General features: G+C 42.2%; 1 long non-coding RNA gene across 2 annotated transcripts; it reads right to left on the bottom strand.

Moving 5' to 3' along the window:
- Positions 1 to 50,413: 50,413 nt before the first annotated feature.
- Positions 50,414 to 138,484, bottom strand: LOC121482740. 2 transcript variants are annotated; one of them, XR_005985610.1, is made up of 3 exons: positions 138,278 to 138,484; positions 55,367 to 55,569; positions 50,414 to 52,977 (listed from the first exon to the last, which is right to left on the bottom strand). It is a non-coding gene; the product is annotated as an uncharacterized LOC121482740 (long non-coding RNA). The 2 variants fall into 2 exon arrangements; XR_005985611.1 differs by lacking the exon at positions 50,414 to 52,977 and adding an exon at positions 53,962 to 54,073.
- Between the last annotated feature and the right edge of the window lie 5,695 nt (positions 138,485 to 144,179).

Here is a 144,179-nt window from a genome sequence, read left to right as displayed (position 1 = left end):
GCAACAGGGGTTGGTGAGGAGCTGATAGGATGTGGTACTGAATAGGAAGTGTCCTTGGACAGGTTTCCATCTTGTTGAGTTTTATGATTATTATTATTGTTGCTCTACTCCTTAGTTTGGAAAAGTTTCAACTAAAGAAATCAATAAGAAAAGTACAACGAACTTGCTCTTTTATTCTTTCCCTTTGTTTTTGTTTTTTTCTGGACCATTTGAGAGCAGACTACATCTTTACTTCTCAACCCTTTAATATTTCAGTGTGTCCATCCTTAGAACAAGGATAAGTTCTCATATGACCATAATTCAAATTTAGGGAATTTAACAATGACACAATACTTTCATTTAATCAACAGTCTATGTTCCAAACAAATCAATTGTACTCAAAAGAAAACCTCCTTTCCAGGCTCCAGTTCAGGATCATATACTGCATTTAGTTTTCACCTGTCTTTAGTCTCCTGTCCTTAGTCTTTTGTGATAGTGACATTTTCGTAGAGAACATGCCAATTATTTTATAGAATGCCCCTCAGTTGAGACCTTCCTTATTTTTAGAATAAGGAAATAATAACATCTACCACATAGGATTAGATAAGATTCATTTGTAATCTTAATTTAAGGAATAAATAAGAGGGATGCCTGGGTGGCTCAGTTGGTTACGTGTCTGCCTTCGGCTCAGATCATGATCGTAGGGTCCCGGGATTGAGGTCCCCTATCAGGCGCTCTGCTCAGCAGGGAATCAGCTTCTCCCTCTGCCCCTCCCCCCTGCTCACTCTCTCTCTCTCTCTCTCTCTCTCTCTCTCGCAAATAAATAAATAAAATCTTAAAAAAAAAAAAAAAAATAAATAAATAAATAAATAAATAAATAAATAAATAAAATCTTTGGGATCCCTGGGTGGCACTGCGGTTTGGCGCCTGCCTTTGGCCCGGGGCGCGATCCTGGAGACCCGGGATCGAATCCCACGTCGGGCTCCCGGTGCATGGAGCGTGCTTCTCCCTCTGCCTGTGTCTCTGCCTCTCTCTCTCTCTCTCTCTGTGACTATCATGAATAAATAAATAAAATCTTTAAAAAATAAATAAATAAATAAATAAATAAATAAAATCTTTTTTAAAAAGAATAAATAAGATAGAATTTGAGATATGCCTAACATGTGACAAGAGCTCAATATAAAGGATATTAGGGTAATGGGGAAGAAAGAAAAGAAATGGACTTTGCAAGACATTTCTCTGTGGAAGGATATTGGTTTAAAAAATATATAAAGAACACCAATAAAAAATAAATTTATTATTAAAAAAAATTAAAAATATATAAAGGGGACAGCCCTGGTGGCTCGGCGGTTTGGCGCCACCTTCAGCCCAGGGTGTGATCCTGGAGACCCAGGATCGAGTCCCACATCGGGCTCCCTGCATGGAGCTTGCTTCTCCCTCTGCCTGTGTCTCTGCCTCTCTCTCTCTCTCTCTCTGTGTGTGTGTGTGTCTCTCATGAATAAATAAATCTTTAAAATATATTTATATACATATATATATAAAGGAATCATTGGAAATGAAGATAGTGTTATAAATTTGAGGCCTATTTGTATAATGTATTAGTTTTTTTCATTTTCATTCATTAATTTATTTAGTAAATATTTACTGAGTACCTAGTGTCTAGAAACCTCAGGCAAATTTCTCTCTCATCTACAGGCTCATGATTTTATTTATAAATTAGGATTAGTAATAATATTTTCAAACAATTTCTGAGAAGATCAGATCAGTAGAATATAGATCTTTGGGATACCTGGGTGGCTCAGTCAATTGAGTGTCAGACTTGGTTTCAGCTTGGGTTGTGGTTTTGGTCATAGGATCGAGCCCTGTGTTGGGCTCTGCGCTCAGCACAGTCTACTTCAGGATTCTCTCTCTCCTTCTGCCCCTCCCCCTCGCTCTCTCTCTCTCTTTCTCTCTCTCTCTCTCAAATAAAAAAATAAATCTTTTTTAAGAAGAAGAAGAATATAGATCTTTAAGCAGTTTCAAAACGAGAAAGGTCTAGGAGCGCCTGGATGGCTCAGTTGGTTAATTGTCTGACTCTTGATTCTGGCTCGGGTCATGATCTCAGGGCTATGAGATTGATCCCTATATCAGACTCTGCACTGGGCTTGGAGCCTCCTTAAGATTTTCTCTCTCCTTCTCCCTCTGTCCCTCCCCCATCTCTTAAAAAAGACTAGAAAGGTCTATACAAATATAAATCAATGTTTATATTCTCAACAATGATATTCGGTATCTGGACCCTTCAGATTGAACTTTAGAAGCAAGTGACCAAAAAACCCTGATGGAGATGACAAAAACTGAAATAGACTCACAAAAGAAAAAGAAAAGAAAAAAGAAATAGACTCATGGGAGCATCTGGCTGGCTCAGTCGATGGAGCATGTGACTCTTGATCTCGGGATTGTGAGTTTGAGCCCCACGTTGGGTGTAGAGATTACTTAAATGTAAAATCTTTTTTATTTATTTTTTTAAAGATTTTATTTATTTATTCATGAAAGACACAGAGAGAGAGGCAGAGACATAGGCAGAGAGACAAGCAGGCTCTCTGCAAGGAGCCTAATGCAGGACTCCATCCTGGACCCCAGGATTGTGCCCTGAGCCAAAGGCAGATGCTCAACTGCTGAGACACCAGACGTTCCAATAAAATCTTTTTTAAAAAAAAGAAAGAAAATAGACTCATATACATGATTTTTCTGCTGAACTGAAACTGTGTTGTATTCCCACTAAACTAATGATCATGGAAAACAGTGTGGGTACTCGAGGGTAGATGGGAAGCAGAGCAGGACCATCTGACACTACAGAGTTGTTGAAAGTCAGGGCACAGCTACATGAACTTGGACACATGACCATCAGGATTATATAGGGAATAGAGAAGATGACAGCAGTGACTCAGTAGCACTTGAACTAGATCCAATGCATGTTTTATAGACAATACTTCGTCAAAAGCCTTGCTGTGAACTTGCAAACTACCCATATGTCTCTACAAGACTCCATAGATTTTTTTCCCCTGGAAGTCAAGAAAACCAATCACGTAATTCTTTCTCTCTACCTCACCCAGCATTTCAAGCCAGAAAGGCCTGGATTCAAAGTCCAACTTTCCAACTGATTGTGTGAATTTGAGAAATTTACTTTAGTTGTGTAAATGTATTTTCTCATCTGTAGAATAATACCTACCTCACAGAGTTGCTACAATGTAACTCACAAAGTGAGGTCACAGATCACCCAGGCTCTCATTTGAGGTGCAAATTCTCAGGATTCACCTGAGACTTACTGAATCAAAAACTCAGAAGGTGGGGCCCAGACATCTGTATTTTAACAAGCCTTCCAGGTGATTCTAGCAGGCTAAAGTTTGAGAACCACTGTTATCATGGATTACATGATGTAATATATGTAAATAACTGGCACAATGCCAAGGGGTCACATCCCAGAGTAACTGTACAGTAAGTATTAGCTCCCTTTTCTGCCCTCCCCACTGTCCACAACTGACCTAACACACAGAAGTGTGGATGCAGGGGTGCCTGGGTGCTCAGTGGGTTAAGGGTCTTCCTTCAGCTCAGGTCATGGTCCCAGGGTCCTGAGATAGAGCCCATGTCAGGATCTCTGCTCAGCAGGGAGTCTGTTCCTCCCTCTCCCTCTGCCTACCACTCCTGCTTGTCAAATAAATAAATTTGTTTAAAAAACAAAAATAGAAGTGCAGATGCATGCACACGCACATATGCACCAATCCATAATTGGTGGGATACTTTACATGAAAAAAAGCACTGCTATTTCAAAAATACATACATTAAGTGCTGGAAGTATACCTATAAAACTTCATATGGTTGAGGAAGCCTGGCTGGCTCAGTCAGTAGAGCATGCAACTCATGATCTTGAGGTTGTGAGTTTGAGCCCCACATTGAACATAGAGATTACTTTTTAAAAATACTTCATATAATTGAACACTATTAGTAATGTCATGGTTCTCACAGCCTGTCTTCTTGAAACTGGGGGAATAGTTCATCAATAAATATTTATTAAATGTTTATCATATGTCCAACTCTGGTTGGTAGAGAGATTACTAGAAAAGTAGAAAAAATAATTCCTGCCTTCAAAGGGCTTAATGGTAATGTTACAAAACAAAATTCACTCAGGTGCCTGGGTGGCTCAATTGGTTAAGGGTCCAACTCTTAATCTCAGCTCAGGTCTTGACTTCATGGTTGTGAGTTCAAGCCCCACATTGGGCTCTACACTGGGCATGAAGCCTACTTAAAAAAAAATAGACAAAAACAAAATTCACTGAGCAAATTTGGAGATACAACTGGCTTTATTAAGCAATTCATGGGGCAGCCCCGGTGGTGCAGCGGTTTGGCGCCGCCTGGAGCCTGGGGTGTGATCCTGGAGACCCAGGATCGAGTCCCACATCGGGCTCCCTGCATGGAGCCTGCATCTCCCTCTCCCTCTGCCTATGTCTCTGCCTCTCTCTCTGTGTCTATGTATAAATAAATAAAATCTTTTTTTAAAAAAAGCAATTCATGTATTAGGGAGCGTCTCATGTAGCAAGTAGAGGGGAGCTCCAAGGAGTTGTACAAAATGGAAGGTTTTTATAGGAAAGAGGGTGGGGCAAGGAGGTTTTGCTAACAATAAAAAGAAAAGACTGTTTTCAGTGGGGAAATCACTTTCTCTTGGGGGAAAAGCTAGGAGTCTTATCATGCAGATTACCTCATCTTTCTTTTGGGGGATGGAAATGCCCCATGTGACAGACTACCTCATTGGTGCTGACCAGATAACTCTTGACTGACCAGTAAAGACTACATTTCTAGGGGAAGTGGAAAGTGCAATTAGGTTAGGTATTAAGCCTCACTGTGGTGACATAGTCTAGAATAACCGACTTCATTTTGGGCCTGTGCTTTTGTTTTCGACAATAATTAATAAGGATTGACATTTACAGCATAACAGAAACTGTCATGGTGGGAAATTAGCTTGATGAGTTGGGAGACTCCACAAACACCATCAGACAAGCTATCTCAAAGGATAAGAAACAAAAAGTTTCGCAAATCAAATTTCAATACTCAAATCACATAATTTGAGTTGACTTAGAAAATAGAATGAGTAGTAAAGGGAAAGAAATGGATTGGGTCAACACATTTGGGATAGGATATAAATGGAATAGAAGGACCACAATACCTGAATCATGGGTTATGCAAAATGGATATGTCCTATTTCTCTCTATCACATCATCTACTGATGATGTGCTTATAAAGATCAGAGTTAATTAAAAAGGAACAAGGAGACTTATCAAACAGAAACTACCTGGAAACAATGTATTCTTGCTCTATCGATGAGAAACAGGGACAAATATGCCTGGCTGTTGCTATAATTTGCCAATAATTTACTGTGTCTCAAACAGAGGACATGAAGAGCCAAAACAGGAGTCACTACTGGGTGACTGATTTAAGAAATCTACAATTTTCAGGGCACCTGAAATTTCAGGGCTCACTCAGTTAAGCTACCGCCTTCAGCTCGGGTCATGATCACAGAGTCCTTGGATCGAGTCCTGCATTGGGCTCCCTGCTCAGCAGGGAGTCTGCTTCTTCCTCCCGCCCTGCCCCTCATACACACTCTCTCTCTCTCTCTCAAATAAATAAATAAATAAAATCTTTATTTAGATTAGATTTAGATTTATTTAGAAAAAAAAAGAGGAGTACAATGCAATGCAATAGAGAGTTAGTCAACATTGTGTGTTGGTATGAAGGACATCCTCTAGGCATTCTAGTAAGGAAAGCTGGACTTTTTCAGTAAGGAATTCATGGAAGAGTTGTTTCTCTACCAGGCCTTGAAGAAAGTAAGGAACTCTACTAGAAAGAGAGTGAGGGTACAGACATTAACAAAGGAGCAAGGACAATAGATCTGGGGAAATATCAGGAGAGATTAGTCAAAGGAAAATGGATCCCACATTGGGCAGTAGAAAAAGATGCAGTCACTTAGGAGAAGGTGGAACTGACAGAAGGAGAAAGCCAAAATGCTCAAAAGAGAAAATCGAGCTTGCTTCAAAAATGTGAAGTATTTTTTGAAGATGAACTTTTATTAGTAAAATCGTAGGGAGTATGCTCTCTATGGTAGGTTGTATTACTGCTCAAAACAGTACTGCTACTCCCTGTTTAGGACTACACACTCCCACCCTATTGGTGTCAGCCTTGGCCAATAGTCTTCCTGTGACAAATGAAAGTGATTGAAAATGATGTGCCCCACTTCTGAAAAAAGGTTTAAGAAAAAAAAAAAAGTTTAAGGATCACTGTGTGATTCCACCATATTTAACTTTCTAGCAATGTTCCAGAGAGGGGATATCCATGCAGCCTTGGTTCTGGAATGAAAATAACCTGGAGCCTACAGCCAGCCCAATATGGACAAGAAGCACAAATAAGGAAACATTTTTTGTAAGCCACTGAGATTTGCAGGTTTCTTGTTACTATAACTTAGTTCCTTTGTTACTATAACTTAGCACCCTGATACAGCTTCCAGTCAGCATTGTTTTGGAGGTTTTAGCCACTACAGTAAGAGAAAAGAAAAGTCTTTGGACTGATAAGGAAAAACAAAAATTTTTTGGTATGTGACTATAATTCCCTATGCAGAAAAATAGAGTTTATGGATAAATTATTCAAATTAATAAGATGGGTTGGCAATCTGGAAAAGAAGAAAGGCACTGCTGTGTTGAATGAGTGTTCTCCGAGGGTAAAAATGATTCCGTGTGAGGGAGTAAAAATAGCCTGGGTGAATGAAGAGGCGAAAGGGGAAAGTGTATGCAGTGGGGAAGTGAGAAAGACAGGATACATTACCAGGAAGGAAATGGAGGTGGAAGACATGATAGAAAGAACAATTCAGGTAGGAAAAAAAAAGATAGATTGGCAAGATTTCTGAAAACAAACAAAATACAAAAACCAATAAATTTTTCTATACCCTAGGAAAAAAGTAGTTAGAAAATATAATTTTTTAAAAAATTGTCATTCAGAGGTGCCTGGGTGGCTCAGTGGTTGAGCATCTGCTTTTGGCTCAGGTCATGTTCCCGGGGTCCTGGAATCGAGTCCTACATCAGGCTCCCCGCAGGGAGTCTGCTTCTCCCTCTGCCTATATCTCTGCCTCTCTCTCTGTGTCTCTCATGAATAAATATATAAAATCTTTTTTTAATTGCCATTTAAACGTAGCAGTACAAAAAATTAAAATAAAATTAGCAGTATAGATAAATGTTCTTAGGAATAAATCTAGCAAAATCTATGGGGAAATTACAATACTATATAGAAAGATCATAAGGAAGACTTAAATAAATGGAGAAGTACAGCATGTTCTTGGTTCAGAAGATTCAGTATTGTAAAGACATCAGTTCTTCCCAGTTGAAACCATACATTCAATGCTATTTTAATCAAAAGCCCAGTGGGATTAGTGCAGAATTGGACAAGCTGATTGTAAAATTATATAGAAGAAAATAGGACCAACAATAACCAAAGCACTCCTAAAGAAGAAAAATAAGGTGGGAAGACTTGCCCTATGAGACATCAAGCCTTATTTAATGGCTATAATATATAAGACAGGGTGCTATTGACAAAGGGCTGTGTACATTTCACCAAAGAGGAAATAAAAATGGCCATAACATGAAAAGATGCTGAAATTACTAATATTCAGGAAAATACAAATTAAAACCACAAGATATCATTGTATGCACTCTAGATTGGCAAAATTGAAGTCAGATAATAAAAAGGATTGACAAAAAATGTAAAACAACATGTACTTTCATCCACTGTCAATAGAAGCTCATCAATTTTGGAAAAGTCATGTTGAACATGCACATATCTATGATCTAGTAATTCCACCTCTAGGTATATAAGCTAGAGAACTTCTTGCACAAGGAACAAGGGATATAGGAAGAATACTTACAGCAGTCTTATTCCTGAGAGCAAAATGCCGAAAACAACCAACTCTCCATCGTTGGAGAGCATCAGACTGAGTCACAGTCCTATCCTGAAATGCCCTACAATGGTGGACATGAATGAACTACAGTCACATGCATCAGCATGAATAAGGCTCAGAGATGCAAAGGTCAGTGAAAGGTCTGGGTCACTGAAAAATGCATCCAGTTTAAATGCAATTGTTTACCATTCTAATCAGGGAAAACTAAGCAGCACAGTGTTAAAACATATATTCATGTGTTAAGAAAAACCATATGAAGCAAATGAGCTAATTGACAATATAAAATCCAGGCTACTGGTCACCTGGAGGGTCAAGGACAGGATCTTCTAAGGGAGCATCTGAGGTGGTGGTGATGTTCTGTTTTTGAAACTGGGTTGTAGGTCCATGGATGTGCATTTTATTCTTATTATTTAATTTGCATATATACATTTTACACCACTGTGTATAATTTATGTGTATGGTATATTTCATAATAATTTTTTAAATTAATGGGCTAAACCATATATACTTTTTATGAATGACTACTGTACTAAAATATAGAAATCACAAAACACATAAAAACCAATATTTTTAAAGGATGGGGCAAAAGAAAATAAATATTCTTTTAATGAATGGTACCAAAAAAATACTTCTAGTGAATTATAGAAGCTTGGTTTCATGTTTTGAATACTTAGTTTTTAATGTCTTGCTAATCATAATAGCTTCATGTTAGCTAATTTCTGAAGACTAGTCTATACTCACGGTGATGTATGTTGTTAGTGATAGTGGGTATTAATTTTTTAAATGATGTTTAATAATTCAAATTTTTGCTTAACTACTTGTTAGATTTCATAAAAGTGTCATTATTTTTACTTCACAATATGGCTGATGAAGACCTAGTTCCAAGTGGAGGAGGAATGTCAGCTCCTAAATTTACTTGTATGACTCTTGGTATTTTCATCCATCTGAGGATTCTTTGTAAGAATCTCTTGAGACGAAAAAAAAAGAATCTCTTGAGGCCCTTATAGTGTCTCAAGAGTTCATTTAAACTTCTTAATATAATCTGGAAATCCTCTCAACTAGGCTTATAAAAACCGTCATTGTTTCTTTTTTTTTTTCCATCATTGTTTCTACTAACTACTGCTATACAACTATGCCAAAGTGTAGGAGCTGAAAGCAATAATTTAGTTTATCGAATATTAAAACTTTGTGAGTCAAGAATTTAGACAAGGCACAGTGGGAATAGCTCATTGCTGCTTCATGATGTTTAGGACCTCATCTAGAAGAAATTGCCTTGGAGACAGAACACCAGGCCACCAGGCATCTCCACACAGCCTCTCCATGTGGGTAGCTTAAGCTTCCTCACAGGATGGCTGCCCCATGTTTCTAAAGTACAGTGAAGAAGCTCTTAGCTTTCTCATAGGCTAGCCCCATGAATGACATAGTGTCACTTCTGTTATACACTATTGGTCAACTGAGTCACTGAAGCCAGCTTGGATTCCAGCAGGAATGTAATCAGGTTCCAGCTTTCAGAAGCAGAGAAGAATCTGCAGCCACATTTAGTCTTCCAGAGAAATACATCCCCAAAAGGGAACCACTGTGAACCCTTCTCACTGGAGAACTGCAAATCTTCTCCCAGAAGTGGGCCATGAAGTTCTCCTGCACTAACCCACTGAAGAAAGGAGTGTCAGTCATTAAATATCAGCGACGCTTTTTTCCTTTCTTTTTTGAGAAAAAATAAACACAATGAGAAATGCCTGCATCCCTGTACCTCCCTCCCAGCACCTTTCCAAGTAGAGGCAGGCCTTATGGATGCTTGAAAGACACAAGGAGCACGTCGAACCAAGAGATGGGAATTGATGATTTGCTGCAGCTCCACGACGCATGCAGCTGGGTTGCAGAAACGCGAACATTTGAAGTCAATGCTCTCCATTGGTTTCCAAATGGCAGCCTCTGCTTTTCATCACAGTGGCCTGGCTTAGAGCACGGGACTGGCTGCTAGGTGCAGCTTTGGCAGTCCTGCTGCCCGCTCTGACAGGTGGATGGGTTCCTGTCACGGAGCTAGAGGCCCCACAGCTGCTAATAGTAATTAGGCTTGTCAGCAATGCATTCCCCTCAGGAAACTCCTGCTGCTTCATTAGGGCTAATTGCCAATAGGCAGTGCAGTTGCCTAGAAGAGGAGGGGACATAAACCCGCAGGGAGTTGACAAAACAGCTGTGTGAGCCCAGAGAAGCCAGATGTGGCCGTGTGCCATTACAGTGTAGCTGAGGGCTGCTGAATTCATTCAGCCCAGTCCTCAGAACAGAGAAAAAGGAAGAATTTGGTGAGGTAGGCTAAACTCCTCTCCATTTCCTTTATTGTCCTACGAGCTTTTGTGGAAAACAGGAACACACAGGGCTGGACTTCTGACTTGAAAAAAAAAATCTCTAATGGGAAAATGCATTTCTTACCTTATTTAGGACTCAGGGACCGAAAGCTTCTCCTATAACTAATTTCATCCATTTATCCATTCAGTAAAGATTCATATACCTACTGCATGTCTAGATCTAGGCACTTGGGGTACAAGATGAGGTGGTACAAGATGAGGTACACTATGAGGTACAAGATGAGGTGCTCTCTGTCTGATGGGAGCCAGATCATATATAGAGCCTTGTAAGTTAAAGGAAGGACTGTAGCTTTCTATTAATATGAAATGAAAAGCCACTGAAGCAGAGAAGTGTCGTGGTCTTGCATTCCAAAGTATTAGTCTGTTTACTATGTTGACAATGACTACAAAGGAGCCAAGACAGAAGGGAGAACACCCATGGGGGGCAAGTGGAATAAGTCAGGTGAGAGATGATGGGGGCTCAGAGCAGGGGGGTCATGGGGAAGTCATGAGAAGCGAGAAGGTTCCAGATATATATATGGAAGGTAGAATCAACGGCATTTCCTGACGGACTGAATATGGAGAGTAAAAGAGAAGAATATAGATGACTCCAAAGTTTTGGGGTGATGTATCTCCAAAGGATGGAGCTGCCATCAGTGGAGATGGGAAAAGGTAGGAGAAGTAGAGTGGAAGGAAACCAGGAGTTCCATTTGGAATGGTGGTTTTGAGACATCCATTTGACATCCAGATGGAGATGTCAAACAGCAGTTGGATGTATGCATCTCGAGTTGAGGAGAGAGGTCTGGACTGCGGGTAAATTGGGGGTCATGACCTAAATCAAGACCAAGAGTCAGACACTTAACCAACTGAGCCACCCAGGCACCCCAGGAATGAGAGCAATTTTTAATTGAAACCCTCTCATTAGAGTGTTGTGAGTGTTAAAGTGAAAGGCTTAAATAAATAAAGGTGACGCTCATTCAGGCTAACTCAGAGTTAGATACGTTTTGTTCAATCCCTGAAAGGCCACTGTTTCTTGCCTTTGTCATCCCCGTAAGGTGTTGTTAGGAAGCTGGGACACTTACCCTAGTCCAGATCTCTGCAGGCCACAGCTATTCCTCATGGAAGGACAATGCCACTCTAGTTCTCTTTAACTCGAACCACACTTACATTCACATGCTCACTGTCCCTAAAGCCCTTTCTTTTTTTTATAAATTTATTTATTATTGGTGTTCAATTTGCCAACATATAGAATAACACCCAGTGCTCATCCCATCAAGTGCCCCCCTCAGTGCTCATCACCCAGTCACCCCCACCCCCCGCCCACCTCCCTTTCTACCAGCCCTAGTTCGTTTCTGTAAGGAAAGTTCTCCAGCCTGGACCACACACACTGTGTCAGAGACAACCTCCTCTCCGCCCAGATGTAGGGACTGGGGCTAAACCCCAATGACCCATCAAGACTTCTCTGTGATTAGTCTCTTTGGGGACTTCTGTGTCCCTCCCACTGACAAACCTCCACTGGGACTGTTTCAAACCAAGAAAGGATAGAGGTCACAGTCTCTTTTCTCCCAGGAGATTCTTTGGTCCCTGAGAACATTTTACCCACCTCCTGCCCAGAACCAGTTCTGTGTTGTACTGAGAACTGGCAGACAGAATTTTGGCCAGGACCTAAAGGGATAACAGTAGTTACTCCTGGATAGAGAAATTTCACTGGTTGTTTTTCCTTTTTTTTTTTTTTCCTCTCTCTTTCTATCTCAGAAAATTGTGTGTAGCTTTGTATTTTTTTAATATAGGACTGTATTATTTATAACTAGAAAAAATAAATCAAAGGAGAAAAGAGTGTGAGGGTTTTTGGGAAAAAAAAAATCACCGCAATGGTGTCTCAATATTTAAACAGGCAACTCTATTTAATTATGCAAACTTAAGGTTCCCTATCAAACTCCCTGTAATTCATGGCATGTTAAATTGATGCTGGAGTCTTAACCTACCGAAACAGAGGAAAGTCCAGCATTTCTTACCAAATACTTCTTAGAATCTCTAGGGATGCTTATCGGCGTCTTGGAATCTATCCTGATAGCCCCCGTAGTCTACGTGCAGAACAAACCTTCCCTTCTAATGCTCAGGCCCTGGGCAGGATACAGCCTCCCTGTATAACAAACTCCTGGTTCCCTCCCTCTGTGAAAACTTATCCTTAACTATGGTGAGCTGTTTTAAAATGTAGGGTTTTTATTGTCCAAGTAATACATGGCGAAGCCAACAGATGTTACCACTGAAAAGATAGTTTCTCACAGATCACAAGAAGAAGGGCCACACCGGGCCACACAGAGAACAGGATTGATCAGGAGGCTGAGGGAGCAAAGGGAAAATGTAGGTAGAAGCCTTCACTATGGTTTTCACTGCAAGGAAAAGGCAAAGCAGGATAAGCAGGTTTAGGGTTGGCTAGTTGGAATGATCTCTGCAAGCTAGTGGGGGGCTGCCCTGAGCTGTCTGCTGATACTTGGCCCTGGGGTGATAAGGACCAGGGAATGTTGGCCTGGCATGTAAGAGCCAGATGGAAAAGGTGGAGGACATGGGGCAGAGTGGGAGGGGGTGCCTGGATTTGTTAATTCGCAGATGGCACACTCCGGGTTGAACTGTTTGTTTTTTCTAGGAATTAGCTAACCCTGTGAGGGGCAATCCCTTTCTGGTCAGCTGTCCTCCAGACCCAGAGACCCGAGCATTAAAAATAGAGAAAATACCACTACTCCATGAGTCTTGATTAGGGACCATCCTAAGGCTTCAGACAAGTTTCTCTGTCCTTGAACCTCAGTGTGGGGAGGGAGAGGCTCCACTTCAGTCCACCAAAGGTACAGGCCCTCAAGGGTCTCAAGTCACAGTGCCCCATTCCATGCAGTCCTTGCTTTGTTTTACTTTAAAGAAATCTGTTTCTTTTTCTGAATTTAAAACTGCACTTAACACTATTAGGGCATTTCTCAGCAGCTTGCTGTGAGTTCTCGTCCCTGCTTCTGTCTCCTCCACTAGACTCTGATTTCCAAGAAGCCAGAAGAGTGTGACTTCCTACTCACCCTTGCATCCAGACACACACTGTACTAATTAATACTTAAATATTTGTTAAATAATCTAACTACTGAATGAATTCGGGAAATAGGACATCTGGCAAAAACAGTACATGAGTACAGGTGGCTCATTCTCTCTCCATTGTTTATGATCCTTGGAATTTTACCAACCAAATTTAAAATAGGAGAAAAACTGTTCGCAGAAATTACTGCCGATTCCCTTCCCTGGGCCAGGACCAATTGTTTGTAGCAGCTTTGCTGAGAGATGCCTCACATACTATAAAGTTCACTGATAATAAATAAATAAATAAATAAATAAATAAATAAATAAATAAAGCTCACTGATTTAAAGTACATGAATTCAATGGTTGTTAGTATATTCACAGTTGTATACCAGTCACCATAAGCATCCCTAGAGGTTCTCAGAAGTACGTGGTAAAAGAACTTCAACTTTCTTCCAATTCAGAGGTAGGGACTCCAACGTCAATTTTGTGTGTTGTGAATTACAGGCAATTTGATAAGCAACCTTCGGTTTGCATAATTCAGTAGTGCTGTGTGTTTAAATACTGATTTACCACTAGGGAAATTCTTTTTAAAAGACCTCACATTTTGGGGCACCTAAGTGGCTCAGTCTGGTGAGCCTCCAACTCTTTTTTTTTTTTTTTTTAAGATTTTATTTATTCCTGAGAGACACAGAGAGAGAGAGGCAGAGACACAGGCAGAGGGAGAAGCAGGTTCCACTCCATGCAGGGAGCCTGATGTGAGACTCGATCCCGGGTCTCCAGGATCACACCCTGGGCTGAAGGCAGCGCTAAACCGCTGAACCACCGGGGCTGCCCAGCCTCCAACTCTTTATTTTGGCTCAGGTTATGATCTCAGGGTGGTGAGATGGAGCCCTGTGTCGGGTTCTGTGCTCAGTGCCGAGTTGGCTTGGGCTTCTCCCTCTCCGTCTCCTTCTCCTGCCCCTCTCCCTAAATAAGTAAATAAATAAAATCTTTAAACACACACACACACACACACACACACACACACAATCCTTTAAAAAAAAAAAAAGACCTCACATTTTTTTCTCCTTTGATTTATACTTTCCTAGTTACAAATAACATATTCTTATAGCATGACATAAAAGGCTACACAAAATATTCTGAGAGAGGGAGAAAGAAAAAGAGAAAGAGGAGTGGGGGAAAAGCCAGGTGAAGTTTCCCTTTCAAATGGTAAGTACTGTTATCCCTTTAGGTCCTGGCCAAAACTCTGTCTCCCAATTCTCAGTACAACACAGAGCTGGTTCTGGGCAGGAGGTGGGGAATGTCCTCAGAGACCAAAGAATCTCCTGGGAGAAAAGAGACTGTGACCTCTGTCCTACTTCTTTCATGGTTTGAAGTAGTCCTAGTGGAGGTTTGTCAATGGAAAGGACTACATTTTAGGAAAAAAATAGAGGTGAAGGGAAGTGCATTCGAGGAAGGTTAGTAAGAGAAATCTACAACAGGAGAAGTAAATGAGGGATGATTTTTATACATGTGTATGTGTATATATTTCCCATAAATGCTGAGGGAAAGCTAGGGGAAGAAATAGGTTTAAAAGGCAGTGTAAGGGGATCCCTGGGTGGCGCAGCGGTTTGGCGCCTGCCTTTGGCCCAGGGCGCGATCCGGAAGGCCCTGGATCGAATCCCACGTCGGGCTCCCGGTGCATGGAGCCTGCTTCTTCCTCTGCCTGTGTCTCTGCCTCTCTCTCTCTCTCTCTGTGACTATCATAAATAAAAAAAAAAAAAAAAAAAAGAGTCTGTTTCTAAAAAAAAAAAAAAAAAAAAAAAAAAAAAAAAAAAGGCAGTGTAGGGAGGTGCCTGGCTGGCTCAGTCAGTAAAGCATGCAATCCTTGCTCTCTGGGTTGTGAGTTTGAGCCCCATGTTGGGCATAGAGATTACTGAAAAATTAAAATCTTTAAAAATAAATAGATAAATAATTTTTAAAAATCTTTTTTTAAAAAGGCAATGTACGAATTGAAATGCTCGAACATTATGGGTGGGAATGTAAAATGGTAGAGCTGCCATGGAAAATAGTCTGGTGGTGCCTTGAAAAACTGAACACAGAATTGCCAAACGACCCAACTAATCCACATCTAGGTGTATACCTCCCAAGAACTCAAAACAGGTGTTCAAACAAAAACTTGTACATGACAGTTCAGACAACACTATTCACACTAGCCAAAGGGTGGGACCAACCCATGTAAATAGGCATTTCAATAGTACAATATGCGGTCTTTTATGACTGAGCTTTTTTCATTTATTATACTATTTTCAAGGTCCATTCGTGTTGTAGCATGTATCAGAGCTTTGCTGCTTTTCATAGCTGGAGAATATTCCATGGTATGTATATACTTTATTTATACATATACAGATGTTTATCCATTCATCTCTTGATGGTTATTTGGGTTGTTTATACCTTTTGACTAAACAAACATCTAGGAAATGTTCAGAATTGGCAAATCCATGGGAACACAAAACAGATAAGAAATTGCCAGAGGCTGGGGAATGAAGTAACCAGGGCCAAGTAGGGGTGGGGAGTGACTTCCAGTGGGCACAAGGTTTTCTTTAGAGGTGATGAAAATGTTCTGCAGTTAGATTATGGTGCTTTCATGGGAGATATATATAATCTCCTTACTTTTCCTCTCCTATCCTAGATTTCTCTTACTAACCTTCCTCTAATTGCATCTTCCTTCCCCTCTATTTTTCCTAAAATACAGTCATAGAAAATGTTTAAATGAAAGGAGAGTGGGGAAGAGAAAAAAAATAAGGAAGCAGGAAAATACTGGAGCAGGAATCACAGCAATTCCTCTCCTGCACACTGCACTACCTTTCTCAGTTTGGGTCCCTCTGACAGCACCACTTGAGACAGGGATGCAGGTCATTTATGTGGGAGAGGACCCCAAGATGTAGGAGTGATAGTGAAGGGAAAGGGACATAGGGAAGGAGAATTAGCTACTGTACAGGTACTTTATGCAGCTTGCAAGGCCTCAATCCCACCAAGACCACTGAACAGCCTATATAAGACATTCCAGAACTGTCTACCTGACAGGCTAGAGTATTTACCCACAGGCTCTTTTTCTCCATTGTTCAGTGGTGGTGCCAGGGATGATAACTCATGGGCAGTGCTTTAGTGGAGGTTCAGCATGAACCTCCACTGTCCCTGGCAGTGAGGAAGGCCTGGGAAAGAGGGGAAAGAGCAACAAGAAGTGATTCAGTGCTGTCCCCCCACAGCTGCCCCTGAAATAGGGAGCATAACCTGCACAATGGAGCCATACACTACATGCCCTATCTCACATACTATGGAATTCTTTTTAATTTTTTTTTTATTTTTAAGATTTTATTTCTTTATTTGAGAGAGAGAGAACAGGGGAAAGAGCAGAGGGAGAGGAAGAGGATCTCCATCAGATTCTGCACTGAGCACAGAGCCCAACTCAGGGCTCTATCTCATGACCCAAAGATCATGACCTGAACCAAAACCAAGAGTTGGATGCTCAACCAACTGAGCCACCCAGGTGCCCCCAAAATTATTTCTGCTAAAATATAATTTCTATGCAATAAAAGGCACAGATCATAATAAGACACAATAGTGAATTTTGACAAATGTCTATACACATGAAAACACCACCTCATCTGAAATATGAAACATTTAAAAAAAATATGAAGGATTTCCAATATCCCCCCTGAAGCCAACCCCCGCCCATGACCAAATTGCCACAGGCTTCACCCCAGTCAACCACTGTTCTGATTTCAACCACCACAGATTAGGTTAAAAGTGCTTAAGAACTGGACATAAATTGAATCATACAGTATGTTTCTTGATTCTGGTTTCTTTTGCTCAACAAAACATTCTTGAGAATCACTCATCATGCGGCATGATCAGGAGCTTGTACCCTTTCCTTGCTGAGTTTCTCATTATGTGAACAGGCCACAATTTGTTTATTCATTCTCCATTGGTGGAAATTTGGATAATTGCTAGGTTTGGGCTATTATGAGCAGCCTTCTAAACATTCTTATACAATCGTTTTTGGCGATTTTTATAAATCTCTTATCTTTTTCAAATTCTTTTTGAATGTGTAGAACTGCCTTTTATGTTGGTTACTCTCTTTGCTTCATAAATTTTAGTGGAAGGTGGAGAAGGAGCCAGAAAGAAGCAAAGGAAAAGGTCAGGTCCTGCTCTATTTTCCAGAAAGGCCACCATATCCCGTGGCCTATCAGGACATTTGTCATAAAGGATGTATTTAATACATGTATTTAATGCTGTTGTATGAGAAGTAGTCAGAATGCTTTCTTTTTGAAATATGCCCTTTATTATAAAAAAAATACGAGCAACAGACATCCCTAACTCCTGCTATACCTTTAACATACAGTCCAGGTATGCAGGGCTTTCAGTTTCTACTTTCTTAATTTCCATAAAATTTGAATTTCCTATGAGTATGCCTTATTTTATCATCAGAAAAACAATAAAGATTCTTTAAGTCTGCTCCATGTGGGTGAGTCTCTAAGAGCATACTTCCCTCTTCCTCAAAACCACCATTACGATGAAATTTAATGATATCAAACACTATATATACATATATAACATGTATTATGTATATATATAATAGATATGTATGAATATAGAGAAAAGTATTATACATTTCACAGGAAAAAATCTTGAACAGCCTGGAGCCGAGAAGAAGGTATCAAATTATGGCCCTATTACCCTCTCCCACAAGAAATGGCTAAAATATACCCAAATAAGATTAGCATAATAAAGAAAGTACAAACAGCAAAGATTTTTAAATGTGCAAATCAAAATACTGTTTTATTCAACAGATAAAATCAGAGAATCAGAAGTACAGACCAGCAAAGATCTGAGGGGCTCCTCAGCAACATTTTGTTCCTGGGTGTTCTCTTAACCCCAGCCCTGCCCTCTAGGTGGTCCAGAGGGTCTTGCTGTAAGTCCTCTCCAGGCCTAGGCTCTTCTTACATTTCCCAAAGACTCTGTTCTCCCCATCAAGTCCTCACTGCTGCACCTCCTAGCCTGGCTGCCTCCATTAAAACCCTCCTTCCTATGCCCCACATATTGATTTCTCTTAAATGCCAAGTTTATGACTTATTAACCTCCTGGGAGACAGATAAAGACCCTTCTTCTCTCTGCAGGAAACATACATTTCAGCAGTAGCCTTCCAGCAGCATCTCCCCTGACTCAGTGGTCTAACCTAAAATGCTGGCTTCAGTAGTAGGGGTTCCAGGCCCTCCAGGAAGAGGGTGTTTATAGCAACGTCATTTGAGGGCCAGGCTGAGCTTCCAATGACAGCAGGCAGACAACCACCTCCTCTGCTTATGGCATATCCTGCCTCCACTATTTACCCTCAAGGATGGAGATTCTAAGGCAGAAAATCATGAATAGCAATTTCTTAGCTGCTGTTGGCACACAGCTGAGAGTTGACTTGGTTCTCGCTATGGAGCCAGGATATGTCATGCTTGGAAAAGCTATTGCAGCAGTGGGGTAATATCATTAAACTCATAAAATAAACTAAAGCAATCAACACTGCCTCCTCGGAAAGCTGGAATAAGGCAGGAGCTCAGAAATTGCTGGTAGGCAAAAAGATCCTTTTTCACATGGGGGAGAAAAGATTCCAGCTCCTCTTCTCATGCTTAGGTGTCTGAATGCATGCATACCTGTCTAATCACATACCTTGCTTCTTTTGGCACTGATGCGCACAAGATAATCAGCCTTGATACATTAAGAAGTCAGCATCACCCAGCAATTTTCATCTTTGGTATATACCCAACAGAAAAACTTATGTATTTTCATGAAGAGACATGTGCAAGAATTTTCATAGCAATGCTAGTCATAATAGCCTCAAACTGGAAACCACAGAACAATTACCAATAGTAGAATGGATAAATAATACAGCAATGAGAATTAATGATCTTCAACTTTGCACATAATACAGTTGGAATTCACAGGCATGACTCTGAGCGATGGAAGTCAGACACCAAAGCACATACCGTAGGCTGCCATTTGCGAAAAGCATACAAATGCCACATTAATATGCTGTTAGGACTCAAGAGAGTCCTATGGTTACCCACGGAGGCATGTGGTACCAATGCAGGAGGCAGGAGGGAGCTTCTGAGGTGCCGGACATGCTCTGTTGTTGTTTTTTTTTTTATCTGGGTGCCGCTTTCATGAGTGTAATCAGCTTTGAAATCTCACCGAGCTGTACACTTACATGCACTTTTGTATGTCTATTATAATTTAATAAAAATTAATTTGACAAGCATGAAGCTTCAGTTAGGAAAGATGAATAAGCTGTAGGGCTCTGCTGCGCAACATCGTACCAATCATCAATGATAACGTATCCCACGCTTCAACAGCTGTTGAGAGGGGAGATCTCATGTTAAGTGTACTTACCACAAGAAAAAATTTTTAAATGTTGTTCAGTCGGTAGAAAACGTCCTCAGCATCAGACTGTGACAGAGGCCTAATAACTATAAATTACAGTGAAGAAAATCTAGAGGAGCAGCAAATAGTTAAGTGGTAGAAGGGTGTGTTCTGTGCCTAATATCTATTGAGGAAAGAACTTGGAAAAGTAGAGGAAAGGAAGTGAGAAGTGTGTGAAGTCTCTTCTTGAAAAAAAAAAAAAACAGAATATACCAATGCCAAAAATGTCTCACATCAATCGACTTAAATAGCCAAAAGAAAGTCATGTGTCAAAGCAAGAGGTAACCTACCCATGGGATTTCTTCCCACCACTACCAAGTCATAAACAATCTCATTATGGTCTCATTCTGAGAAGCAAGGAAATTTTTTTAAGATTTTATTTACATATTCATCGGAGACACAGGCAGAGGGAGAAGCAGGTTCCCTGTAGGGAGCCCCATGTGGGACTAGATCCCAGGACCCCAGGATCATGACCTGACCCAAAGGTAGATGCTCAACCACTAGGTGCCCCAGCCAGGAGAATTTAAAAGCAATTGCTTTCCCTTGTTTATCCTGTTGATAATTGGCTCCAAATCCTCATATTGGAACAGGACGATGTGGACAGCCCCGGTGGCGCAGCAGTTTAGCGCCGCCTGCAGCCCAGGGCGTGATCCTGGAGACCCGGGATCGAGACCCACGTCAGGCTCTCTGTATAGTGCCTGCTCCTCCCTCTGCCTGTGTCTCTGCCTCTCTCTCTCTCTCTCTCTCTCTCTCTCTCTCTGTCTCTATGAATAAATAAATAAAATCTTAAAAAAAAAAAAAAAAAAGGAACAGGACAATGTGCCGGAGGGCTGTCGGTAGGATTCCTAAAGCCAAAAGAACTGCCCAGAGCAAAGACAAAAGTTGATGAGGATGGTAGCTGGAAAAGAGTCCTTCAATTGAGAGCACTGGACCAAGGCATTAAGAAAGGCAAGTAAAGGCCAGTAACAGAGTGAGGGAGTGAGATAGGGACTTTGGGGAAAGATGACTAGGAAGCCAGCAACTTACCCAATTATCCGGTTAGGTGGGCCCTGCTGCCGACTCCTTGTCAGCGCCATGTCCGTTGCTCAGCACCCAGACACTCAACATTCTGGTTCAGACATGCACAGGTGAAGGTCCTCAAATGCTAGAGGTACAGGAGACAGGGGCAAGCATTCAGAGAGCCATAAATGTCTAAGACAATTGCACATCATTTTATACATGCACAAGAGAAAAACCTCTGATGAAATTGTGACAAGGATAATGAGATTATATTGAGTTAATTTTTCCTCCAAAGAACCCCTTTGGGATGAGCTGGGTACCTTTGTAAACCCCCCCATCTTAATACTCCTTAAGGTCCCTTTCCCCTAAAGCATTATTTCTCTCACTTTCAGGCTCAACAAATACCCTGGACATCTTGTTAAAATGCAGATTTTGATTTGTGGCTCTGGGCTGGGGGCCTGAGATTCCACATTTATTTTTTTTTAAGATTTTATTTATTTATTCATAAGAGACACAGAGAGAGAGGGGCAGAGACATAGGCAGAGGGACAAGCAGGCTCTCCTTAGGGAGCCTGATGTGATACTTGATCCCAGGACCCCAGGATCATGACCTGAGCCAAAGGCAGACAGATGCTCAACTGAGCCACCCAGGTGCCCTGAGATTCCTCATTTCTAACCAGCTCCCAGGTAATGCTAAGGCTGATGGTCTGAGGACCACGGTTTGAGTGGCGAGGTCCTAAAATGGGAATTTTGTTTTGTTTTGTTTTTAGTGATCATAGAAGCCTTACTGAAGCCTCTTACTGAGACTTTCAAATTTTATTTGAGTATGCACTAACCGTCTCTGGAAGATACGAAGACACTATCAGCAGTGACGGTGGGGAGGGGGTGGACACTGGCTGAGGGAGGACAAAGGTAGGGGAAATATCATTTCCTGTATTTGTACTTTGTGATTCATGAGCCATGTGAAGATATCCCCATCCTAGAAATTAAATAAATAAATTTACAACAGGGAGGGAAAAAACAAGAATTCATTTTTTATATCTAGTTTGTTCCTAGGGAGTAAAGCAGGCCCCAGTATAATCTGTCTCAACATTTTGATTCATTCCTGAACTTGGTAAGCAAACCCAGCTCCACTGTGTGGAGACGTAATTAGTATCCAGGAAGCACTAGGGCTTGATCACAAAGGTCCCTCATCTTGTCCTGTAGACATCGATAGCGAGTGCTGTCACGAGGTGTGGCACGATTTCGGTGACGAATAATTGATGGCAGGCTGCATATTTCAATGCAAGCACACATCTAAGATATAATTCATCAATAAGATAAAGAAGCCCGTTAAGGTTACAGCTCCTCCCAAGTCACTGATTTTCTGGCGTTAACCACAATCAAAGCAAAGCTGGGAGGGTCAGGAAGAGGACTAGTGGGGCAGCAAAGTCTGAGGGGGGAAATGAACACCTCACTGGAGGGGGCAGTGCATCCTGTAGATGAACAAATGATTTTTGAATACATTTTCAGACAGTGATTTCTTCAATTTATCATTTATACATAAGTGGAAAACTTGCTTTAAAAGAGTGTTAAGGGGCATCTGGGTGGCTCAGCAGTTGAGCGTCTGCCTTTGGCTCAGGGCATGATCCTGGATCCTGGGATCGAGTCCCGCATTGGGCTCCCTGCATGGAGCCTGCTTCTCCCTCTGCTTGTGTCTCTGCCTCTCTCTCTGTGTCTCTCATGAATAAATAAATAAAATATTTTTTAAATTAAAATTAAAAAAATAATAATAGAAGAGTGTTAAAAGTCTTGGATGTTTATTGGTCAACTTTTTGTTTTATTTTTTTAAGATTTTATTTATTTATTCATGAGAGACAGACAGAGAGAGAGAGAGAGAGAGGCAGAGACACAGGCAGAGGGAGAAGCAGGCTCCATGCAGGGAGCCCGACATGGGACTCGATCCTGGGTCTCCAGGATCACGCCCCAGGCTGTAGGCGGCACTAAACCGCTGAGCCACTGGGGCTGCCCTGGTCAACTTTTTAAATCAAGTGTGGTATGCAAAGAAAAGTGCACAAATCAGAAATGCATAGAGATCAATGAATTTCCACGGAGTGAACACACCCAAGTAAAAGAATCAAGAAATAGAACACAACACATTCAGAACATCAGAGAGCGCTCCTTAAGCTTCCTTCCAGTCACTCACCCCCACCCCAAGGTAACCTCTATTCTGCCTTCTAAGAGCATAGTAGTTATGTCGGGTTTTGAATGTTACAGAATGGAATCATACTATCTTACTTGTAAGATTTTTTTTAAGATTTTATTTATTTATTCATGAGAGACACACAGAGAGAGGCAGAGACTCAGGCAGAGGGAGAAGCAGGCTCCCCGCAGGGACCCCAATGCGGGACTCAATCCCAGGACCCTGGAATCATGCCTTGAGCCAAAGGCAGACGCTCAACCGCTGAGCCACCCAGGCGTCCCTGTAAGATTTTAATTAGCACCCTGGTGATCCACTGTTCTAATCAGTAAGTGGTACATCTTTGTCTCTATGCTCAGAAAGGGATGGCCATGAGTGTCTGGCTGATGAAGTCAGTGATCAAAGTACATCCCTAACCACTGTGTGTGTGTATGTGTGTGTGTTTCAAAAGAACTGCATGAGAGAACGTTGTGCCCCCAAATTACAATACCTCTCTATAAAAGGACACATCCCAGGACAACATCTTTATCTCCATTCTCTTTCCAAGTCATCAATTTTAAATTACCAAGTGACCCAGAGGCACTGCAGATTCCAGACCCATAATCTCTTCCGAATCAGGAAACAGAGTGGAGAGGATCAATCTTCAGCCTGTCAGAAAGCCCTGAAACAACAATATCCCTGTTAACCTCGTTAGGAAGAAATTCCATTCTCTCGTGCTCTGGGGAGGAGAAAGGCTTCAGCCCCTGAAATTAGATTATCTCCTCTGCTGGTGCACGATGGGGCAAGACCAGGGGTGACTTCATTTTGGATTTAGTGGGTGACTAAGTGGGGCGCCTGAGGGATGTCTTTTGGGTGTGGACACTCTGGGCAGGAAAGATATAGAAAGTGACACAAAGAACACTTGGGAAGAAAATGCTATAAAGGCAATTGTTGAAGCTGTTGATGGAACGCAGACTTGGAAACCTGGTTATGTAGTACGGGTGTCAGGAATCAGTGCTATTGATGACCACACCGAGGATACTGGATGCCAAAGGTAGAGCAGCATCTTTACTTTTCCCATTTTTTTCCCTCAAAAACCTCTCTGGCTGAAGTCTACCTCACCCATGTCAAACTGAGGAGATTGTAATAGCCACGAAAAAGGATCTGAGGAATAAGAACACATTTTATCATTTCAGGAGCAATGAAAGCTTCCTGCATGGTCCAGAATAAAATTGTTATGGCTCTAGAATGTAAGGATTTTTTAAAAGATTTTATGTATTTATTCATCAGAGACACAGAGAGAGACAGACACACAGGCAGAGGGAGAAGCAGGCTCCCTGCAGGGATCCCAACGTGGGACTCCATCCCTGAACCCCGAGATCACCACCTGAGCCAAAGGCAGAGGCTCAACCACCGAGCCACCCAGGTGCCCCTAGAATGTAAGGATTTAATACAAAATGTTCACCCATGTAAAGTTCTATTGTAGCATTCAGATGTAGGCCACAGAGCCTGATATCTTGATTGGGTAACATATCCCGTCTTATTTGAGGTCATTAGAACCCGCTGGTGGTGGCATGCAGCTTTTATGAAAGGATGCTATGACAATGTACACAGCTTTCAGTCAGGACACATTCACAGTTGGCACAAAGCCAGGTGTATTCCCTGGTCTCAGGAAGCGCACTGTGGGGAGGGAGATGGGCATCACCTGGGGCTGGGGTGAAGCGCAGAATCCCGAGCTCCTCCCCACTCTTGAATCAGAACCTGCACTGGAGTAAGAGTCCAAGGTGCTGTACACCCACATTTAAACTGGAGAAGCCTGGAGCCTAAATGACACTCTAGCTCAGCTATTCTCAACCCCGGGCCATATGTTAGAACTTTCTGGAGAACTTGAAAAGTCCTGGTTCCCAGCAGAGCAGTATGTCATAAGAGGCCCTGGGCTCAGAACATGAGGTGGGAAAAATGTTGGGGTATTCCAGAAGCAGCAAGCTGGAATGAGTGATGGAAAGAGTGGTGGGTGGTAAGATGAGCAGCAAAGGCTGTTCCAAGGTAACATTCAGGCCATTGGAACTAGTAAGGGTTTTATTTGATGGGAAGCCATTGGTGCGTTTTGAACTGGGACTAGCTAGTAAGCATTCAGAATAGGAAAAAACTCAAGCATTAGAAAGCAAAACAAGAAGCACCTGGGTGGCTCAGTCGGTTAAGCATCTGACTCTTGATTTCAGGTCATGAGCTCAGGGTCCTAGGATTGAGCCTTGTGTTGGGTTCCATGCTCAGCTCAGCGTCTGCTTGTCCCTCTCCCTCTGCTCCTTTCTCTCAAGTAAATAAATAAAATTTTTAAAAACAACCAAAAAAAAGCAAAACAATGGGGCGTCTAGGTGGCTCAGCCCATTGCCTGCCTTTGGCTCAGGTCATGATCCCAGGGACCTGGGATCAAGCCCCACATCAGACTCCCTGCTCAGTGGGGAGCCTGCTTCTCCCTCTATCTGCCACTCCTCCTGCTTGTGTGCTCTCTTTCTCTGTCTCTATCAAAATAAAAAAAAAACTTTTAAAAAATGCTGGTAAACTATTTTTTTAAAAAAGCAAAACAAAACCCCTACATACTGAGAGTAGTTTGTCTATTAATGCAGTGTAGAAACCAAAATTAAACTTTATTAAGATAACAGAATTCACAGAGCAAAATGAATTAAGTAAACTCACAGGTTGAAGTCCTTATCTGGTGTTGCAAGATCAGTTGATCCACAAGCAGGGTGGGAGGGAGGTGGAAAGGGAGTCGGAGAGAAAGATTGAGAGAGCCAGCGCCCCTCTGTGGATAGGAGGCTATTTACAAGGGTGCCCAAGAGATTGGACACCCTTCCCAGGCTACCTCTTGGGCTGCTCCCTCCTCCACCTCCACCCCTTCCTCTACTAAATCCTTTTCTGCCATGCCCTGTTCCCCCAAGCGAAGTCACTTAACATCAGTTAGATGAGCTATGGTAGAGTCTGTGCGTCTGGCTCTAGTCCTCATCCTGAAATGGGCTACCTCCCTTCTCCCTCAAGATCATAATTCTAGGTGAGAGATGATAGAGCAAAGTGAGGGATGGAGAAGGACATGGTGCACAGTCTGGGAGATAACTCTCAAAGACTTAAATCCACCAATGACAGTAAATAGCCTGCAATCCAGTTCTCCTTACATCATAAAGTTAGAAACTGAAACCCAGAAAAATGAAGTGTTCTGTTTGTTGGTTGGTTCATTTGGTGTCAGAAATGTAGAGCTAGCTTGTAGACAAACCCACTCTCGAGCTGAAGCCCTCAGTGAAATTGCCTGTCCTCTGAGGAGTACTAAACCCCCTCTTCATGAGTGCAGTTTGCCTCCAGAGAGCCAGGCACCATCCTACCCCTGAGCCTGTCGTGTGGATGTCTGCCCTCATCCCTGTCCTTGGAGTTTCTGCAACTATCCCAAAGATTCTCACTTGAATCAGAACAAATCCAAGAAACATACCGAAATGTCAGAGGACCCTCAGAGGCTGTGGAGTATAAAGAACTCTTGGGGCACCTGGGTGGCTCAAAAAACAAAAAACCTTTCATTAAAAAAAAATACAGTATGGGTGTCTACAGAAAAGAACGGTTATCTTAGAGTGCTGGGATTATGGGTATTTTCCCATTTTCTACAATCAGCATGTTTTTTGGGGTATTTTAGTAATCAGAAATAGCCAACAAGGACTATTTATTTATTTAAAGGGAGCAAAAATAACCAACTCTTGCTAATACAGAGAGGCTTGTTCTTTTGTGCTTTCATTTTCATCTTGGGGGAAGTAGAAGAGTGGAATATATCGGTTTGGGGACTGTTTGGAGAATTTCTCTTTCGGATTTTTATCTTCACATTCTCTGAAAAACTTGATGTGAATTTACTACTCAAACCGCTTTGCTGTGTTATTATTAGACCATCCTCCTCTAAACTTGGCCGGAAATCAAAGGCCCCTCTAGATAAGAATCTCCACAATGTGCATTTTCAGAGCAAGTCAGAAGCTGTTTTGTTCTAACACTCAAAGAAAGCTTTTGTATTTTCAATTTCAAGTGCTCTGCAGTAAACCAACAGTCTATATAGATTATACAAAAAGGTCATATGTTGGTTTGAGCCAGTTTCTGGGATGGGGGCGGGGGGGGGGTCACAGTTGAGGAACAGCAAGTGTTTAAACGATGAACTGACAGCTGCCGGTCCATTAGATCCGTCCATGGGGCCAACTGCCTCTCCTTTCAATTTCACCGTCATCTGTAGATACAACTCTCTGTGACTGAGCTGGTGGTGATGGGCTATGTTCCAAAGGCACCTGCACTTATCAGAGCAATACCTTTTATCAGAGACCTCTCACACAGTCCTTTATAAGGAAGAGAAATAGTGCCAGCATGGAAAGGGAGAAGAAAATACATACCAATTTCAGGTTTCGTATTGGCCATTTCAGTACTTGTAGAGTGAGCACTAAAGGCTTGAGGCTCTCGATTTCTACAATACTCCATGGCCATCCTCAGGAGTATCAGAATCCCTTCTTAGCCAAAGTTTCATCCAAAAACATAAGCCTCATAATTTGCCAAATTAAGTGCTCATTAATGATAAGGTCTGTCTTTAAACAGTGTCTTTCTGGTGATAGGCTTACAGAAGCCAAACAAAAGAATATTTTCTTCCATTTGCTTCAGGAAACTACAATCCTTTTAATTTTCTTATCATTGGGGGCAGATGTGAATCATCAGCACCAGCCTTTTCAAACAGTCCAGGGGTTTGGTTCAGGGTTTCACAGGAGAGTAAAAAGTTCTACGTGAGGACTAGCCTTTGATTATTTTTATCCAGGTTTTTTCCACACCTCTGATTTGATTCTCTGGGGGATTGCTTCTTTTCCTTCAGTCTCGTAGAATGCCTTCCCTTGGGAGCTCTGGTTTAGCTTTTCGGTTGCTGTTTACACCTCCGTTTGGGCCCACTGCTTACCTTGACCTCATCTCAGATGTGCCAGATCTTGGCTGCTTACTCACTGCTGACTTACTTCTGAGACCCATTACTTCCTCTCACCTCTGATCCTTAATAACTGTCCCTCTGGTTTCCTCCACATCGCTTAGCTGCAGCTGTCTGTACTCAGACCCCGAGAAAACAAGGTTTTAGCTCTCCCAGTTTGAACTGAGCAGCTAGTTGAGTCAAAACAGTCAATTCAATTTACATTCCAAAATTTAGCTGCACTAGTTCTTCGATTCAGTGGATTTACTTTTTGTGCAATTAATGAGCAAATTTTCTACTGCACTAAATGATAAAGTCAAAACAGAAAATAGGTCATGTCTCAAACAATGTCCTATTTTAGCCTTTTTCCTCCCTGCAAGAATACTGAGTACATTTGGTAGATGTAGGGAATACCTATTTTAATTTTATGGTTTAAGGTTTTGCAGTTGGGGGCCGCCCGGGTGGATCAGTCAGTTAAGCGTCTGCCTTCTCCGCTCTGGTCATGATCCCAGGGTTCTGGGATTGAGCATCGGCATGGGGCCCCCTGCTCAGCAGGGCATCTGTTTCTCCCTCTTCCCCTCACCCTGCTCGTGCTCTCATCCTGTCAAATAAATAAATAAAATGTAAAACAAAAAAAAGTTTCATAGTTGGATCTCAAAGCAGAAAGAGGCTGACTCATTTTATCTGACCAAAGTAGATAATGAGAGCAGTAGTTTAGTATGAACAGCCAAGGACACAACACTTAAAATTGATGCTATGAGACCCGCAGTAAGTAATCTCTCCATTATCTAGAGCCCTCTACCTACTACCCAGTTCACACCTTCTATTCCATTTGGTCCTTATTGGTATTTCGGCTGTTCTTCCTGAGGACAAGTGTGAGGACAACCTCAATGCCTTGAGGTTAGGCACCGTTCCACTCATCTTAGTACCTTCCACCATCCCTAGCACCAAACTTGGGGCCCAATTAAGCCTCCAATAACCACTGAATTGAATTTAATTATGATTAACCTGAAGAAGGAAAAGGCTTACGCTGAGAAACAGAGGTTTGTGCAATTTTTTTTTTTTTTTTTTTTAGGTGGTAACGCAGGAACGAAGGAGGGTGAAAATAATGCCTTAGCGAAAGTGCTTCCAAAGAACTTCGGGGAAGCCTTTAACCACTCAGAACAGGTTGATGCCTTGTCACCTTGACTATGGGGAAAGAAAATCAAAATAGGTTTAGTATTCCAACAGCCACGTAAAAAGTTATAACTGCTACTAAAAAACCTGAGTATGATATTTTTACCAAAAAAAGTCCAAAGGCGTCGGATGGCAAAATAACATCAAAAGATTCCTCAGACCAGTTTAATTCATCCGGAATGAGATGAGCAGGGGAGCAGTTTTATCTGGACATGGAGGCATTCAGGCTTCTCTCTATCAGGCAGAAACATTCCATCCAATGAGACGACTGCAAACACTGCGAAACGTTCTCTATGTATCATCAGGATACAGAGCGACATAAGTTACCAGAAAATGCTGAACAAAGTCTGAAGTACTACCACTGTCAAAATGCTGACATAGATTTTATTCACTTCTTAAGATCTAAATTGGAAAATCAAGAAGGATCAGATTGAACACAGGTCTTTATGATATACTATAATCAAAGACAATACAGGGCTAGGACTACAATGCATAATGGAAGGTCTCGAAGGATGGAATTTGCTGATTCTGGGATGAAGGGAATGAGCTGCCATTATCAGAATGGGTTTTGTTCCACAACTTAGTGATTTATTACTCATGCTGCCAATTCACAGATCATCATCGCGTCACTCAGACAAACAAAGCTGGAGCTTTGTAAAGAATAAATAAGGAAAAGCAAAGACCTAAACCCACGAAATTATGTGCAAATAAAGAAAGGGAAAACTAATTTGCTCTCAAATAGCTTTTATCTTTACTTAAAAAAATACAGAAGCACAAAGAAACAATTCTTCCCTGCAGTTATATATAAAAGCAGAGGCGCTGAAAATTTTTTAAAGAACTCATCTTTCATAGAGAAATGTATTTATAGAGAAAATAGACATGCCAACATGGAGTTGGGAGAGCTTAAGTCTGGAATCCCCGCTTCCTTTGTCAGACGATTGCTCCCTTAATTAATGTGCTAGGTCAGGAGTCGGTAAACTCTGGCTCGCGGGGCAAGTGCGACACACAGCCTGTTTCTGTGCCACCTAAGGGCTGACAATGGTTTTGACATTTGCAGATGGCTGCAGAACATTTTTTTAAAGCATAATATTTCATGACGTGTGAACATCATATGAAATTCAGAAGTCGATGTCCATAAATAAAGTGTTATTGGAACACAGTCTCCATGTGCTTACAGATTGTCCAAGGCTTCTTTCATGCTACAACGGCACAGCTGAGTAGTGGTGAGAGACCGTATGGCCTGCAAAACCTAAAACATTTGTTGTCTGGCCCTTTAGAGGAAGAGTTTGGTGACTCTTGTATTAGATCATTAATAACGTATTTACATTCAAAAAAGGATGCGTTTCCAAAGAGGCTGGACCTTCCTGTAGCCAAAGAGGCTGGGACTTCCTGTAACTTGACATTTGAAGGAAAACAATATTCTCTTATGCAGATGCACAGATACTTCCACGCACACACAAATGTACACAAATGACCTGTAGAGGCAGCTAGTACATCTTCTGAATGCTTTTGATGGTCTTTGGCTTTGTTTTTTAGAGAGAGAGAGAAAGAGAAAGAGCAGGGGCTGCAGAAGGAGAATCTTGAGCAGGCTCCAAGCGCAGAATGGGGCCCAATGTGAGGCTTGATCTCATGACCCTGAGATCATGACCTGAGCCAAAATCAAGAGTCTGACTGAGCCACCCAGGGACCCCTCATGGATGCTTTTGATAGAAGGGTGAATTCACATACTACCTAGAGAGCTACTTCTAAGAGGAGATTAGCATTTGGAACAGATCCCTGGTGGTTTTTCTCTTTTCTTTTTATGACTGGAATAGATGGGCTGCGTGTGACTGAGCTATTTCATTAATTCTAGACATATACAGAAAGGAAGAATGCCAAGGTCAGATCTTTCCAAATTTAAATATATAGAATGTCACCAGTACCAATGAAAACCTAATTATTCTTAGAAACTTGCCACATTATAAAAAAAAATTGCACCCTCTTTGACACCAGCTCGCTCCCATACCCCAGAACGCATGTTAGGTTGTATGTTATTGGAACCCTGGAGGACTTGGCCAGAGAGAAAATGGAGCACACACAGAAAAATATATTGTTGAGTTTCCTGGTTATGGCTTTCTTATTTTAGGCAACTCAAGTGTAAATGCAATCCTGACATATCCACACGTTGATATGTGAAAAATACACAATATGAGCAATAAACAACCACCCAAGCATTATATTTCTAATGTAGTCTGCTACTGTCTTACAGTATGTTGATTTGCTAAATATAATTTGTAGCCTCGCTATTGGGCAAAAAGCCACTGCCCACAACCAGGTTCTCTGAGTAAGAGTGTCCCATAAAATATCTCTAATAGAAAAACAAGACATTTTTAAAAATTTTACTTGGTGTACGCACGAATGACCCTGAGTATAAAAATAACTAGTGTGTGGATGTAATACGTAAATCAGGAGATAATATGGAACACTAGCTATTTTTATCAGAAATTTCTCACCTTGGAATATTGTGATGTCTCTGTAGGACCCAGTCACTGAAGAGGCAAAGCAAATGATCTTGGGAAACAAGGAAGAGAAGCCCCGTATTGTTGACGGGGTGAGAAAGGAAGTTCACACTCACGGGACTTTGGACAAAGCGCTCCTAGAGAGTATTTCTTCCACCAGAGATAGTGTGGTTGATTGCAAAAAAGGCCACAGATCCCTCTCATCTCTGTATGTACTCCCTCTGAAAGTTAATTTTGCTGCTTCCCCCAGCAAGAGGTGGAGTCTACTTTCCCACCCCTTAAATCTGGACTTGGCCTCAAGACAGTAGCAAATATGGCACAAAGGGAATCCTCTAGAGCCCCCAACCTCCCTTTGGAGTTTGCCCTCTCTTGGTGCTCTTTGCAACCCTGAGCCCACCATGTGAAGAAGCCCAACAAGCCCACTGGACTTTGTGGAGCAGACAAGCCATCTCAGCTGTAGTCCCCGGGACCAACCACCCCACCAACTACCAGGTAGCACAGAACAGAACCCCTCAGCTGACCCACAGAATCAGGGAGATTAATAAGTGTTTATCATATTAAGCCACCACATTTTGGAGTGACTTGTTACGCAGCACGAGCTAGAATAGGTGCCTGGGTGGTAGAACCAGAGTGGTTCCTGCATCGGGGGTCCAGTCACACTGCTTTTGCCTAGAATTTGCCTGACTGTGGGGGCCATTATATACAAGCCCATTGAAGTCTGCTGGGCTGCATGCTGATTGCTGGGACTTGTTTATAGGGTACAGGGTTACCGTAGGTAACAGAGGACATGCCAAGCCCTAGGGGACCTTCTTGGGCTGGCAGCCACTTCTGTGAAGATTCTTATAAACTTCGGTTCCTTTGGGATTCCTGCTGGTCGGCTGCAATGGCTCAGATCCATGAAGTTGGGGAAGCCCTGGAACTTCCTCTGCCACTTAGGAGTTCTTTCTTTTTTAAAGATTTTATTTATTTATTCATGAGAGACACAGAGTGGCAGAGACACAGGCAGAGGGAGAAGCAGGCTCCCCGCAGGGAGCCCAATTCAGGACTCGATCCCAGGACCCCGGGACCATGCCCTGAGCTGCTGAGCCACCCAGGCACCCCTTAATGAAAGTTTTATAATGATGTGTGTACAATCTTGTAGAAGTAGGTTATTCCTGAAGAGGTAGCAACGGTCTGTTAAATCTTCAAGAAACATCAAACTGTAAAGGTTAGCTGACAACCGTTCTCACTTCTCTAATATACTTTCCCCCGTGGCTTTGGCCAAATGTAATGCATCTTATAGGATCAAAAGGGACAGTGGCACATCAACAAAATAAGGAGAAACAATCAAGTTAGACGCACAGTTAGGATGGAATCAGAAGCTGGTCTTGGCCTTTGACACTCCCTCTATATTAATTGGCCAAGAATTTTGTGAGCTTCTCATTTAATCCTGTTCTACTCCCAAACCAAGCTAACTCCCACTTATCTGAGCCCCCAAATGATCATGACTGCAAATAGAAATGTGCTCTAGAAGGAGATGGTTAAATCCACACCAAATTTCCATGGCATGTGCATATGTGTGTATATGTGCAGGCACTGCTGTGTGCACACACTCATCCGTAGCCATCACCCCAAAATAGAGGCATCTTTGCTTTCTGAAGGGCAATGCAAGACATTCATGAACTTGGGGCACCTGGGTTGAGCGTCTGCCTTTGGCTCAGGGCGTGATCCCTGGGATCAAATCCTGCATCGGGCTCCCTGTGGGGAGCCTGCTTCTCCCTCTGCCTATGTCTCTGCCTCTCTCTGTGTGTCTCTCATGAATAAATAAATAAAATCTTTAAAAAAAAACAGATATAAACTTATTATAAAAGCTATCATTTGCTAAGTACTACCTAAGCTCTGTGCATTATTGAATTGAATTTCTTTCCTGATCACACTATTCAAACTGCAACCTACCTCCCACCCCTTGCCCCAGTGCTCAAGTCCCCTTACCATAGTCTACTGTGTGCTTTTTTCCATTACACTTATCACCTTTTACAAACTTTACAATTTACTTGTTTTGCTGTTATTACTGTACTCAGTTCCATCATTGCCTTGTTCATTGATGTAACCCAAGATCCTCAGTTTCTGGCACATAGTAGGGGTTCATTAGATATGTGTTTACTAAGTGACTTCATGAACACGTTCCTTCCTCATCTTCACAACAACCCTTTGAGATTGACACTATCATCTCCATTTTATTTTTTTAAGATTTTATTTATTTATTTGAGAGAGAGCAGGAGCAGGGGGAGGGGCAGAGGGAGAGGGAGAAGCAGGCTCCCCAACACAAAGCAGGGCTCCATCCCAGGACCCTAGGATTATGACCAGAGCCCAAAGACGGATGCTTAACCGACCAATCCACCCAGGCGCCCCTATTATCACCATTTTAAAGAAGAAAAAGTTGCAAAGGAGGTTGCAAAAATTGGCCTAGGGTCACATAGCTAGTAAGTAATATACTTTTGGTTTTGAAATCAAATCTCTCTGGACTCCAAATCTTGTAGTTTAAAGAGTGGTCCACAGACCAGTGCTGCTCCATGAACCATTATGATTGAGATAAGTAAACTTGAGAAGGGACCTTTGGAAACCTTTTAACAGTTTGACGTTGCTGCCACGTGTAAGAAAGCGTCTATCGGTGGACTGGTGTCATGGAACAGGGCACGGACCAGCTTGGCTGTTGTCACCCTTGCCTGGTGAGTACATGTGGTGCCAGCCACAGACAAGTCAAGCTCCATAAGACCACATTACAATATGTCATATTTTAGGATTACTCTCTGTCACCGTAACTCTAAAGTCTAGAAGATCAGAGACAACTTCGGAATTTATTTTTTAATAATTTTTCGGTCTTACAATGTTTTAACTTTTAAGGATCCACATTAATAACTAAATTAAGGAAGTAAATTTTGATGCTGGATCACATTTGACAAAATAAGCTTCACTGGGACATTTTTGTCAAGAAGATAAACCATTTCTGATGGCAGCAGGAGTAGTAAACCAGTTGATGCTAATCAAAATTGAGTCCTGAAAAAGGAAGGCCAAGAGGAGTTTGTACTAGTTTTATTCACAAGTATGTTCCTTCAAGTGGTAAGTTCAGGTTTGTAGCCATAACTGATGATAAAGTGCTTCAAACAGAATGTATTAGTTGTAGAGTTTTTCTAGCTAAACAGAGCAATCAAAATATCAAAATGTGAGAAGCATTTACAGGTCAAACATAAGAATGAACGAGTATTGAAATAAAAAGTCAACGGAAGCAGATGCGCAATTTTTCACACATAAACACTAGTGCTGTGCAGCCTTCTTTTTTTAAAAAAAAGATTTTATTTATTTATTTGAGAGAGAGAGAAAGAGAGAGCACCAGCAGGGACAGGGGCAGAGGGAGAAGCAGACTCCCCACTGAACAGGGAGCACAACATGGGGCTCGATCCCAGGACCCTGAGATCATGACCTGAGCCGAAGGCAGATGCTTAACCAAATGAGCCACCCCAGTGCCCCATCTGTGTAGGCTTCTCATAATGTAGCCCTTCAGTTTGCTAAGGCTCCAAATCCATATACAGTTGCCAAGGCATCAGAGAAAGACACAACAAAGATATTTGCTTGGAAATGTTGGGTGAATTGGTGGCAAAGAAGGTAGCTCAGGTTTCACCTTCCAAGCAAAGGAACAGTCTAATTTATGAAAGAGCAACTCACACAAAACATAAAGCTTGCAAAGTGTTTTCCATTGCAACTTGGTATCCTTAGCAAATAATTAATATAGTAACTTTTAGCATATGTACAATTTCAATGTGATGGAAATATTAAGGAAAAATTGTTTTGTCAACCTCATTGCTTTAAGTACAACTTGCACCGCACTGTATAAAACCAGGAAGGCAAATGTTTCATCTGATAAAACATTGCCAATAAAAGTGGTCGAAAGTTTAGATTCCATATAAAAGTAATGCTTTGTTTTTAAATAGGCTCCATGCCCAACATGGAGCTTGAACTCACAACCGTGAGATTGAGAGTCACATGCTCTACGGACTGAGCCAGCCAGGCGCCTCTAGAATTCACATGCTGATAAGTCATCTGCAATCATAAAAAAAACATTCCAAGTAGTTACTCAGATTAAGGTGTCTCCAGAATGTAAATCAACACACTTTCCTTCGGCAAGAAAATCTTGCTATGAAAACAATGTCAGCTAAACCAAACAATGTGCTTATTGACATAGAAAATCTGAGAATTACATTAAAACAAATGCATTATGGGGCACCTGGGTGGCTCAGTGGGTTAAGCATCTGAGTTCGGCTCAGGTCATGATCTCAGGGTCCTGGGATTGAAGGTTGTTGGGCAACTTGCTCGGCAGAGAGTCTGCTTGTCCCTCTTCCTCTGCCTCTCCACCCCCACCCCTGCTCATTCTCACTCGATCTCTCTCTCTCTCAAATAAATAGATAAATCCTTAAAAAAGAAACTAATGCATTACACTTCAGATTTTTGTCTGTATTTCATGATAACATAGAATCTGAACATAAACAGTGATTATTTCATGCTGGGTATGACGATAAGCAAGAGAAAAGTTTTGTCAAGGATGTTTAAACTACAGAATAAACTCTCAGTGTTTCTGCAAAATAGGAAAACAGTTTAATCCAACTTTTTAAAGGTACAAATTAGACAGTTTGATATTTTTGTGTTATATTTTCACTATATTTATAGGACTTAGTACATGTTTTTTGACAGTAGATAAGATGTAAAAACCAAACAGAAGCTAGTACCTTGGAAGAACAAAGTTTGTACAGATTGTTATGTCCTATTTCATAATTTAACAATTATCATAGACTTGGGTAATGATTTCGATATTGCATATCAGCAAAAAGTTTTCTCTGAATATTTTACAACTCTGATAGAACATATTGAGTTTTATTTTCCTTTTTTTAAAGATTTTATTTATTTATTCATGAGAGACACACAGAGAGAGAAAGAGAGAGAGAGAGAGAGGCAGAGACACAGGCAGAGGGAGAAGCAGGCTCCATGCAGGGAACCCGATGTGGGACTCGATTCCGGGACTCCAGGATCAGGCCCTGGGCTGAAGGTGGCGCTAAGCCTCTGAGCCACCCGGGCTGCCCGAGTTTTATTTTCCTTAAAAAAAAAAATCACACACGGGAAATTCATGGATCTTTAACCCATCCCTTTCATAAAAAGAGATCTTAAATTTAATTATACTTTATAAGATTAATTGTTAGAACTGGCTGCCGATGAAAGATTGAAGATGAGGTTTGAAAATACGGCATTGCTTAGTACGTTTGGTTAAAAGTTAAAAACAAATATCCCCAGCTTGCTGAAACTGCCTTAAAATACCTTCTTCCATTTCCCTCAGCACACTTAATATAAGACTGATCTCTCTACTATGAGTGTTATTAAAACAAAACATAGAAACATTTTAGATATGCATTATGCTCTGTGAGTAGTCATATCTAGAATAGATTAGTTAACAGGCAAGAAGCAGGCTCATTTCTTACCTCAAAACTGCAAATATTGATATATACAATGTTTGTTCAAAAATGTGTACTGGGTGGCTCAACGGTTTAGCGCCGCCTTCACCCCAGGGCATGATCCTGGAGGCCCCGGGATCGAGTCCCACATCAGGCTCTTGCTTCTCCCTCTGCCTGTGTCTCTGCCACTCTCTCTGTCTCTCTCTGTGTCTCTCATGAATAAATGAATAAAATCCTTTTTAAAAATGTTTACAGGCATTTAATATAGGGAATTGCCACTTTCCTCAACTTTTGTTGTGATTGTGGCATAACAAGAAGTTATGTGTAATGGTGATTATATTAATAGCCTATATGCACATTTTCATAAACAACCATATATGCTTTCTGTGCTTCTTTTCTCTTTTATGTTTTATTTGCTTTGATTACATTTATTAAAATGTAATTTGATGCCTGTTGAATCTAATAAAACAGACTTGAATTTTGTCTTTGTTTCTTTTTCTTTTCTTTTTCTAGTATTTTGGTTTTATTGGATTTTTACCAAAGTATTGGTTTACTGTGGGGCTGGGGAATTTTTTAAACATCTAATCCTGTACCACAGATAGCTTGAGAAGCACTGGCCTAGGGTGATATGCTATATGTTGGGGTGATATGCTATATGTTGGGGTGATATGCTATATGTTGGCAAATTGAACTCCAATAATTAAAAAAAAAGATTCTGACTTACAGATATTGTGAGATAATGATGCATATTAAGTTGCTAATTTTCAGTAGTTTTTTATGCAGCAATAGGAAAGTAATAAAGTTACCTTGCATAACAGAAAAAGAAAAAAAGAAGCACTGGCCTAACAGCCACCCCTTGGCAGCCATGTTGGCCTACCAGGGAATCTGCATCTATCTATGTTGGTCCTTTAGATTTGGGCTGGTCAACTCATTCACTGAATCCCCTTAAGATTTTGGATCAAAGGATTTAACACAAGTTGTTTCCTGCATCCATGCAGGGTCTATTTCTATAGACAACCTCCTGAGCCCTCTGGAACCCCTGAGTCTTATCCTAGGCCCAAAACCAAAAGAAAGCATGATGGAGTCCTTTGGGCTATTGAGAAATGTTGGTAGTAATGTCTTTCCTTGTCCCTTAAGCACATGGATGGAATGTGTTGAGCCAAGGCAGGAGAGGTGGACTGAAAATCAAGTTGACAAGGAGAAACATGATAAGAATAGAGCAGAGCCTAATCATTAGTGACAAGGAAGCTTGCCACCAGGGAGCAAGAGGAAGCCAGAGACCTGCTAGTCTTTGGAGACAGGTTTGGCTTCTGCTTCCACATACCAGTTTGCAGGAGGCCCTCAGCATGGCCTTGTCTCCTTGGAGAAATGCTCAGAGATTTGGTAGTAGATTCCCTACACCCCAGACAATACACAAACAAAAACAAATCATCTACAACGGCAGCCACAAGCACTCTAAATTCTTTATTAGGGGGTACCCCTTATGAACCAGGTACTTGATAGGAATCGAGTCTTTCTTTAATCCTTACAACACCATGAGCTAAATATTCTTAGCCATGTCTTTACAGATGATATGAATAAAGTTCCAAGAATCTGGAAAAAATTGTTTACCCCCCAACCCACCTACTTTTTCTCTTACCACATCATCCTCCCACCTTGGCTGCCCCCACCACCATTTGCCTCAATTCTGCTGACCTTTCCTGACCCAGCCTAAACCTGTCGTTGTCAGCCTGGGCTTTACCTTAGAATCACCAGAGGAGTTGCTAGTCTCTGGGTCCCATTCTCGGGGAGTCTGCTTTAATCTATCCGGGATGTGGCCGATTAACCCAGCCACCTAGCTGGGTGGCTCAGCAGTTGAGCAGCTGTCTGCCTTTGGCTCAGGGTGTGACCCCGGTCTGGGGATCAAATCCCACATCAGGCTCCCTGTGAGGAGCCTGCTTCTCCCTCTATGTCTCTGCTTCTCTCTGTGTCTCTCAGGGATAAATAAATAAAATCTTTTTTAAAAATTCTAAATAATTCCAATGTTTACCCAAAATAGAATAGCATTGGCCTAGTCAGCCTCCAACACTGAGTTAGATGCCCCTTTTCTATGGGCCCACAGCACCTTATTTTTATTTAGTCATTCATTCATTTATTTACTTTTTAGTACCTGTTAACAAATTTACCTTCACAGTATTCGTATTGCCTGTTGCCCCCTGTAGATGGTAAATCATTGAAGACAGGGGCTTCCCTATTTACACTTGCCCATTCATTCATTCACTAACTTAGCAATTATTTATGAAGCACCTACTGTGAGTCAGGCTCTGGGTTAGTACTTAGGAGTACAAAAGGGAAAGAGATGCCACACACACTCAGAGTACAGTGAAGGAGACAGAAAATACAGACAATATATGTGTGTTCTTAAATATGCATCACAAGGATGCGTCTGGGGAAAAGGTCTCAAGAAGGGTAAGAGCCCTTTTGGGCAAGAGATTCTTGGGCCCCAGCTACCTTGAGTGGCACTAGCCATATATTTGCATGGCCCAGTACAAAATGAAAATGCAAAGGCCCTTGTTCAAAAGACAGGAAAAAAGTGCTGTCAAGGGTACTAAAATATAAAGCTTTCTCCCTTTTTCCACAGTCCGACTTGTCACAGTGTTGTTTATTTGCTATTTAATGTCATTCTAAAAAAGAAAAATTAAAAATTTAAATTATTAGCATGAATTTTACCATTCATCTTTATCTCAGGCAGTGCCAGTTTTAAATGCAAATATAAGAGCTTTTAACTCATATGAAGGATCACTAAAATTACACAATTCCTATTTTAAAACCAGTATTTACATTCATATTTCATTCCTACTAGAGCAGTGGAAAGCCTGCACAAAATTCACTCAGCCATTTTTATTTCACTTCTTGATGTGTGCACATGCTACCAATACTCTCTACCTTCAGTGTCCTGAGGAGTGAGGATGGAGTGAAAGGAGCAGGAACTGTGTGTTAGCCTATTTTCCTCTTTCCTTCTGTGTCTTCATTTTCAGCAAAAGTGGTTAGCTGCCACAGGAAAGTAAATGAGTAAGAAAGGATATGATAGGAAGGATATGATAAGAAAGAATATGCTCATTTGTGCTTTCTTAGAATTCTTTCTGCACTCAAGTTCTAGTGTGAATGGGAAGCGTGGCTTCTCTGGGTTGTTTGCCCTCACTGCCCCAATCATAGATGTAACACATTTATTTTGTATTTGCTTTGAGTCTCACAAAACTCCCACGCATGTGGGACTATCAGAATCCCAGGTTCACAGGGCGCTATAAACACTATAGGAGGGGTCATGAGAAGCAGAGATGTAGCATATAGGAAATGGAGGGTACCTCCTCTACTCACATGCATATCCACTGTTCCATCATATTTCATTTACAAAGCACAAGCTCAAAGATAAAATTATTAAGCCGTTCAAGACAGTAACAGCAGAGCATTAAATCAAAGGTAGGCCTTTCTGAGCCCAGGGCCCTGTAGGACCACACAGGGTTTGGGCTAGGACGGTCGAGAATAGGCTCTCAGCAGCCATAGACTCTCAGTGGACTAATCTCAGGGGGGTGTATTTCCTCAGTCCTATGGACCCTCCACCCTCTGATGGAGACTGTAATGAAAAGAGAACCCAAGTGGGACTCTCCATAGACAGGTCCCAGGGCAGGAGCCCTGTTTCTTGCGCCCAATTCTAAAAGCAAGAAAATGGTGACTTCTACTCCCAAATGAAAGATGGTGGGAGTGACAGGTTTAGGAAGAATCAAAGAGTTACTGTATCCTCAACCAAGCATATTGAACAGACTCAATACATATTTATGAATAAATAAATGCAACGCACATACGGCAAACAACTGGTCGTGCGAGCAAACAGATGAGAGCATGTGTTTTGATGAAATGATACCTGACTTACATTGGGAATGCAGGCCTACATTCAAAGCCAACTCTTCCTCCGGTTCATTAAAATGTGATTTTACATATGCCCTAATTGTATACCATTCATCTTGTGCTATCACACCACACAAAGAACCACCAAAGCATCATCTTCCGTCTTCCTCTTTATATATAAATGATTTTTTTAATTACCCAAACTAACAAAATACTGAGCTCTGTGCTTTCTTGCCTCAATTATGTTTTTCATCATTATATTCCTTCTTCAACCTTGAGATTCACTTTTCTTAAATTGCATTCCCCACATCTGGGATACAAACCATTCTGTTGATACAGCAAATGCATATGATAAGGAAAATGTGCATCTGTTTTAATTCTCTAAAACCCAGGCAAGATTTGACCAAACAAATCACTAGGCCATTCAAAAATCCACTTTCTTCGTTGAGTATATTCATACAGAACTGGTAAAAAGTCAACACTCCGGAAGAAAATGTTGCTCACCTATTTTTTTTTCTTGATGAACAAGGCTGAAATATTTGGATTCCATTGTACTTTTTTTCAGTTTGATTAGGACAATGAACCTGTGTAAAATGTCCCACCACCAAAAATGAAAAATTCATACATTCACTGAAAGAAAGTAACCCACTCAAAGGAAACAATCCCTTAACAGAGGCCTAATAGGTTCAATACATATTATCTCTAGTTTCTGTTTTTGTTTCAAATTTTGTTTTAAGCAGATACTCTGTACTTGGTCTCAAAAAATCTCATTGCATGACTATGACTACCTAACCTTTATAAAGAAAAAATACTTTTCCTACTATGCTCTGAAACCTTCAGAAATTCTCTCTTCACTTTTATGACTGAATTCTCTCAACACTGGGCTTTTTTCTTCAAAAAGGCAGATCTTGGTTCACAGACCTCACTCCTGTCTTGCTTGCATGCGTATTCTCCATTACCTTCAACAATTCTGAAGCAATCTAATCAATAGAAATAAGCCAAATTTTAAAAGGCTATGCTAATTGCTCTAATTCCTTTTATTCACTAAGCCTCCCTATATTTCATCCTTCCTTAAAAGAGAATGGTAATTTTTCTTTAGGAATCAATAAACTCTCTCAGAGCCACTGAAGCTTCCAGAAAAGGCTGTCAGGTAAAATTGTTATTTTATCTTAAGTTCTTTCCATATTCATTGATCCCACTGGCTCAAAGACACAAAAACAAAACTGGATCTGAAAAAAATGAAATACAGCCACCAGAGCACAAAGTAATTAGTTAGCCTTCTCTAGTACAAGTGGTTGGCCTGTTTCTGATGCAGAGGAGGTGCTGGGGCATGATTTGTTGATTGTTTGACTGATGTTTAAAGGGCAAGCACCTGAGGGGAAATTGGAACATTCCTTATCATTGTATCCTTTTCCAACTGTGTGAAATACATGATTTTCTATAAATCATTCTCAAAACACATTGTGTCATTTTCAAGTATCAGAAAAAGGCAATTTGGACCAGTTCTCCCGGCAATTTGTGATGAAAATTGGATGACAAAACAGTTCAACAACAAATAGCATTCACGTTTAGCGAGAAATAGCTATGGGCCAGCCACTTACTAGGTATCAGACATGGAAGGACACCTAGAATTGAGTCCTTGACTTCTAAAAGTTCACAATGAAGTGGGGGAAATAGTAGTATAAATAATCTTCATGAAATGTGTAGGCTTGTAATACAGGTATGTGCAAAGTAGTGCAGGCACACAGGGACACAACAGCCCATGTAGATTCAGTAGAGTGGTTAAGAGCAGAGGCTCTGGAGTTAAACTGGGTTTGAATCCTGGATCTGTGAGTCACTGTGTGACCTTGCAAGTTACTTGGCCTCTCTGGATCTCAATTTTCTCCTCTGTTATAGTGACCACGGCAGTACCTATCTTATAGGATCATTGTGAAAATTAAATGAATAACTTAAAACAGTGTCTGGAAACAGCACTCAAGAAATTCAGCCACTATTAATATGATCAGGTTATATATAAAAGGGAGCCTAATATTTGACCTGCAAAAGTAGACAGAGAAGTATAGGCTTTGTGTTATAGACGTGCTTGGAGAATCCCAAGCAACTCTGTGGCTGGAGAACAGATTAATGGAATGAAAATGTGAGAATAACACATGCTGATCTGGATTGTGACGTATGTGAACCTTAATTCTGCTACTCACTAGCTAAGTGCCTGAGCAAGTCAATCTGGCAAAAAAAGAGTAGGTGTTCAATACATGAGAACAAGTATTACTATAGGTGCATGGAAGGAAATGGCTTGACATTGGCACTAGAAGTCTGATTGAGTTGAAATTGTGGAAGCCTTGTATATTACATGTATTACTCAACTATTGCTACAACAACGCTGTGTAACAAATAACCCCCTCCCATCTTAGTAGCTTACCACACCAAACATTTATTTTCTAACACACAGGTGAATCAGCTGAGGTTTGGCTTAGTTTGGTTGATTTTTGCTGGGCCTACGCAAGTTCAGGCAGGGTTGGCTCCAGGCTGAGACCAGTTCTGCTCCACATGTCTCACTCTGGGACCTGTAGCCATCCGTGCAGAGCATGTATTTCTGGGCATGCATTCCTCATGACAATAACTGAAACTGGAGACGGGGATCCAAGCCACATAAGCACATTTGAAGTCTTCTCATATCACACCAGCCAAGATTCCATTGACCAATGGAAGTCACATGGGGCAGGGAAGTATACTGTGTTTACATTACATAAAGAATTACAGTCACATGGCAAAGGGCATGGATACATAATTCTATTGTGAGAAGAAGGAAGAATTAGGAACAATAATCCAATTTACATAGTTAGGGTTTTTCATTCATTCTATAGATTAAAAGATCCACAAATGACATTATTTTAAGAAAATGCATGATTATATTTAAATTTTGGAATGTTCCGTCCTGGTAACTATATGGAAGGTGAAGGGATGGGGAAGAACATGAGTCATTTGGACCAGGGCTTCTGATCCATGGGCCAGACAAGACATGGTTAGGATATTGGATTGTATGAAAAGGATAAATGTGAAAAAAAAATTAATGAGTTAGGATTAGCAAGACTTGGTGACTAACTGGATGTGCCATGAGGGTGAGGGGGCAGGGTTGAGAAAGAAAAAAGGTAGAGATGAGTCAGAGGTTCTAGGTTAGACAAGTAGGAGGATAGTAATGATATAGGGAGAGTGTCAGAAGAGCATTTTTCTGAGAAAAAAGACACAAGAAGATAATGAATCTAATTTTGAAAAATAGGGTGGCTTTTTAACATGTCGGCTTGCCTGGGCTAATCTTTGTTTCCCAGAATTCTTTTCTGTGAATGTGTTTGGTTATGATTGATCAGAGGAGACATTTTGTGTAAGATTCAGAAGATCAGTACAGGGATACCAGTTGACCTTGCAGTTCACGCCCACTGTCACTTTCTGTTGGCTCACCTGATCCATGTGGGTTGGCAATGAGGCCTGCAGGTGCTCCACCTTCTACCTTATTTACCTTCTGATTCTCTGACTCTGGACCACGTGCATGGTTGGCCCCCCAGCTTCTCCTGGAGGACACCTACATCATCCAAGTTATAAGTGCAGACCATGGGAGACCAACATGCGTTCCAGTCCTTTCTCATGGATCCCTATTTGTCCTTGCTCCATCCCCATTTACAGCTACCTTCTCTTCCCAGTTGCTCGCCCTGCTGACTTAAGCTGTAGAATCCAGTGTGGAGACCACAGCCTTACAGAAATAGCTGACTGACTTCTACTATAAGTACAAAAGTTCAAGTCCTCGTAAGAAATCATATGTGATTTCCTAGTGGTTCCAGCTCTGCTACAACCTGACTACTACAGATAGGTTGAGTCTGAGATGCACGTAATAAATTTGTGTAGAAACAATAAATATGGTCTATAGTTAAGAAAGTAAGCAGAAATGTAGGGGTACCAGAGTGGCTCAGTCGGTTGGGCACCCAACTCTTGGCTTTGGCTCAGGTCATAATCTTGGGGTCCTGAGACTGAGTCTGATGTTGGCCCCACACTCAGAATGGAGTCTGCCTGTCCCTCTCCTCCTGCTCCTCCCCCTGCTTGTGGGCTCTCTCTCTCTCTCCCCCCACCTTAAATAAATAAATAAATAAAATCTTTTTTTTTAAGTGAGCTGAAATGTAAATTTGATAGTATCTGCTAGAAAGTGGGAGTTAATGATTCAGGAACAGATGCAATTCATTAGAGATTGTTTAAAGTAAAGAGAGAGAATACCTGAATACAAAATTGAGGGAAATTCCAATATTCAAAGATCTGGAAGAGAGAGAAAAAATCACAAAAACGCAAGCAACAACCAAAGGGAGAAAGAGGAAATCAGATGCAAGCAGTGCTCTGGAAGCTACAGGATGAAGTGTTTGAGAAGAAGAACGGGGTGTCCATTGGGTGTCCCAGTTCTGCACAAAAGTCAAAGGGAATGAGGAGAGAATAAAGGACCGCTGACTTGGAGAATTAGGACGACAGAAGGTGGACGTGGCTTTGAGATAGAATCTGCTCTCAAAAGCTTAGTGAGAAGTCAAGGAATAGATAAGGCATCTGTTTTTCAAGTTTTTGAGGCATGGTGACAATGTCAAGAGATTTCCTTCGGATTACAGCAACACAAATCTACTTACATTCAGAAGGAGGGAAGCAAATTGGAGATCAGGATTCCAGAGAGAATGAGGGTAATGAGTGTGGTAGGTGCTGGGGCACATGATAGGAAGAAATGCCTGTGTATAGAAGTCACACTTGATCAAAGCCATTGGAGACAGTGCTTCCTCCAAGGCAGACAGGAAGGAGGGAAGGATATGGTTGATGGTGTATAGGAATTACTCGATGGGCATTATCTTCTTAGTAAACTTAGAGACCGAATCATTATATCTATCAGAGCTTCTTTTCTAATCTGCAGAACAGCACTAGGCTCACACTTCACTGTGTCTCAGTGAGGTCTCAGGGGAGAGACCTTCTCCTAAAGATGCTATACAGGCTAGCCCTGGTGCTGCCATCACTCTAGTTCCAAAGGAAACTGAAAAAGCATATTTTTGCCTTATACTTTGGTGAGCTAGGAGACGGGAAGGGTGTTCTAAAGATTCTGGGAAGCTAAAGAAGCAAAACAAATACTCTCTAGGACTACTGAGCTAAAAGGGAGGAAGATTTTAAGAGAACAGTAAGTGTCTGGAGTCGCCATTAGGAAGATAAATAGTAATTAAGTAAAATGATTTCTCAGCAATATGAGGTTCCAAATAAGATTGGAGCATAAAAATTTATAATTCATTTGTTCAGTTATTTAATTATTTAACCAATATATCTTAAATGCCATGTGCCAGGGACTGTTATAGCTACTGGGAATATGGTGGTGAATATGAAAATAATTAAACTAGGCATTCTGGAGACGATGATAAGATGATGATAAACGTTTGGGGGGGAATGCAGCAGGCTGAGGGGTTTGAAAGGGATGGAAATAAAGGTTGCAAGTTTAGAAGGGATTTTAAGGGAATGCCTCTCAAAGGGAGTGACATTTGAACAGAGCCCTGAATGTAGTGAGGGAGAAAACTGTGTAAAGTGTCCCCAGAAAGGTGTTTCCAATATAGGTAACAGCAAGTGCAAAGTCCCTAAGGGAGAAAGAAACTTGGAGTGTTTGCGGAACACCAAAATGGCCAGTGTGACTGTAGCAGGTGATGTGGGGAGGGCAAGGGGAAATGGTAGGAGGTAAGGCCATAAGGTGAGTGACCTGAGATTACATGGGGACTTGTAAGCCATGGTAAAAAAGACTACATTTTATTTTACTTGTGAGGAAGTCTGTTAGGGAATTTTGAGCAGGAGAGTGACATGATTCGATCATGTCGATGGCAAGACGGAGTATAAACTATAGGTGGGCAGCAGTGAAAGCAGAGAGACTAGATTGGAAGGCATCACACTGGTTTAGATGAGAGACACAGCAGCTTAAAGAGGGTCTGAGCTGCAAGAAGTTGTCTTAATGAGGGCTGTTATCACGAAGTACCACAGGTGGCTGGTTTCAACAATACACATTTCTGGGGAACGCCTGGGTGGCTCAGTTGGTTACATGTCCAACTCCCGGTTTTGGCTCAAGTCGTGAGCTGGGGGTCGCTGGATCGAACCCTGCATCAAGCTCCATGCTCATCGGGGAGTCTGCAGGAGTTTCTCCCTCTCCCTGTCCCTCTGCCCCTCCCCCACTCTCCCTCACTCTCTCTCCCTCTCTAAAATAAATAAATATATGTTTTTAAATACACATTTATTTCTCATGGTTTTGGAGGCCAGGAAGTATCATATGGAAGGAGGGGCGGCCAGATCCAATTCTTTTTGAGGGCAATCTTCCTGGCTTGTAGACAGCCCCTGCCATCTCACTGTGCGCTCACATGACCTCTTCTCTCTGTTTGCACAGAGACAGACTTGTGGTGTCTCTCCCTTTTCTTATAAAGACACTAATCCCATTATAGGGGCTCCACTCTCATGACCTCACCCAAACACAATTTCCTCCCAAGGCCCCACTTTCTCATACTACCGCTTTGGGGGTCAGGGCTTCAATATACGAACTTTGAGGAGATGCATTCAGCCCGTAAGAGAAGTTGTCGGATTATGGACATAATTTGATGGATGAGATATGAAAAGAAAAAAAGTTATCAAAGATAACTCCTAGGTTTGGTGCCTGAGCGATCCAGGGAATTGGATGAGTAGTGTACTGGAACATGTTTAACAAATGACACTCTGGAAAAAAAAAAAAAAAAGCCTAGATTCGTAGCATTTGTCAGTTTCTGTGTTGTGAATACTTCCCTCGTGGCTGATGTCAAACTATCAATGTGGTCTCACTGAGCAGAGTTGAAAAGATATACCAACTTTTGAACATAGTACTCTGACAATATAGTTTTAATTTAAAGACAAAAGGAACTGCAGAGATGTCTGGCTGGCTCAGCGGGTAGAATGTGTGACTCTTGATCCCAGGGCCATGAGTTCAAGCTCCATGTTGGGTGTAGAAATTACTTAAAAATAAAGACAAAATGAACTGCAAATGAATCTTGAACTTTTATTGATGGGTTTTGTTTTGTTTTGTTTTTCTTAATGGCATAGGTTTGCAATTCTGAAATTCTTTTATGTGTGTTATGGGATTGAGCAAATGAGTAAATATATTGATGATACTGGAAGCCAGGTCTCTCACTGTTGATGAAAAGAGATATAAATATGAATTGAGTAAAGACTAGGAAAAAAATTTTGATGGTGAATCGGAATTAACTACAATTCTTTTGTGGGTCTGTCCACTGTGAAGGGAAGCAAAATGCCACTATGGCAATGAGAGCACCTAGCACCAAGTCTTTGTTTCCCATTAATGACCATTGCCCACTAAAAGGTGTCAAGAATCCTTGGATAAATGGCTGCTTTCAGGGCTAGGATATAGGAAGTATAAGATGTGCCTGAAACATTGTTTTGTTTGTGTGCCAGAAAATAAGAAAGTATTCAGAAAATTACAGTTCTTAACAAAAGTACACAGTAGTCATCCTGAAGAGGATTCCATTGGCCAAATCTGGGGCATTTTAGTGTCAAAATATACCAAAACCCGATAAATTATAACGCACTGAATAAAACAAAAATCTATGATTCCAGGGCCGCCTGGATGGCTTGAGCTGTTAGGCATCTGACTCTTGATTTCAGCTTAAGTCATGTGCTCAGGGTCATGGGATCAAGCTCTACACTCAGTGGGCAGTCTGCTTGGGATTCTCCCTCTCCCTCTGCTCCTCCCTTCTCTCTCTCTCTCTCTCTCAAATAAATAAATCCTTAAAAAAATAATAAAATAGGGATGCCTGGGTGGCTCAGTAGTTGAGCATCTGCCTTCAGCTCAGGGCGTGATCCCGGAGTCCTGGGATCCAGCCCCGCACCCCGCCCTGTGCTCGACAGGAAGTCTGCTTGAGATTCTCTCTACCTTTCCCTCTGCCCCTCCCCCTTCTTCATGTGTATGCACACTCTCTATATAATAAATAAATATTTTTAAAAATCTTTAAAAAGGGAAAAGGACACAAGCCAAGGCAGGAAACTGGAAAATGTGTCAAACGGAAAAAAAGCTCTAAGAGTCCAATGGAGACTGGATGGGCAGTGAGGATGGGGCATGGGAAGGGGGATGTCCAGATGAGATTGTTGGAAAGGTAAATGGGGGCGAGATAATGGATGACCTGCTTGTGTGTGTGTGATTGTGTTTTGTTTAAGATTGTAAGTAAGCTCTACACCCAACGTGGGGCTTGAACCTACAACCCTGAGATCAACAGTCTCATGTTCCACTGACTAAGCCAGCCAGGTGCCTCCAGACTGTATTTGAAAACATAACCATCCCCACGCCAGGAATTTTCTTTGCTACTGCCAGGGGCATGAGGGCACCAGCAATTCAGGATCACTCGATCCAGTTTTAGGGCAGGAACTTTTCTGATTCTGATCTTCTTGGATGCCTTGAGTCTGGGCTACAATTACGTGGTAAGTTTGCTTCTGGCCTTTTCTGACTCCTAGAGTGGCTTACTAGGGTACTTCCCCTTGACAGCCCCTGGACTCCAACTTTTATCTTCCTTGCCCCGAGACTCTGTCAAAGCACAGCCTGTTTTCTCAGCTACCTAGTCAGGATGCTGCTGTCACCTTCCTAAATTCCCTCCCAGATCAGTCTCTCATGACTATTTCATTATCTACTTGATGTTTTTAAGAAGACTGAAACGAATTTGTCCAGCTGGGACATTGTTCTGAATGACTTCATTCTCCTTACTGGGTGTGGAAGGTCTGCTGAGCTGCTACTTTAAATTTATGATAAAAAAAATCTGAAGTGGACGCTCAGCACTGCTGAGCAATCTTGATACATTTTGCAGTTAAGTCACTCCCTCTTTTTCTGAGATAACTGATAGATGACTTCTTTTTTCTTCTCGAGTGTTCAGCACCCCTTCCCGCCTCCTCACTCTCAGCTGGGGCTCTCAATTCAAATTGCACTGAAGTATTAGAAGCGAAGGGAATGGCTTCATCTTTCCACCACTTGTCATCATAACTGCAGCTCTACCCATGTGTTCCTCATCTACCATGGATGAGATGTCTGAACTCCTACTGGAGCCCAGTGGTCTACTTATCACTGGATCCCAGTCCCTCGTGCCTACTCAGTGATTTTCTCCTGTCATTTAGCCCCTTGTCTTGTAGCACCCCTTTCTCTTTTCCAGCCGCATCATTATGAAAATATATCCATCACACATTTACGATGTTTCATATTAAAAGGCAAAGCAAAGCAAAACAACAGCCTCTTCCTTTTTTAATTTTTATTTAAATTCAAGTTACTTAACATAAGTGTAGTATTGGTTCCAGGGGTAGAATTTAGTGATTCATCACTTGCTTGCAACACCCAGAGTCCATCACAACAAATGCCCACCTCTAGCTCATGCCCCTGCCCACCTCCCCTCCAGCGATCCTCAGTTTGTTCTTGTTAAGAGTCTGTTATAGTTTGCCTCCCTCTCTGTTTTTATCTTATTTTATTTTTCCTTCCCTTGCAACATCAGCCTTTTCTTAGCCACACATTCGCCCTCAGCTAAGCAAAACTCCCTGAAGGAGTCGTTTCTTACTTGATTCTGCTCTCTTAATCTCCCATTCCCTCACTAACAGGTCCCAATTAGGGCTTCTTCCCCAGCACTCTGCTGAAACCTCTCCTATCAGGGGTGCCTATGATCTTGTTAAATTCAGAAGTCAATTCTCATGTAGCTTTTAACATAGTTGGTCTCTCTCTTGCCTTTTAATTTTTATTTTTTTACGATTTTATTTATTTATTCATGAGAGACACAGAGAGAGGCAGAGACATAGGCAGAGGGAGAAGCAAATTCCCTGCAGAGGAGCCCGATGCGGGTCTTGATCCCAGAACCCCGGAGCACGACCTGAGCCAAAGGCAGATGCTCAACCACTGAGCCACGCAGATGCCCCTGACTGTCCCTTTCTTGCCCACCTGCCAGGGTCCAAGGAAAAAAAGAAGATAATTATCCGATCCCGGCCCAGGTCCAGGTCCTGGGTGAGAAAGTCCAAGAACCAAGTGCTGTGACCCTGCTTCTCCCCCCGGGGGTGCCCACCCCGCAGATGGAGGAGACGGCCAGTGGTGCGCAGGGCGGGGTGGAGCCGACCGCCACCAAAGCCAGCGCTGGTCGCACCGTCGGGTCCCCAAGGTCCCCAGCCCTGCTCGGGATGGCTGCAGTGGCCATGCAGAGCCACTTCTCCAGTCCCAGGGGTGCGCGGCCAGCGGGCAGGTGCGCGGCAAGCCCGACGACTGCACGTCTGGCAGGAGGAACCGGAGTGGCCGCAGCAGTGGAGCAAAAAGCCATTGATTTGTTCCTGGATTCTAACATCTTCCGTCGCGTATTATAGTTGTGCGTTGCTTGCTCCCTGCTATTTTGCGAGTCTGGAGAGGGCCGACCCCGCATCTCGTCCATCCCTGTGTCCTCTGCATCAGGGGCCTGGCTCCCGCGCAGGGTAGGTGTCCACGAACGTCTGCGCCTTGAACTGTGACAGCTGGATAAATGTCAAAGCCGCGGTTAAAAGCTATAGATTCTCTCTGCCAGCCTCCAGTTCTAATCAGATAATGTTCCCTGGTTTTACCCAACTTTGAAAAAGTTACTTTCAAGGTCAGGAATGAGGGAACATTCCGCCCGGTCTCTTTTATGAGCAGACACAAAGATTAGGTTTGCTTTTTCCTTTTTAGTTCTCCTAACATCGGGCTGATTGATGGAAGGTAGAGAAAAGTAATAAACCTTTATTCACAGAACTACAAAACCCTCTCCGGCTGCCACCTCCTTCCCCCTCTGGAGATAGATGGGGCCATTGCTATTATGAAATATACAGCAGAGGGGTATTTTTCCAGGAATCCCTCGGCTACTCATCTACATCTTGACTACTTCTTGATAAAGATATCACCCTCCAGACAGAAGCTGTCATCAAGACAAGCAGGCCACATATACATTTAACTGTTTGGTTTCTTAAACGGAATAGCAGCTTAACAATGAAAAATTGCTCCTTTCACCTCAATGATTTTCCAGCATTGGTGGGGAAGCGTACTAGGTCACCGGGAGAAATTTCAGAAATAAATTAGTCATAATGCCCCATGCCACGGCGCCCTCCTGTTCTTGATTTCAGCGAGTGACAAGTGGCCAGGGGCCCAGCTGGCCAAGAGGGAAGCCAGAAGAAGCCATATGCACAGGTGAGCCAGGTAGCTGTCCACGCGGCGTGGTGCTGAGAGAAGGGTCCCGAAGCCCCAACACAGCCCTCCTGCCCACTGGGGGTGGACCCTGGTGCAGTTAGCTCTGGCTGCAACCCAAGCCTTCGTGGAACCGTGTGGCTTAGAACAAACGAGGATTCCTTCTTCACTCTTCTCCAGGCCACTAGGGCAGCTCTTCTTGCCCAGGCCACTTCTTGGACCCCTGTGGACAGAGGGCCGGCTGATGGCTGCGCAGGGCATGTGGAGCCTAGGATGGCCTCACTCTCGTGTCTGGCAACTGGCTCAGTGTCAGCCTGGTGGGGGGGGTGATGAGGATGACTTGGCCCCGCACGTGTGCCTCATCACCCCACAGGCTAGCACAGGCTCTGTCACACAGTGCTCTCAGGGTTCAATGTGCAGCCAGACGGTGAGTCCCAGAACACGGGCTTTCGGGCCTCTGCTTGGGGCGAGATCCTGGGACACAAGGCCAGCCCAGATGGAAGAGATGAAGAAATAAAGGCTGCCTCTGAATGGGAGGACATACGAGGCCACGTTGGACAGGGGCACGCATATATAGACGAGAAGGATCTGTGACTCTTTTTGCGACATACACAGGCTCTAGCCTCCACAACACTTGCCTGCCTGAGTCGTCTCTTTTGTCGCTCTCCTAGCAGGTAACAGCAGAAAAACACGTGACTGAAAAAAAGAAGGTGCTACCAGATGCCTTTCCTGGAGGCCTTTCCCAGTGGCCCACATTGGGTTTGCTGCATGCCACCTTGGAAGGCAGTCAAAGCAAACACCTGGAATGAAGAGATAAAGCACATGCTAAAAGGACAAAGGCTCCATCCAGGGCTACTTGTCTGGAAAAGGAATAGGGGAGGGAGGGCAGCCCATTTCCTGAGTGAACTGTTGCGGGGGGGAGGTGATGAGAAAGGAGATATGGCAGGTGCATGTAGGAGGGGGTGGACCTAGGAGAGGTTCATGTTGCACCTTTGCTCCTTACTCCTTCCATCTATCAGCTCAGTGGCGTCAGAGTCACTCTGAGGCCACACTTCCTGGAAAAGTGGGCAGCATGGTTTAAAAAGTACTTGATTGCACACAAAAACTGCATTTAGAAAGCAGAGTTTTCAGGTTTTACATTTAACCTTTTCTTTCATGGTGGTTTCAAGGAACAGAAGAATTGCAAGAATATGAATCATACATAGAACAGATGACCCTTTATCCAGAGTCACTTACTGTTAACATCTTGCCTCATTGGCTTTATCATTTGTGCTCTCACTTTCTGTCTCTGTATGTCTCTTCTCCATTACTCTGAAATAATTCAGTATATACGTGTATATAGAGATCTCCCTTGACTTACATGGGCTTACCTCTCGATAAAGCCATCGTAAGCTTAAAATACCATCAGTCAAAACTGCATTTACTACATCTAACCTACCAAACATCACAGCTCAGCCTAGCCCCCCTTAAACCTGCTCGGAACACTTACTTACGTTAGTCTACAGTTGGGCAAAATCATCTCGCACAAAGCTATTTTATTTATTTATTTTTTTTTAATTTTTTATTTATTTATGATAGTCACAGAGAGAGAGAGAGGCAGAGACACAGGCGGAGGGAGAAGCAGGCTCCATGCACCGGGAGCCTGATGTGGGATTCGATCCTGGGTCTCCAGGATCGCGCCCTGGGCCAAAGGCAGGCGCCAAACCGCTGCGCCACCCAGGGATCCCCAAAGCTATTTTATACTAAAATGTTGAATATCCCATGTAATATACTGAATTCTGAACTGAAAATGAAAAACAGAATGGTTGTATGTGTACCAGTCGCTGATCCTCATGATGGCGTGGCTGCTGCTGCTGCCCAGCACCACAAGAGAGTATCATCCTGCATGTTGCTAGCCTGGGGAAAAAAATCCAAATTCAAAATTCACAGTAAAGTTTCTGCTGGATGCATTTGCTTTTTCACCGTCTTAAGTCAAAAAGCACTAAGTGGGAACCATCATGAGTTGGGGACTGTCTGTATATACATGCACTGTAGGGTGTGTATATAAGTATAATGTGTGTACATATATGAAACCATTCAAGAGTAAATGGCATACATCGTGGCTCTGTACCTGAAATACTTCAGCATATATATATTTTAAGTATATATTCCGAGAAGGAACACTGAAGCAGGGCCCCTCCATCTGGCAGGTGGGAGCCCCAGAGCAGTGCACGGGGTGCCTGGCTGGGCAAAGCCCCTCCCACGTGCGCTCCTCCCCTCCAGCCACAGCCCTCCTCCACGCCCCTCTCTAAGTGCCCGTGCAGGAAGACAGGAGCAAGCAACAGCAAGGGACAGCGAGGGCCAGGGCATGTAGCCTCAAGGGACGCGAAGAAAGAGCAAGACCTTCGTGATTGCTTCTGGGAACTCAAACAACTGGAGCAGAGGAGGGAGGAAGAACACTTAAAGGTGTTGGGGTTTTTTTTGTTTTTTTGTTTTTGTTTGTTTGTTTTTGTTTTTGTTTTTTTTTTGGAACAGGGATGGGGAGGAAGGAAAGCACGATGCTGCAAAGGAACATGCGGGCTTTTAGAAGGCATGGACAGGCATCCCAAAGACACCTGTTCTCTACTTGTTTAATTTGCTCAGGGCTGGGGCACTTGGGTGGCTCAGCGGTTTAGCATCTCCCTTCAGCTCAGGGCCTGATCCCGCGATCCTGGGATCGAGTCCCACATCGGGCTCCCCGCAGGGAGCCTGCTTCTCCCTCTGCCTCTGCCTCTGCCTCTGTGTGTGTGTTTCTCATGAATAAATAGATAAAATCTTTAAAGAATAATAATAATGATTTGCTCAGGGCTGCCTATCCGGGAAGTCTTGGGAGGACTTAAACACCACAGGCATCTCAGTGGTACACATTGAAACGGCATGTCTTTTCTCCTAAAAACATTCTAGCATCATTTTCCTCATTTGGAATGATCATTTCCTCCTGTTTCTCCAAGTGCGAAGCTGCACGCTCCAGCTGGGAAGGTTGTTGACTGCGGCTTGCTGGCCTCTAGTGGCCGGGAAGGAACCTCCCAGCTCCTGGCTCTGCTCGGCTTCATTGTAACTCTAGGGAAGAGGGGGAAGGCAGCTAGGTGCTAGGTGTCCTCGCTGCTAACCTCGTGAAGGGTTTCTTGGGAATATTAGATAATCTGCTTCTTTACCCAAACCCCCGTTTACCTGGATAAAAAACTTTCGTTGGCCCAGAACAAATCATGGAGTTAGGCCCAAACTCAAGCCCCTTGTGTCTGAGATGTGGATAACATTCTATGGATAAGGCTTTCCAGTTTCTCTGATGAAAGGTGCAAAAATAGACGGCAGGCAAGACATGTTTGGGGGATACTCTCACAAGCCTGTGAAGAGGAAGTTCAACTGGAAATAACCTATGAAAAAAAAAAAAGAAATAACCTATGTTCGTAAATTCTAAAGAAACATATACATATACAATATTATTTTTGGGGAAAAAAATCAGTGATCAAGTCACCTCTATAATAGTTTCTTGGACATTTGCAACTTCTCCAAGCTTCAGTTTGCTCATCTAGGAATAACAGTACATGCCACAGGCATGTACTGCTGAGTCACTCAGTCACTCAGCAAACCTCAAACCTAGTTAAGGTTTACCTTTGGCTGTGCGGGACTGACAGTTATTAAAGATTAATAAATTCAGCTATTGTCATTTTTTAAGTAGTGTTATTCTCTAGGAGATACAGTCACATGCTCAGATGTATGACAGGATGGACTAGAAAGCCATCTCAGGCCTACAGTTCCACATCACATGGCTCTATGACCCACATCATTGCTTGCAATTTTATGAGCACAGGAAAACAGCAGAAGAGACCAGAGACACTGTCACAGTACAAGCCCTGGGTCAGTCCTGTGCCACACAATGGAGGGGAACTCCATCCTTTCATCCCCATAGACAGGCATTCAGATAGCTTGCAGCCACACAAGGATGCTCTCGGAATGACACAGGGGCTGCCAGTGACAGCAATCTCCCTCCCAATGCCCTGTGCCAAGAATGCTTTCCAAGTGGACAAAAAGATTGGCATCAAGCTGAAGTCGATCAAAATAGTAAGACGTTGCAAGATGGCTGGAAAAATAAAGCAGACCTAAATAAATGACTAATCATAAACACTGGCAAGGATGATTTAGACGTCAGTCTGATTTTTGTGTTATAAATAATATCAATCCTTCATATTTTGGCAGAAAATAATGCAAATAATATCACATAATTAATTAGTCATTTATATCAGACAATAATAGAGTTCATAGAATTCTGTGATTAGGGTGCATAGGAAGAAACTAGATATGTTTGTATTGTGACACAGAACCTACATATACTCAATTCTTCAATATAGAAAGGTAAAATAACAAAGTGGTGAATTAACTGTAGTAAATAATAATAATGAGCCAGAAATTGTTAAGAAAAATTTGTCATTTTAAATCAGCCATAATTGGATTGTAAGATATTTATAGTTTGGAATTACATGGCAAAAATATAATAATATCAGGGTGCCTGGGTGGCTCAGTCAGTTAAGCATCTGCCTTTGGCTCAGGTCATGATCCCAGAGTCCTGGGATGGAACCCCGCATCAGGCTCCCTGCTCAGGAGGGGAGCCTGCTTCTCCCTTTGCCTGCTGCTCCTCTTCCTTGTACTGTCTCTCTCTCAAATAAATAAATAAAATATTTAAAATATATGCATATATAATAATATCAAAATAGCCCATGTTTGTTGAGCTCTTATTGAACACTGGATGCTATGCAAAGTGATTTTCATGCATTATCTCATGTAATCCTTGAGACAGATAGTGTATTATCCCATTTTACAGATGATACTATGGTTCTTACAGAATTTTTTTCCTTCTCTTTCATATAATTTGCCACGATATATAATGACACATTTATTTGCTTGGGTATTTGATGTCAAACATGCAATTACAATATATGTTTCTTGAGTACAGCAGTTATCACTGTTTCACTAAGCTTTCCTTAGCAAAGTGCTTAGCACATAGCAATTAATATTTGCTAACTAAAGGAATGAATGTCAGAGAATTAAGAAACTTGCCCATGATCATTCAGCCTTGGGAATCCCTGTTTTAGGAACTGTTAGCTTTTGGAAATACTGCATATACTATATTGGTTTTAAATATATGAAAATATGAAGCTAAGATAACTATCTTAAAGCCATAATAAGTCAGAAGTGATATCAGCAACACGGCTGAATTAGAGGTCCCTCATTCGCATCCCCACTTTAACAACTTGGAATCTATCCATGGGCAAAAGCACCCTTGTGGGAGCTGTGTGATTCAGCACTGTATGATGAGAGACTTGGGAAAAGTATCACCCATCCACGCATCAGGTAATGGTAGACAGATCTTGGTCTCAGCTGTGAACCCTGAGGTCCATAAACTGGTTCCAGCCCCTCTTGGCTATGGTCCAGAAGCCCTTGGAGAACACAGTCTTTGATAATCACCCATGGACAAGAGAGCCTTTGTGTAAGTCCAGGTTTCCAGCAGCCAAGTTTCAGCACACCACTGAAGAAAAAAATATGAGTTTGGACACATCAGAAAGGGTAAGAGGAATAGTTGGACTTTACCCGTGTCACCCCTTTCCCAGGTGGCACAGCTCAGTGCCAGGGAGACCTTCCCAGTCCATGGTTCTTCCCACAGGGAGTACGTGAATGAGTAGCCATCTTCCCCAACTGTACAGGATGCTGCCAAAGAGAACTATTTCTCTCTCACACCCCATCCAAAGTACTGAATTGTGAGCTGCATGACTTGGGGGTGAAAAGAGGCTGGGAGAACAGCAGATAGGACACTCAGAGGGCATTAAAGGACGCAGATCCTAATAACTGCATCAAGGATTCCATCAAGAAGCCCGCCCACGTGCAACTCAGAACATCTCACCCATAGATTCCTGCAATGGGCCAATGAGTACACCCTGTGCTCCATGCCTCATCCACATGCATCTCCACCCTGTGACCAGCTCCCTCTGCATGCTCTTGATCAGCTAAAGCAAGCTTTGGCAGATGGCTAGCAAACATGTGCAGAAAGCCTGCCTAAATCTGTGGGCAGGGAGAGACCACAAACTGTTTGGCTCTGCCCCTGGGAAAGCAAAAGGAAGGCTGTCAGCACACAAGCCTGGTACTTTGCAAGATCAACAGGAGGCATCCGAGCTTAAGAATTCTGCCAACAGAGAGCAAGAAACATGGAGCAGGTGTATCCATAGAGGGTCTGGGAAAGCCTCAGAATCCCTATCAGGGCTCACAGAAGGTATTTATCTCCTGAAGGCAGTTAGTAAAGATTAGAGGGAGTGACGACTACTTCAAATGGGAAGACAGTGAGGCAAGACTTCAAAGAACATGAAAAAAGCATGGAAACATGACACCACTAAAGGATTACAATAATCTTCCAATAACCAATCCCAAAGACTTGGAGACCTGTGCTTTACCTGATAAAGAATCAAAAACAATTAATAAGATGGCATTGGTAAATCTGTATTTATCAATAATTGCTCTAATGGTAAATGAATCAAATTACCTATCAAGAGGTATAGAGTGGCTGGGGGATACAGAAAAAAAAACACACATACTACCTACAAGAGACTCATTTCAGCTTTAAGGATACACATGGTTTCAAAGTGAAGGGATGGAAAAAGATATTTTATGCAAGTAGAAACCAAAAGAGAATAGGGTTAGCTATACTTATATCAAACAAAATAGACTTTAAGCCAAAAAATGGTAACAAGAGACGAAGAAAGTCATATTATAATGATAAAGGAGTCAATTCATCAAGAGGCTATAGTAATCATAAATATATATGAACCCAACATCAGACCCCTAAATATATTAAGCAAATACAGACAGATCTACATGGAGAAATAGACAATACAATAATAATAGGAGACTTAAATATCCCACTTTCAACAATGAATAGATCATCCAGACAGAAAATCAATAAACACTGCAATTGAACTATACTTTAGACCAAATTGACCTAACACACATATACAGAATATTCCATCCAACAGCAGCAGAATATACGTTCTTCTCAAGTGCACATGGAAATCCTCCAAGATACATCATAGATTAGACCATAGAATAAGTCTTAGCAAATTTAAGAATATTAAAACCATACCAAGTATCTTTTCTGAACCCAATGATATGAAACTAGAAATCAATAAGAAGAGGAAAACTGAAAAAATTCACAGATATGTGGATATTAAACAACACAGTCCTGAATAAACAATGAGTCAAAAAAGGGAAATCAAAAATATCTTGAAACAAATGAAAATGGAAAGACAATGTACCAGTACTTATGGAATACAGCTAACACAATTCTAGGAGGGAATTTTATGGGGGCACCTGGCTGGCTCAGTTAGTGAAGCGTGCAACTCTGGATCGCAGGGTTCTAAGTTCAAGACCCATTTTGAGCATAGAGATTACTTAAAAATACAATTTGTTTTTAAAAATAAGAGGAAATTTTATAGTGAAAAGTGCCCACTTTAAGGAACAACAAAGACCTCAAATAAGCGACCTAACTTTACACCTCAAAAAATAGAAAGAGCAAACTAAACCCAAAGTCAGCAGAAGGAAAGAAATAAGAAAGATCAGAACAGAAATAAATGAAATGGACACCAGAAAGACAATAGAAAAGATCAACTAGACTATGAAAAAAAGAGAGAAAATATAAATAACATCAGGAGTGAGAAAAAGATTACAACTAATACCACAGAAATACATAAGGGATCCCTGCATGGCACAGCGGTTTGGCGCCTGCCTTTGGCCCAGGGCACGATCCTGGAGACCCGGGATCGAATCCCACATCGGGCTCCTGGTGCATGGAGCCTGCTTCTCCCTCTGCCTATGTCTCTGCCTCTCTCTCTTTGTGACTATCATAAATAAATAAAAATTTTAAAAAAATACATAAGACTCAGAAGAGACTCTTATAAATAATTAAATGCCACCCAAGTAAATAACCAAGAAGAAATGGATAAATTATTAGAGACATACAGCTTACCAAGACTGAATCATGAAGAAATAGAAAACCTAAACAGAGCAATAATGAGTAAAGAAATTGAATCAATAACCAAAAATCTCCCAATAAAGAGAAGCCCAGGATCAATTGGTTTTACTGGGGAATTATACCAAACATTTAAAGAAGAGTGAATGCCAATCCTTCTCAAACCCTTCCAAAAAACTGAAGAGGAATTTATATCCCCAAACTCATTTTCCAAGACCAGCATTACCCTGATGCCAAAGCCAGGTAAGGACACTACAAGACAAAACTATAGACCAATATCTGATAAATATAGATGCAAAAGAATGCAAAATATTAGGAAACTAAATTCAACAGCACATTAAATAGGTCATTTACCATGACCAAGTAGAATTCATCCCTGGGATGCAAGGACGGTTCAATGTACACAAACCAATCCACGTGATACACCACATTAATAAAGTGAAAGTTAAAAATCAACTATACTGCAATTAAAATAAAAACGTAGGGACGCCTGGGTGGCTCAGCAGTTTAGCGTCTGCCTTCGGCCCAGGGTGTGATCCTGGAGTTCCCGGATCGAGTCCCACATCAGGCTCCCTGCATGGAGCCTGCTTCTCCCTCTGCCTGTGTCTCTGCCTCTCTGTGTGTCTGTAATGAATAAATAAATAAAATCTTTCGGGATCCCTGGGTGGCGCAGCGGTTTGGCGCCTGCCTTTGGCCCAGGGCGCGATCCCGGAGACCCCGGATCGAATCCCACGTCGGGCTCCCGGTGCATTGAGCCTGCTTCTCCCTCTGCCTGTGTCTCTGCCTCTCTCTCTCTCTCTCTGTGACTATAATAAATAATAAATAAAAAAAAAAATTTAAAAAAAATAAAATAAAATAAAATCTTTCTTTAAAAAATAAATAAAATAGGGATCCCTGGGTGGCGCAGCGGTTTGGCGCCTGCCTTTGGCCCGGGGCGCGATCCTGGAGACCCGGGATCGAATCCCACGTCGGGCTCCCGGTGCATGGAGCCTGCTTCTCCCTCTGCCTATGTCTCTGCTTCTCTCTCTCTCACTGTGTGCCTATCATAAATAAATAAAATTTAAAAAAAAAAAAAACTTTAAAAAAAAAATAATAAAATAAATAAATAAATAAATAAATAAATAAATAAAATAAAATAAAATAAAATAAAAACTTAATAAATAGGGTGCCTGGGTGACTCAATTGGTTAAATGTCTGCCTTCGGCTCAGGTCATGATCCCAAGATCCTCGGATCAAGTTCCATATCAGGCTCCCTGCTCCATGGGGAGCTTGCTTCTCCCTCTGTCTCTGCCTCCTTCTCTCTCTCTGTGTCTTATGAATAAATAAACAAAATCTTTAAAAAATGAAAAAAAAAACTTAAAAAATTAGGTACAGAAGGAAGTAGCTCAACACAGTAAAGGTGGCCCACAGCTAATATCATACTTAATGGTGAAAGATTGAAAACTCTTTTTCTAAAATCAGGAACAAAATAAGGATGCTCACTCTTAGCTCTCTTCAACACAGTACTGGATGCCCTAGCCAGAGCAATTATGTAAGAAGACATGAAAGGGGATCCCTGGGTGGCGCAGCGGTTTGGCGCCTGCCTTTGGCCCAGGGCGCGATCCTGGAGACCCAGGATCGAATCCCACGTCGGGCTCCCGGTGCATGGAGCCTGCTTCTCCCTCTGCCTGTGTCTCTGCCTCTCTCTCTCTCTCTCTGTGACTATCATAAATAAATAATAATAATAAAAAATTAAAAAAAAAAAAGACATGAAAGGTATCCAAAAATATAAATAAATAAATAAAAGGTATCCAAATCAGAAAGAAAGAAGTAAAAATGTCTGTGTTTGCAAACAATATGATCTTATATATAGAAAATCCTTAAGAATCCACCCAAAAAAGCCCTGTTAGACCTAATGAACTAATTCAGTAAAGTTGCAGGATATAAAATCAACATACAGAAATCAGTTACACTTCAATACATGAATAGCACAATATCTAAAAAAGAAATAACACCGTCACATTCATGGTAGCATCAAAAACAATAAAAATATTTCAGAATAAATTTAGCCAAGGAGGTGAAAGATTTGTACTCTGAAAACTAAGATTTTGCTGAAAGAAATTGAAGAAGAAACGAATAAAAGGAAAGATACTCTATGTTCATGGACTGGAAAAATTAATATTGTTAAAATATCCATATTACCCAAAAACATCTATAGCCTCAATGCTGTATCTGTCAAAATTGTGCTAGCGGGGATCCCTGGGTGGCGCCTGCCTTTGGCCCAGGGCACGATCCTGGAGACCCGGGATCGAATCCCACATCGGGCTCCCCGGTGCACGGAGTCTGCTTCTCCCTCTGCCTGTGTCTCTGCCTCTCTCTCTCTCTCTTTGTGTGACTATCATAAATAAATAATTTTTTTAAAAAAATTGTGCTAGCATTTTTCACAGAAATAGAAAAAGCAATTCTAAAAATCATATGGAACTCCAAAAGATCCTGAATAGCCAAAGCATCTCAAGAAAGGAAAATAGAGCTAAAGGCATCACACTTCCTGACTTAAAACTACACTATAAAATTATAATTATCAAAACAATATGGTACTGGCATAGAAATAGACACATAAACCAATGAAACAGAATCAAGAGCCCAGAAATCAACCCAAGTATATATAGTCAATTAATATTTGAAAAGGGACCCAAGAACACGCAATGGAGAAAGGATAGTCTCTTCAATTAAGTGATGTTGGGAAAAGTGGTTAATCACGCACAAAAAGAATGAAATTGGACCCTTATTCTACACCACCCACAAAAGCTAATTCAGAATGGATTAAGGACTTAAACTTAAGACTTGAAACCATAAGACTCCTAAGAGAAAAAAATAGGAGAAAATGTCGTTGACATTGGTCTTAGCAACAGTATGTGGATATGACACCGAAAGCACAATCAACCAAAGCAAAAATAAATAAGTGGGACTATAATTAACAAAATGAGAAGGCAACCTACAGAATGGGAGAAAATATTTACAAACCACATAGCTGATAAAGGGTTAATATCCAAAACATATAAGGAATTCATACGACTCAAAAGCAAAAAAGCAAACAATCCGATTTAAAACTCAGCAGAGGAACTGAATAGACATCTTTCCAAAAGAGAGAAATGGCCAACAGGTACGTGAAAAGATGCTCAACAACAGTCATCATCAGGGAGACGCAAATCAAAACCACCATGAGATTATCACCTCATGCCTGTTAGAATGGCAATTTTCAAAAAGACAAGAGATAACAAGTGTTGGCAAGGAAGTGGAGAAAAGGGAACTCTTGAGTGCCACTGATAGAAATGGAAATTGATGCAGCCACTATGGAAAACAGTATGGAGATTCTTCAAAAAATTAAAAATGGAATTACCATATGATCTAGCAATCGCTCTTTTGAGTATATATCCAAAGGAAATAAAAGCAGGGTCTCAAAGAGAGGTCTGCACTCCCGTGTTCACTGCAGCATTATTTACAATAGCTAAGATACATTAACAACCTAATTGTCCTTTTACAGATGAATGGACAAAGAAGATGTAACATACATACACACGGATTATTTTTCAGCCATGAGAAGGAAGCAAATACCATTTGCAACAGCATGGATGGATTTTCAGGGCATTATGCTAAGTGAAATAAGTCAGACCAAGAATATACTGTACGCTATCACTTATATGTGAAATCTGAAAAGGTCATTCTCATAAAAGTAGAGATTGGAGGGATGCCTGGGTGGCGTCTGCCTTCGGCTCAGGGTGTGATCCCGGGATCCCAGGATCGAGTTCCACATCAGGCTCCCTGCATGGAGCCTGCTTCTCCCTCTTCCTGTGTCTCTGCCTCTGTGTGTGTGTGTCTCTCATTAATAAATAAATAAAATCTTTAAAGAAAAAAAAGCAGAGAGTGGGATGGTGGTTTGCCAGGGGCTGGTTGGGGGGTGGGGAGGGTGGAGATGTCAGTCAAGAGCACAAACTTTCAATTATAGGATGAATAAGTTCTGAGGATCTAATGTACAGCATGATGACTACAGTTAGTACTGTATTATATATTTAAAAGTTGCTGAGAATAAATCTTAAATGTTCTCACTACTAAAAGGAAATGATAATTATGTGGGGTGAACTAACCCTGCTGTGGTAATCATTTCATAATATATAAATCTATCATCATGTTGTATGCCTTAAACTTACACAATGCTGTATGTCAATTATATCTCAATAAAGCCAGAATAAAAACTAGAAGGGGTCAAACAGAAGGAAAAGCTCAAATGATTATAGAGTTGCTAGCTCCAAAGTCCTTGAATTGCTGGATGAATGCAAGCAACCACCTACGTTCAGACTTTCTGTTTTGAAGAAAAAAAAAAAATAACTGAACTCTGTTTTTATTTAAACCGTTGTGAGGCAGGTTTTATGCTACTTGCAGCTTCAAGTACTCCTGATGAACTCGCCTGTGCCCACGAGAGCCACAGTTCTCGTTCAGCTGCTCACACAGAGGGTTTTGAGCAACCATACCATAGAGGTCCTAGGTGGCCAGGAAAATATTCTGTTTCACATGGCAGTTGAAGAACTTGAGGGCTCTTTGCTCTTTGTTCTTCTAAGATTGGGAGGCAGAGAGGGAGGAAGGCAGGGACAGGGATATTTTAGAGCAAAGTTTAGGACTGGGCTCTAAAGACTGTGAGACTCAGGACTCCCGGGTCTAGTCTAAAACCTCTTAGTGCGACACCAGGTTGACCAAGTGTTTACCCAACACAGAAGCCCTGAGCAGTATGGAGAAAAAGCAATCTGAGGGAAGTGAACGTAAGGGGACACAGAATATACCTGGAGATGAAGAATTTCCTTTCAAGTTGAGTGGCTGGACTGGCGTGGGGGCCAGCTGGAGTGGAGATGGTGGGGACCGATGTCCTGACACAAGTCAGCAGTCGGGAAGGGGAGCAAGCAGTTATCCAGGCAAGCAGGTTTCCCACCTCACCTGAGACCCATGGAGCCTTCCTAATCATTTGCCCCATGGGAGGCACAGCTCCATGCATGTGCACATGGCATGGAGGACTCACCGCACCTAGGGCTGTTGCAGATCCTCAGGGAGATCTGAGGCCCAAAAAGTTGTGGACACTCCCTCCTGACCCAGTCAAACTGATGAACATCAGAATGCAGGTGGACAGTCCTTTCAGCCACGAGGTGACACTGCACAGACGTTTTCTAACATATGGAACCAACAGCAGCCACAAAGGATTGCAACTCTTTAGTGCACATGAAATTTTGGATTCCTACCTATACTTGTGTCACTTGAACTTTGGATCTGCGTCTGCAGAATGCTAAGCATGTTACCAGACACTGGTTGTGATTGCTCCCACCAGAACTGGGGGTGTTCAGGGCCCCTTCTCTGTTTCTGTGGTTAAATAGAATGCTGATTCCATTGCACCAGCAGAGCCCACACAGACTCAGAGAGCCACAGGTTGAAGCAAGACCATAAAGGTAAATCTCCTGTTTTCCAGGTGAATAAACTGAGGCCCAGAATTGTTACGAAGCTAATTTGAGTGGAGACCAATAATATGCCTCTACAATGCTATGCTTGTATCCTAGCGCACCCCTCCTGGCAGGAAAGGGTCCCCATGCAGTGTTTTCTAAAAGACACTTATCAGGAGACATGAACAGACATTTCTCCAAAAGAAGGACAAACATTATATGGTCTCATTCATTTGGGGAATATAAAAAGTAGTGAAAGGGAATAAAAGGGAAAGGAGATAAAATGAGTGGGAAATATCAGAAAGGGAGACAGAACATGAGAGACTCCCAACTCTGGGAAACAAACTAGGGGTGGTAGAAAGGTAGGTGGGCGGGGAGTGGGGGTGACTGGGTGACGGGCACTGAGGGGGGCACTTGATGGGATGAGCACTGGGTGTTATTCTGTATGTTGGTAAATTGAACACCAATAGAAAATAAATTTATAAAAAAATAAAAAGACATTTCTCCAAAAAAAGACAACCAGATGGTCAACAGACACATGAAAAGATGCTCAATATCACTGATCATCAGGGAAATGCAAATCAGAACCACCATGAGATATGACCTCACACCTGTCAGAATGGCTAAAATCAACAACACAAGCAACAAGTATTGGCGAGGATGTAGAGAAAGGGGAACCCTCTTACACTGTTGGTGGGAATGCAAACTGATGCAGCCACTGTGGAGAGCAGTATGGAGGTGCCTCATAAAGTTAAAAATAGAACTACCCTGTGATCCGGTAATCACACTACTGGGTATTTACCCAAAGAATACAAAAACACTGATTCGAAGGGATATATGCACCCCTATGTTTATTGCACCATTACTTACAATGACCAAATTATGGAAGCAGCCCAAGTGTCCATCAATAGAGGAATGGATAAAGATGATGTGAGATATGTGTATGTGTGTAATGCAATATCATTCAGACATCAAAAAGAATGAAATTTTGCCATTTGCAAGGACATGGATGGAGCTAGAGTGTATTATGCTAAGTGAAACCAGTCAGAGAAAGACAAATACCATATGATCTCACTCATATGTGGAATTTAAGAAACAAAACAGATGATCAAAGGGAAGAAAAAAGAGACAAACCAAAAAAAAACAGACTCTTAATTCTAGAGAACAAACAGATGGTTACCAGAGGGGAGGTGAATGGGGCAAATGGGTGAAATAGATGATAGGGATTAAAGAGTATACTTACCACAGTGAGCACCAAGTAATAAATATATGAAGTGTTGAATCATTATATTGTACACCTGAAACTAATATAACACCCTAGGTTAACTACACTGGAATTAAAATAGAATTTAAAACATTTAAAAAAACCTACTGAGCCTGGGTGGCTCAGTAGGTTAAGCATCTATCTGCCTTCAGCTCAGGTCATGGTCCAAGAGTCCTGGGATCAAGCCCCGCATTGGCTTCCCACTCACCAGGGAGTCTACTTCTCCCTCTTCCTCTACCCCATCCTGTGCTCATCCTTTCTCCCTCTCTCTCTTTCTCTCTCTCTCTCTCTCTCTCTCTCTCTCTCAGATAAACAAAATCTTTTTTAAAAAAATAAGGGGGCACCTGGGTGGCTCAGTGGTTGAGCATCTGCCTTTGGCTCAGGTCATGATCCCAGGGTCCTGGGAGCAAGTCCCCACAGGGAGCCTACTTCTCCCTCTGCCTATGTCTCTGCCCCTCTTTCTGTGTCTCTCATAAATAAATAAAATATTTTTTAAGAATTAAATAACTGCAATGCCTGGGTGGCTCAGTGGTTGAGCATCTGCCTTCGTTTCAGGTCATGATCCTGGGGTCCCGGGATCGAGTCCCATATCAGACTCCCTATGTGGTGCCTGCTTCTTCCTCTGTGTCTCTACCCCCTCTCTCTGTGTCTCTCATGAATAAATAAAAATATTTTTAAAAAATTAAAAATTAAAAAAATAAAAAAATAAGTCACTAAATAAATTAACTAAAGGCTCCTTATAGGGCTGCACCAGCCAATGGTTGTAGGAAGCTTTAGTGCCATATGGGATTGTCGGTACTCCACGGCAGTGCAAGGAACCCCCTTGGGAGACAGCAATGACCGAAAAATAGTCAGTTAGCTGAAAGAAGGTGGGTTGACAATGCAGTCATTTGGAAAAGCATTTAATTTCAGTTGCTGCCAACTTCAGATAAGAAGCATATACACAATCACCTAAGCCAGGAGCACCACTTAATATTTTTTCTAAGTATTTAAATATTACCACTTATTGGTGATTACCTCTGCATATTTGTAGGAAAACAAATAAAATGAAATGTATTACTGGGATATTAAGCCACATTTTGTTGCAAGGAATTTAAATAAATTTTATATTTCAGTCTGCCAATTATGTTATTTCTTTCCAGTTTCTGAATATAATTAATTAAAACAGTAATGGGTCTGTAATCAAAGTTTATATTAATATTTGGATTGTTAAAGTACGGAGAGAAAATGATTTCCCACACAGCACATCTTTTACTTAGCTAATTAAATAATTTCCCATTTTAGACTAGGAGAAAAAAAGAGAGGTAGAAAATAACTATGAGGTTTGTAACGTGAGCAACTCGGAGGATGAATTCACATAGTTAGCAATACACTAATAGCTGTGGGGGATTGTTTGCAAAAAGAACTGTAATAATTTCCTCTCTCTCTCCATGCGCCCTTGACCCTGACTCTTGGCTCGCCCATATGACTTGCTCTGCTTAATGGAACAATAGCAAATGTGACGTCAGTGAAGACTTGAAAAGTACTTGGGCGTTGCTCTCAGGAGCTCTGTAATCACAACCATGTGAATGAGCCCAGGCTAGCCCGCTGAATAATGAGGGACACATGGTCAAGTCATCCCCGGCCTCACCTGACATAGAGGCAATAACCAGAAATGTGAACAAAGCCATCCGAGACGAGCCAACCTCACAGCCTGGGTTACCTAGACTGGAAGAATACGCAGCCAAATAATAATAATTAATTACAAATATTTTGTTGTTTTTTTAAAAAATGTCTCTTAAGCTTTTAAAATTCTTTTAAAAGGGAACCCTCTTACACTGTTGGTGGGAATGTGAACTGGTGCAGCCACTCTGGAAAACTGTGTGGAGGTTCCTCAAAGAGTTAAAAATAGACCTGCCCTACGACCCAGCAATTGCACTGTTGGGGATTTACCCCAAAGATTCAGATGCAATGAAACGTCGGGACACCTGCACCCCGATGTTTCCACAATAGCCACAATAGCCACAATGGCCACAATAGCCAAACTGTGGAAGGAGCCTCGGTGTCCATCAAAAGATGAATGGACAAAGAAGATGTGGTCTATGTATACAATGGAATATTCCTCAGCCATTAGAAATGACAAATACCCACCATTTGCTTCAACGTGGATGGAACTGGAGGGTATTATGCTGAGTGAAATAAGTCAATCGGAGGACAAACAGTGTATGTTCTCATTCATTTGGGGAATATGAATAATAGTGAAAGGGAATATAAAGGAAGGGAAAAGAAATGTTGGGAAATATCAGGAAGGGAGACAGAACATAAAGACTCCTAACTCTGGGAAACGAACTAGGGGTGGTGGAAGGGGAGGAGGGCGGGTGTTGGAGGGGAATGGGTGACGGGCACTGAGGGGGACACTTGACGGGATGAGCACTGGGTGTTTTTCTGTATGTTGGTAAATTGAACACCAATAAAAATTAATTTAAAAAAATAAAATAAAATTCTTTTAAATGTTATAAAAGGTATCATCTATAAACACTGCATCTATAGAGAAAAAAAGAAAAGATTAAACAATGTAGAGCTATGTTTCTTTGTTTCATTCACAGTAAAATTCATATTGGATGAATATGGATCATATTACTACCTTGCTTAAATCCTCCAATGACTTTACATTTTACCACAAATAAATACAAACCCCTTACTGTAAAATCAGCCTCTGTCTTCCTCTCCAACCATGTCTAACTTCCTCACAAGAATGTCAGACTCATGAATTTTGTTTTGATTATAGTTTTCCTTGTTGCCAATAGTCAATTCAGTAAGCAGGTATTATTAAATAAATGATTGCACAGAGTAAAAAAATGGCTCTATGGGTAATTGTGCTTTTATATCATATTTTTTATTTAATATACCAAAAGTGCATAAAATACATATGTCTTAAAAATGTAGTAAATGTAAGTACCACTGTCTTTGAAACTCTGTGGTGACAGTCACTGGTAGGCTGGTCAGTGGATGACTCCATGGAATTGGAGAATCTCAACAGGAATTTCGAAAGCATGGAGTTATAAAATAATAGTGATATTTTCCTAGATCTCCCATGTATTTATATATTACAAACAATAAATATGGGCTAGAATCTTCATATACAGCGATAAGAAGCACAGGATTTTTTTTTTAATTCATGAGAGACAGACAGAGAGAGAGAGAGAGAGAGGCAGAGACACAGGCAGAGGGAGAAGCAGGCTCCGCGCAGGGAGCCTGAAGCGAGACTCGATCCCGGCTCTCCAGGATCACACCCCAGGCTGCAGGCGGCGCTAAACCGCTGCACCACCGGGGCGGCCCAGAAGCACAGGATTTAGACTTGGACCGGAGATTTCCATTTGACCGTCCAGTCTACAGTCTACCAATCCATACTCCATTCTGTACCCCCAAAACTGAACTATCTCATCTTGTGGCTTAAGGTTGGGTGTGGTCAATGGAAGCATTAACAGTTGATTGGAAGGTGAGAGGAGAGTAAGGACAAGGTATTTACTCCTCCTCCTCTGCTGGACTGTGAGTGGCCATATCCTGCTATCAAAGGCCATAAATTCTGTCTAGTGGCCCTTTCCATACAGCCACTCTCACCTGGTTCTGGTCATTCTTCCCTCTGTTTGTTCCCCCATGCTGGTGCTAGTCCTGGAGTATCACACCATCCCTTCTTTAAACCCCGCCCCTACCTTTGTAAGTGGCCCGTTTCCTAACTCACCTCAATTACCCACTTTAAATGTCCTATATGGGGACACCTGGGCGGCTCAGGGGTTGAGCACCTGCCTTTGGCTCAGGTCGTGATCCCAGGGTCCTGGGATCAAGTCCCACATCAGGCTACCCCACAGGGAGCCTGCTTCTCCCTCGGTCTATGTCTCTGTCTCTGTCTCTGTCTCTCTTTCTCTCTCTGTCTCTCATGAATAAGTAAATAAAATCTTTTTAAAAAATAAATAAATGTGCCATATGGTTTATGCTGGGACCCTGAATGGTACAGTCATAGATCCCAGAATTGGCCCTAAGACACAGAACACTAAAATGCCATTCTGGGATCCAATGGATCACAAATTAGAGGAGTGCATAAAGCACTTCCTTGGGATGCTGGTAATCCCTGTGGATTCAGTGACATCACAATAATTCAGATGATCACACAGTGTAGGTGAAGGGCAAGGTTCTGTGAGAGCAAATGGTTGTGGGGTTTGATCACTTGACAATGAGAGTGATTATAAAAATTGCGGGGCGGGGTGGGGGGCAGCCCGGGGGGGCTCAGCGGTTTAGCACCACCTTCAGCCCAGGGTGTGATCCTGGGGACTCAGGATCGAGTCCCGCGTGGGGCTCCCTGCATGGAGCCTGCTTCTCCCTCTGCCTGTGTCTCTGCCTCTCTTTCTCTCTGTCTCTCATGAATAAATAAATAAATAAAATCTTTAAAAAATAATAAAATAAAATAAAAATAATAAAGATTGCGCGATCAGCTGATGTTTCTAATGACCCCACAGCTCCAGTGCCCAGAGGCCTGACATAAGCAGAACCACGGAGGCTCTGGTTTCTCCCGCACCCTCGGGATCCAGAAGCCCTGCGGCGGGAAGGAGGCAGTGCGGCTTCCCTAGCAGCTGCTCAGGAAGGCTATAGGTGGCAGAGCCAAGGGTTGCAGAGGGTCTAACCTCCATCTGGTGAACTCTGACCAATGAGAGATGTGAGACAGGAGGAAATCGGCAGACGCGTTCCTCTTCCTTTGTCCTTCCCGCGCCTGTTCCCAGGAGCGGCGGCTGGCGAAGCCTGGCAGGACCAAAATCAGGGCAGCTTCCCTTGAAGGCCCCGCCAGCTTGTAGATGCGCCCGTGCATCTGCTGTCCCTGCTTCTTCGCAGGTGCTTTCCCTTCCCTCTCCTTGTTTCTACCCTGGGATTGTACGTCTCAATTAGGGGGGCGCACCCAGGACTGAGGGGAGTTTCGGGATGTGGGACAATCAGTGTTAAAATCTGAACAATTGGGACGCCTGGGGGGCTCAGTGGTTGAGCGTCTGCCCTCGGCTCAGGGCGTGATCCCGGGATTCCGGGATCGAGTCCCGCTTCAGGCTCCCGTTAAGGCACCTGCTTCTCCCTCTGCCTGTGTATCTCCCTCTCTATGTCTCTCATGAATAAATAAATAAATCTTTAAAATTTAATTAATTAATTGATTGATTAATTAATAAAACCTTAATCACAGGCAAACCCAACTCTCGAGAAAATATGAGGATTTAGGCACTGAATAGGGCTCTGTTTTCTAAATAATCTGAAGTCAAACAATGGGGAGGAGCAGAAATCGACCCCCGGAACGGATCATAAGGCTAGATGGAAAGATGCCTGGGGATCCCTGGGTGGCCCAGCGGTATAGCGCCTGCCTTCGGCCCAGGGCGTAATCCTGGAGTCCCGGGATCGAGTCCCACATTGGGATCCCTGCATGGAGCCTGCTTCTCCCCCTGCCTGTGTCTCTGCCTCTCTCTCTGTGTGTATGTGTGTGTGTGTGTCTCTCATGAATAAATAAATAAAATAAAATATTAAAAAAAGGAAAGGGGCCTATTGTCACTCTTCTGTGACTTGGAGTCTAACTCCTGGCAGATACACCTGGGACCTTAGTACATTGCCACGATGATTTCTGAAGCTTCGGCCGACGAGATGATGGCCTATGGCGGAGAGGCTGGAACTGCCCGACAGATCACCGAGAGGAGGTCACAAAGTGAGGGAGGGAGAATATGACAACAGATTAATATAAGTAAGTAGAGAGTTTCGGTCTCAGACTTTCCTTTTGGGGTAGGGGGGCCAAAGGACACTTCCCTTGATTAAAGGAATAGGAATGCACTGGTGAGAAGGGCAACACCAGCTTCCAGAAATTCCGCATAGCCATCCTCTGTATACCAGCCTTGCTGCCACGAAAGCCCCAGGCTTCCTTAGAAGAGAGGTGATGCCTCCGGGAGGAGGCCTCCTGGCCCCTCTGGTCTCCACCAGATTTAATCAGCCAGTGCCTCCCCGTGGGGCTGCATTTCCACTGCAGGTCAAGGTCCTGTAAGCCAGCCCTCTCCATGACGCAGCCTTTTCGCCTGCAGGTTCTCCTTCCTCCCCTTCTTCCCACATTAGTCCTCGGAGGCCTCTGTCACTAGCTCCAGGGAGCGACCCTGTGACTGTGGGCTTCCCAACATCCCTCTTGACTTTGTAAATAATCTCTTTCCTTAAATTGATTAATTCAATTGTACCATCTGTTTCCTGCCTCGGCCCTATATACACTTACAGTATATTTGGAAATTTTTCCCAGAAACCTTGGAGGAACTGGGTGGCTAGGGAAAAGGAATGGGAGAAAAACTTTCCAGTGTACACTTAATGAATTTAGAACCACATAAATGCATCACTTATCGAAATGAACATTCCACACTAATGTACTTTTTAAAATTATTTATTTATTTAAAGTAAGCTCTATGCCCAACATGACGCTTGAACTCACCACCCGAAGATCAAGAGTTGCATGCTCCACCAACTGAGCCAGCCAGGTGCTCCTCATGTATACTTTCTTTTTTTAAAAGATTTTATTCATTTATTTGAGAAAGAGAGAGAGAGCAAACAGTAGGGAGAGGGAGAAGTAGGCTCCCCACTGAGCAAAGAGCCCAACATGGGGCTTAACTTAACTAAGCCACCGAGGGGCCCCTCGTGTACACTTTTAATAGCAATGTTAAATTTCTAAGAGACAGGAGAGGCAATATGGCTTTGATATCATAAGCCTTAAACATGTGACACAGGATTTCCAGTTCTAGAAATGTATCCCCCCAAAAGAATTGAAGGTAGAAAACTTCCTGTACCAGGAGGATTCACTGCAATCTTTCCTTATACAAAAGAACATTTGCTAATAATGCCAGTGCTCAAGGAGGGCATTTGGAGAAAAACATATGACAAACATCTCTGTAGCCATCAAAGATTGTGCTTTTAAGAAAAATTTTGAAGAACACGGGAGAATGTCATGATAGAATGTTATAGGGCAGAAATAGAATACAAATGAGAGTGTATAAAACTTAGTAAAATATGTGTGTACATTAATCTCTATTTTACCAATGTAGGCAACCAGGCAGAGAATAGTTAATATTTGTATGCATCCAAGGTCACAGGGTTATGAATTTGGATTTTGGAGAATATGAGTAACAGAATACCCAACTCAAAGAACTGAAACAAGAGAAGTATTTCTTTTTCTCACCAAGATATCTGAGGGTGGGCAATACTAGGGCTAGTCTGGCTACTCAATTATGTCATTAAAGACCTCTATTCTTTCTTTCATTCCACTCTGTTGCCTTTAGCGTGTGAGCTTTTTGTCCTTGGGCTTGTCACCTTAGGTCACAGAATGACTGCTGCAACTCCAAATGTCACATCATCACAGACAATGATCAAAGCAGGAAGGCCTTAGGAGCAAACTGGGTTCTAGCAAGCTCTTTGTCTGGGTTAGCTCTTGGGCATGGCTTGTACCCATGACACAACCCAGGGTTTCTCCAGATATATCTGCACTACACAACGGGCTGTCTTATCATAACTGGACACTTCTTGCTTAAATGACTTGAAACAAACTCAGAGAAAGAGTCAAGTTTCTAATGAATTCTCTTCATCTGGAAAATGAGTAAGTTGGACAAGATCATCTCTGAGGTCCCTTCCAGCTCTGCCAGGCTCTGATGAGAAAAAAGCCTGGCAGGAAACCCACCAAATTATTAGCTGCAGTGAATTTGGGATAGTGAAATCATGGAGAATTTTCATTTTCTTTTTTACAATTTTTGTTCTTGCCCAAATTTTCTGTAATGAATGTGTTATTTACGTAATGAGAAAATACATCATTTTTTAAATATCATAAACGTTCTAAACTAGAAAACGGTTTTAAACGAACTTTATAAAGGTAATAATATGTGGAGTTTTTAAAACTTGTCTGCCAAGAGTTCACCCTATTTTCATAAGACCTATTCCCATATTTTGACCACCCCACTGTATAGGTATAAATGTCACCTGCAGTTACAGTTATGGGCATCCTAGTAAAATAGTGGACATCACGCAGCTGGTGAGCAAGCTATTTCTTCTCATGTGAGCTCGATTGCCTTAAACAACTGAAATTCTTCCAAGAAAAGATACAGAATATGTGGGTAAACTCATGATGCATTTGACTACCTATAAAACTTAACTACAAATCACAGGATTGTGAAAGTGATAACATGTAGATTTATTTACAAGACATTCAGAACTGCATACCAATCTTTGTACTTTGTTTCTCATGGAAACTGAGTTGTCTTTCAACAAATTCCAAAGGTCTTTGGGTCTAATGAACCTCAAAAATTCCTTAACATTCATGAGACCCTGGCCTGTTAAGAAACAATAGGAAGGCGAGTTAATGCTTTTATTGGCAACAAATACCTGTCAGTTGAGTTTCCTATAGCGACAGACCCACTTCCTTCATTTTTGAGAAAATGTCTGCCAAATACCCACATTAGAAACACCATAGTTTGTCTCTATCAGTCGTTTTCATTTTTTTTAAGATTTTATTTATTTATTCATAGAGACACAGAGAGAAAGAGAGGCAGAGACACAGGCAGAGGGAGAAGCAGGCCCCATGCAGGGAGCCCGACGTGGGACTCGATCTCGGGTCTCCAGGATCACGCCCTGGGCTGAAGGCGGCGCTAAACTGCTGAGCCATCCGGGCTGCCCCATTTTTTCTTTCTTTTTTTTTTTTTTAATTATGTAGGTTCCACACCCAGCGTGGAGTCCAACACCGGGCTCGAACTCACAACCCTGAGATGGAGACCTGAGCGGAGATCAAAAGTGAGGCGCTTAACGAGCCCCGCAGGCATCCCTATCGCTAGTCTTTCAAGTAAAAATGGTGCTCCCTGAACAAAGCAGAGTTCAGTTCCCAACACAAACAATCCCACAAGTCCTTTGCTTGAAATGACAACCGTCCTTTGGCACACAGCATAAAATCTGTCATTACACAGACTATTATAAATATGTGTGAGGATAGAATTTTTTTAATTATTTTTTATTTTTTAGGATCGAAATTTAACAAAATCAACCAGATGCCTGTGGCTCAGAGGTTGAGCATCTGCCTTCGGCCCAGGGCGTGATCCTGGAGACCCAGGATCGAGTCCCGCATCGGGCTCCCTGCGAGGAGCCTGCTTCTCCCTCTCCCTGCCTATGTCTCTGCTTCTCTCTCTCTGTGTCTCTCATGAATAAACAAAATCTTCTTTTAAAAAAATTAACCATTTTTACTGCACATTCAAAGACATTGTAAGTGAAACTATCCTTTTTGGCAGTGATGTGGAGATAAAGAAAATAATGACTATTAGTGCAGTTTGGTGTCAGTTCCTTAATTTGTGTTTAGAAGTCAGCAATTGGGCAGCCCGGGTGGCTCAGCGGTTTAGCGCCGCCTTCAGCCCAGGGCCTGATCCCGGAGACCCGGGATTGAGTCCCACGTCAGGCTCCCTGCATGGAGCCTGCTTCTCCCTCTGCCTCTCTCTTTGTGTCTCTCATGAATAAATAAATAAAATCTTTAAAGAAAAAAAAAAAGGTCAGCAATTTTTCCCACATTTGCTTTTGCATTGACAACACAGAGAAAAATGCAAATACAGTCTCAGTATTATTATTTTGACCGCATGGGCCCCCTGAAAGTATCCTGGGGACTCCCAGTGGTCTGCAGACTACACTTTGAGAACCACTGCTCTTGACTATGGGTAGGTAAAATTCAATTTGAAAAATAACCAAATTAAAAAGGGAAATAAAACCAGAACAAAAATAAATTGTATTTGTGAATTAACAAAAAAAAATTAGACTTTCAACCCTTAAATAAATATAATCTACATTATTAGTGAGTTCTGTAAGTTAAGTCTTCAGGTAAAAATAAATGAAAAGATCACTTGGATTCCTATACATTTTTTCTAAAAGAATTTATTTTTCTTACAAGGCAATATTCTATCACCCTTCCAAATTTTCAAAAACATAATTATGCAAGTTTGTTATATTATTCTTCCTTCCCTCTCCCCACTCCACCCTGAGTTTCTTGAGATCAGAGGCTATATGTTATTCATAACTGAAACTAACGCTTGGCACATAGTAGATGTTCCATAGATGCTTGTTTTACCAAATGAATATATTTATCAATTAATCAAGAAACAATATGAGTTTTTAAACTTAAAACTGGAGCAGCCCAGGTGGCTCAGTGGTTTAGTGCCAGCCTTTGGCCCAGGGCGTGATCCTGGAGATCTGGGATCAAGCCCCGCATCCGGCTCCCTGCATGGAGCCTGCTTCCTCCTCTGTCTGTGTCTCTGCCTCTCTCTCTCTCTCTCTCTCTCTCTCTGTTTGTGTGTCTCTCATGAATAAGCAAATAAAATCTTCAAAAAAATTTAAATTAAAACTGTAGTGGCACCTGACTGGCTCAGGGGTAGACCATGTGGCTCTTGATCTCGAGATTGTAAATTTGAGCCCCACATTGGGTATAGAGATTCTTTATAAATAAAATCTTTAAAAATAATTAAATTAAAACTGTACACAAGCTAGTTGAAATAAAAAACTAATATACAATTTTCTTCAGAGGCTGATATATTTAAAGAAGTTACCTAAAAATTTATCTCCAGTGAGTTCATAAAGTATTGCCAATTAAAGAGAATTTTGCCCAGCATAATTTGTAGTCACAAAATTATTTAATTACTTTATTTTTCTCTGTTCTTATTTCTGACTCCACTAAATATCAAAAGAAGAAAAAAAAATAAAAAATAAAAAAAATATATCAAAAGCAGAATGTTTGCAATGCAAACATAAAGTCTGGTGCCCTGGGAATCTGTCTAGTTTCAGACTATCAGAATGATTTTTTGCCACAGAAAAAGAACGGAGCCACGTCTAAAACACCCACACATAAGCAAGCACAAATGCATGCAGGCGTACACACACACCACAAAGAATGGAGGACTGGAAACAAGGCATATGACAAATGCACCAGAAGATAATAAGGGACACCTGTGTGTGTGTGTGCGCGCACGCATGTGCGCATGTGCGTGTCTGTGTGTGTGTGTGTGTGTGTGTGTGTGTGTGTTTAGAGGAATGTAGTATGGTTCTCAGTTTCGTAATGCTATCTATTCTCTTTTTCTTTATTTTATTTTCTTTAGCAATGTTAAGAAACTAGAATAGACCATAGAGGTCATTGGTCCAATTCTACCAATTTACAGATAAGAAAAAGATGCCCAGTGAGCGGAAGTATAACCTATAAGACAACAAAAAAAAAGAAAGATATGGTATTTTGTCAATGCTTGGGCTCCCCTCTCAATGTCTCCCACCTCAGCACATTTTATACATGAATGGAGATTCTGGGATTGTGTCCATTATGATCCTAAAAATAGTGAGATTGCTTTTTCTAGATTTGCTTTGATTCATCATTAATGTTTGGCCAGCTGTGTATGAATGAAGCCATCTCCTTGTTCAAACCCTCATTCGAATAATTTCCAAAACCAATCATTTCAGGTTAAGATACAGCTATGCGCAGCATGTAATGTGCATGATTGCAACTTGGAAGGGGTATCTAAAGGCACAGATCGCTGTTTAAAGAAGAGAAGAGAAATAGTAGGGTGCCTGGCTGGCTCAGGCAGTGGAGCATGTGACTCTTGATCTCAGGATTGTAAGTTTGAGCCCCATGTTGTGTATAGAGATTATTTAAAAATAAAATCTTTTAGGGGCACCTGGGTGGCTCAGTCAATTAAGCAACCAATTCTTGATTTCAGCTCAGGTCCTGATTTCACTGTTGAGAGACCCAGTCCTGCGTTGGGGTCCATGCTGGGCATAGAGCCTGCTTAAGATTCTCTCTTTCCAGGCAGCCTGGGTGGCTCAGCGGTTTGGCGCCTGCCTTTGGCCCAGGGCGTGATCCTGGAGAACCAAGAACGAGTCCCACATCGGGCTCCCTGCATGGAGCCTGCTTCTCCCTCTGCCTCTCTGTGTGTGTGTGTGTGTGTGTGTGTCTCCCATGAATAAATAAATAAAATCTTAAAAAAAAAAAAGATTCTTTTCTTCCCTCTCCCTGTGCCCCATCCCCCACCACACGCACATGCATGCACTCTCTCAAATAAATAAATAAAATATTTTAAGAAAAGAAATATTATAGTGGAACTTCACCATATATTCATTTAACTTACATGAATTAAACTATATGCGTTAAGCAAAACAGAAGAGAGAAATAATCATTTAAATATTAGTTATTTGAATATATTTAAATGTTAATAAGTTGGTATTTAAATATCAGATGATTCTGACCATTTCATTCAATAAGATACGGATCTGATGTTCTCTCATTTGATCTCTGGATGTAGCAGCTAACAATATTCATTCAATATTTAGTGAGGACTTACTAAGCCCCAGTACTGTTCTACATTCCAGGGATACAACAGTAAGCAAGATAAATAAGGTCAGTTGGAAAATACCTGATGTGAGCTGGTTTGCCAGAGTTACTTTCTCAATGTCTCTGCTTCTGGTCTTGGATTTCCCATTTGTGTTATATGGTTGAGAGTGTGTGTCTCTTGTAAATCTCCCCCTGCCACCCCCACTCTCTTGTACTGTTATTTTTACCTGATACTTGTTGACCTGCAGTGAAGGGCAGGAGACAAGAGCATTCTCTGACGGTCTGATTGAGCCTGTCCTATAGGGCACCTGGGCGCTCAGCAGTTGAGCATCTGCCTTCGGCTTGGGTCGTAATCCCAGGGTCCTGGGATCTAGTCCTGCATCAGGCTCCTCATAGGGAGCCTGCTTCTCTCTCTGCCTATATCTCTGCCTCTCTCTCTGTGAATAAATAAATAAAATCCTTAAAAAAAAAAAAAGCCTCAGTCTTAAACAGAGTCTCTGAGTCTCACAAGTGCTTTTGACTCTCCAGCTATAGTTTTGGCCTAGTACATACTTTTTTTTTTTAATTTACATTTTTTTTTTTGGTTAGGAATCTCCACACCCAGTGTGGGCTCAAACTCATGACAAGATCAAGAGTCACGTGCTCTTCTGACTGAGCCAGCCAGGCACCCCTACCTAGTACATATTCTTGCCATTCCTTCAGAAGTAGAGTTTTTTCTTCTCTCTTCTCAACCGCACTGGGTTTTCACCAGTACCCTATGATAACTACTTTTGTTGTGTGTCCCCATATAAATGTAGGCTTTTATATGATAGGGGAAGTAGAAAAAAGAGTTGAGCAGAGTTTTAGCAGTGGCTGCCGTTCTCTGCTAACCAGCGGCTTCATGGAAGCTTTGTCACCATTCTCCCTGAACTTCCCTATGAGTGCTTGGTGGGGTTTGTGGAGGAAAATCCTGCAAAAGGATCAAGTCCTCCAACTAGCTCACACTTGGCCGAATCCTCTTACCAGCTTATATGGAGTCCAGCAGCATCTGCCCCAGAGAAACAAAACTTCAGCTCCTATATCTCCCTGCAAGAACTTGGCATTCCTCAGATCTTGGATAATGTGGTTGCCCTATAACCTCGGTTGTCTGGTTCATTCAAGAAAAATCACTGATTTCCAGTTTGTCCAGATTTTCCTTGCTGTATGGATGGAAGAGACTCTTTTTTTTTTTTGTATATTTTTTATTGGAGTTCAATTTGCCAACATATAGCATAACACCCAGTGCTCATCCCGTCAAGTGCCCCGCTCAGTGCCCGTCACCCAGTCACCCCATCTCTCCGCCCACTTCCCCTTCCACTACCCCTTGTTCGTTTCCCAGAGTGAGGAGTCTCTCATGTTGTCACCCTCTCTGATATTTCCCACTCATTTTCTCTCCTTTCCCCTTTAATCCCTTTCAACTATTTTTTATATTCCCTGAATGATGAAACCACATGTTTGTCCTTCTCCAGTTGACTTACTTCACTCAGCATAATCCCCTCCAGTTCTATCCATGTTGAAGCAAATGGTGGGTATTTGTCATTTCTAATGGCTGAGAAATATTCCATTGTGTGCATAGACCACAGCTTCTTTATCCATTCATTTTTCCGATGGACACCGAGGCTCTTTCCACAGTTTGGCTATTGTGGAGATGAAAGAGACTCATCCAACTCTCTACATCTCTAAGCTAAAACCAGAAGTCCTTATTGGAGGGTTTTAAGCAGTGTAGTAATATGATTGAATTTACACCAAAAGCTCAGCAGGGGCTCCTGGCTGGCTCAGTTAGTAGTGCATGGGACTCTTGATCTCAGGGTTGTGAGTTCAAGTCCCACGTTGGGTGCAGAGCTTACTTAAAAAAAAAAAAAAAAAAGCTCACTATGCCTGTTATATGAATGGACTGTAGAAGTCTGGGGACAAGACAACAGAAAAGTAGAGAAAACAGACAGAAAGCTGTTGCATTTGTTCAGATCAAATGTGTTTGAAGCTTCAGCTTGGCTGCTAGCAGTAAGCGATGGGGAGGGTGGATATTTCAGGACACATTCTTGAGGCATAGTAGAAAAGATTTGATGACATGGGATGCATTAATCGGGACCAACTCGGGAAACAAAAACCACAACAGTAATTTGCAATGGGAAAATTTAGTATAAGTAATTATTAACTAGCAACAGGAGTTTAACTACTATTAAGAAGAGTGAAGCTAGCTCTCCAGGAATGCCAATGAAGGAAGCAGCCGCTATCTCTAAGGCTTTGGGAGAGCATCCAAAGAAGGAACAAATTGGGAGAAGGACACCTCTTCAGAGATTCAGACCTTGTTGGAGAGGGTATGCTCCCCTGGATGACCAAGAAGTTCACTGAGGTGCCCTGGGCCTGGGATGGCAAGCAAGAAGCCAAAATCCATGTGCCAGACAAACTCACAGCTGCCTACTGTGATGCTGGCAAAACTCATTAGTCCTTAGATTTGGTGGTAAATCCTGGTGAATATACCTGCACTTTGACCCAGCAATTCCATCCCAGGTATTTATGCAAGAGAAATGTAGAAATGTCTACAAAAAGGCATGAAGGAGGGGATCCCTGGGTGGCGCAGTGGTTTGGCGCCTGCCTTTGGCCCAGGGTGCGATCCTGGAGACCCGGGATCGAATCCCACGTTGCGCTCCCGGTGCATGGAGCCTGCTTCTCCCTCTGCCTGTGTCTCTGCCTCTCTCTCTCTCTCTCTCTCTCTCTCTGTGACTATCATAAATACATAAAAAAAATTTTTAAAAAGGCATGAAGGAACTTTCTAGAATGATGGAAAAGTTCCCCCTCTTGATCACAGCGGTGGTTATACAGCGTGTATACATTTGTCAAAAACCACAGAACTGGGCAGCCCAGGTGGCTCAGCCGTTTAGCGCCGCCTTCAGCCCAGGGCGTGATCCTGGAGTTCCAGGATCGAGTCCCAGGTCGGGCTCCCTGCATGGGGCCTGCTTCTCCCTCTGCCTGTGTCTCTGCTTCTCTCTGTGTCTCTCATGAATAAATCAATTTAAAAAATATTCAAAAAAAAGATTTAAAAAAAAATTTTAAAAAGCTCTTTATTTAAAAAAAAACACGGAACTTTGCACTTAAAATCAGTGTTGGGGGAAGGAAAGGATGTTGGAGAGAAAAGAAGAAGAAGAAAGTGTGAAATAGTTGTCTCAGATTTGGAAAGTGAATTTACAAGAGAAATATAATAGGATTAGCCAGGACTACTAAAGGCTTACTAGAGATTTGCGGTAACAAATTTAAAGTGAGAGTCCTCAACAGAGGTTGTGTCATTTTCTCCAGCAAATTTCAGCTTCTTAGTCACTGATGTGGAGTAGTCAGTTAACTGACTATAACCAGGGTTAGAATTTTGCTAGGAGGACATGGTGAGGGGAAGTTAGGACATTTGCAAGACAAGGGTGACATCAGTGATAATCCAATGGATTAGAAAGCGAATACTTTATTTTTTTAAGATTTTATTTATTTATTTATTCATGAAAGACAGAGAGAGAGAGAGAGAGAGAGGCAGAGACACAAGCAGAGGGAGAAGCAGGCTCCATGCCAGGAGCCTGACGTAGGACTCGACCCTGGGACTCCAGGATCACACCCTGGGTCAAAGGCAGGTGCTAAACCACTGAGCCGCTGAGCCACCCAGAGATTCCCTAGAAAGCGAATACTTAAAGATATAGAATGTGTGTTTCACATAACATGGCCACAATCACAAGCCAATTATTTCATCTGGCACTCGAAAGAAAATTAACAATCTCTCCCAATAACAGAGGGAAAAATGTTTGCTTTGATTGTAGATGGTAACTGCCTAAGGGATATCCAATGGCAATTTTGACTTTACATGATTTTTTTCCTTCCTTACATGTTAACTGGGAAACCTAACCCCAGAGATAGATGTGGCTTTACTATACACCAGGAGTGCATCAGTTACTGGTTGCCTCAAAAGAAACCACCCTAAAACTTAGTGACTTACAACAGCTGTTTTATTTATCCATGATTCTGTAGGTCAGCAACTGGGGCTACGAAGTTCTTCTGCTGGCCTTGTCTTATGCCATCTCAGTTATCTGGTGGCTCAACTGGGACTGAATGGCTTAAGATGGCCTCACACACGCATTGGCAGTTGGTGTTGGCTATTCACTGGGCCACAAGCCTCTATCTGACTGGCCGGGGCTTGTTCACATGAAAATTGGATTCTAAAAGAAGCAAAAGGGCAGCCCGGGTGGCTCAGCGGTTTAGCACCACCTTCAGCCCAGGGCCTGATCCTGGAGACCCGGGATCGAGTCCCACGTCGGGCTCCCTGCATGGAGCCTGCTTCTCCCTCTGCCTGTGTCTCTGCCTCTCTCTCTGTCTCCCTCTCTCTCTCTGTCTCTCATGAATAAATAAAGTCTTTAAAAAAATAAAAATAAAAAATAAAAGAAGCAAAAGAGTAGGCAAGCCCCAACGCACAAGCACTTTAACCAGCCTCTGCTTGTGTCACGTCTGCAATATCCCATTGGCCAAAGGAAGTCACATGACCAAGCCTAGTGTCTATGGAGAGGGTGAAGAACTACCCAAGGGCAAACAGGGACTTGCGGTGCCTGGAAGGCTGTTAATTTTACCATCAACCACAAGGACATCAGGAGCAGTGCTTCCTTCCTGCAGCCAGTAAATAACAGCTAAAACTGAACAGAAAAGTGAACCAGTCACGCTTCTAGAGAAACAATCATTTTCCTAAGAGTATTATAACCTAGTCTAGGATGTCTGCAATTTTTCTCAATGTCACAAAATTCTAAAGACAATCAATTTGAAAATCCATGTGTCATTGAACATTTTGGGAAGAGGGAGGTCATACAGTTAGATGATGATAGTGTTTAGCAGCTTCAAAAACTTGTTAACTTGGCCCTTAAGCTTTGAATGAGCATATCTGTAGACAGGAGACTGTGCCATATGACCTTTAATGTTCTTTTCCAGCACTAAGATTTTTATGATAAACCATTTAGTAATCAGTCTATTACAGCTCATTCTATCTTGGCTGAGAAAATGCCCTTTTTTCTTGCAAGCTTATACACATACGCCTCTGCATAAAGCAGAATTCGGAGACAAATGACAGTTCTGTTTCATAATATTTGTCTCCTGACAGAAGAGGACCGGCTCTTGAGTTATTGCCTCATTAGTGAAAATAAAAATCATTGACAACTCCCAGGATTATGGTAATGGAAGTATTGAAACTTTGATTTACAAGGGTTATTTCTGACTTTCATTTTTCTTTGAACACCAGAAACTTGGCTTTCTCTGCCCCTACTCCTAGATCAGTGGAAAGGAAATCCTGAAGGTCAGAAGTTGAAAAACAATTTTAGGCACGGACAGAGAAGAAAAAAAATAACCATTATCACGTTTCATGATGATTAGAAGGAAAAATATAAATAATTTTCATTGTTCTCTGAAGAATTCCCTCTTATAGTTAAAATTCTTATTTCATATGACATCATGAGAAGAGAGCTTTGCTGACCCAGAATTACATCCCCAAGTTTTTTATTTGCTCTGCTGGCACAGCAAAGCTTATGGGCAACTTATAATTACCTGAGTGCCCAAAGGTTATAGATCAATCACTCAGGCTGCCAGTCATGCCAGCTCGCAAACCTGGGAATAGTCAGAGAGGGTTGGGATCTTTTTTCACTAAGGCAAGATGGCTTATTGTTAAATTTAGAGAAAAAACAGAGTGAAAGGAAAATGCTATTGAGCGTACTTAGTGAGAAACATCATTTATATCTGACAGTAGCACATTTTTAATAATGAGGCCAGCAGGGAAAAGACAGAGAGGAGGAAAGATCTTACAAGGAGAGTTCTGTTCAGTGAGCCAACTCAGCTGGTGTGAGGTGGACCCGAAAGTCCACAGGGGGAAAAGAGCATTATATTTTAAAAATGCAGTGTACAGCGTTTAAGTTCATTTTCAGAGGGAAAAAAGATGCTTGAGAGTCAACCCCTCCCACTGACTTCACCTCATCTCAACTCATTTATTTTTGTCAGCTAAAACGTCTGGGTTACACACATCTGAAATCTTTTTTTTTTTAACTGAGCTTGTTTTTTTTAATTGTTCAAATATTCGACATCATCTTTTTAAAAAACAGAGATTTCACTTTGCCACAGGTTAGTATTAGATTGAGTTGTATGGGATTGCCAGTATTCTACTATTTTTGGCTCTAAAACAGCAATTTCATATTGTTTAGTTTCATATGTGTATCTATAAGTAATTACACAATAGCTATGCGATGCTTTGGTGTTCTCTATTTGTGAGGATAGGAAGAATTATTTAAGAGATGATCCTCGGGCTATTAGAAAAGCATTTGAGAAAAAGTAAGTAAAGTAGGAGCCCTACGTCAATCCATACACAAAAATAAACTCCGGGTATTACTATTTAGCTAAATGCTAAAAATATAGAAAATGAAGAGAATTTGGATATTTACATGATTTGGATATTTACATAGTTAAGTGCAAAAAGCACTTATCAAGGAAGCGCAGGGAAAAAAGCCATAATAAATTTAACTAAGATGTTTTAAGTGCCAAACCCTCAATACAACTCTTTTAGAAACTCTGTAAATAAAATTAAAGCACAATCTTAAAAGTGGGGAAAATATATGCAACATATGTGTTGGAAAAAAGCTGAGACCCATAATATCTAAAAAACTGTTAGCTATCACTAAGAAAAATAAACACTCTGATTAAAAACGAGCAGTTTCCAAAAGGAGACATACAAATCCTGGTAAACCTCACAGTCAAAGATAAGGCGATTGAAAACAATAATGAGATACAGAGTAACACCTTTCAAATTAATAAAGTAAAAAGAATGACATCCCAAGCATTGGTAAGAATATAGGAAAATAAACGTTCTCCTACATAGCTGGTGAGGTGAGATTAAATACAAGCTTTCTAGTGGGCAATTTGCATCAAAAAATGTTAAAACTTTGTGTATCTTCTGAACCCACTTTTGCAAGTTAGCTTAAGGATAAAACCACAAATATGTCCAAAGTTACATGTGCAAGTATTTCATCACAGTGAAAAAATTGGAAACTAAATGTTTTGAAATAATGGCATTGTTCAGAAATCACAACACATATAAAGGAAAAGATCATGCCAGGGATTAAACCGTGTTATAAAAAATATTTCTAGACATGAGGAAAGATATACTGCTTATGGGAAAAGGGAAAAAAGCAGGCTATTAGTCAACAGATGCACTGTACACCCTGGGGTGGGGCAGGATCCACACCATAATTTGCACTGCATCCAGGAGCTCATTTCCTGGTCCTGGCTGATCTCCTGACAGCTACGAGATACTGAGGTGAGTGAAGGTGATGTCGTTAGCTACGCAGAACATAATGCTATCCCAATTTAGCTCCTTCTCCAGAGTGCGGAATGGACCATCTAGAATCATTTTGACACAGTTCTAGGTTGTTGTGGTAGTGGTGGCTTATGGAGGGGTGACATAAATCTGGCTTCACTAAACACGATAGGAGTAGTGGCCTCTAATTATCCCAGTGGCACTCCTCTCCCTACCCCGAACACTCCCATTCCCTTTATCCTGCTTTTTTCTTCTCCACATACATCACCTTCTAATACTTTCTACGATTTACATACTTATTATTTTTATTATCTGTCTCCCCCTACTGGTATGAAGGCAGAAATTCTTGTCTGTTTTATTCACCACTGTATATGCCCAGCACCCCGAACAGTACCGGGTCCACAGCAGGACCTCAATAAATACTAAGTGAATGAATGAATGAAAGGAAGGAAGCTCATATTTACTATATGCTTTCCAGTCATCGGACACCTTAACTCAATCAGTGAAGGAGACCTTTTAGGGGAAAAAAGATCACAAGCCATATGTGGGGTACTGGGAAAAGGGAGGAGCAGTGGCTCACTCCCTTGGCCTTGATTGTGGTTTTGAGGGTGTTGGGTAAGATTTCATTAGCGACAAGTGAGACAAATGTCTCTTTTAATGCAAACATGGGGCGTTGCCTCTGTCTCCCTACCAATTGTCCCCAGGAGACATTCTCCACTGAAAACACAGTAAAGACGACCCCAAAGTGGGAGACATAGAGGCATCTCTCTGGTTCACTATATTCTACATTTAAAGCTGATGGGCCCTTCACCAATAATCCAGAGTCCCAGCAACAGGGAGCAGAGGAATGGCATTAAATTATGTCTCAATAAGAATAGTTCCAATACTGAGCAGATATTCATATGGTGATCATTTCTCATGAATTTTTAAAAATCCACCTTTCAGGTTTCACTACTTAGAATCCCTCTTTTGCTCTCTATATTCAAACTCGTCATTCTCAGAAGGTTCACACTTGCATCCTAGAAAGACCAGTTCTTTGAATCCTACCTCATAATTACATTCATTGTATTTTCCTGCTGAGCCAGATGAGCTTTGCATTTGTTTAGGTAGAAGTGCAGTGAAGTTTAAGAACGTCTGTCCTGCCCTTCTCTGCCCCATGTTATCTGTCATAGCTCCTGGCTTTTGCTTCTTTTGCTGATCATTGGTTTAGAATGTGCCTACTTACAATGAATAACGCCTTCATTTTCATGCATTAACAAAAGAAAAAGAGATGTCTCCTCCCGTGAGTACAAAACAGCCAGGTTTTACAACGTGAACAGGAACTTCAAAATTATTGCCAGTTCCTGACATGCAGATAATTCTTGTAGAATTGCAGTTTTTCCCGTCCAAATTATACTTGAAAAACTACCGGCTTCCTAGAATAAACTCTATGTAATGTCCAGCTCATACCACCCCCGCAATAACAGGAAGATTACTGCTTCATATTTCTCCCTTGAAAGGCAATGCAGTCTAGTTGATAAGAGATCAGAGCAGACACCGGAAAACCTGATTGTATTTATGACTCTATTTCTTAGATACTGCTCTTTTTTTTCTTTTCCTCTCTTTGCCTCTTTTCTCCCCTCCTCCCTGCTCCTTCTCAGCTCTTCTCTCCCTCCCCAGCCCCTTTCTCTCTCTCTCCCTCTCCTCTGCCTCTCTCCCTCTGCTTCTAAAATGAAATATGTGGGGGCTCAGTTGGTTAAGCGTCTGACCCTTGATTTCGGCTCAGGTCAAGATGGGGTGGAGAGATGGAGTTCCCCCCGCCCACTGCCTCCCTTGGGCTCTGCTCAGGGGGGAGTCTGCTTGGGCTTTTCTCTCTCTCCTTCTGCTCCTCCCCTCCTCTCTAAAATAATTAAATAAGTCTTAAAAAATAATAAACTAAAATGAAATATTTGTTACAAATAAATTTATACTAGAAACCACAATACCAAGTGATGCCAAGAAGGTGGAGGAACTGGACTGGTCATACGTTGCTTGTGGGAGTATGAAATGGCACAACCATTTGGGGGAAAGGTTTGGCAGTTTCTTATAACATTAAAACGTGTGACTACTGCATGGTCCAGCAGTTCTGCTCCTAGGTATTTGCCCAAAAGAAATGAAAACATTCATACACAGGGGTGCCTGGGTGGCTCAGTCATCAAGCATCTGCCTTCGGCTCAGGTCATGATCTCAGGGTCATGGGATTGAGACCTGCATCGGGCTCCCTGTTCAGCAAGAAGCCCGATTCTCCCTCTGCCTGTGTGCTCTTGCTCTCACTCTCTCTCTCTCTCAAATAATTAAATAAAATCTTTAATTAAAAAAAATGTATCCCCCTAAAACTTCTAGAAGATGCCAGAACAGCTTTACTCATTTCTGCAAACTAGAAACTACACGAATGCCCATCAACACATAAATACATGCACAAACTGAGATGTTCACACCAGGGATTGCCCCTCAGCGTAAAAAGTAATGAACTGCTTGCCGATACACGCACTAACCTGGATGAATCTTACCAACACCATGGTGAGTGAAAGAAGGTAGACACAGGGATGCCTGTGTCTCAGCGGTTTAGCGCCTGCCTTTGGCCCAGGGCATGATCCTGGAGACCTGGGACCGAGTCCCACGTCGGGCTCCCTGCATGGAGCCTGCTTCTCCCTCTTCCTGTGTCTCTGCCTCTCTCTGTGTCTCTCATAAATGAATAAACTTTTTTAAAAAGGAAAAAAAGAAGGTAGACACAAAGGAGCACATACTACATAGTTTTCATTTATGTGAAGTTTTAGAATGCACTAGACTAATCTACAGTGATAGAAAGAAGTTCACTAGCTCCCTGCGGCAGCAAGCATGGCCACAGTGAAAGGGATTGACCTCAAGGGGAATACCTCAAGGGGAAACTTTCTAGTGTAGTGGGAATGTTTGTTATCTTTATTAGTGTAGAACTTTGAAGGCTGCTTGTATGTGTCAAAACTTATCATACTGTAGACTTAATACCTATGCATTTAATTGTGTGTGAATTGGATTTTGTGGGGCGCCTAGGTGGGTCAGTAGTTGAGCATCTGCCTTTGGCTCAGGTCCTGGGATCGAGTCCCGCATCAGGCTTTCCATAGGGAAACTGCTTCTCCCTCTGTCTGTGTCTCTGCCTCTCTCTGTGTGTCTCTCATGAATAAATGAAATCTTTTTTTAAAAAAATTGTATCTCACTCAAGTTGACTGAAAAATTCCTACTGGATTGTAGGGAAGAGTTTAGGGGGAAAAAATTCCCCAGAGTGCACAGGAGATCCTGTCTGTAAGTTCACATAGCAGTGGGGCTCAAGGAGATGGTTGCATCAGTGAGGTCACGGGTATGCTGATGAGGTTCCTACTACCTGTTCCATCAAACTTAACAGTGACAGCTTGAGTCTGCCAGATAGCATGTGGGGAATCACTAGAGATACAAAAATGAATTTCAAAATCCCCCACTCTCAAGTTCGTGGTAATTCTTTTGGGTCTAGTAGTGATAAAAAAAAAGGGGGGGGGGCATGAGCTCAACTGGTTATTGTAAAATAAAGAAGAATAAAAGGGTACTGTGGGATCATACTTAACACATCCTTAGTCAATTCACGGAAATGTCACAACCTATTGGATATCTTATTTATGTATGGTCCCTAAGTCCTCCAGAAAGAATTTTGAGGGGTACTTTGTGTCCCAAGAATGGATTGGCACTGGGATTAAGACTCTTTCACAAAGAGGTTGGGACAGGGTTGCCTTCCCTCCCCTGGAAAAAAAAAATGACCACAAAAGGAAAAAACAAGCCTAAGAGAGTGGTGACTCAAAGGATGGCACCTAATCTGAGACACAGGGGTAGGAATGGTAGAAGATAGTTAACAAGATCATCAAGATCAGGGCTATAGGGACACCTGAGTGGCTCAGCGGTTGAGCACCTGCCTTTGGCTCAGGGCCTGACCCCAGATTCTTGGGTTCGAGTCCCACATTGGGCTGCTTGCATGGAGCCTGCTTCTCCCTCTGCCTGTGTCTCTGCCTCTCTTTCTCTCTCTGTGTCTCTCATGAATAAATAAATAAAAATCTGAAAAAAAAAAAAAGATCAGGGCTATAGAAAACAGCCTCACATGGTCATACTCTAGGTCTTTATTAAGCAGAGTTGTAAAACTGGAAATGCAAATGTATTCATCAGAGTAGGTTATCTCAGTGGCTTCACACAATAAAGTTTCTTTCTTCCTCCCTCCAAGTGCTATGCGAACATTCTTGTCTGAGCAGCTGTCCTGGACCACTGTCCTCCAAATAATGACTTGGGAACCCAGAGGCTTTCATTTTGTGACTCCAGTAGTTCTGGTGCCATCTAGTTAATAGATGAGGAGACAAACATAAAGATCATTATGTGGAATTTTTTTTAAGATTTTATTTATTTACTCATGAGAGACACAGAGAGAAGCAGAGACATAGGCAGAGGGAGAAGCAGGCTCCCTGTGGAAAGCCTGATGTGGGACTCGATCCCAGGACCCCGGGATCACACCCTGAGCCGAAGGCAGACACTCAACCACTGAGGCACCCAGGTGCCACTATATGGAATGTTTTATAGGTTAGCCAGAAAAGTGGCATACATCCATTCTGCCCAAATCCCCCAGACCAGAACTCAGTCACATCATCCCACTTAGATGCAAAGGTGGTTGAGAAATTTGGTTTATGGGCAGCCCGAATGGCTCAGTGGTTTAGCGCCGCCTTCAGCCCAGGGTGTGATCCTGGAGACCCGGGACTGAGTCCCACGTCTGGCTCCCTGCATGGAGCCTGCTTCTCCTTCTGCCTGTGTCTCTGCCTCTCTCTCTCTCTCTCTCCCTCCCTGTGTCTCTCATTAATAAATAAATAAAATCTTAAAAAAAAAAAAAAAGAAAAGAAATTTGATTTAGCTGTGTGCCTAGCACAGAGAAGAGTCAGAGTGGTGAACACCAACAGTCTTGACTACAGCAAGGCTACCAATTGAGACTTTTGAGAACTCTAAATGTGCAATGTTCAATTCCTCAGTGACAGATAAAGAGAAGATATAAAGTGGGGATTAGAGATGGGTAAGGTAGGCTATATTCTCCTCTTTAGAAAGTTCTGTCCTCTGCCTGGGACTAGGGGAACACATCCTCAACAACTGAAACTAAAAGAACCATTTGTGGCACAAAACAAATGCCAGGCTACCCAAGATGCAGAAAAGAAAAATAGCAGAGGTCGGGGGTCACCATAAATCGGCCAAGGACATGACAAAAAGGCCCCTATGCTTTCAGAATCCCAAGGCTGGAATGGATGCGTTGCTCAGGGCAGCAGGAGTTTGGGTTGGATCGACTGGATGAATTGTCAGTAGATACAGTTCTACTGTTTAGTTTAGTTGGGAGCTCTAACCAGATACCATGCACATTATTAGATTTTTCCCTTTGTCTATGCAGACTAAAAAATGAAGGACACTTGCTCAAAAATGTAAACATAGAAGTACCTGTGATCCAGCAATCCTACTTCTGAGTATATACCCCAAAGGATTAAAAGCAGGGACTCAAACAGATATTTGCACACCCATGCTCATAGCAGCTTTATTCACAACAGCCAAAAGGTGGAAACAACCCAAATGTCCATCAAGAGAATAATGGAGGGATCCCTGGGTGGCGCAGCGGTTTAGCGCCTGCCTTTGGCCCAGGGCGCGATCCTGGAGACCCGGGATCGAATCCCACGTCGGGCTCCCGGTGCATGGAGCCTGCTTCTCCCTCTGCCTGTGTCTCTGCCTCTCTTTCTCTCTCTGTGTGACTATCATAAATAAATAAAAAACAAAAAATAAAAGAGAATAATGGATAGGGCAGCCCGGGTAGCTCAGTGGTTTAGCACTGCCTTCAGCCCAGGGCGTGATCCTGGAGACCCGGGATCGAGTCCCACATCAGGGAGCCTGCTTCTCCCTCTGCCTGTGTCTCTGCCTCTCTCCGTGTGTGTGTCTCTCATGAATAAATAAATAAAATCTTTTAAAATTTTTAAAAAGAGATGAATGGATAAACACAATGTGATGTACACAGGGGAGCCTGGCCGGCTCAGTCGGTGGAGCAGGTGATTCCAGATCTTGGGGCTGTGAGTTGGAGCCCCACGTTGGACATACTTAAATAAACAAACAAACAAACATTTCAACATGCACATGCAGTGGAATATTATTCAGCTTTAAAAAGGAAAATTTGACAAACGAGATAACATGGATGAAAGTTGAACAGTTTACAAAGTGAAATAAGCCAGACATGGTAAACACACACAAATATTGTGTGGTTTCACCCATATGAAGACTCAAGGATAAGCAAATTCATAGAGGTAGAAAGTAGAATAGAGATGACCAGGGGTAGAGGGTGGCTGTTATTGCTTGATAGGTATAGAGTTTCTGTTTGGGATGATGAGAAAGTTCTGGAAACAGATAATGGCGATGGTTGGATGGTATTGTGAATGCACCTAATGTCACAGAATTGTACACTTAAAAATGGTTAAGAGGGGGCAGAGCAAGTGGCTCAGCAGTTTAGTGCCACCTTCAGCCCAGGGTGGGATCCTGGAGACCCAGGATCGAGTCCCACATCGGGCTCCCTGCATGGAGCCTGCTTCTCCCTCTGCCTGTGTCTCTGCCTCTCTCTGTGTCTCTCATGAATAAATAAATAAAATCCTTAAAAAAAAAAAAAAAAGAAAGAAACCCAAATAGAGGATTCCAGTTGGCAAATGGGACAGGAGAAACCAAGTCAGGCTTCATAGAAGAGAGAGTCACATCCACTGGGCCTGGGAGAACTTCAAGATGGAGATTAGAAGAGCAAAGAGGGAGGATATAATCCGGGCTGTGGGAAAATGTGCGCAAGTGCAGTCATAAAGTATGTAGCGTTATCTAAGAAAGTGGACAGTGGGGGTCCTGGGTGGTTCAGTCGGTTAAGCATTTGCCTTCAGCTCAGGTCATGATCTCCGGGTCTTGGGATCGAGCCCCGCATTGAGTTCCCTGCTCATGTTCTCTGGATCTCGCTCTCTCAAATAAACAAATCAATAAAATCTTTGGAAAAAAAAAAACAAAGTGGAGAGTAGTTGGGTTTATTCATTGCATCTTCTACTTGCCCCTGCTGAGGGCGCTAATACTCTCTCCTGGAAGCTCCGCGAGCCCCAGACCGTTCCACACTCCTGGAGCGCGCGCAGCACAGAAAACTCCTAGTGGCCTTAGCCCGGAGGCGTAACCCTGGGCCGTTCGCACACAAATGTTTCCACCGGACTCCTTCTAGGGGCGTTCACAGAACTGTGTGAGAGACAAGTGTTCTTTCTCAAAGGGAGTCGGTGTGCTCTGAGGAATTTCAAGGACACAATCTGTTGATACATTGTCAGAGGCATAGATGGATAATGTCTCTGAAATGGTAACTAGAATGTTCTCTCTCCCACACTTCCTCCTTTGTTTATCCCTGCTCAAGCAGGTGGGTTGGGTGAGTGTGTGCGAGGGGCCTCAAGGAGAGATGCAAAGGGGTGGGGGGGATTGTCTCTTGTTGTCTTTTTTTTCTAAATTATTTATTTATGATAGTCACACACAGAGAGAGAGAGAGAGGCAGAGACACAGGCAGAGGGAGAAGCAGGCTCCATGCACCGGGAGCCCGATGTGGGACTCGATCCCGGGTCTCCAGGAACACGCCCTGAGCCAAAGGCAGGCGCCGAACCGCTGCGCCACCCAGGGATCCCTGTCTCTTGTTTTTTAATTGAAGTATCATTGACATAGAACATATTCACTACAGACAGGATGGTATTTTAGATCCTTACAAAAGTTAGGGAAGGGGACGCCGGGGTGGTTCAGTGGTTGAGCGTCTGCCTTCGACTCAGGGCGTGATCCTGGAGTCCCGGGATCGAGTCCCGCATCGGGCTCCCTGCGTGGAGCCTGCTTCTCCCTCTGCCTCTGTCTCTCTCTCTCTGTCTCTCTCATGAGTGAATAAATAAATCTTTTTTTTAAATTATTTTTTTCTCAATTTTTATTTATTTATGATAGTCACAGAGAGAGAGAGAGGCAGAGACACAGGCAGAGGGGGAAGCAGGCTCCATGCACTGGGAGCCCGACGTGGGATTCGATCCCGGGTCTCCAGGATCGCGCCCTGGGCCAAAGGCAGGCGCTAAACCGCTGCGCCACCCAGGGATCCCTCATGAGTGAATAAATAAATCTTTAAAAACAACAACAGGATACGAGTTGCTGAACACCGGTAGGCAGTTTCGCTCCTTTGTGTTTGTCGGGTTTTAACTTTTTATCTGTCCAAGACGATTCTAAGTGATGTCAGGTCGTGTATTATCTGCACTGCTTCCAGCTTTCTGCTGGAGATGGACTTCCTCTTCCTGTTTCTTTCTTTTTTTTTTTTAGAGGCTATTATTCTAAGCGAAATAAGCCAATCAGAGAAAGACAATGATATGATCTCACTCATATGTGGAATTTAAGAAACAAAACAGAGGATCATAGGGGAAAAGAGGGAAAAATAGAACAAGATGAAATCAGAGAAGGAGATAAGCCATAATAGACTGTTAATCAGAGGAAACAAACTGAGGGTCGCTGGAGGGGAGGGGGGAGGGGACAGGGTAACTGGGTGATGAGCATTAAGGAGGGCACATGATGTAATGAGCATGGGTGTTATATAAGACTGATGAATCATTGACCTCTGCCTCTGAAACCAATAATACATTATATGTTAATTAACTGAATTTAAACTTTTTTTTTATTTTAAATTTTAAAAAAGTAACACCCCAAGTAAAAGGCAAACAGACACTGTGTACCTCCAGATGAGATACCTTGATACTGTAGCTTCCCTGAAAAAAATCCCCTAAGGTTGCTTTTGGGAAATTCGGGAGTATCCTTGAAATTAATTCCCTTGGTAGGAAGATGTACCCTCCCTGTCTCTCCCAAAGCAGTACTTCTTAAACTTTATTCTACTTACCATTCTCCTGAGGATCTTGCTCAAATGTAGATTCTGGTTTAGTAGATCTGGACTGCAGCTCTACATTCTGCATTTCTAATGAAGTTGCTGGTCTGCAGGCTAAATTTTGAATAGCAAAGTCCTAAGGCAGGGGTTCTCAAAGTGCTGTTCCTGACCGGCACTAGCAGCATCACCTAGGAACTTGTTAGAGATGCAAATTCTCACACTGGTTTCCAAGACCTACTTGCTTACTGAATCAAGAACTGTGGGCATGGGGTCCAGCCCAGTGAGGGCCAAAACTAGGATTAGGCAAAATTTAAAGAGGCATCTACTTCTTGGGTTCGTGCAAATGCGAGGTCGGACCTGAGTGCAGCAAATGGTGTCTTCCAAGTCATCCAGAAGATTCTGCTGAGTGCCAGAGTTAGAGAACATTGTCTCCTTTCTTCTCACTATATCATCTCACTACCATAGCAGCTTAACTGTATTCAATTTATCTGGGACCCGGAGGGCCTGGCTGGCTCACTCCAAAGAGCATGCAACTCCTGAATTCGAGCACCACGTTGGGTGTAGATGTTACTTTTTTAAAAATTAATTTTAAAAATTATCAGGGACCCACCACCTCAGACTTATTGAATCTGGACTTTTAGGGGAAGGAAAGTGTTCATCTGGCCCATGAAGGGGTATGAATGAGAGAATGCTCAGAGCTGTTTGCCACGGAAGGCTTTAGGGGAAAAAAAGTAGCAACCATGATACATTGGATAAGCAAAATGTGTGCAGTCATACTGCAGTTAGAAGCCAGGAAGTAGAAGGGCACCTGGGTGGCTCAGTCTGTTAAGCGCTTGACTCTTGATCTCAGCTCAGATCTTGATCTCAGTCAAGGTTGAGTTCAAGACCCACGCTGGGCTCCAAAAAAAAAAGGAACTAGGGACGCCTGGGTGGCTCAGCGGTTGACCATCTGCCTTGGGCTCAGGGCGTGATCCTGGGATCCGGGATCGAGTCCCCCTCCATCGGGCTCCTTGCAGGGAGCCTGCTTCTCCCTCTGCCTATGTCTCTGCCCCTCTCTGTATCTCTCATGAATAAATAAATAAAATCTTAAAAACAAAAACAAAAAAAAAGGAACTAGATGTACCATAGAGCAATGTGACAATGGCAGAAAAACGAAGAGTTAGATAAAAGTTGTGAGAGATGTGATCTAGAGCACACCACTTATGTAAAATTAAATTGAACGTATATTTTAAAATACACTATTTCTTTTCAAATAAAGACCCATGAATAGAGAGGGTAGCAGAGTTGAAGTGGAGTGGGAGTAAAGAGAAGGGATAAAGGAGAAAAAAACTGGTAAACAATGAGACAAATATGCATAAAAGTGAAGAGCTTTGCCCAGAGATGACAGTATGCTTTAAGTGGAGGAACATGATTAACTCAACTCCACCGTGAGGTTCACTAGTTGGCAGGGTGTGTAGAAATCGTTGCAGGTGGAGTCAAGAAATCCATTGAAAACAAGACCCCAGATGAGTTCGCTGCATACGGCCAACATCTATAACTCCAAAGTGTTTTCATTTTTTAGCACAAGGTTCCTTGATTTGGTCGCTACTTAACTCTCCAGTCACCCTGGCTTGCGTGTTACAATCCGGTAAGACAGCAAATGTCAAGAGTGTCCCACTCCCAGATCTTTATTCATGCTGTGTCTCCAGCCTGGAGCACTTTTTTTTTTTTTTTTTTAAAGTAATCTGTGCGCTCAGCATGGGGCAGGAACTTCTGATGACCCTGAGATCAAGAGTCAGCCAGATGCCCCTAGAACACTCTTTTTATCTCTCTTCACCTGGCTACCTCTTACTTATTCTTTTCAACTCACCCCAGGTACCATGTCATCAGGAAAGTGTCTCTGACCCCTCTGGCTGGGTTAAGTAGATCCCCTGGCGTTCACAGCACTGGGTTACTTGGTGCTTGTATATTATGCTGAAATCACAGATTTGTGTGTTTTTAAACCTCTCCAGCCCCGGGCCTCGCTCTTACCACCTTTTTGTACCTCGGGGCCTATTAATTATTGTGCCTGGTGATCCAAAAGGTCTTCAAATGTGGTAGGGCTTAACCGGCGCCAGGAATATTATTTATGTATCCGTTCACTTAACACAAGACGTGGTTCAGAAAGGCCTTGCGGCAGCACTTGAAAACTAAGCTTCAGAGCAAGAGAATGTGGAATTTCACTGTAACAACCACCAGCAAAGTCACCGTCCCTAGCCACAAGGACCCATCGTGGCTGCCTGTCCACAGGGACCAGGAGCCCAGCAGGAGCCCGCAGATTCTGGCTGTGGCCGGTCGCAGCAAGTTCTCCATTCCTGGGCAGCCCACGTGGCTCAGAGGTTTGGCGGCCCAGGGCCTGATCCTGGGGACCCGGGATCGAGTCCCACGTCGGGCTCCCTGCGTGGAGCCTGGTTCTCCCTCTGCCTATGTCTCTGCCTCTCTCTCTCTGTGTCTCATGAATAAATAAATAAAATCTTTAAAAAAAAAAAGAAAGTTCTCCATCCCTGCCTGCTACTGCCATCTCCAGGGGACTGGCTGATTTTCATGCAGCTGCAGGACACCAGCTGCCAGGAGAAAGTCACAGCCCTGGAGTAAAATCACCTTCATCAATTAAGGGAGAGAGCTCGTTCTTCCCTCTTCTTTTTCAGGTCTCTAAGAGAGATGTTACACAACCCTGTGTCCCGGTTAGGTAGAGACCAGAGACTGTTTTACGCTGCTTCTTCATCCACATCAAATAATTTCTGAATTGACAGCCCACAAGAAAACTCCAAAATATAGACTGCCTTTACAAAACCAGGGAGTTACATGATGGACGGATGCAGAAAATCAGAAAGTTTGTCAAAAGACCCACAAACCCTCCAGTGAGAAAACATTCACAGTTATAGTGATGCTCTCTCCCCTCCCACAGAAAGGAAAATAACTATTTTATTGAAATCAATGCTATGAAAGTTACAAAACAACAAGCCTGAAACATGGAGTCTAAAATGAACTTGCCTCTTATTTCCAGAATATTTTTCAGTCTTCTATCATTGCATTTCTAAAAGAATAGTCATAGAGGGGATCCCTGGGTGGCGCAGCGGTTTGGCGCGTGCCTTTGGCCCAGGGCGCAATCCTGGAGACCGGGGATCGAATCCCACGTCAGGCTCCCGGTGCATGGAGCCTGCTTCTCCCTCTGCCTGTGTCTCTGCCTCTTTCTCTCTCTCTCTGTGACTATCATAAATAAAAAAAAATAAAAAAAAAAAAGAATAGTCATAAAGGATAGGCTATTTGTCTTAACAGACAAAATTGTACTTGCTTAATGATAGGGAACATGGTTTTGTAAAATCCAAATTCAGGTGGCTAAAACAACCTTTCCTATAATCTGTAAGGTACTATCTCAGAACGAATCAAATAAGGGGAAAAAACAATCAGGAAAAAATTGGGATACTCGCTAAAGCAGGAATTCTCAGCCTCAGTGCCACTCATATTTTGGGTGGGATCATCCTTTCTTGCTGGGCATGGGGGCCGCTCCAAGTGCTATAAGATGTTCAGCAGCATCCCTGGCCTTTACCCACCAAATGACCCCCCACCCTCAGTCACTGACAATCAAAATATCCTCTGGGTGAGGGAGGGGTGCAAAATCACCCCTATCAAAGAACCACTGCACTCGAGGGAGACACAAAGCCATTCACAAGTAAGATACAGATAAGAATCCGTAAATTAGAACATGACACAGAATACACAAACCTCTCCCCTGGTCCAGGCCCCAAGGATTGGACTTCCCTAATGCAAAGGTGTCAAATTTTCCAGTACTGTATTTGGGAGCAGATCCTTTTATAATAGCATTTTGAAATCTAGCCAAAATATATCTGATAGAAGAAGTCTATCTTTCCATAATTAACATATTCTTTCACTCCAAAAACGGACCCTTCAATTTTGGATGGTAACAAAATACTACCCAAGGACAACAAAGGAGCTATGTTGACTTCAGTGAACAGGCTTAACCATTCTTTTTTTTTTTTTTTTTTTGGCTTAACCATTCTTGACAAGAACTCATAAGCAATTTATAAGGTAGCAACTATTTATTAAGCGGTTGCAGTAGGCAGCCATAATGCTCCCCCACCAAAGATGTCCAGGTCCTAATCCCCAAAACCTGTAAGCAAAAGGAAATTTGCAGACGTGATTAGGTCAAAGATCTTGAGATGGAGGGGCACCTGGCTGGTTCAATGGGTAGAGCAGGCAACTCTCGATCTCAGGGTTGTAAGTTCGAGCCCCACGTTAGGTGTAGAGATTATTTAAAAATAAAATCTTAAAAGAAAAAGAAAAATCTTGAGGTGGAGACATTATCCTGCATTATCCAGGCAAGCTCAAGGTAATGATAAGGATCCTTATAGGGGAAAGAAGGAGGAGGTCCCAATAAGGGAAAGGGAAGGAGATGTGAGGGCAGAAAACAGAGGTCTGAGTGATGTGATTGCTGGCTTTGAAGATGGAAGAAGGGGCCTGCAGCCAAGGAATGCAGGCAGCCTCTAGAAACTGAAAAAGCAAGGAATAGATCCTCTCCTCCAGAAGGAATGAGACTCTGACCTTCAGAACCGCAAGAAATAAATTTATTTAAGCTGCTAAATTCATGGTAATTTGTTACAGCAGCAAGTAAAACTAAAGCAGCGAAAATCCAACAGGATCATTGTGATCTGTGAAGTCAGGAGGCCATTTCATAGTTTCTGTAAGCATAATTATTATCTTAAACCATAAAGATCTCAGACAATACAATGATGCGTTATCTTTCCTTAATAATACCTGAAAAATACAGCTCTTGGATGTTAGACACTAGTCCAAATGCATTATGGTGTACTAATTCATTTAATCATCATTAACACTGTGATGAAAATACTTGGAGTATTTCCATTTTTCTTTTTTTTAAGATTTTATTTATTTATTTACGAGAGAGACACACAGAGAGAGGCAGAGGGAGATGCAGGCCCCAAGGAGGGAGCCTGATGGGGGACTGGATCCTGGGTCTCCAGGATCACACCCCAGGCTGAAGGCAGTGCTAAACTGCTGGGCCACCCAGGGTGTTAGTGTTTCCATTTTTCTTTTTCTCTTAATGTTTTTTTAAAGATTTATTTATGATAGACATAAAGAGAGAAAGAGAGAGAGAGGCAGAGACACAGGCAGAGGGAGAAGCAGGCCGCATGCAGGGAGCCCGATGCGGGACTTGATCCTGGGACTCCAGGATCGCGCCCTGGGGCAAAGGCAGGCGCTAAACCGCTGAGCCACCCAGGGATCCCCCTGTTTCCATATTTCTAATAAGAAAACCAAGATACGGAAAGGTTACCTATGTAATTTCAAGCTGGCGGAGCACTGGGCAGCACTGGGCTTCAAATCCGGGCATGCTATCTCCAAAATCCAAATAAACGCCATCCAGAGCAGTTTCATGAAGTTCGGGGATGGAATGCGTAAAAAACAAAACCCCCCCATGCTTGTACACCCAAACACGATGGCATCTATGCTTCCAAGTGTAGGGATATCTGCCGTTTGCCCAGCCAGTATTCCTGCCACCTTATTTACGTATTTGTTGTTTGTTTTGTAAAATCTCCACCCAACGTGGGGCTGGAACTCACGGCCCTGAGATCAAGAGTTGCCTGCTGTCCCGCGGGGGCAGCTGGCCAGGCATGTAGAGGGTAGTACCTCAGATGCCCTGGGGCAATCACGCCCTCCCCGCCGCGTGGTCTCTCTGGACTGCCAGTCGAGGTGCCCCGCTCTTGTGGGGGCCAATTTGACAGAAGCCAGGCCAAGGCAACGGCGCCCCGCTCAGGAATTGGGATGTCAGGGATTCTCCCGGGGTCCCGCTCCGATTCCCCGAGGGTCGCTGCTTCCTGCTGGCCCAGCTTCCTTGCGATCTGCTGTGCCACCCCCGTACGTATCTCCCCGTGAAGCCCGCTGTCACTGGAGCGTACAGCAGTCACTTACTTTCCTTCCAAATAAAAAAGTCTGCGTGGAACTGGGCATTCGAGGGACTCCCCAGTTGCTCAGAACCCCCGCCGGAAGGGGCCTTCCCGGCACACACCGGCGGGCAGAGCACAGCGCAGAGCCCAGGGCGGTGTCAGGGGACACGCCAGGCCGCCGAGGAACGTGAAGCTGCGGCGCGATCGGCGCTCAGAGGCCGAGGGGCAAGCAGGCCCCTCTTCCCCAGCCAGTTCCGCTGCATAGACTGCGTAGCCAGATGGGACTCAGCAGTGACGGGGCCACCCCAGCATCCACTGGTGTGGACACAAACAAGGGAGGCACCGAACCCAGAGGGCCCGGAGGCGACACGAGGGCGCTCCCGGCATGACTAATCCTTCTCTTGCCTTCTTCACACGGCTGTCATAAGCTGTCTCCATCTGGTGGACACCAGGTGACCGCCGCAGTCAAGATACTCTTGGCAGAGTTGACAAATCAAATAAAGATTGCTTCCGGGACGCCTGGAGGCCCAGCGGTGGAGCGTCTGCCTTCAGTTCAGGGCCTGATCCCAGGATCCCAGGATCCCAGGATCGGGTCCTGCTTCTCCCTCTGCCTGTGTCTCTGCCTCTCTCTCTCTCTCTCTCTCTCTCTCTCTCATGAATAAATAGATAAAATCTTTTTAAAATAAATAATAATAAGGATTACTTCCAATGGAATGCTACCTTAATAGGGCTTATTTCTTTTATAGTTACCATATAAAAGTAGGACATGAGTAACACTTTGAATCCCCGAGGCTTCACTTACCCTATGCATCATCTCGATCTAAAAATGTTTCACTGAGATGTGTTTTCCCTCTGCAGTACCTGTTACATGTACAGCTCAAAATCCACAGCCTCCAATCCCTTAAGATAAAAAACTTTCAGATCATCAGCAGCTTCGCTGACCTGATTTTAACAGGTCTTAAAGTCACTTTGAGTTGTCAAAACTTTTTTAATTACAAAAAGCTACATTTTTCCAATAAACGAAATGTCAAACGTTCTGAGATTGCCTGAGGCAGACTTTTTTAAGTGTTGTGGGTTTTTTTTTTTTTTTTTACTTTCCATTCGTGACTGATTCAGGGACATTAAAGTCCTTATGTATACTGTCATCACCCCCTCATCTTTTTCAACAATTTTGTCCCAGATTCAGGCTATAGAAGACAATTTTTACTGTCACTCTTTAAGAATGTCACTGAGAAGTCATTCTCCTCCGAAATAACGACCTCCATGATTAGCAGATCTTAGGAGGAAAAAAAAGTCTCCAGTGTAGTCTTTTCACTGAAAGTCATGCATTTCTAAGGACTTTAAGAGAACAAAAGCAAATTAAGAATGCATTCACGTTTCAGTATATTTTTTGGTTACAAAAATATATTGCAGGGCCAGCCCGGGTAGCTCAGCAGTTTAGCGCCGCCTTCAGCCCAGGATGTGATCTTGGGGACCCAGGGTCGAGTCCCACGTCAGGCTCCCTGCCTGGAGCCTGCTTCTCCCTCTGCCTGTGTCTCTGCCTCTCTCTCTCCGGTCTCTCATGAATAAATAAATAAAACCTTTTAAAAAAAGATATATATATACATTGCAGTGGTTCTGGATTCAACAATCATCAGAGGTTTCTTTGTTTCCTTACATCCCTAGAGCTTATGGATCTTTTTTTTTTTTTTTTTTTTTTTTTTTTTAGCTTATGGATCTTATAACGAAATTTCTACCTTTTGACTCCCTTCATCCATTTCCTGCATTCCCCACAACCTGGCTCTGGTAACAAATCTGATCTCTTTTCCCATGAGCTTTTTAAGAAAAATTCCATATAGAGGGGAGCCTGGGTGGCTCAGTGGTTGCATATCCAATTCTTGAACCTCAGCTCAGGTCTTGATCTTGAGTTCATGAGTTCAAGCCTCACATTGAGCCCCACGCTGGGCATGGAGTCTGCTTTAAAAAACAATCCATGTCTAGGTGAGATCATACAGTATTTGTCCATCTCTGACGTACTTCACTCAGCATAATGCCCTCAAATTCCATCCACACTGTGCCAAATGTCAGGATTTCCCTTATTATTACTGAATTATCTATGTATACATATCTCACATTTTCTTTATCCAGTCATTCATTGAGGGACGTTTAGGTTGCTTTCATGACTTCGCTCTTGTAAATAATGCTGCTATGAACAAAGGGGTGCAGATAGCTCTTCAACATGGTGTTTTCATTTTGGATATATTCCCAGAAGTGGAATTGCTGGATCAATCATCAGATTTACTTCTCATTAAAGTATATGTAGCTATGTATCAGGATAGAGAGCAAAAAATCTCCCCAGTCCCTTGCCTTTCCTTGTTTCAGCTTCTACCACCAAAGAGTGGAGTTTATATTCCTGCCCTTGAAACCATAGCTGTTCTCAAGATTTACTTTGGCTACAAGAACACAACTAAATTGACTTTATGTGAGTTGTAAGTCTAGTCCCCAAGGGGCATTGCAACTTCCCCTCTTGCTGCTCTTGGAACCTGACTCCGCTATATGAATTGATCTGGACTAGTATATTGGAGGTAAAGAGGCCATGTGGAGAGGTGCTCTTAGCTACTCCAACCTTCCCAGCCAGGGTTCCGGACATAGTAGTGAGCCCTGTCAAGAAAAGCTGAGCCTGGTTCAGATCATAAAAACTGCCATCAGAAAAAAAATAAAAATAAAAATAAAAATAAATTAAAAAAAAAATTTTAAAAAGTGCCATCAGAACGATGAGACAACTGCACTCAGCGCAGTTTGCTTGAGATTCTCTCACCCTTTGTCCCTCTGCTCATTCTCTCTCTCTCTCTCTCTCTCTCTCTCTCTAAAGCAAGTAAATAAATCTTAAAAACAAAAAAGAATGATGAGCCAAATAAATGCTTATTTTAAGCCACTAAGTTTTAGAGTACTTATGATGCAACACAAGCTAACTTGTGTAATGGCCCTTAAACAGAGCACTTAAGCTCTCTGGGCTCTCTAAAATGATGCGACTACAGTAGCCCTAGAATTTTCTTATTGCAAGGGCAGCCCGGGTGGCTCAGCGGCTCAGCGGTTTAGCACCGCCTTTAGCCTGGGACCTGATCCTGGAGACCTAGGATCGAGTCCCATGTTGGGCTCCGTCTGCCTGCGTCTCTGCCTCTTGCTCTCTCTCTCTCTCTGTCATAAATAAATAAAATTTTTTTAAAAAAGGATTTTCTTATTGTAAAAACAGTCTTAGTGATCTATTTACCACCCTGTTTACTCCTGAGCACCCAAGCTGAAGGAAGCTAAAAATAAGATTGACGTGATTATATACAAGGATTCAAGGTGTGTAGCATAGCATAGTATGTGAAAATGCCTGTAAACAAAACAAAACAAAAAAAATGCCTGTAAACATTAAGTCATTATACAAAACTAAGCTGTCATTGTAATTACACACACCTTAGGAGTACAAGTTAGCCTTAGAAAAGAAATGAAGACAAGCACAAAACCGTGGAGGGGTACTCCATCTCTAAGGCAGTCTGGAAAACAGTACCTAACTAATGGTTATGGAGCACTCACAACATTCCCAGTGATTTATGGACATTAGGTCATTTATCCCTCAAAATGATCCTGTCAAGCAGTGTTATAATTGGGCTCCGAGGTGGCTCAGTCGGTGAAGCGTCTGCCTTCAGCTCAGATGGTAACCCCAGGGTCCTGGGATTGAGCCCCACATTGGGCTCTCTGCTCAGTGGGGAGTATGCTTCTCCCTCTCCCCACTGCTTGCTGAGTAGATATAATAATATCTTCATTTTTAAAAACTAGTGTTATTATCGATCCATCTCACAGATGAGAAAAATAAGGCTTGGAGGGCCTGAATTCAAAGAGAATAGGATATACTGATGAGGGTGTGAATACAGGCCTGTGGACTTTTTTTTTTTTTAAGATTCATTTATTTACTCATGGGAGACCTAGAGAGAGAGAGAGAGAGAGAAGCAGGCTCCATGCAGGGAGACCGATGTGAGACTCGAGCCCGAGTCCCCAGGATCACGCCCTGGGCGGAAGGCAGACACTCAACCGCTGAGCCACCCCAGGTGCCCCAAGTATTTCTTTGCTTTCACTAACTTAGCTGTTGCCACCCAGCAGAGAAAAACTTAGTCATCATTAAACATTTTTCTCACTCTTTCTTTTCATGCCTATAGATAAGAATGGCATAAAAGAATTATCCATGCACTCAAGATCTTATTGTCCTAAAACATCTTCTGTTAATTTCGGGACTTTTTTTTTCCCATCTGTTTTCTCTACACTGGGTTTTTCTTTATTCAGGTGAAAGAGCGGGCAGCCCGGGTGGCTCAGCGGTTTAGCGCCGCCTTCAGCCCAAGGCCTGATCCTGGAGACCTGGGATCGAGTCCCCTGTCAGGCTCCCAGCATGGAGCCTGCTTCTTCCTCTGCCTGTGTCTTGAATTAATGAATAAGTAAAACCTTTGTTAAAAAATCAGGTAAATGAGCATTTTTATTATATTTTTAAAATCATGCATGTAATATATGAACATATGTTTATTATAAAAAGTCAAAGGGGGTGCCTAGCTAGCTCAGTCAGTAGATCATGGGACTCTTGATCTCAGGTTTGTGAGTTCAAGCCCTACGCAGGTTGAGTTTGGTTAAAATATATACATATATATATATGGTTAAAAATATTATATATCTGGTTAAAATATATATATTTTTTGGTTAAAAAATATATATAAACACGTTTATTATAAAAAGTCAAAGAGGGGCGCCTGCCTAGCTCAGTGGGTGGACTGTGTGACTCTTGATCTTGGGGTTGTGAGTTTGAGCCCCTCATTGGGTATAGAGATTACTTAAAAATAAAAATCTTAAAAAAAAACCTTTTTAAAAAGTCAAAGAAACAAAGGCTTACAAGATTTTTTAAAAAGGATCAATTTGAAAAATAAATAAATAAAAAGGATCAATTTGGTGTGTATTCTTCCAAACACCTATTACATAAAAGATTCTGTGCATTATAATAAACTATTTCTGGGGATCCCTGGGTGGCGCAGCAGTTTGGCGCCTGCCTTTGGCCCAGGGCGCGATCCTGGAGACCCGGGATCGAGACCCACGTCGGGCTCCCGGTGCATGGAGCCTGCTTCTCCCTCTGCCTGTGTCTCTGCCTCTCTCTCTCTCTCACTGTGTGCCTATCATAAATAAATAAAATTTAAAAAATTTTTTTAAAAATAAATAAATTATTTCTTACTTATATGCAGATACTATATATTTTCGGGATATATGGAATAATTCTAAATATATTTGTTTTTTTTGTTTTGTTTTTTTTTTTAAATTTTATTTATTTATGATAGGCACACAGTGAGAGAGAGAGAGAAGCAGAGATATAGGCAGAGGGAGAAGCAGGCTCCATGCACCGGGAGCCCGACGTGGGATTCGATCCCGGGTCTCCAGGATCGCGCCCCGGGCCAAAGGCAGGCGCCAAACCGCTGCGCCACCCAGGGATCCCTCTAAATATATTTGTTGCAACTTTCTCTTTTACTTACCAATATGTCTTGGAGATCCTTGCATATCGAGGCATAGAGATCTCTTACATTGTTTTAAAACTGTGCAAAGGGTACATGTACCAGCTCTTGATCTCACTTCAGGTCTTGATCTCAGGGTGATGAGTCTATTTCCAGCACCCTAGTGAATACCAGATATACATATTTTTTTTCCTAATCTGATTAGAGACAGATTATTATTGCTTAATTTACCTTTCTTCGATTTCAAACAAGCATTAGTTCTTATGTTTATTGGACACTGAATTTTCTTCTTCAATAAATTATTAATTTATTTCTTGTATTAAATTTTAATTGGATTGTTTTCCTTTCGCATACACACAGACATACACACAAAATGGATACTGAACCTTTAATGTATATATTTAAAATATACTCCCATTCTGTCACTTACCTTTTATCTTGGTTTATGATATATTTTAATGTACAAAAGTGTTAAATTTGCACATATTCAAATATGTCAATATTTTCCTTTTTGGATTCCAAGTTTTTCAAAATAATTTTCTCCCCCACTCAGATTGTGTGTGTACTTCTAGTACTTCCTAAGGTTTTATAACATTTATATATTTAATTCATCTGGTTATCTATTTTGTATTTGATATAGAAGAACTCTACTTTTCCTTTTTTAAAAAAATGATTTTATTTTATTTATTCATGAGAGACACAGAGAGAGAGAGAGGCAGAGACACAGGCAGAGGAAGAAGCAGGCTCCATGCAGGGAGCCCGATGTGGGACTCGATCCCGAGTCCCCAGGATCACGCCCTGGGCGGAAGGCAGACACTCAACCGCTGAGCCACCCCAGGTGCCCCAAGTATTTCTTTGCTTTCACTAACTTAGCTGTTGCCACCCAGCAGAGAAAAACTTAGTCATCATTAAACATTTTTCTCACTCTTTCTTTTCATGCCTATAGATAAGAATGGCATAAAAGAATTATCCATGCACTCAAGATCTTATTGTCCTAAAACATCTTCTGTTAATTTCGGGACTTTTTTTTTTTTTAAATTTTATTTTATTTACTTGAGAGAGAAAGAGAGAGAGAGAGAAGCAGGCTCCATGCAGGAGACCGATGTGAGACTCGATCCCGAGTCCCCAGGATCACGCCCTGGGCGGAAGGCAGACACTCAACCGCTGAGCCACCCCAGGTGCCCCAAGTATTTCTTTGCTTTATAACATGTTTTATGTCTGGCAGGGCAAGTCCCTCTTCATTATTCCTAGTTTTCAAAAACCTCTTTGTTATTCTTATACATTAGCTCTATTACATTAAATTTAGAATCACCTTATCAAGATTCTACTTAACACTGCATTAAATTTATAGGTTAATTCTGAAGGGAAATGACAGTTCTATGTGGTAGGCAGATTAATGTCTCCCCAAAAATGCCCATGTCTTAATGCCTGGAGCCTGTTAATATGTTATATTACATGGCAGAAGGGAATTAAAGTTGCATATGGAATGAAGGTTGTTAATCAGCTGACCTTAAGATAGAGTTTCCTGCATTATCTGGGTAGGCCAAACATAATCACAAGTCAAAGAGGAAGGCAGAGAAATAGGGTTGGAGAGAGATACGATTATGAAAGAGTCAGAAAGGTGCAGTGTTGCTCTGGCTTTGAGGATAGAAGGAGACCATGAGCAAAGGAATGCAGGGTCCTCTAAAAGCTGGAAAAGGCAAGGAAATGGATTCTCTCCTAGAGATTCAATAAGGAATATAGCCCTGCTGACACCTTTATTTTAGCCCATTGACATTCATGTTGAACTTCTAAGCTGTAGAGCTATAAGATAATTAATTGTTTTAAGCCACGAAAGTTGTAGTAATTCTAGGGGCACTTGGCTGGCTCAGTCAGAAGAGCATGCAACTCTTGATCTCAGGGTCATGAGTTTGAGTCCCATGTTAGGTATAGAGATTACTAAAAGCAAATAAAAATTAATAACTTCTAAAATAAATAAATGAAGGCATCTGAGTGGCTCAGTGGGTTAAGAGACTGCCTTCAGCCCAGGTCATGATTCCAGGGTACTGGCATCAAGCCCTATGTCGGGCTCCCTGCTCAGTAGGGAGCCTGCTTCTCCCTCTCCCTGTATGCTCCTCCCCATGCTTCTGCATGCTCTCTCTCTGTGAAATAAATAAATAAAATCTTCATTTTAAAAAAAGCCTAGGAGGGAGTTTGGAGAATGTAGTATATAGGGTCTTAACTCCAGCAGTATGCAAGGGAAAAATGAAAAGTGAGTATAGAACTGCGAAATAATGAACATAGGAAGAGTATGCTTAGTTCGTTGCTTTTTCATTGCTGTGTAACAAATTGTCACAAACGAGACACCCTAAAACAACCTACATTTATTATCTCATGCTTTCTCTGGGTCAGGAAGTTAGGCATGGCCTAATTGGCTCCTCTGCTCAGGACTTTGGTTAAGGTGTTGGCCAAGGCTGTGATTCCATCTGAGCCTCCAGGTCCTTGTCCAAGATCACATGGTTGTTGGCAGAATTTAGCACCCTGTGGTTGTAGGACTGAGGTCCCTGCTTTCTTGCTGGCTGTCAGCCAGGGGCTGCTCCCAACAACTAGCTTCTGGTTATGGGGTCCTCTCACAATATAGCAGCTGCTCATTGAAGGCAGCCGGGCAATCTCTTTAATGTAACATTATCAAGGGAGTGACTGTCTCCTCACACTTGCATTATTCTATTGGCTAGGTTCCACCACCACTCAAAGGGATATAAGGGTGTGATTCATTGGAAGGTCACTTTGGGGTGTATTCACCATAGTTAGGATGTAGATGCTGGCAACTACACCACATACCACTGATGCTAAATTCCTACTACTGCCATGCCTATGAACAATTTGTAAGCTGTTCTCAATCTTGGTACCACTCTCTCAAGATTCAAGGAGGGGGATGTTCATTGGCTGAACCTTGTCATATGCTCACTCATCCCTAGATAATGATGGGAGAGAGTATTTCCCTCCTTTATTTCTCACAGTGTTTCCACCAATGTTACACAAAAGAGAATTTCCCTCCCAAATAGAAAAGTGTCTTCTTGGATGCCTACTTGATATATCTCTCCGATATATCTCTCCATTTATTCAGGTCTTCTTTTAGAACATAATGTAGTGCTGTAGGTTTACCCATAAAAGACGAATATGTTTTTGTTAGTTTTTTTTTAAGTAGAATCATTTTCTTAAGATTTTATTTTTAAGGAAAAAAAACAAAAACAAAAACAAAAAAGATTTTATTTTTAAGGGACACCTGGGTGGCTCAGCGACTGAACATCTGCCTTTGGCTCAGACCATGATCCTGGAGCCTAGGATGCAGTACCGGATCGGGCTCCTGCAAGGAGCCTGCTTCTCCCTCTGCGTACATTTCTGCCTCTCTCTCTCTGCATCTCTCATGAATAAATAAATAAAATCTTTTTTTTAAGTTTTTATTTTAAATAATCTCTACACCCAACAAGGGGCTCAAACTTACAACTCTGAGATCAAGAGCCACCAGGCATTCCTTTGCTAGATTATTTTAATTAGTCCAGAATTTCAGTTGCAAATGACAGGAACCAGAGCAGATATGCTAAAAGAAAAAATAAAATACATTGGCTCATTTATTGAGAATACTAGGGAAGAAGCTAATTTAGAGATTCCAAGAACTCCTGAGAGAAAGGAGGGGGGAGAGAGAGAACTAGAAATAGAGACAGGGAAAGAGAGAGAAAGAAGGGGGGAGAGAGAGAACTAGAAATAGAGACAGGGAAAGAGATAGAAAGATGGAGATGAAGTTATATAACAGATACATCCTATCTACAACCCTCCAAGTACAGAAGACCTTTGTCCATGAGATAGGGAAACATGTGACCTGACTGCACAAAAGTAGTAGATAGGGAGTTCACAATCCCAAAATGTGAATGCAGAAAAATGTAACTTCTAAATATAATGTGCCAATATTTTTCTGGAAGTTGGAAAACTCATTAATTATGTGAGAGAATTTCTTAGTGCTTAAGAGTCATCACTACAGGGATCCCTGGGTGGCGCAGCAGTTTAGCGCCTGCCTTTGGCCCAGGGCGCGATCCTGGAGACCCGGGATCGGATCCCACATCAGGCTCCCGGTGCATGGAGCCTGCTTCTGTCTCTGCCTCTCTCTCTCTCTGTGACTATCATAAATAAATAAAAATTTTTAAAAAAATTAAAAAAAAAAAGAGTCATCACTACAGAAATCTTTTAAATAATGAGTTTTAAAGATATTTTACTGGGATGCCTGGATGGCTCAGCAGTTAGGCTCTGCTTTGGGCTCAGGGTGTGATCCTGGAATTCAGGGATTGAGTCTCACATCGGGCTCCCTGAGGGGGGTCTGTTTCTCCCTCTGCCTGTGTCTCTGCCTTTTTCTATCTCTGTGTCTCTCATGAATAAATAAATAAAATATTTTTTTAATTTACCTAAAATAATGAAACTTTCAAATAACCTAAAAATTTCAACTTTTTTGCTATTTAATTCAGTTATTGAGCCCCCGAAGCAGTCAGCAGTATAAGCTTAACCTTGCCAATCCAAGGTAATTCAGCCATTTCCAGAATGAACCGCAGACACTTCTTAGTTATTGAATACTCCCATCCCCCTTGTCTGCAGAAATAAGCCAGGTTCTTTCTGGGTGACTTACTACAAATCAGGCTTCAATAGGAACAGGGTTTCTAAATACAGAGATTCTGTCTTTTACCCAGAATAAACTGGAACTTGCTCATCCAGTCTTTGTCATTGAGTTTTGGCATTCATTTCTCAAGTTCATAATCTCATCATGGGCTGTGATGACCAAGACACAATCCAGACTCTTCTCCATCCTGACCCCAGGCACCTCAGGCCCTTTAGCACTCTCTCAAAGGTTTAAGAATACTCAGTGGCTTTCCCCCACAACAGGCTGATTGATGTGCCCGGGGCCCCCTGGGAGGCTGACCTCAGGTACATCTGCTGGGGGACCTCTCTCAGCATCAGTATCCTCTGTTTTGGTGTCCTGGTAAGTGAGAGGCTTCTTTCTCTTTCTCTCTCTCTCTCTCTCTCTCTCTCTCTCTCTTTCATTTTATTTTATTTTTTTAAAGATTTTATTTATTTATTCATGAGAGACACAGAGACAGGCAGAGACATAGGCAGAGAGAGAAGCAGGCTCCCCTCGGGGAGGCTGATGGAGGACTTGACCCCAGGATCACAACCTGAGCCAAAGGCAGATGCTCAACCACTGAGCCACCCAGGTGCCCTTGAGAGGCTTCTCTTAAAGGTTTGCAGTCTCCTGCTACATTTGTGACACAATTTTTTCCACCCTCAGATCCCATCAGAGGCTTGCATCACTTCCTCCCACCTCAGACCCATCCCAGAGAGTGACAGCCAGGCCCCACTGCTCTCTTAGGGACCTCACTTATCTCTAATTCCCTCATTTTCCATTCAAATTCCACTCCTTCCATGCCCTAATGGAATCCCTACCTGACCTGGGACAAGAATTACTCTTACATCATCTTGCATTCTTACTTTGTTGGTTATAGTCCTTATATTCTATTTTACTTAGGAAGAGTCACAAAAAAGAGTAAAATGGAAAAAATGTTCTTTGAAAATTCTAAAGCTCTTTTGAAATATCAGGTGACATGTCAACTAATGTCTTCATAATAAATAATACCCTCTTAGTTTGAACTTAGTGTTTCTTCAAACCTCCAGGGTTGAGAAAAAGGAAAAACAAAGCAATTCACAATCGATCATCTTAAAATCTGAATTTACCAAGTTAACAAACAGGATATTCTTGAACAAAATACCTTATTTTTCTAGGGCATGATTCCCTTTTGCAGAAATTTGTGTTAGCTGTAATAGCGGCTGATTTTTCTTTTAGGTGTCAAAACTATATTTAGGCTTCATTTTTCTTATGTCACACACAATTAATTATAAGATGACTTATTCAAGAAACATTGACCACATTATTAACATATTTACATCACAGTCAGCCCAAACAGCCCATGGTCCTGAATTAAAATAAAGAGGAGAGGGACGCCTGGGTGGCTCAGCAGTTGAGCTTCTTCCTTCAGGCGTGATCCCAGGGCATGATCCCGGGAGTCCCAGAATTGAGTCCCACATCGGGCTCCCTGTGGGGAGCCTGCTTCTCCCTCTGCCTATGTCTCTGTCTCTCTCTCTCTGTGTCTCTCATGAATAAATAAATCTTTTTTAAGAAATAAAATAAAAAATAAATAAAAGTAAAATAAAGAGGAGAATGTTGACATTCAACCTGAAATCAGAAATCAAGTGTCCAGGTATGCCTGCATGTCTCAGTTGGTTAAGTGTCCGACTTTGGCTCAGGTCATGATCTCAGAGTCCTGGGATCAAGCCCCACATCAGGCTCCCCGCTCAGTGGGGAGCCTGTTTCTCCTTCTGCCTCTCCTCACTGCTCATGCTTGCTCGCTCTCTCTCTGTCTCTCTCTCAAATAAATAAAATTCTAAAAAGAAAGAAGAAAGAAAGAAAGAAAGAAAGAAAGAAAGAAAGAAAGAAAGAAAGAAAGAAAAGAAAAGAAAGAAAGTATCAGAGGGATTCTACAAGTTGGGGGAACTTTTTATAGCCTTTGTCACTCTTGGTCATGTATCAGGGTATCCCTAGGGTGCTCAGACTTACAATGCTTGATATTTTGTTTCATCCTTCTACTTTGTACAGTTTTACCCTGATATAACCTGGTTTTTAAAAATCATATGCAGCCTTAAAGAACAAAAAAATGTTACCATAAAGAGAATGCATGGAAGGGAAGAGGGCTAGCCGCCGCATCTACCTGATTTACTTTGATGATGACCCTCTATAATAATAAAAGTAGCTGATATTTATTGACCACTTACTGTGGGGAAGGCATTATGCTAGATTTTGCGCTTATATGATCTGGTTTAATCATCAAAACAACTTCATGAGGTAGATACTCTCATCAACTTTATTTCATAAATGAGAAAAATAAGAACCAGAGAATTTAAGTAACTTACCCATGATCAATCACACAAATGAAATATTAGGCTAATAAGAGCACCTAACTCATAAGATTGCTTGAGCATAAAATGAAATTTTCATGTAAACAATTAGAATATTATAGAAACTCAACAAACATTAGCCATTGGGATGAGAAAGAGAAAAAGAATAGAACTGATCTGCAATGACAGAAAACTCAGTAAAAGTAATGAGAGAAGCAAAGATATAGAGAGAGAATAAAAAAGGAAGTATTAGCAGTCACACCCGGGTTCCAAATATTCCTGGTGTCCAGGTATGTCCTGCAACTCTGGGAATCAATAAATGCTCCATTTGGATTAAACTACTGCCATGGTCGGAATGTGTTCCCCTAAAGTTCATATGTTAAATCCTAGCCCCCAAAAGCAATGGTATGGGAAAGGGGAGTTTAGGAAGTCATGAGGGAGGAGTCCTCATGAATGGGATTAGTGCCTTTATTTAGAAAAAGATTTAGGGAGGGCAGCACAGGTGGCTCAGCAGTTTAGTGCCGCCTTCAGCCCAGGGTGTGATCCTGGAATCCCGTGATCGAGTTACACATCGTGGCTCAGACGATTGAGCATCTGCCTTTGGCTCAGGTCATGATCTCTAGGTCCTGGGATCCAGCTCCACGTTGGGCTCCCAGCTCAGCAAGGAGTCTGCTTCTCCCTCTCCCTCTTCCCTCCCCTTGCTTGTGCTCTCTCTCTCTCTCAAATGAATAAATAAAAAGCTTTTAAAAATAAATTAATTAATTAAATTAAATAAAATCTTTAAAAAAAACTTATAGTCCTCACTTTTTTTTGGTTTTTTTTAGTCCTCACTTTTAAAAAAATGAGGTACCCTGAGTACTAGATGGAATAAAGATAAATCCATAATCAGATGTATTATGGTAAAACTGCAAAATATCAAAGATTGAAAGAAAATCTTGATTATCTACTCTACTATTCAGGGTAAGTAAAGCCGATGTTGTAACAAACAAGTCTCAAATCACAGTAGCTTATAAAATAAGAGATGTGTGTTCTTTCTTTCATTTTTTTCTTTAGTAGTCTCTACAGCCGAATGAGGCTTGAACTCACAAGCCCTAGATCAAGAGTTGCAGGCTGTACCAACTGAGCCAGCTAGGAGCCCCTAAAAGGTATATGTCTTGTTTATGTCACAGACCTATTAGATACTTAAGAAAAGCCTTCTAGATGTGGTATGGATAGATACAGTGGAATATTATACAGTCATGAGAAAGAAAGAAATCTTTCCGCCAGTGACAACATGTGTGGATCTTGAAGGCATTGTGTTCAGTGAAATAAGTCAGACAGAGGAAGATGAATACTGTATGTCCTCACTTATACGTGGAATCTGAGAAACTGAATTGAAAGAAACAAACATCGGAATGATGACCACCAGGGGTTGCAAGGTGAGGGAAATGAGAAGCTATTGGTCAAGGGTACAAACTTCAAGTTACAAGGTAAGTTAAAAAAAAAAAAAAAAACAAGGTGAATAAGTTCTGTGGACCTAATAATGTACAGCATGTTAACCATAGTTAATGATAATGTATTATATACTTAGAAGTTGCTGAAAAAGGAGATCATAAACGTTCTCACCACAAAAACAAAATGATAATTATGTGATGCAATGGAGGTATTGGCTAACCCTATGGTGGTGATCATTTTGCAAAATATATCAAATCAACACATTGTACTCCTTGAACTTACACAATGTTGAAGGTCCATTATGTCTCAATAAAGCTGTGGGGGAGAGGGGAGAAGAAAAGTCTTCCATGTGACCTTCCAAAGATCTAGTCTCTTTCTATTCTTCTAGGTCCCTGTGATCTCTGTGATCTTCTACTGGAACCGCAGTATCCAGCCAAAAGATAAGAAAGGAAAGAGTGTGTGGATAAGACATACCAGCTCTCAACAGCCTCATATCAGAAGGGACACATGGCTCCCAATTCATATTACATTGGCAAGAACTACTGATCATGCGGCTCCGCTCAGGGGCAAGGGGACTGGGAAGTATAGTTTAGCTTTGTGCCCAAGAAGAGAAAACTGGGTTGTTAATCCTAAAGCTATTCTCTGCCACAGCCACATAACAGAAGAACACACACACACACACACACACACACACACACACACATTATCTGCATCAGAATTATAGTCTGACAGCTGTCTGCAAAACTGCAATTCAACAGTGGAGACAGGACAGCCCCGGTGGCGCAGCAGTTTAGCACCGCCTGCCGCCCAAAGCGTGATCCTGGAGACCCAGGATCGAGTCTCTCTGTCTCTATGAATGAATAAATAAAATCTTAAAAACAAAAAAAGAAGAGTGGAGACAGTTTAACACAGACACTCAGACTTCCCCTAAAATAAATATTAAAGGAAAAATTTCAGCAACAAGCTAAGGAAACAAATTGGGGGGGGGGTGGACAACATTATCATGGGAATCATTCATATTTTGGTAAAGTTGATGACCTGTTGTATGTAAGGGAAAAAAGTTATATATATTTTTTGCCCATAAAACTAACTAAAAAGTATTTTGTTTTTTATTTATTTACTTTTTTACAAAGTGTATTAAATACACTGCAACGGAGTGGCAAGCAGGACAGCAGAGGAGAGACTGTCTGCCTAAAAAGTATTGTATTTTTTTAAAAAAATTTTATTTATTTATTCATGAGAGACACACAGAGAGAGAGAGGCAGAGACAAAGGCAGAAGGAGAAGCAGGTTCCATGTAGGAGCCTGACCTGGGACTCGATCCTGGCATCCTGGGATCATGCCCTGAGCCAAAGGCAGACGCTCAACCACTGAGCCATCCAGGTATCCCTCTAAAAAGTATTTTTTTAAAAAGATTTTATTTATTTATTCACGAGAGACACAGAGAGAGAGAGAGAGAGAGAAGCAGAGACACAGGCAGAGAGAGAACCAGACTCCATGCAGGGAGCCTGATGGGAGACTCCATCCCGGGACTCCAGGATCACGCCCTGGCCCAAAGGCAAACACCCAACCGCTGAACCACCCAGGCGTCCCTAAAAAGTATTTTTTTTTTCCTAAAAAGTATTTTAAAAGAGAGATCTGCTTTCCAACATTCCTGAAAATGGTTTCATCCCTTCAAGTAAGTTTAACTGTTTTCAAAGGACGTAAAAGAATAGCTAAATAAGAGCTACAGTATTCGTGGATGGTGCATTCGTCAGCTTCGGCAAGATTGTGCTGACTTTGGAGTTAATTAAGAATCTAAAAAAAAAAAAAAAAGAATCTGTAGCTTCTTCTATTCCTCTAAAGTCCCCAAATTCAGAGATCCCTCTATTCCCTCTGGTTCTTGCTTGCAGAGTGGCTAAATCTTCGCTGGGCATATCTTTTTCTTTCTTTCTTTTTTAAAATAACATCTAGTCAAGATTTTTATTTTTTTATATATTTATTTTTAAAATATTTTATTTACTTAAGAGAGAGAGAGCACGAGGAGGGGAAGGGCAGAGGGAGAGGGAGAGGGAGAAGCAGACTCCCGGCTGAGCAGGGAGCCCCATGTGGGGCTCCATCCCAGGACCCTGAGATCATGATCTGAGCTCAAGGCAACTGAGCCACCCAGGCATCCTAAGGCACATCTCTTTCTTGTGGCATCTCTCCAAATGCAGCCCATGGGAGTGAGGGCACATCACTGATCTGTTTCCTGTCCTGTCTCCCTGAACCCACATGCTCGTTCAGCACCAAACCTGCCTTCACAAGGTACCATTAGTGATGTTTCACCAAATGTTCACCCCTTCATGATAGGATTGCCTTCTTCCCAGCCTTTAATGACTTGCTACTTAACTTCAGAGCCAGTGCGACACAGTTGTATGAGTTTTTTTGTTTGTTTCTAATAGCTCCGTCTCGTTTTTCCTACTAATTATCTCCTTTAGAGGCACTTGGGTGTCTCAGTAGTTGAGTGTCTGCCTTTGGCTCAGGGCGCAATCCCAGAGTCCGGGGATTGAGTCCCACATCAGGCTCCTTGTGGGGAGCCTGCTTCTCCCTCTGCCTGTGTCTCTGCCTCTCTCTGTGTCTCTCATGAATAAATAAATAAAATATTTTTTAAAAAATGCTTTTTAGAGGCACACCTGGATGGCTCAGTGGCTTAAGTGTCTGCCTTCGGCCCAGGTCCTGATCCTGGGATCCGGGATCGAGTCCCACATTGGGCTCCTTACAGGGAGCCTGCTTCTCCTTCTGCCTGTGTCTCTGCCTCTCTCTGTGTGTCATGAATAAATAAATAAAATCTTTAAAAATAACAATAATAATTATTATTATCTCCTTTAGTCTGCTTAGGCTTAGTTATATTTTTTTTTAATTTTTTTTTTAATTTATGATAGTCATACAGAGAGAGAGAGAGAGGCAGAGACACAGGCAGAGGGAGAAGCAGGCTCCATGCACCGGGAGCCTGATGTGGGATTCGATCCCGGGTCTCCAGGATCGCGCCCTGGGCCAAAGGCAGTTGCCAAACCGCTGCGCCACCCAGGGATCCCCCTAGGCTTAGTTATAAAGCAGTAACAAATGACACAAAAAGTTCAGTGCCTCCCAACAACAAAGTGGATTTTTTGCTTTTGTGACATTTCTATCACAGGACAGCTGTGTTCTGCTCAAGTTTGTCTGCACTCTGGCATGTCACTGAGGGGGTGGCCCCTCTCTGGGGCACTGCTGCTCTCATGGCAGAGGGAGGAGAGGCCTGATAACTCTTCAAGGCTGATTCAAAAGTGACACAGGGTGGGGCGCATGAGATTATTGATCTCAGAGTGGTGAGTTCGAGTCTCACATTGGATGTAGAGATTACTTAAAATCCAATTTTAAGTATAATTTTAAAATATTACTTTAAAATCCAAGATTTTAAAAATAAAATCTTAAAACACACACACACACACACACACACACACACACACACACACAAGCGTCACAAGTTATTTCTCCCAATGGGTTGGTGAAAGCGGCCAAACGACCTCAAACGGACGTGGCCACATCATGCTCTCCCAGAATGGGGTAAAGACTTTGGAATAATTACCTAATCTACCACAGATGTGAAATCTCAATATTGGAAAGACGTCCCAAATAAAGTGATTAGTTTCACACAATTCCAAGAAACTCCCAGCATGTTTATTGCTGCCATTGCCAGGGGCTTGACCGATTTAGCTTGTGTTTCTATCATCTGTTTTGCTTTTGCAGAACCTGAAAAGCTGATTCCAAAATGCTTACAGCAGTACACAGTACCAAAACCTGCCAAAGCCATTTTAAAGGGGTCTGTCAAGGAGGGGAGATTTTCTTTATGAGATATCCCTCCTCATTATAAAGCTGTATAAACTAGGAGATTGGGATATTGGGACAGAAATAGACTAAGGAATTCCAATTCTAGGAATATAGTGTAAAGGCACTATTGCACAGGTGGTTACAAAGAAATGCTAAAGAATTTTTAGCATAAAAATTGCACTGTTTGTAATAGCATAAAATTGGAAATAACCTATATGTGCATCAATAGTTGAATAAATACTTTGTAGTCCATGAAAAAGCAGAATGCTGGATTAACTTTTTAAATGACCCAGAACTACATATATCAACATATGTAACTTTTTAAAGTAAGCTTTACACCCAATATGGGGCTTGAACTCACAACCCTGAAGTCAAGAGTTGTATGCTATATTGTTGACTGAGCCAGCCAGGTGCCCCAATATGTGTAACTCTTAAAAATACACAATAAATAGAAAAAAGGAAGTTGCAGGACCCATACTTTGTAATAAATCTATACAGATGTTAGTATATATAAGTAATATATATACCACCTATATTATTTATGTATATACATATATGGAATTAAATATTCATATTTTTATATATGTTAAATATATCATTCTGGTAAAGATAACATCTTGGCAAATTTGGGACAGTGGGGAATTTGAGGAGGAAGAGAGAGGAATGAGTTTGAGGGGTTAATACAGAAGGCTTCATCTATTCCTGAAATGTTTCATCCCTTTAGAAAATATCTGAAGCAAGGGCACCTGGGTGGCTCAGTCAGTTAAGCATCTGACTCTTGATTTTGGCTCAGGTCATGGGTCATGATCTCAGGGTTGTGGGATAGAGCCTCTTGTCTGGCTCTCCACTCAGCAGGGAGTCTGCTGGAGGTTCTCTCTCTTCCTCTCCTTCTGCCCCTCCCACCTGCACACACACATTCTCTCTCTCTCTCTTTCTAAAAAAAATAAATCTTAAAAAAATATAGAATGTATCTGAAGCAAATATGGCAAAATGTTAATGTACCAAGTGTCAGGTACAGAAGTATTTATTTTATTTTTCATAACTTTGTATGCCAGCAGTACTTCCTAATAGAGTATTTCTAGCACCTAGCAAGTCAGTTAACATTTTCTACTGCAAACTGCCAGACATCTTTTATTTATATACATGTGCAAATATGTAAGTTCCAATTTTAAACAATATTGAGCTCATGGACTTCATAGTACTTTGTTACATGCTATTTTCACTCAAAAGTATCATGAATATTGTTTATGTTAATGAATATATATTTACAATGTCTTGATGGCTTATAATATTTCATTATACATTTGTATCATGATTTTTAATCAATCTTGTATCATTATATGCTGTTTCCAATGTTTCAATGTCACAATCTAAATTACAATAAATGTTATTCTATTGTCTTTGTTCAATTATATGATTATATTCTTACAAAAACTCCTTCAAGTGGAGAGGGTTAGATGAAATGTACTTTTGAAACCTTCAAAACATATTGACAAGTTGCCCTTCTGAAAATACATCTCAATTTATACTTCAGGTATGACTGAGATTCTGATTTTTTCTATTTTAGTACTTATCAGTTTTAACCCTTATTTATAGATCTTTGGAACACCTAAACATCCCAATTGACAGAAGGCAGCCAGGGCTATTTCTCTAAAAGCTAGTTGTCCTAAGAGAGCTGTGTTTGCTTAAATGTAAAATTTCTCAACAAACTACCTATAATTATAAATTGCATTTTGCTGAGTCATAGGAAATGTAACAAATCTTGGGAAAATATTGTTTATACCCTTGGGGCCAGTTCAATATATTTTATTATAGGTATCTTGAACTCTGTAGAAAGTATGCAGTTTTCTTTTACTTCAGCTGGTGACTTAACTCGTACTGAAGTCTAATTAGTCTAATTGGATGGGGAGATTAAAAGGTCGAGGAAAATAATCCAGAGCAAGAGGTTTTTTATTCCACTGGCAATTTCCTGCTGTTTCTTGAAATTGCCCTGAGTGCCTGGGTGACAATTCCCCTTTCGTTTCTAACAACAAAGCAATGAAAATTAAAATCATGTTCCAGGTTTTGGTAAATGTGGGCCTCACCCTTCCAGTTTCTGGTTTGACAAGTACTTTAGGGATGCAACAAAACAAAACAAAACCTTAACCAAGTTAGTGTGGTGCCAGGTGAAACAAGATACAGAAGAGGTCGCCTTGGAGGATCTTATTAAAGTTTTAACCCTTACTACAAACTTTTCACCTAAGAAATGGCTTAAGGAGAATAATTAGTTTTCAGATGTTTTAAGTAAAAAAACTGCATAAGTAAAATATGTCCTTGTATGATCGCTCTAGGTGAGGCCTCACAAGCACTCATGGACATAGTTTAGAGGACATAATGAACCCATATTTTGGATCTGGTGAATGAGATTAAAGAAGCATGCTCAGATTTCAGTTGACACTTGGAAAACTTCCTTGACTCAGCTTTTCTAATCCAAGGACGACTGCCTATAATTTTATTAAGGTTTCTTAAATTGCATTCCTGGTAAGGTTTCTTCATGTAGTAACAAATTATTTTTATGGGCAATCTTCTAGTTCCAACCAAACTACAGCCCTGTAGTTGGTCTGCTGATCACTCAATTTAAATTCAATACCCATTCCTACTAGATACATTTTATGTATAAGATTGTTCAGACAATATTTTACACGGGCACAAATGGCTTCTAATATACTCTTCCATAACTTTTGGGAATATCTGTTAAGAATAACAAGTTATATGTCAGTTTAATTTAATTGACTACTCCTTAACCATTAACTGTCAGATATGAATGGGAACTCAATAGGGATCTTTGATTATTCGTTCTTAATAGGGCCCCTGCCTCAGCACCACTGTGAGAATTAGGGTCTGTTCAGATGGCCTCCCAATAGCTAAATCAATAATTTTAAGTGGTGTAATATAGGTCTGCACCGTACAGCTCTTCCCTCGCTTTGTATCTTGACTATTTGTAAAACCCTCTTTCAGATGGCCTAGAATCATACCCTCTCACTTCAGGTCCCATTGTAGAACAGAAAGATTTGTATCTTTCATTACTGACTTGAACTTGTAGCAATGTCAACAGACAATTAGTTGTAATCTAATTATGATCGGAAATACCTCTTAAGATAAATTACTATAGAATGCCATTATTTGGATGAATGATCCCGTATCATGATTAAGATTGACTAGAAGTAAAAAAAAAAAAAAAAGATTGACTAGAAGTGATAGCTCAAAAAACATTAGCTTCAATGAAACTGAAGTTAGTTTCTGTCTCACAAACTGAGGTATAGGGTTTGTCTCCACACAGCACACGTCTTACGTTGGCCTCCAGCTTACTAACCACTTTCTTCCCCATCCTCCCCAATCAGCATGTCACCCATGCAGTGAATCAATGTGATACTCTGTGGCACTGTCTAGATCTCTTTGGATTATGTGGATAGAGAAAACAGTTTTTTTACTTAACAGAGGATACAGGCAAGTTAACCCGTGGCAAGACAGTAAGTGCATATGGGAAAAGACAAGAACACATTTGCCAAACCAAGGGCTGCGTATCATATACATGAGATCATGTTAATCTGTTCTAACGTTGATATCATGTCGGGCATAGTAACCGTCAATGAGCTTATCATGCAACAGTCCATGATCATTTCTCAGGATCCATCCAGTTTCTTTAGGGACCAGACCACCAAATTAAAGGATTCATGAGATCTTTTTATGTCCTTAAGTGTGGCAATAATCACCATCCCCTAAGATACAATATTGTTTTTTTATTATTATTTATTCATGAGAGACACAGAGACAGAGAGGCAGAGAAACAGGGAGAAACAAGCTCCATGCAGGAAGCCTGACATGGGACTTGATCCCGGGTCTCCAGGATCATGCCCTGGGCTGACCGCTGAGCCACCGGGGCTGCCCTACAATATTGTTTTTCAGTTTCTACCTTGGCTGCTGGGGTAAGGGTGAGGGAGTAAATGAAGGATTGCATTCTATCCATTTGGACTACTATGATGGCTCTGGCGCCACACACAGGGCAAGCACCAATATCGGGATTAAATCAATTGCCAAGTATGTCCATCTCAATTATGCATTCAAGGACTAGGAAAATTGCTAATGGGTGGGTCCATAAAAAAGTAGAGACATCATAAGATAGACTTTGGCCCTCATGCCTCCACTCTAACAAGAGACCTGATAATGCTCTGAGTCTCTGTATATCAGTGTCCACTTGGAGTCTATGTCCAATTACCCTCAAAATGTCTGCATATTTCTCTTTCCTAACTGTAGGTGGGCAATAATAATTTTCCCTCTAGTATACTAGGTTGTTGGCTTATACCCTTCACCTTGCCATAAGCAACAGCTTCACAGGAGAAAAACAGAAGTCTAGTACATGGGAGCACCTAGCTGGCTCAGTCAGCTGAGTGTGTAACTCTTGATTTGGGGGTTGTGACTTCAAGCTCCATATTGGGTATAGAGATTACTTAAAAATAAAATCTTTAAAAAAAAAAGTTTAATAATGTGTATACCTCTTGCACATATGGGAGAGAACCAGGAAAACAGAGTAATTCTCTGATATGGCCCAAACCACCCCCTTAAATACCATCTTCAGTCAAAGACAAAAGATGTTGAGTGGAAGGGGAAGGTCAGTTATGGGAGGTGACCAGGAAGGGCACAGTAATCAAGGGTGTGGTTGTTATGCAAATTTAAGTCGTTGCCTTCTCTGGTGATAAAGAGTTTCTAGAAATTTAGAGTCATTCTTTCCTTCCTGGTACAGGGAAGGAGACACTCTTACAAATGGAGATTTCCCCTTATAAGTGGACCAGCTCCTACAAAAAAATGGTAACTTCTACTCAGTTTTCAGAGCTTCTCCTGTGTCTGTAGTTTCTTAAAAATAAACAGCCCCGGGATGCCTGGGTGGCTCCAGTGTGGCTGAGTGTCTACCTTCGGCTCAGGGTGTGATCCTGGAGTCCCACATTGGGCTCCCCACAAGGAGTCTTCTCCCTCTGCCTGTGTCTGCCTTTCTCTGTGTGTCTCTCATAAATAAATAAAAATCTTAAAAAAAAGAAAAAGAAAAATAACCATCTTCACAGTTCTCTGCTAGTTAAAGCCCATTGGTGGCTACTCCAGCCTTTCTGGTCATGATAATTGCACTCCCATAGCTTCTGGCAGTTAACCACTGCCATCTGGCCTCTATTGCTTTTGAGTCTCATTTTTTTTTTAAGATTTTATTTATTTATTCATGAGAGACAGAGAGAGAAAGAGAGAGAGGCAGAGACGCAGGCAGAGGGAGAAGCAGGCTCCATGCAGGGAGCCCAACACAGCACTCGATCCCGGGTCTCCAGGATCAGCACCTGGGCCAAAGGCAGCGCTAAACCGCTGAGCCACCCAGGCTGCCCTTGAGTCCTATTTTATCATCTCCTTTACTATCAACAAGCCAAACTTTGTGACAGTCTCTGTCTTAAGCTTACAGTGGAAACCTCTGCTAAATGTCTCAGTAAGGCTGAGAGCTGGCTCCCCAGCACATTTCCGATGGTCGCAGTGAATGGTGTGTCCTCTGGATTTTTCCATAGGGCATAATCTACTGATGAGTCAGCCGACCTCATGTAATATATGCATTCCTGTCTACCCACCTCTCTCTTAATTCCTTGCTCTATTGTTTGTTGTGACAATTTGGGTATTTCAACTTTGCTCAATTTGGGCTACCACTTTCTCCAGGCATCTAGAAATGTCCCTAACAGACCCATCTCCGGGGTCCTTGCCAGGATGTCCCAAGAGAGTGCCAGTCAGTCAATAAACTCTCCCTTAGCCAGTCCTAGTCTTCAGGCCTATTAATCAATCATCCATCAAAGCCCAGTCCAGTTTCTCCCACAGCTCTTGCTGGCACATGTTGACAGGTCTTGCAGCTCCACTGGGGTATCTTCCCTTTCCTCCTTCACCAGCCCCAGCCCTCCCCCAGCTGAGTTATGTTGTTGCAGGATTCTACTGATCCGTCTGGCAACCAAGATAAAGTTGGGCAGATCCTGAGCAGCGTGAGGGTATGGTGGAGAGGAGCACCCTGTTGCCTCACAGCAGGGGGGGTGGTAGACGACTCTATGATTTCTTTCTTTCTTTTTTTTTAAGATTTATTTATTCATGAGAGACACACAGAGAGAGGCAGAGACATACACAGGGGGAGAAACAGGCTCCCCACGGGAATCCTGATGCAGGACTTGATACCAGGACCTCAGGATCATGACCTGAGCCAAAGGCAGATGCTCAACCACTGAGCCACCCAGGTGCCCCACTACACTTCCTTCTACACTGGAGGTGGGGAGCATTATAGCTCTTACTAGGGAGGGGTGGGTCACCTCTGAAGGCTTTGGGGTTCAAAGGAGCCTGGTGTTAAAGAACAAAATTCAGGCAGCCTGGGTGACTCAGCAGTTTAGTGCCCCCTTCAGCCCAGGGCATGATCCTGGAGTCCCAGGATGGAGTCCCACATAGGGCTCCCTGCGTGCAGCCTGCTTCTCCCTCTTCCTGTGTCTCTGCCTCTCTCTCTCTCTCTCTCTCTCTCTCTGCGTCTCTCATGAATAAATAAATAAAATCTTAAAAAAAATAAAAAGAACAAAATTCAACTGAGTGAATGTTGGAAATCTTACTGGCTTTATTGAGTGATTCAGGAGTTGGGCAGCATCCAATCCAGCCAAGAGAAAAGAGCCCCAAAGAGATGTAAATTTCAGAGGGTTTTGAAAAATTTTTTTTTATTTATTTATGATAGTCACAGAGAGAGAGAAAGAGAGGCAGAGACATAGGCAGAGGGAGAAGCAGGCTCCATGCGCCGGGAGCCCGACGTGGGATTCGATCCCGGGTCTCCAGGATCGCGCCCTGGGCCAAAGGCAGGCACTAAACCGCTGCGCCACCCAGGGATCCCCAGAGGGTTTTATAGACCAATGCAAGTGGTCTATATGCAGGGTGTCTGCTGATCAGTTGAAGCAGGGTTCGTCTCCAGATCTGGAGCAAAGGGAGGTCTTGGAGCCTGGTCAGCTAACTTGTGCTGAAGCAGGCAAGGGCTGCCTGGTAGACTTAGGCCTTCCTTTTCTGGGAAAGCTGTGTAGAGAAATTTAGTACAGTTTTGGTGTGCAATCACGGGGCTTAGCACGAATGACTTCAACCTGTCCTTAATCTGGTTCCTCTAACACTGTCAAGCCAAAATCTTCAGGGCCATCTGCCCACATGTCCTCATCCCACATAGCAGAGTCCTGGCTTGCCCCAAACAGGGCTCTGACCTTGTCCTAATAGGATGCCTCAGTCAAGCATCCCATCAGCTTTTAGGGCCAATGAATATAACTATGCAATCTTGAGTTTTGGCTTCAGCTTTTTCTGCTCTTCCACTGCAGAAGAGCCTCTTTGTAAACTATAGAAGAGGACTTCAGGCCTTCACACCTGGTTTTCTTTCTTTTATTAATTCATTCATTTATTTATTTTTTAAAGATTTTATTTATTTATTCATGAGAGACAGAGAGAGAGAGAGAGAGAGAGACATGGGCAGAGCGAAAAGCAGGCTCCTTGCAGGTAGCCCGATGTGGGACTCCCATCCTGGGACCCCAGGATCATGCCCTGAGCCAAAGGCAGATGCTCAATCACTGAGCCACCCAGGCGCCACACACACCTGGTTTTTCAATGGTTTATTGGCTGGCCTTGGTTTTTCATTACCTCTCTGTAGGGTGTCCTAGAACTTCACAGCACACAATCCCATTGTGCTCTTATGCACTCTTCACCCCCTGCTCTGGCTCCCCCAGCCTCCACCCCCCCTCCACTCCACCTTTGACTTCTCAAATCCTTGCACCAGCCCAAGTGATTCCCCCCAACGGGAGCCTTTCCCCACATCACAACCAACATAAGTTTTAGCCATTAGACCATCACGTTCTCCGTGTCCTACGTACTATCCAGGATGGAGTCTTCATTGCCGGATAGGTGGTGAGTGACCGTCACTGGTGTCTTCCTTTTCTCCTGCTCCCTTGAACCACTTCTAGTGCTGGCTGTGTGTCAGTTCAAATTCTCTGGGTGGGGACCCCTGGGTGGCTCAGCAGTTGGGTGCCTGCCTTCAGCCTAGGGCATGATCCTGGAGTCCCAGGATGGAGTCCCACATCGGGCTCCCTGCGTGGAGCCTGCTTCTCCCTCTTCCTGTGTCTCTGCCTCTCTCTCTCTCTCTCTCTCTGTGTGTGTGTCTCTCATGAATAAATAAAATCTTAAAAAAAAAAAATCCTCTGGGTGGCCAATGATGCAGCAGAGAGTAAAGAGTGGAAAATGTCCCTTGGATGAGTTTAACGCGTGGGAAAAATGAAGACAGAGGAAGCAGAAGCAGGAGAAAGCCTTCTGACTGCATTGCAGATCTGACACCAGGGAGAAAAAGGGAGAAGAAAAAATGGGGGGGGGGGTGCTGAGAGCCTCAGAGGGCAGTGGATCTGCGGGAGGCTGCCAGAGAGCCAGAGAGCTCTGGGCCAGAGGGCCAGCTCCTGGCTCCTGAACTCCGGTGTTCCGCAGGTGTGGCTGGGCCTCTAGAGGCAACCTGCGTCATTGCCCCCTGGAGAGCAGGGCCCCACAGCTCTGTGCAGAGGCACAGACCAAAGACACAGCAGTCGGTCGCCAGCAGCTCACCGCACTCCCTTGCCACTGAGAGCAAGTTCTTTCTTGAAAGAATGTGCCAGTGGCACATCTGGTTGGCCAGCGCAGGGAAACACAGCACGTGCCCCTCCTCATTTCCAGCAGTAATATGAATATTACTGGACTAGATGAGGAAGTCATAGAGACGTTTGTCCTTGTAGTTCCTTTTGGGTTTTATTGTTTAATATTTTATTGATTTATTCATGAGAGACACAGAGAGTCAGAGACACAGGCAGAGGGAGAGGCAGGCTCCCCGCAGGGAGCCCGATGTGGGACTAGATCCCAGGACCCCGGGATCATGCCCTGAGTCAAAGGCAGGTGCTCAACCATGAAGCCACCCAGGCATCTCTTGTAGCTCCTTATGAAAGAGAACTGCCTCAGCTACCACTTCCACAGATAGAAGAGTCAACAGAAAGGTGAGTCACTACCATTTACTAAGCATCTGCTTCTGTAGACACTAAAGGAGGGGTCTGGCACAAATTCCCATTAATCTTTACCCTACTTATTGTCGAAGAGTAACCCTAATCCCCGGAGATAGGCCATCTCACACTACTGGCAAAACTGAATGGAACAACAACAACAACAACAAAAAAAACTGAGTGGAACAAAAGGGGCCACCTGCCTTGACACAAGGTCCATACTCATTCTTGGCCCATTTCTCCCACCGCTTTATTTTTGGAACTCCAAACTTGCGTGTACCTGCCGCTGACACATGTTCCTGGGTCTATCTGTGGGTTTCTTCAACTCTGACTACTTAGATTTTCTGTTCATTTTCACTTGATTTCCCTTCCAGGCTTTGGTCCATTTCCTGACCCATACCCTATTACCCTCTGGTCTCTATTCCAGTCATACTGGGTATAAAAGACACCCAACTCTGGGGCACCTGGGTCGCTCAGTTGGATTTCAGCTCAGGTCATAATCTCAGGGTTGTGAGATCAAGCCCCACGTGAGGATCTGCACTGGGCATGGAGCCTACTTAAAATCATCTTTTTCTGTCTCTCCTTCTGCCCCTCCATCCTCTCTCTGTCTCTCTGTCTCCCTTCCTCTCTTAAAAAAAAATAAATAAAAGGCACTCAACTTCATCTTCAGCCTTGGAGGGTGGGCAGGGGCAGGGGGCAAGGTGTCATCCTTGCTTGGTCTCCAGTAACTGGGGAGTATGGAAAAAATTTAAATAATCAGGCAAGGTAGATATTGTCATCCCAATTTTACAGATGAAGAAACTGAATCCCAAACTTAATTTGGGTAATTGCTTAAAGCTAGTATATTGTGCAGCTAGGTGTCTCAGCTATTGTTAACACACATTATTTAAAACTTAAGAAACAAGGGATAAATTGACCTGTGTCAGGGACCAAGAGTTTCTGTTCCCTTCAAGGCTCCTTCTAGCTGGACTAAGAATCAAACTGGGGGCACCTGGGTGGCTCAGTTGGTTAAGCATCTTACTTTGGCTCAGGTCGTGATCCCAGAGTCCTGGGATTGAGCCCCCACATCACCCCGAGTCACCCCAACTCGCGGTCCCTGCTCAGCGAGGAGTCTGCTTCTCCCTCTCCCTCTGCTCATGCTCTCTGTCTCTCAAATAAATAAATGAATAAATCTTTAAAAAATTAAGAAGAATCAAACTGACATAAAACAGATTAACAGAAGAAAATAAAATTCAATACTGTATGTACAAGGAATCCACACAGAAATGGAAATTCCAAAGACAGTCAGGCAAGATGAGGTCTGTATGTCATCTGGAACTAAGGAAGAGTGGGTAGGGGTCTGGGACTTCAGAGGAAAGAAATATAATTCACAGGACAATAGGAAGAGCAGATGTTTGGTAATTAGATGTTTGTCCTGCCATACTGATGGGCCACTCAGAGTTTACCTCTGCTAATAATCCTTATTCTGGGAAAGACCCCCAATTTAGATTCTTCTATGTAGTTAAGAGAGAAGCAAAAGTTCCTCTTGAGCCCACAGGGTCTCAAATGCCTTCAGCTAGAATAATCTTCATGCCAAAGGGACCCATTTTGGGGTGGCCTTCCCCTGGCCCCTACAGTTGCATGTCCTTTCAAAGCCATCTTGGATGTTGACAGGATACCCAAGGATTATTTAATTTAGGGGATATATATCTGAGTGTGGCTGCCATTTACCATTAATTAAGGGCTCAGACTCTGAAGTTATATGGTAATTCTTCTGTGCAGTAGAAAATATAGCCCCCAAATTATTTTCATTGCCCTTTGAACATTAATCAGTTTTGTCTCTAACTTTGTAAATTTATTTCAAACTGTCTTTCCTGGTGGACTATAAATATGCCAGTCCTCAAAATGCTCTTTGAACCAGCATTACCATCTTATTGATCCCCTCGCTAATGAATTGAATAAAATCTCTGACATACATCCATTCCATATTTGTATGAGCACTATGTTTTTAACTTTTGAAAATCACACTTTGACACTATGATGTTCTACTTCAAAGTCCTTGGTCTTTCCCAGTGATACTTAATGACCTTTCAAGATGGGCATGCTGATATATATTGGAACAGGAATAATGTTGTCATCCCCTGAGGTTAATTTTCTCTAGACTTGAAACAAATAGCTTATACTACTTACCTCATGTCACAGATAGGCCTCCACCTTGGCCCAAGTGTTTGAGAAGAGCTTTCCTCTTGCAGAGACTTCTGATAAAGGGAACAGCTTGGGGACAGCCCAGGTGGCTCAGCGGTTTAGTGACCCCTTCAGCCCAGGATGTGATCCAGGAGACCCGGGATCGAGTCCCACATCGGGCTCCCTGCATGGAGCCTGCTTCTCCCTCTGCCTCTCTCTCTCTCTGTGTGTCTTTCATGACTAAATAAATAAAATCTTAAAAAAAAATTAAAAATAAAAATAATAAAGGGGACAGCATGGGTACAATGACCATGAGATCTATCTAAAAAATTATTTCTGAAATTTCTAAAATCTTCAAATACAGCCTATGTCACTGAAGCAGAGGCTTAAATTCCTCTTTGAGGTTTCTTTTGGATTTGGAAGCATCTGGGATACCTAAAAGTAAAGTCAAGATCCTATTCTGGAATGGACTTTGAAGAGTAGGGGGAGGAGCAGAGGGAGAGAGTCTTTAAGCGGACTCTCTGCTGAGTGTGGACCCCAACGCAGCTGGATAGAGCTCATGACCCATGTGATTACAACCTGAGCTGAAACCAAGAGTCAGATGCTTAGCTGACTGAGCCACCCGTGTGTCCCTAAATTAAGTAAGGATAATAGCTGAAGAATAGTGGAATGTGCCCCCCCCCCAAATTTTCCTCTTTGGCAAAAGAACTATTTTGAGGTGGCATATTTTTGAGAAAAAGTAGACACCGGAGAAGCTCACCCTTTTGTGAGAAAAATTTACATCTAGAAGATTAATCTCCATTTGCAAGCATGTCTCCCTCTCAGTACCAAGAAGGGAAGGATGACTCTTAATTGCAAGAAACCCGTGAAAATGGGCAACCCAGGTGGCTCAGCGGTTTAGCGCCGCCTTCAGCCCAGGGCATAATCCTGGAGACCCGGGATCGAGACCCACATTGGGCTCCCTGCATGGAGCCTGCTTCTCCCTGTGTCTCTGTCTCTCATGAATGAATAAAATCTTAAAAAAAAAAAAAAACTCGTGAGAAGGCAAGGACTTAAATCTGTGTAACAATCTGGGTTTTTCTCTGATAGTTTTCCATACTAGGCCTCCCCCAGCCACCACATCGTTCTTTTTGTCTTTAGCTGACCTTGCTATTTAAAGTGGTATCTTAGGCCATTTCAGAGAGTTTTACTCAGTTTCCCTGATCTGTCCCATGTATACAGGAGTATGCATATTATTAAACTTTTGTTTTTCTCCTGTTAATGTCTTTCATTGCAGATGGTCTCAGCCAAGAGCTCAGAAGGTAATCTGCCTTACATGGTTATTTGAAGTGGGTAGTTACTGAAAGGATGCATAAGGAGGCTTCTAGGATTCTGGAAATATTCTCTTTTTTGATCTGGATATTACCTACGTGTGCATGTACACTTGGTGGAATTTTGTAGAGCAATGCACTTGCAATTTGTACATTATATCTATGTTGTATTTTATTTTTTTTCTATGTTGTATTTTAATTAAAAGTTTGCATTAACATGGAATAGGGATACATGTGATTTGGATTAAGGACTCTGCTTGTCATAATGAGCCCTGGGTGATGTATGGAATTATTAAATCACTATATTGTACGCATGAAACTAATAGAACACTATGTCAACTACACTGAAATTAAATTTTTTTAAAATGTCTACATTGTGGGACGCCTGGGTGCCTCAGCAGTTTAGCGCCTGTCTTCGGCCCAGGGCATGATCCTGGAGTCCCAGGATCGAGTCCTACATCGGGCTCCCTGCATGGAGCCTGCATCTCCCTCTGCCTGTGTCTCTGCCTCCCCTCGCCCCCCGTCCGTGTATCTCATGAATAAAAAAATAAAACCTTAAAAAAAAAGTTTACATTGTTATTCCACTTTCCTTTTGCACTAGGGATACTTCTCTTCAGTGAACTCAGGGTTTAGAAAAAATTCCAGGTTGGGAAGTGTCTTGTATATCACTTTTGCCCCGGCTGACCAACTTATCCCAGTTGGCCTGGGACTTTCCTGGGTGGTTGTTGTTGTTGTTGTTAAGCAGGTCACATCCAGCATGGAACCCATTGTGGGGCTTGAACTCCTGACCCTGAGATTAGGATCAAGACCGAGTGGAGAGGGATCCCTGGGTGGCGCAGCGGTTTGGCGCCTGCCTTTGGCCCAGGGCGTGATCCTGGAGACCCGGGATCGAATCCCACGTCGGGCTCCCGGTGCATGGAGCCTGCTTCTCCCTCCGCCTGTGTCTCTGCCTCTCTCTCTCTCTCTGTGACTATCATAAATAAAAAAAAAAAAAAAGACCGAGTGGAGATAAAGAGTTGGACACTTAACTGAGTTTCCCAGGCACCCCCTTTCCTGTTCTTTTTTTTTAAGATTTTATTTATTTATTCATAAGAGAGGTATTCAGAGAGAGAGAGGCAGAGGCATAGGCAGAGAGAGAAACAGGCTCCCTGCGGAGAGCCTGATGTGGGACTTGATCCCAGGACCCTGAGATCACAACCTGAGCCAAAGGCAGATGCTAAACCACTCACTGAGCCACCCAAATGCCCCTTCTGGTTTTTGTACTGAAGGTTCAGTGGGTCACCCTATTTCTGCCTATAAAAAGAATATAATTTGGGGAAGGAATTATTAACTAAATTAACTAAAAAGAATTGACTAACTTTCTGGATGGATACATTATAATCTTCACATATCATACAATGCTTATCATTTACTCTTCATCACCATCAACGAAAGATATCCATTTGGAAAATCAAAGACACTATATCACTTTGCAAAGTCAGAATCTACATTAATCCTAAAGCTTGAGTCAGACATGAGCACGCACACAGAACCATCTGAACCTAGATCCAGAGGGAGCCATTCAGTTGGAAAGTTTACTTTTAAAAAGGTCAAGTTATTCTCCCTGAAGTTCCTGTAGACAAGTGATTTTAGAGATAGAGGCCCCTTGAGATCTAAAGGAAATGCTATTATAATATAAATCAACCGCACGCAACCCAGCCTGTGACATTTGATACCAGAGAGAATATGACCAAAAAATACACAGCACCACTCTGGCTTTTCTCAAACAGAAAGGGAACTGTCAGAGACAACTATAACTTGCAAAGACAAAACCCAAATCATGTTGATTTCCATTTATAGGATGAAGGCCGAAGATGCTGGGGGTCCAATGGTAGGGCTTGACTGCAGGATAGCTACCGAACAGAAATATTGAGTCCAATCTTGGCTGGACACTTCCAAAATGGGAAGCCAGAGAAGATCCAATTTAAATGAACTTTTGTCAATAAGTCCCTTAAACAAAATGTTGTTCCTTTAATGTCTTCTATTACATAGTGATTAAATGGGCCCTCATGCAGCTCTGATTAAAAACATCTAAATGTTCCCTCCAAATTGCTTTGGGAGAACAATCTCATGTCAAGGAAATGAATTCAAAAGGACATCCCTATAAGGGCTGAGGGAAATTTGCACATTCCATCCACAATTTGAAAAATATCAGGCTTTGGATTACTTTTGTAAGTTTACAAAATAAATTCAAGAAGCCCAATACTGAGTGAAGTGATATTTAGACAGTCCACATACACATTTAGTCTTTAAAACTATCCTTTTTTTTTTTTTTTAAAGATAATCTCTGCTCCCAATGTGTGGCTCGAACTCATGACCTTGAGATCAAGATTCATGTTCTACTGACTGAGCCAGCCAAGTGGCTCTAAAACTATCCTTTAAACATAGGTGATTACCAATACTCTTCAGTAGAATGTACTTGTTTACCAGAGTAAACTATTTGACTAGTGTGTTTTATAAGTATTAGCTTTTATAAAGTATCTCCTTTTCAAAGGCAGTGCTTTGACCTTTTGCCTTCATGACTCTTGGACACACTGTATTTAAACTCCGCACATGCACAGCTTAGTATTCAGCTACAGCCCTCAAAGGGACCCCTGTGCAGGTTTTCGGATCTCTTCGGATCTCAGGTTTTCGGTGAGTCCCCTCACCCTCGAGTACTTCACCCAGCATACACACCTCCCTTCAGGGGACAATCTTTCTGTACTTCATCAGTGAAAGGGAGCAGAATTGGCCATCCCAAAATATGCCTCTTTGGCATATTGATTATTTTAGGCTGATTATTTTTAAGAATCTTCAGACACAAGAAGATCTCTAAAAACAGTTGCCCTTTGGTTTTTTGTTTTGTTTTTAAAGATTTTATTTTTGGGCACCCTGGGTGGCTCAGCGGTTTAGCGCCGCCTTCAGCCCAGGGCCTAATCCTGGAGACCGGGGATCAAGTCCCACAACAGGCTCCCTGCATGTAGCCTGCTTCTCCCTCTGCCTGTGTCTCTGCCTCTCTCTCTCTCTCTCTCTCTCTCATGAATAAATAAATAAAATCTTAAAAAAAAAATAAAGATTTTATTTTTAAGGAAATCTCTACACCCAACATGAGGCCATCAAACTCATGACCCCGAGATCAAGAGTCACCCATTCCACCCACTGAGCCAGCCAGAGGCCCCCCCAGAATTTGCCCTTTTGCAAGAGATATTTACATTTATGAGGGATATCTCTATCTATCAGGGTGTCTCCCTCTCTTGGCCAGGATGAAAAGAATGACTTTAGAAATCTCTAGAAATATATCAGTGGAGAAGACAAGGACTTAAAATCTGTAGAACCATAACCTTGTCTATTGTGCTTTCCTGGTAACCTCCTGTAACTAACTACATGCCCCAACATTTTCTCTTTTTTAGGTAAACTCTACCTGCAACGTGGGGCTTGAACTCATGACGCCAAGATCAAGAGTCGTGTGCTTTACTGACTGAGCCAGACAGGAGTCCCATATTCTTTTGTCTTCAGCTGGAGATGGTATTTAAGGTGGTAGCCTGAGTCATTTGGGGGAGTTAACCAGTCTTCCTGGGTGCCTCCCATGTGTACAGGAGATATACATGTTACTAAACTTCTGTTTGGTTTTCTCTCATTAATCTGTCTTTTACTATGGGGTAGAGTCTCAGCCAAGAACATAGAGTAGAGGTAAAAGTTATTTTTCATCATCTACATAGGCAATGATATGCAGTAGAACAGTTTGCTTGGCCTTGTGTCCACTTGGGAAAGGACTCCTCGCAGCCTTTTCCACATGTGACTCTTAATTCTTTCCTCCAAATGAATTATCTAGCAAAAGCCATAGCTTAACACAATTGTGGGGAGTATACATGATCCAAGGGGAGCCACTCAACTAGAGTTGTGTGATGTCTAGGCCTCATTGCTCGCTCTGGTTCTATTTCTGTTCATGTGTAATGAAGATTGGTCACTTGTTCACATTGCCCTTAAAGCCACAGTTTCTATGCTTTTTTTGATTGTTTACCCTATCAGTAATAAGATTTTCTATCACAATCTCCAATATATATACAGACTTTTATATACATGTATCAACACATGCACGCACACAAGAATTTTAAGTTTAAAATATAAATTATATATAGAACTTTTCTCTCTCTGCCCCTCCCCTTCTCTAAAATACATAAATCCTTTTAAAAAATGCATATAGGTTAAAAGTGAAAGCATGAGAAACTATATGCCATGCTAACACTAATCAAAATAAAGCTGGAGTGGTTGTATTAGATTTTGGAGCAAAAAATAATACCAGGGATAAACAGGGTCATTTCCTAATGATAAAGCAGTCAATTCATCAATAGTATGTAAGTCATAAATGTTTATGAACTTATTAACACAACTTTAAAATACCTGAAGCACAGGACGCCTGGGTGGCTCAGTGGTTTGGCACCTGCCTTTGGCCCAGGGCATGATCCTGGAGTCCCAGGAACAAGTCCCACATCGGGATCCCTGCATGGGGCCTGCTTCTCCCTCTGCCTGTGTCTCTGCTTCTCCCTCTGTGTATCTCTCATGAATAAATAAATAAAATCTTTAAAAAATAAAAAATAAAATAAAATGGGCAGCCCGGGTGGCTCAGCGGTTTAGCGCCGCCTTCAGCCCAGGGTGTGATCCTGGAGACCGGGGATCGAGTCCCCGGTCGGGCTCCCTGCGTGGAGCCTGCTTCTCCCTCTACCTGTGTCTCTGCCTCTCTCTCTTTCTCTCTCTCTGTCTCTCATGAAAAATAAATAAAATCTTTAAAAAAATAAAATAAAATAAAATAAAATAAAATAAAATAAAATAAAATAAAATACCTGAAGCAGGGGCACCAGCGTGGCTCAGTTGGTTTAGCGGCTGACTCTTGATTTCTACTCAGGTCATGATTTCAGGGTCCTGGAATGGAACTCTACACAGCTCCATGCTCAGCATGAATCTGCTCGGGATTCTCTCTCTCTGCCCTTCCACCTATTCCTACCATCTCTCACTCTAAAATAAATAAATGAATAAATCTTTTTTAAAAATTTAAAAATTTAAAAAATAGAATGCCTGAAGCAAAAATTGATAGAACTAAAAAGTCGAGTACTAATAATTACAGTCAGATATTTAAATATCCCCCTCTCAATAATTAATCAAACAAACAGAAAATCAGCAAGTATATATGGAGAAGCACATAATCAATTCACATGCCCCAATTAACATTTATAAAATATTCTGTCCACCAAGAGTAGTATACGCAATCATTTCAAATATACATGGAATATTTACCAAGATAAATCACAGCATGGGCCATAAAGCAAGTCTCAATAAATTAAAAAGGATTCAAATTATGCAAAGTGTGTTATAGGACCACAATGGAATTAAATTAGATAGGAAACAGAGGGACGCCTGGGTGACTCAGCGGTTGGGCATCTGCCTTCAGCTCAGGGCATGATCCCGTGCCTGGATCGAGTCCCGAGTCCGGGCACCGCACCGGGCTCCCTGCATGGAGCCTGCTTCTCCCTCTGCCGATGTCTCTGCCTCTCTCTGTTATCTCTCATGAGTAAATAAATAAAATCTTTAAAAAAAAGAAAGTACTTTTAACTCTATGAAAGTGCAATATGACCTAGTAGAATTTGCAAGATGCACCTAAAACAGTGCTTAGAGGGAAAGTTACAGCACTAAACACCTACATTACAAAAGAAAACCCTGAATTCAATGACCTGTTTCCAGAATTAGATGGGAAATTAAAGGACTATAGGAGTCACGTACAGAGATTCTCTGGACATGGATGTTCTTTTCTGAAGATTCTTATTCTTGGCCTCTTTTGGTAATTGGCAATGACAAATGGGCCACATCCCTTCTCTTTTTCACTGCTCCTCAGCTAGGAAGAGGCTCCCCGTTCCCACTTCCATCACCTTAGAAGACTGAGCAGAAACCAGATTCAGGCTCAGAAAAAAGAACACATGAGAAAGGCCTTTCAGGCCAGTTTCTGATCTAGGCAAAACTAGAGCTCACTCCACACAAGTGATACCATCTGCCTCACCTGGGCCAAAATGTCCACACAGAGGTTTGGGGGCCAAAGCACTACAGAGTGTATATTAGACTACTTGGGCTGCCGTAAAAAAATGATAGGCTGGGTGACTCAAAGAGCAGAAATTTATTTTCTCATGATTTTGGTGGGAAGTCTAAGATCAAGATGCTAGCCAATTCAGTTCCTGCTGAGAGCTCTCTTCTCGGATTGCAGATGACCAAATTCTGTCCTCACAGGGCCTTCCCTCAGTGCAAGTGCACAGAGACCAAAAGAGATCGTTCTCTTGCCCTAATAAAGCCACCAAGTCCATCAAGAGGGCCCTACTCCCAGGGCCTCATCTAACTCGGGCTCCTCTCACAAAGGTGCAGGTCTCTGAATACCATCACATGAGGACTTCAACATATAATGGGGGGAGGGCACCAATCGTCAAATAGTAATAGAGTTCCTACTGACCAGCTCTCCCAGACATCTGTAGTGGCTTGTGGAAAATTCTGGGACTTTGGTTCCAGTCATCATTACTTCCTTCAAAGACCCAGGAAAGGGATCCCTGGGTGGCGCAGCGGTTTGGCGCCTGCCTGGCCCGGGGCGCGATCCTGGAGACCCGGGATCGAATCCCACGTCGGGCTCCCGGTGCATGGAGCCTGCTTCTCCCTCTGCCTATGTCTCTGCTTCTCTCTCTCTCACTGTGTGCCTATCATAAATAAATAAAAAAAAAAAATTTAAAAAAAAAAAAAAAAAAAAAAAAGACCCAGGAAATATGTTGTTTTGGACACTAGAAAAGATGCCCTTTATTAACTCAAGGCCCATAATGACATTTCAACATTAGCACAATGTCCTTAACAAGAAGGGGAAAAGGCTGCAAAAGGAGGTGAGGGGCAGAGAAGGAACTGCAGCACAGCTAAATGCTAAAGGAACAAAAGCAGGATTTACCCAATGTGACCTTTTTCGTCAAGGACCTTCAGGCCGGGGCTCTTCCAATCATCAGGTGTGGGACTTTGGACAGGTTATATCTTGAAAGCTCAATTTCCACATTTGTAAAATGAGAAGAGTAATAGAAACCACTCTCATATTTGTTGTGAGACCGGAAGACTATATGAAGAATGCTTGGAAATATTAATTTCAGTGTTATGTTGCCAATCACGTGGGTCAGTGTCTTCTCAGTCATTATCTCCCAGAGACACACATCTGAAACACTGTTTCACATAATCGGGCTCCCACACTTTGTGCCCCTCCTCCTCTCTCCTGGTATGAAAATTTAGAGACATCAAATTGAGGTGAAGTATCTTCTCACCCAGTCTGAATGCTTTCATGAATTTTAATGGTCTGAATTATATAATCCCACCATGCCTTCTCCTTGTAAGGAATCAAAAAGATCCACTCTATTCCAACTACTTTGGTTAAGTATTTTTCAGTGTATTTTAGGATGATGAAAAAGAAAAATCCATTAATTTATTAACTCAATAAATATGTATTGAGCATCCACCAAGTGCTGCTCTAGGTACCAGCCATATAGCAGTGAACAAAATACATCAAAGTCCCTTATACGTCACACCAGTAGAAATAGTTATAACAATAGAAACTTCTATCTATGGGATGCCTGGGTGGCTCAGCAGTTGAGCGTCTGCCCTCGGCTCAGGGCGTGATCCTAGGATTCGGGATCGGGTCCCCCATCGGACTCCTTGCAGGGAGCCTGCTTCTCCCTCGGGCTGTGTCTCTGCCACTCTCTGTATCTCATGAATAAATAAATGAAAATCTTTTTTTTTTTTTTTAATGATAGAAACTTCTCAAAGTCTCTTGACTTTGTTCCGGACATTCTGTTTAGAATGATCACTGTCTCCATTCTCAAATAAAATTGGTATTTGATTTGTATTTTGACAGTGCAAACTAATGAAGCTTTTTTTTTTCGGTGCTAGAGATGAAGGAATCTGGAGTAGATTTATTACATGAAATGAACATCAAGAAAATGACATATAAAGAAAATGAACATGCTGAGAAGAGAAAGAAAAATCTCTGTGACAATCATTCATTTTTCATCCTCTGTAAAGGTTTATCTTACACTGTAAGAAGGGAGGAAACATCATGAAGTATTTAGAATATATTACAAGCTACAGATCCACATTCAGTGTATCTAAAAGAGAATAAAATAATTTCAGAAGTAACTTAAGCAACCTGACAATCATATTGAAAAATTCTAACAGTACATGGGTTTTCTCAACTTCAGTTTCTAAAGTCACAGCCTAGCTCTTCTACCAGACTTTCAAAGTCAAATTTTTGAGAGGGCCCAGAAAAATCAGCCTTATTGCTAGTTATAGTATCATCTTTGAGCATTCATATCAATCATACCCAAAACTAGCAAAAGTTTAGCTGCAACTTTTGGGGGGGGTGGGGCGGTCTTGGTTTCCTTTTTCATAGTGAGTCCCATGACCCTGTACGATATGGCAATCTGAGGAAGCCAGTTTTCTGTTTCGCTGGCCCCATGCCTCCTACAAGTTGCTGACTCACTTTATGGAGTGGAATTAAGAACCTGTCTGAATCAATAGGCATTTGTGGCAGAGAGTGTTAGTCGTACCAACAACCATCTTCTCTTTCTTCTAAGGAAATAGAAAATTCAGCTAGGCACAGCATTAACAAAGGTCAGCAAGATCTTGGAAAGCCTCATAGGCCTCAGAAGAACAGCATTGGGGTAAATAAGAAATATGTATAATGTTGAACAGTGTCTGCTGCATCTTGCTACTTTTAGCAACACCCTACAGAGGGATGGACCAGGCAGAGATAGTCTGAGGCGGGGAGGGGGTGGGGGTGGCAAATCCCTACCACTAGTTGCACGCATTCCATGGAGCTAGGGCAGCTGCAGGAGGGCACCCAGGGGTGCAGGGCACGACACAGTCTTGGGCAGTTGCACATCTCGGTCAAGTTCTCGGGGTCTGTGAGCCCATTAACCCCCAGGCCCTGCTGCTTCCTGCCTCCTTCGCCCCAGGAGTTCGTGGCCAAGACAGACTCTTGCTGCCCTGAGGCTGACCCCCTGGAACTGGTTCTTCTAATGAAATTGACAACCAGCAAACAGACCAGAAGCCTATTAAATGTTAGAGAGGATCTGAAAGCCAAAGAAGCCAAAAAGCAGGTTTGCAAATGCCTGTGATGATTAGATCTTGCACAGGAAAGGAAAAATTACTTCCCCTTTATCTTTTTAGGTTCTTGGCTGAGACCCTCCCTCCCCCATAATAAAAACACAGATTAAAAGGAGAAAGACAAGTTTAATGACATACATACCTCCTGTATACATGGCAGAGACCCAGGAAAAGTGAGTAACTCCCCGGAGTGGCTGCAGCCATCCCTTTAAATACCAGCTTCAGCAGAAGCCCAAATATGTTGGGGGGGTGGGGAGTCGGTTACCGGAGGCCGTCAGGCAAAGCCCAGTAAACAAGGGTGTAGTTGTCATGCAAATTTAAACCCCTGCCTTCTCTCTGGATGACAGTTTCTAGAGATTTGGAGTCAACCACCTCTTCCTGGTACACAGGAGGGAGCCACCCTTACAAATGCAGATTCCTTTTAGACATGTAAAGTCGCTCCCAAAAGTGTGAACTTCTACTCGGTTCTCAGAGCTTCTCCCGGGTCTGCAGTTTCTTAAAAATAATGGGGCCTCGAATAATCCTTAGGCCGAAGAGGCTGGCTTTGCAGTGGCAAATTCTGCTCCTCTCCACCTTCAAGCAAATGTTAGGGCCCCCAAACTGCTCAGCGCAGAACAGACCAATCCCCAAGAAAGGCCCACTGCGAATGTGGCCATCAATAATCAATGGCAGTGAACCTTCTGGAGGGCCACAGAGGACAATAGACAAGGGTTTTCTTTAAGGGAGCAGAGCTGAGGGCTATCAGATGAGCTAAGGAATCTGATCCAGTGCTAGGACAAGGAGCTTTTGCTCTCCCAGCCAGTCGGACTCCGTAATCGCCAGGAACTGCCGACTGCCGGGCATTGTCACTCCTGTCTTTCCAGTAGCACTGTTTCTGTTGCCACCCTGCTCCTACTCTACCATGATGCTGTGGAGAGAGCACATCACTTGTCTTATTTTTTACAGATTGCAGGACCACAAGAAGATACGTTTGTACCTGACATAGGGGATCACACATCCCCCGGAGATCCTGAACTTTGAAATCTAAGTGGCATAAGGAAGGAAAAATAATTCTCTCTGTACTCTTCTCTCGGTTCTTGACTGAGGACCCCCCCCCCCATTATAAAAGAGATTAATAGGAGAAAAACAAACACACTGAATAACATGTGTACCCTCTGTACACAGGGGAGAGACCCAGGAAGACTGAGTAACTGACTGAAATGGCCAGAGCCACCCCCTTAAATGCCTTCAGATAAAGACTAAAGAAAGACCTTGGGGGAGATGTGATGCCATTCATGGGAGGTGACCAGGAAAAGCAGAGCGAAAAAGGGTAAGGTTGTTATGCAGATTGAAATCTTTGCCTTCTCCTTTGATAACAGTTTCTGGATTTTTTTTTAAGATTATTTATTTACTTATTTGAGAGAGAGAGATCAAGAGAGGAGGAAGAGATGGAGGGAAAGAGAGAGAAGCAGACTCCCCATTGAGCAAGGAGCCAATATAGGGCTGGATCCCAGGAACCTCGGATCATGACCTGAGTCGAAGGCAGATGCTTAACCATCTGAGCCACTCAGGCGCCCCTGAGTTTCTGCTTTTAGTCATCATCCTCTTCCTGGGAGAGACCCAAGCTTATTAATAGAGATTTCCCTTATAAAGATAAATATCTCTCACAAAAGGGTAACCTCTACTAGGTTTTAGACCTTCTCCTGTATCTGCAGTTTTGTAAAAATAATTAGCACTCAAGATGATCAATATGACCAAGAGGCATATTTTAGGGTGGCATAATCTGCTCCCCTTTGGTGGAAATGGGATCCTACAGGGGAGTTCTCTCCTTTAGCAATGGGTATGTTCTGTGTGTTGGAAGAAGCATACACAGAAATGTTTGTGTGTCCAGAAAATCATAACGGCAGAGGCTAATAGCTTGCCCCCCAAATCTGCTTGTCCCTCATATCATTATAGAATTTGGAGCTGAGTGGGATTCCTGGGTGGCTCAGCAGTTTAGCGCCGCCTTCAGCCCAGGGCTTGATCCTGGAGTCCCAGGATCGCGTCCCACATCAGGCTCCCTGCATGGAGCCTGCTTCTCCCTCTGCCTGTGTCTCTGCCTCTCTCTCTGTGTGTCTCTAATGAATAAGTAAATAAAATCTTAAAAAAAAAAAAAGAATTTTGAGCTGAGTATGTATGTAGCACCTTAAAATAAGAACTTCATTTTCCGGTCTTCCTTGTAATTAGATGTGGTCATGAAACTAAGTTCTGGCCAGTGGGATGTGAGATGGCATGCTGTGTGCAACTTTCAGGTGATACTCTGAAAGGGAAAGCACCTGACTTGCCCTCTCCTGCTTCCCATTATGTGGAATACGGAGGTGGGAGAGAGCCAACTGAGGTCAGGAGACTGGGATAGCATTCTAGAGATGGCGAACAAAGTACAAGGAGTCTGGTTTCCTGATACTGTAAAGCAACATACTAGCCTAGTCTTTTACAGAAGAGATTTTATTTATCTGTTATACACACCCAAACTTATTAACTTATTGGTAGGCAATTATATATCCTAATCTAGTTCTAGAAACCCAGAATGGAGTATTTTCCAGCTTTGTGTCAGAAAGGTAACTTTTGTAGCTTCAAGCAATATGAAATATGAAATGTGACAAAGAATTCATAACTCTACCATGTTAAGAAAGTCATTCAAATTTATGACATCTCGGGATCCCTGAGTGGCACAGCGGTTTGGCGCCTGCCTTTGGCCCAGGGCGCGATCCTGGAGACCCGGGATCGAATCCCACATCGGGCTCCCGGTGCATGGAGCCTGCTTCTCCCTCTGCCTGTGTCTCTGCCTCTCTCTCTCTCTCTGTGACTATCATAAAAAAAAAAAAAATTATGACATCTCAACCCTGTAGTTAAAAGAATAAACAGTCGGCTAATACCTGAGGAAATATATGTGGTAAAGGAAAATCACTTGGAAAATGTTTACCCTATATAGATAACAAACAAGTGAAAATTAAACTAATCTACAGATTTCAGGTTGCACTTAGCAAATTATATTAGCTAGTATTTATTGAGAACTTCTTTCATGCTAGGCACTATGCTAAGTGTTTTATTTTATTTTTTTAAGATTTTATTTATTTATTAATGAGATACACAGAGAAAGAGAGAGGCAGAGACACAGGCAGAGGGAGAAACAGGCTCCATGCAGGGAGCCTGACGTGGGACTAGATCCCGGGTCTCCAGGATCACACCCTGGGCTGAAGGCAGCGCTA

This window comes from Vulpes lagopus, chromosome X (assembly GCF_018345385.1).
Source record: "Vulpes lagopus strain Blue_001 chromosome X, ASM1834538v1, whole genome shotgun sequence".
NCBI classification, from domain to species: Eukaryota; Metazoa; Chordata; class Mammalia; order Carnivora; family Canidae; genus Vulpes; species Vulpes lagopus.
This window is presented reverse-complemented; position numbering and strand designations above follow the sequence as displayed.